The 104,464-nt window shown below is 39.9% G+C and overlaps 3 protein-coding genes across 4 annotated transcripts; 2 read left to right on the top strand and 1 right to left on the bottom strand.

The window, feature by feature from the left end:
- Positions 1-19,704: 19,704 nt before the first annotated feature.
- Positions 19,705-37,490, bottom strand: ids (iduronate 2-sulfatase). Its single transcript, XM_034238525.1, has 13 exons — positions 37,287-37,490; positions 36,597-36,733; positions 36,336-36,513; positions 32,149-32,237; positions 29,958-30,158; positions 26,882-27,052; positions 26,534-26,660; positions 25,290-25,460; positions 24,905-25,011; positions 24,174-24,290; positions 22,519-22,629; positions 21,630-21,755; positions 19,705-21,540 (listed from the first exon to the last, which is right to left on the bottom strand). The coding sequence occupies exons 1-13, from the start codon at positions 37,360-37,362 to the stop codon at positions 21,469-21,471; spliced, it is 1,683 nt and encodes a 560-aa protein (XP_034094416.1). The 5' UTR covers positions 37,363-37,490; the 3' UTR covers positions 19,705-21,468.
- Positions 37,491-37,914: 424 nt separating this feature from the next.
- On the top strand, positions 37,915-41,173 carry dcps (decapping enzyme, scavenger). 2 transcript variants are annotated; one of them, XM_034238526.1, is made up of 6 exons: positions 37,915-38,136; positions 38,627-38,777; positions 38,882-39,027; positions 39,135-39,248; positions 39,491-39,601; positions 40,407-41,173. In XM_034238526.1, exons 1-6 carry the CDS (start codon positions 37,945-37,947, stop codon positions 40,671-40,673), a joined length of 981 nt encoding a protein of 326 aa, XP_034094417.1. In that variant the 5' UTR covers positions 37,915-37,944; the 3' UTR covers positions 40,674-41,173. The 2 variants fall into 2 exon arrangements, with proteins under 2 accessions (XP_034094417.1, XP_034094418.1); XM_034238527.1 differs by lacking the exon at positions 39,491-39,601.
- Positions 41,174-42,823: 1,650 nt separating this feature from the next.
- Positions 42,824-97,154, top strand: zgc:66433 (uncharacterized protein LOC321250 homolog; the record flags this gene model as incomplete). The annotated part of the gene is given in 7 exon segments (XM_034238529.1): positions 42,824-42,953; positions 71,333-71,415; positions 75,249-75,417; positions 79,518-79,644; positions 84,442-84,582; positions 84,677-84,736; positions 96,999-97,154. Coding segments are annotated over 7 exon segments (804 nt in total), but the record flags the coding sequence as incomplete, so codon positions are not given.
- Between the last annotated feature and the right edge of the window lie 7,310 nt (positions 97,155-104,464).

Here is a 104,464-nt window from a genome sequence, read left to right as displayed (position 1 = left end):
CTTCTCTCTCTTACTCTCTATCTCTCTCTCTCTCTCTCTCTCCTGTAGAGTTCTTCCAGGAGCTGGACTCTGCAATGGAGCCGCTGAGTCAGCAGAGCAGCATGACGGAGCTGGTCCGATACATCCGGCAGGGGCTCCACTGGCTCCGTTCAGAGGCCCACCTGCTGTAAGAACTGGACCCCAGCCAACATGTAAAAAAAAAAAAAAAAGCGAAACGGGCCTCTGGGCTAGAACTGGGATAACAAGTGAGATGAGAGTCATGACGATGCTTCAGTTCCCACCGGGATCCCTCAAATGACCCGGCACCACCCACAGTAATGTACCAGCATACACTGGGTGGATTAATTGGGCTGAAATTCACCTGCAATTAGAGACTGAACAGTAATTAAGTTTGGGAATTTAGACTGTGAATCACAGAACACAAATTAGCACATTAAACATTTGGCTGATTCTGCTTTTTAGAGCAACTGTGTATCAGTGCAGGAAGCCTAACGCCCTAAAGGGACAATACAGGCCCCTGACTAGAAATAAAAAGCACAGAGGCAAGGTAAAAAAATAAATGTTTTATAAAAGATGAGATTCTGGAGTCTGGAGAAGAGGAAGGAGCTGAACAGAGGCTCACCTGCTCCATCAGCGGCCCAGAAACGCCTCAGTTGTTGATACTAGAATTAAAAGCCTCGGGCTGATATCGATCCAAGTGGAGTACCGGTCCAATCCATCAGATAAGGAACGCGCTGGAGAAGGAAAAGAGGCTCAGCTACATCTACTGGAGTTGAATTGATGGAGGCTGAAGTAGTTCTGTTTCAGTCAGAAGTTAGAATCTTCCGCTGAGAAATAAACTAAAAACACAGTATCTGGTCACAAAGATACATTTTTGAAGTTATACTACTTGAGATTTTCATCCAATCAAACTACATTTTTAGTGGTGTTTATGGCTGGAAACAATGAATGTATTTACTTTAATAAGATACCTTTTATTATAAAGTATATCTTGCGTTTTTTTTTTGAGAATTCAAATGGCGTAAACATGCGTTGGGGAATCACAGGAAACTATTTGCGAAAGACCAAAGAAGGGCCACTTTTGACTGAGCCAGTAAATATCCCTTAAGAAACGGCACTTAACTCAGTAAACACTAATTAGCGTAATGCTCATAAAACAAGAAACATAAGCACTTTTGCAAGTTACGACATCAGTTGTAAACGATGGATTGTTTCTGTGAACCGCCGTCAACAAAAATGTAGCGATCGCAAGGAAATTCCTTTCGTAAAGGATGATCAGTGTATGCTAAACTAAAGGAGATTATTAGGGAAGCTCCTTTCCTATCATCTAGACCAGCGGTTTTCAAAGTGTGAGGCGCACCTCCCTGGGGGGGCGCCAGAGAGCTTCAGGGGAGGCTCAGCGTGAGAAAAAAATAGCGAGAAAAAGACGAGTAAAGTGTCACTTGCACACTATGGCTGTCTGTGGAGACCTCGCCAAAAAGGCTGTTAAAGTGCTCATTCCCTTCACCTCCACCCAGGGTGGACTGGCCATCATGTTCTGGAGAATCACAGAACGCCCGGTCGTCAGCGGGCCGTTGACGGCGGGCTCGGCTCGCTGACGGCCGGCACCGCCCTTTATTTTTTATGTTTTTAAACATAAAAGTTGCGCTGACAGGCGACAGAGTTCAGCGGGTTTGTTTCAGTAAGAGCTCTAAGATCTCAGATGAACCAAACAATCATGAATCTGACATTAAGCTACATATAGCTACACTGAGGATTGTTCAACAGCAGAATAGAATATACTCGTCCCACTATTGATGTTTTACTTCCATCAAATAAAAGCATCTGTCGGGTTCTTCTCTCACTGGTTATGGAAATGTGTAAAACCCAATCAGTTCTACTTCCCAGAGTGGCCCACCCACTAAGGTGTCAAACACTTACGGGGGGATTGAACTACAAGATTTCTAACCAAGACGCCGCCCACCTGTCACACTTTTCTGCTCTGATGACAAAACATGTGTGCAGCTTTTAATGGGACCTTGTAGTCCATTCCCAACTTATGTCGTGTTGTGTTGTTAGTGTGTATATGTGTACAGCTGATTGTCTATTTAAACCATTATTATGACTGGTACTGATGTATGTGTAACATAATGTACAGACTCCTGAGAACAGTGTTCTTTTTATTTTTAGTGTCATGTGGATGATTACATGTGAATGAATGAAGAAGGGAAACAAGAAAATAGAGTATCTATATATATATGTGTGTGTGAGGGAGAGTGTGTGTCTGTGTGTGTCCATGCACAGGCTATGGCTGCATTTACAAAGCACCCAACATAACCAGATGTGTAACCCTTTGTGGCACATAAAAACAAAAATAGAGCCTCGTTTGTTTGTGTTAGCAAGATACAAATCTGGATTATCATGGTTTCTGTAAATGCAGCACATGGAGCATGAGTTTTTAAGTTTTGGATCATTTGACCATCGCTGAATGTGTATGGAAGACAAATGCAGATGTGAAAAGTAATTTTTCACTTTGTCAAAAAAAAAGAAACTCAAGTGCCTCTATTTGTGTCCTGGTGGGAATTGCTCTATTTATTTAAGAACAAAGAATTAATCTAAATGATTTTCCATACCATATTGGTATAAATATGAGATTGTTTTTCGTAAAATAAAATGTTTCCACAAGCTTTTTACTGGCGTTTATGACGACACCAGGGTTTGGCTTTAAGAAAAATGTGTGATTTAACGTGTTAAATTTGCATTCGTTGCTGGAGGTTTTTTTCTCAAAGATTTGAGCAAGTATATGGGTTTGTCTGAAATGCCTGAAAAATGTAAACCATCGCATGCAATAAACGATAGCTTCAGACCAAGAACTACTTGTGTCCATTTGGAAAAAGGGGGAAAAAAACAGTCAATGTATTTCTTGTGGCATAGTCACTTAGTGTGAATGTTCTACATCACATGGAAACACAGAGCCGCTTTAAGATGCACAACGCTAAAGCTAACAGTATGCTGGAGGGAATAACAATCAAGAACATCGAGTCACTTAACAGGAAAAGTTTGATATTTTAGGAACTACGCTTCTTTCAAAAAGGTAGGGAGAAGATAGATACCACTCACATGTCTGCTTGCTAAATATGAAACCTAAAGCTAGCAGCTAACTAGCTTAGCATAAAGACTGGAACAAAGGGGACACGGCTAGCTTGGTTTTGTCCAATGATAACAAAATCTACTTATAATAGTAGCACTTCTAAGCTCGCTTATAACACCTCATATCTAGTTTGTTCTAGAACTGGATGATATATACGGATTTTGAATAATTAGAACGTTTATTTTTGTACGATTTGTCTACATTTTGAAAAGATCAAGTTATTGCAATGTGCCAAAAATACGGTTTTTGTATGCATTGAATCTGTGTGAGTAATTCTGCATATAGAAACATTTGCTTTTTCTTTGTTCTTTCTGAACACATAAATCGTCCCAAAACGTACAAATAATTTTTATTTTGGGGCATCTTTGTGGTTAGCTAGGCTAACTACCTGCTGATCCACATGGAGCTTCATATTTAGCAAACAGACATTCGAGTGGTTACTCTACTCTTAGCGCTAAAAGTGATGAAGCGTATTTCCCAAAACTCCCGAAACTTTTCCTTTAAAAGTGACTCATGGTTCTTCATCTGAAAGCCTGAAACTCCGTTCCCTGTTGTTTAACTAAATGCCTTTTATAAAATGATTTGAGGTCATGAAGCCAAATTAGCAGTGTCCCAATAAGCCAATGAACTTCTACAACAGCCAACCAATAAATCCCACAAAGAGCCTGACCTCAGTCACTGATCCACAGTGTTGCTCAGTCCAATTCAATGATGTTCGATGTTGTTTTATTTTATGGTGAAACAGTGATGTTGCTATATTGTTCTTGTTCATCTCACACAATGGTCCTTATTTGAATAAAACGCAGCGGTACAATATACTTATACAATAATATGCTGTAAAATGTCAAAAACATTGCATTGATGACATCATGGGTTTCATCCCACTATGCTACATGTCAAATGATAATTGTGGACTTTATGCAATGTCAGTATGTCGCTATAATCTGAGACACTCAGCATGGCCTTTTATTCTGCTGACATCTTATTTAATATCTCATTAGCTCCTGTTACATTACCACAGTTGTCAAGTTGTTTATCAGAAACAGCAGTGACAGAATCAACGTCGCTGTTGGTGTGATTACAATAGAGCGCTGAACAGAATGATTTATTTTTTGACAACAGATGGGTACAAGCTGATAAAACATTGATAATCTCTCCAGTAGTGATTAGTGTCTCTAATATGTGTTTGCATTTCAGAAAATCACAGATACACTCTGATTGCTTAGAAACTGCTCCATACAGTAACTGAACTTGCAGTATTTATAAGGAACACAGGAGGATAAGGATTGTTTTTCTTCTCAAACTCCTGTAATCTACCAGAGAGCTGCTTTTTTATTGTTTTATTTTTCCATTTGATACGTTATAGTCATGCAACACTCAAGTATTTAAAATATAAATCTCTGTATTTATCCAAAAACAAATCATATGTTGGGGTCACAGGAGGAAGACAATAATACGACAATAGGCTAACATGCTAATCATGTTTAGGCCCTTTTGAGTTTAAGTTTGAGTTTAAGTTAAATCAACGTCAATGTCATGGAGAATTCTTAAATTAGAAAAAAAGTATTCTTATACACATTATTTCAGATAGTTGAGAAAGAAAATCAATACCACTATCATGTCTATGTGTTATGTGCAGACCCAAAACCAGGAAGCGATTAGCTTAGCATAAAGACTGGAAACAGGGAAAGCGCTATGTCGAAAGTTAAGTAGCACCTCTACAGCAAACTAATGTTTGTTTAATTAATTTACTAAATAAGACTACATTTGAGAAGTCAGACACTAACTCTCAGTAAATTACAGAACAGGCTAGCTGTGTCCTCTGCTTCCACTCTTTAGGCTAAGCTAAGCTAACCAGCTGCTAGCTCCAGCTCAGCTAGGTATCACCCATTGGTGTATAAATAAAACTACACGTAAGTAATTTTGCGTTTTGCATAGAATTGTTATGTCGCTGTAATATTAGACAGCGACATAAAAATCAATCAAATATCTAACCAAGTAGTTTTGTTTCTGTTGAATTCCCAACTTTACCACGTTTAAAACTGCAACTATGCGGCTGTATGAGGCAATTTGACATTAGATGACATGTAAAGCCTAAACTGCGTCGACATGGTGGGAAATGTCGTGGTGTTCTATTACCACGCCTTACAAAGGGGTTACGTAGCTTCATATTAAGCGTCCAGTCATGACCGTGGTATCAAACTTCTCTAATTATCAGAATATCCAAGTTGCAGCCATGTTTACTTCTGCTAAGGATTGCTTAGATGGTATTCAGAACGGCCCAGGCCCATGTCAGTGAACTCAACATCTCTTTGGAGTTTTATTCAGACTAATCTTCAAATGTGCAAAATGTAGCTGTTTCTAAACCAAGCACTTCCCCACCCTCAGAGGTTGGGGCATGTATTTCTCCAAACAAATGGAAGCCTTAATCATAAACCTAAACTAATATACTTTGCTTATTGAAAGTATACAACAGAATCAAAATTAATGTGGCATTTTTTTTATTTTAAAATGCCACATGGCAAGTGTTGGGCATCCCAATTTTTAAATGTGTGTGTTTAAAGTCAAACTGTGCAACGTTGTTCATGTTTCTACAGAACAGCACCTGAGAACACATCCATCCAACATGAATCACATTGTATTTTAAATGTTTTGCACAACTTCAGCTGTTTTCTTTGGTTTAATCTGTGCTATCTTTTGGCCTTTTATATGGTTCTTTTTATAATGAAGTTGTTCTATGTTATGATCAGAAGTTGTGATGCAGTTCCATTGTTTTTAAATATTTAATGTCTCTAAAATATGGATTAAAATCTGTTTGAACCAGTAGTCCTGCTGCTCTCGTGGTATTATTGATGTCGTGTCAAGTTTTAGTTATTTTTCTTGAATCAGGTTCTCTTTTAATGGAAAGAACACATATACAGAACAGGTTTTCTGTTTGTGAATGTAGATATTCCCTAAATTCACCAAAAAGCTAGATGTAGAAATGCCTTATTTTCATATTTAAACATTACAGGAAAAAAAGGATGTTACGCTCTCCAACGTTTCCTGAGGATATCTTTTAGGTAAAATCTTTAGCCTATTCATCTGCAGTTACTTGTAAGATGTATGGAATTATGAACATATCTTTAAAGTATTTTTTCTCATTCTCTGAGCCAGAAATCTCCTATTCTGTTGCACTAACCTACAACAAACTCCGCCCTCTACTGGACTCTGGGTAGAGGGCTCCGCCTGTGCTTATATAACGGGGGTTACAATACGTAACCCCCGTTATATTTCACACAGGCTCCGCCCTCCACCCATAGAGTCCAGTAGAGGGCTCCGCCTGTGCTTATATAACCAGGGTTACAATACGTAACCCCCGTTTCATTGATTTATATCAAATTGAATTCATAAAAACATGGACGAAAATAGATAATTTTGTAAGGCTGTTGACAGTATTTTCTAAATTATAGAGTAATACAAATAGATATCTAGTTTCCAATGTCAACAAAAGGAAAAAAATGTTTAACCTTACGTTTCTGCTTTGGAAATGTAGTCAAATTACTAGGGATGCATGATAATTATCGGTCCGATATTAGGAATTATGACGTCATCCCGATAAACCCGATACCAGTATTAATGGCCCCGATAATATACAATATATTTTTTGGGTAAAAAAATAATGCGGTGTGGGTGGATTGGGATGAGGGGCGCTTGTTTTTCACTCGGCTCCTCCCGTTTTGCCAGTTTTTCACAAATCCAGCGCTCCCTAACTCATGCCTGGCTGTGACGTAAATGGTGTGCGGCCGTGAAGCCAGGACAGTAAACAAACATGTCGTCGGTGGTATGGGCGTTGGAGCTATGTGCAACTCAAGGCATATGCTCGAACCGGAGCTGCCTGGACGCTGCAATCATGTTGCGCACTATCCGTGCTGAGTGTGCTGACTTTTCGTACAATGTCCCACTGTCTGGCTTCCTGCATAAAGTCAAGTGCTCGGCGCAGTTGTGGCGAAATATCGCTCCTCTGTTTTCATTTAAACAGCTCCGTATATCTGTTAGCGCAGCTAGCTAGCACCAGATGCTAACAACAACAATGCACGTAAGGTCTCTCTCTCGCTCGCTCGGGCCACACATACACACACCCTCCCGGTCCTCCCAACAGCCAGTCGGTGCCTGCCGGTGAGCGTGGAAGTGTGGTCTGCCACAAGCAGGCAGCAGGAGCGGGGCTGTCAGCATCAGCTTGTAGATGGTATTTTAAACTCGATGCGCTCTGAAACTACGGGGCGGCCGAGGAAAAAAAATACACATGCGTTAATCACATTAAAATAATTAGTGGCGTAAAAAAAAATGTGTTATCGGTCTTGAGAAGCAGAAAGTTATCGGTATCGGTTTCAAAAAACCAATATCGTGCATCCCTACAAATTACGACATATTTATTATGATAATGCCTTATTTACAATCAAAATCAAATTTGTAATGCAAAAACAATGTTTAAACATCGGCTATAAACTGGAAATGTCATTGTGATATAATTTATTAATTAAAAAAACTGATACCCTATTGTCTTGTCCCTGTTTATTTCCATTAAGATGCAATATTATATTAATGTGTATCTTATATATATTCACTCTCATAATAAGGTTTTTCAAGCAACTCATGTTTTCAAATTCACAAGAAGACAACACAAAACATTGCTTTTAGATGTATTTGTTAACGAGAGAAAGCAGAAATAATTATCCAGAGTTAACACGAACACCCTAACTCTTCCTATAACACAGAATTGTCTTAATGAATGAAATCTCTTCGATTTCGCACTCAACAAGATTCTTTCATAAACAAGCCTTGATGTATTACATTATAAGGGCCAGGCCAGTCCTCTTATTAGCACTAATGGACTCTTATTTCTACATCACAGCAACTATTAGCCCACTTCACCATGCATGATTAATTCATTGAATATAGCCGCACATTAAAATTCAAGAGGGAAGAAGGCCGAGTGTCTCTAGAGGAGGGGGGGGGGGGGTTAGTTGGCTGGATGGACTTCAGAGTGTGTCGGAGAAATTAGAGGAATAAAGACAAGGGGGTAGGGGGGGGGAGTTGTGTTAAAGTCCAAATTAAAGTGGGAATTTTCTGGGTGACATAAATCCTGTCTAATGAAGTATTTCACTAAATGAGTGAGGAGGCGGAAAGCCTATTTGCACACCCTGAGACATTTGTGTGTGTGTGTGTGTTTCCCCTTGGTGTACAGCCAACACAGTGACTGCTTAGATTTATAGCTTTAATTGCTATAGGTAACCATGCAGTCAAATAAGCTCTCAGAGATATGGCTGGCATCACACACACACACATACAGTAGACCAAAAATAAATGCACGCACACATATTGCAGCAATAAGTACCCATTAACCCTGATGGGAAATGTGACCTACAGTAGAACACAAACTGTAGATGAAGATCCTTCAGCATCACTATTGAAGTTGCTGGAAGTGAGCAGTGATTGCTCGTCTCTACATTCATCTACAGCTCAGATAAAACTCTGGATGTATTCTATTTGATGGCATCTCTGTTGAGTTTGTCGATACCTACAAATATCTTGGCTTTTGGTTGGACAGTAATCTGAACTTCAAACACCACATTGAAGTTCTAACAAAGAAATTGAAATTCACTCTTGGCTTCCTTTACAGACTTAAATGTTGTTTTTCAACTTCTTCCCGTAAAAGGTTGGTCTCTGGCTTATTCCTGTCCCAGCTGGACTACGGTGATACCATTTATAGATTTGCCTGTCCCAATGTTTCGGCCAAACTTGACCCACTCTACCATGCTGCACTGCGTTATATCAAATGCACCCTATAGGACTCATCATTGCAAACTGTATAGCCTAACTGGATGGTCCTCACTCACTACGCGTAGGATGCAGCATTGGTTTTTATTAATGTATAAAGCCATTTTAGGTAAGCTTCCACTGTATATATGTGCCAGATTTGCTCCAGTTTGTGACTCTTACAACCTCAGATCCAGTGCCTGGATACGGTTCCAGGTTCCTGCTGTGCGGACTGAGGCTGAGAAAAGGAGTCTTTTTTATTATGGTCCTTGGTCTTGGAATGACCTTCAATCACGCCTCAAACTGAGGGCACTTGTCTCAATAGCATGTTTTAAATTGAAGCTGTCTGAGGTCCTTACCACCAGCTGCTCTTGCAGTAAGAAGTAGTGTACCTTTCTTACTGTCCTAATGTGCACAATGTAGTGACTGCTTTTCGTCTTTTGTTTTCTTAGTTATGTTCTCTGTGTGTTATGTGTTATGTGTAACGTTGCTGCCTTCTTGGCCAGGTCAGCATTGCAAATGAGATTCTATCTCAATGCTTTTATCTGGTTAAATAAAGGTTAAATAAAAATAAATATTTAAAGGTGTAAAAACACAGCTACTGTAGCATGAGCACTTGAACCTCATTGTTATTGACTAGGACCGGTGCTGGGATGTGTGAGCAGCAACACCATGACACACTTTTAAAGATAGTAAGCAAATGATCCATTACCAAGTTCTATTTTATATTCTATTATCCTATTTTATTATCTATATACGTTTATATGACATACTATAACAGAGTTATAAAGTAAAGTAACGTTTTTTCTGTTATTTTCGACATACTATAATTAGTTTTTTTTTAATTTGTTTGTGTATATTGTATATATTGTAATAGTATTAATAAAAATATTATACAAAAATTGCAAAAGTTGAATGTTTTGAATTTTCTTTCCCCCAACTATACTTTAACCTTTATACTTTAAGTGTAGTTTACTATACTGTGTTGTTTTCCCTTATATTTTCAACATACTGAACAATTTATTTCCCTAATATTTTCGACAAATACTTAAAACCTTTTTCTGACATAACATACTGTACAACTACACTCTATTCTACGACTTTTTATGAAATGCTATATTATTATATAGTATGGCGTACTATACTATGAAGTGTTCTTGCATACTATACCATGACTTGTACTTTTTAACTGTTTAATACAAATATATGTCAAACATTTTTATGACTTTTTTTAAAGGGCTTTTTCTGCCATTCTTTACATTAACATATCTCATAGCATTGACATACTTTACTTTACAATTTTGTTACGACCCTGTTGATCTCATTCTCTCACAGTAGACTGTAATTGTTTTAATTGATAGTAAATTCATTATATTCATTTAATGTAATTTCACACAATTTTTAACTCCACAGGTTGTTCTCACCAGTGACCACCAAAGAGCTGATTACAGCCATTTAGCTTCATGAAAAGAAACCCAATCAGAAAATGTATTCCCTTGGTCTCACTGTGCAGAGTGGCAATTCTAATGGAGTGCTGCTCATTCTTTGTCACGTTTTAAAAGTCCATCCTCCATTAGCTAATCTTTTGAAGGGTAGTGCCAATCCCAGCGGTCACTGGGACAGATAGAGACAAACAACCTTTCACATTTACAAGCAACACGCAGGGTAAAGCCCAGAAGAAGCAGCCATGCTTACCCCCGCACAAATGATTTATTCTAACAGGGCTTCCTCTTCAGCTCCGCCGTTCACAGCTCCGGAGGCGCTAACAAGGGAAGAGCTTGTCACCTCTAATTGAATAACTCCTGATTAAACTGGTTTCACATTGGCAGCCAACATATCACATCTTGTCTGACTTCTAATTGGCTGCTTCATCGATGCTCCAAGTGCTCTGGAGATACACCACAGATGTCTACATTATGAGACAGCAGAGGCCGTGGAGCAGAGCAGGCATGTTTAGACTGATCAGACATATTGGCTTACTGAAGAGGACTAAATGACAAGAAATCAATTTAAGGTGATGTATCAACAGGTTTCTATTGTCCGGTGTCAAAAAAGTGTCAGACAAGTGTAGCTTGAGATAGTACATTGTTTAAAAGTGTCTGGATTATCTTTAGTGGCCAGGAGGTTGAGACTGCACTGGTTGTAAGAAGTCAAATTGTATAGAAGTTCTCACCTGATTTATTTCTGCAGTAAACATTTTCGGATTGAGTTCAAGGACTCGATTGCTAGTGTCAAGTCTACTTTAATACAGTGTGATGTTCAAGGTTATGCTTATTCTGTGTCTGTAGCTTTAAATGCTAATGAGCTGCTGCTGAGCACGCCCCTCTGTGAAGTGATTGGTTTAAACAGCACAATGGTGCTCTAGGAGAAGGTGATTTACTATGGTTGGTTATTGGCTAATGATTGCACAACCCAAAAAACATTGTGACCTCACAAAGTGGCCAAAATCTGATCAGCTCATTTTCAGACAGGTTTTTATATAAATGGATCAGGACAAAAATAAAAGGAATTTTTGTTCCTGAAACTTTCAGAATCTCCTAAAAATAAAGATAAGAGGGGACACATATTAATGTATAAAAGACATGAAAAAGTAACGTGTGACCTTTAAGACTGTTTATCTTTATCCAAAATGATTAGCCCAATTCATGTTAATCACTGATGCACCTTTATAAGCAGTGCTAGTGTTAAATAGTGAATAAGCGTGTTCCAGTGGCCAGGCCTGTAGACTCTGTATATGCAACCCAGTCTCACGGCATTTCGTGTTCACCAACACGATTTTTAATCTATTGATTCGTGTTCACCAACACGATTTGCCCCTTTTTTTCGTGTTGCACAGCACGATTTTAAAAGCAATGTATTTCTACTGCCTGCAGCACGTCTTTTTCTCCGGTCGGGTCGTGGGAGACCGGAAGCTGTGTGGTTCATAAAAACATGTTCTTACTCAATATCAAGCCACAATTATTGCTTTTATTTTAAATTGTATAATTTCGGACTTTTGTTGCCGTCTGTGAGGAAAATAAATGGGGCTCAGAGCCTCAGAATACGGAAATCTGTATTTTTAAATATTTGTTTCCTTCTAATTTGTTATTCTTTTCAAAATAACACACTGTTATTTACTCACCAATAACACACAATTATCCTTGCTTTTATTTATTGGTTTAATTCCATAATATCGGGCTTTTTTGGCGTCCGTCAGGAACTGAATTTCAAAATAAAAATAACCGGAAACAGACGTAGGCCTATAAGGGACATTTCGAGCATCATTGCGATTGTCAACATTTCTGAGTTTAGGATGGCCGAAGACACTACACTACCCATAATCCCCAGCTATCGTTTAGGACTACAGTCCCCGTAAGGTTACGCAGAGCGTCAAACAGCTGTGTGAAATGAAACGAAACCACGCCAGACTATCCAAAACTGGAATCGAACGCCCCCCCAGAACTACACATGCTGGATGCTGGCTATTGTGTTTCGCCAAATGTTCTATGGGACGTCTCTACTGAACGTTTTCGTTTTTCCCACAATTAGAAGTTGCAAGTATTAAACACATTGGTGTTATCAAATGTAAAACATATAATTAATAAATGGGTGAAAATCGCTTGTGTCCATAATGCGCAGCATTAATACCCACATGACAGCTCATTGTTACTTTGTAATTCTACTCCACTACAATTCAGAGGTTAACCTGGTATTTTTACTCCACTGCATTTATTTGAGTTACTTTGCAGATTCTGATTAATTATGTGAAATATAAACAACCCTTAAATCAGACTTTAGTTACACCTGAGTAAAATTCAGGTAAGGTGATTGTCAAGTGCCAACAATCAGGAGAGATATTTGATAGTTGGTGCTTGAGAAGACTAAACATGTATCTGCAATTGACATGAATGGAAACGAGTAATAAAGTATATTCATTACTCGTTATTCTCTACTAATAGTTAATTAAAGACTGTATATTATGGCTATTTTGCACATCCCTTTCAAGATTTTCAAAGGTTTATTGACATATCATATACACAACTACGGTGTAGTTATGCTATGAATGAAACACTTGGGTCACAGGTTCCTCAACAGTGCATTATCAATATGTGTGTACCTCTACCATTAAACTGTCATATTCTGCACATTTCTTATTCTATCTACATACATAAGAGTTTAATTCATATGTATAATATCAGTTAAAATAAGTGCTTCAACATAGTTAACATTGCAGGAAAGCAATATATTAAGTACTTTGTCAGGCTTAATATTTATCTGTAGATAGATATCCCCAAAGTTTTTTTCTTATTTAAAAGAAGACCTTAATCTGTTACTTAATGTTTAAATAAAGGTTAATTCGTTTTTCTGTTTTGCACCTCCTCCTATTAATATCTTTGTACATTCTGCACTAAACTGTTTTATTGTAGAGATCACTTTATAGTATCTTCTTGATTTTTTATATTCTATATTTATACTTTCCTCCTATGAAAGTATGTACTCTTAATATTTTTTTAATCAAATAAAACACAATAATTCAATAACGTGCTTTAACCACTAGGAGGTGCACACAAGGTACACACAGCCATAATAACTTTGTATTATTAGTGTAGGACACTTATGTTTTCGTACAACATCTGAAGATGTGTAGTTTTATGCATGCTTTCACATAATTTTACAGCATATTGCTATACTATTTCAGACTCAGTATTTACATTCTTACATTCAAAGAAAATCAGTAATATCTTTAAAAAACTACAGTCCTTTTATATCAGCTGTGCACCGTTATGGTGTAAATATAACCTATCTATTAATTAGATCAAATGTAAAAGTCAGCCGAATTAGTGTTGATACTGCAAGGAGATGTATTGTGTGAAGAGAAATTGAAGATGTTGTTTAATTGTTGAATATATTTATGATCCACGTCAATTATTCAGTTTTGGCGGCATTTTCTCAGTTTTTCCAAAGGTCTTCTCATCAGGGCTCTATAAATAAAGAACTACGGCAGATCTGTAATATACAATGCAGCCGAACCGTGTATTACAATGCCGTTATGTGATGACTTTCAAAGAGAAAAACAAGAGCGCTCGGAATTAAGTATTATTTTATTCTTTTAAAATGTTTTCCGGATTTCATATCATATAAACACCAAATCCCAGCATGCATTGCGGCTAAAACATCCAATAAACGAGCTTAAAACCATAGCTGAGGATCTTGGGTAATCGCTCGAAATGCCTACGTCTGTTTCCGGTTATTTTTATTTTGAAATTCAGTTCCTGACGGACGCCAAAAAAGCCCGAGATTATGGAATTAAACCAATAAATAAAAGCAAGGATAATTGTGTGTTATTGGTGAGTAAATAACAGTGTGTTATTTTGAAAAGAATAACAAATTAGAAGGAAAAAAAGATTTAAAAAATACAGATTTCAGTATCCTGAGGCTCTGAGCCCCATTTATTTTCCTCACAGACGGCAACAAAAGTCCAAAATTATACGATTTCAAATAAAAGCAATAACTGTGGCTTGATATTGAGTAAGAACATGTTTTTATGAACCACATAGCTTCCGGTCTCCCACGACCCGACCGGAGAAAAAGACGTTTGATTGATTGATTGATTGAAAAGTTTATTAACAGCTTGTATATTGGGTACAGTACAGTACAGCTCAAAACATACAATTGTTAAGGGGATGCAGACCAGAGAAAGACTTTCGTCTTGTTTACATCAGGGTCCCCCATTTCCAATTCATCATGTCATTTAAGACATATAAGACATATTTGACATACAGATGGCTTATTTACAATTTACATGCTGCAGGCAGTAGACATACATTGCTTTTAAAATCGTGCTGTGCAACACGAAAAAAAGGGGCAAATCGTGTTGGTGAACACGAATCAATAGATTAAAAATCGTGTTGGGGAACACGAAATGCCGTGAGACTGGGTTGGTATATAAAGGCCTCACTTCAGCTCTTTCCCAAATACAGTTATTTCTGGTCCCAAAAAAACAAAGATGGCAAAAGCGAAAATCCAAACTCAAGGCTTCAAAGCGCTCTTCCACAAACCAGTGAGTGACGTTGACTTCTCTTATGCACGCAATGGTGCACAAACACACTCAGTGTGTTTCAGTTATTAGTCTGATTAGACCCATGCTATGCTGGGAATTATGATAGCTTACCAAACGCCATAAATAAGAATGGTAATTTGAACCACAGCATGCAGCAGTCTTCATTGTAAAATGTCTGCTAAACCCACTATATTATTTCTATTTGCTCAGCAACAAACAGCATAGACACAGTGAAAGACCTGCTGGTGAACATATTGGAGCATAGCTAGATACCAAACTTAATTCCAGCTATGGCATATTATTATTTCCCTACAATGTCTCTTTTTATGATGTAGGCTACAACTGGCCAGATAAAATACTGTAAGCTGCTTAGAAGCCTCAAAAGAATGAGACAGCCGAGTCTACAGAATTAATTTGGCCGATGGAGAGAATCTCTGGTGAATAACCGCTCCTCTGAGAAATACTCTGAAACCACTTCTTCAAGTCCTTGGGAGGCAGAGTATTCTACAGTTTGTTTACTATTCCTGGATTCCCGCACACACAGCCTTGAGACGAACCCTAGTCATGATGCAGCTGAGCAAAGCGTTTTTTACACTCTCCCTCTCCCTAATGTAATTGTGTATGTCGGAAACGTTAACAGAAAGGCAGCGTGACCTGCCAGAATATGAGCCCATAGCTGTAATGCGATTACTAGTGTATGAAATATATAATGATAGGCGATGAGAGTGAGACAAAGACAGAGTGGATTGGAGGGAAGGAGCAGGTAAGAGAGAGTGAGAAAAAGAGAGGGCAGCAGGGGAGGAGCAGAGGGAGAGGAAACAGCAGGTAAACAGTAATGTAATTGCCATTAGATCAATTTGAACGTGGTCAGAGATCACTGCTTGTGACAATAAATATTGATTTGATAAAACCACCGGGGCAGAAATATGGGCCAACATGAATACAGGCAGAGTAGATAAAAGCTCTTACAGCTGCATCTGCAACTGAGGCTGAACAAGCTTTAGCTAGCAACTAGCTAGGGGAACATGGTGGAGAATTGAACAGCTGAAGAGTCAGATATTTCCCTCAGGAGGTGCTGCAGAGCTAAAAGGAGAGTGGGTATTGGATTTAAGAATACTTGGATTTTGCATTAGTGTTTGCGTCATTTATGTATACGTATATAACTGGATACAGCTTCGGGGCAGGTCCCCTATTAAAGAGGTTCAGTTGTGCACAAAGCTAATGAAGTTTTTCTTTCGATATGACTTCCAGCGGCTCCGTCTCGGCTTATTCAAATACATGGAGGGAAACTTATTCTTACTATTGAAGTGCTTTTTTCCCCCCATGTTAGGACTTAAATGGTTTAAAAGCACTATGATTTACCTAAAAGATTAAGCTACTAAGTCTATGAGGAAAAGTATGCTGTCACGTGACAGACAGAGCCAGTCAAATTTGCTTAAAAATCCAGTGCTCTTCCTGGCGGTATTTGCCAAAACGTGGAATAGTAAATGAAACATCTCTCCATAGCACTGAACGCCGGTGGTGTTCTTGTGTTAACCCTCTGGAGTCGGTGCGCATAATTTTACGTAATTAATCATATATTTTCGATTATAAGGAGTAGAAATATGATTCAGATATCCGCGGAATCGCTGGAAGAGTAGCTTTCCAGTGGTATCTCCTGTGAGACTGTAACCAGGGCACAGCAGCCAATATGGCCACTCAAAGCAGCTTGACTTTACACTGTGTGGGATTGGTGGATTCGTGTGTCCGTCAAGGAAATCTCGGCCGGAAGCCACCATGGTCTGAAATGACCAATGGACATCGAGAAATCACTAAGGACCTACCCACCAAGTAAACAAACATAAACCACGTGTCTCCCATCAGTTTACGTCTGTGAGGAGAGAGAGCGAGAGAGAGAAAATGGCTTAAAAAAAAACTTTTTTCGCTAGCAGCAGTGAAGATAGAGCCTCAGAACCTGAAGTTTTCAACTCTTCTGAAGAAGAAGAATACAAAGACAACAACAAGGATCCATTTGGACATGAGTAGGTGTAAATATTACAGTAATAGTGTAATTGTGAGATTACATGTGTAGATGATTAAATTAATATTGTATTCGTCCCACAACGGAGACATTTACAGTGACATGTTTTTGCCATCGATTATTTTATCATACTGTTCTGTACAGATGAGACTTTGTCATAGATTTATTTATATGTGTGCCTGTTATTATTTTTACCGTCCTGTACAGATGAGACTTTGTAATCAGATGTAGCCTATGTGTGTCTGTGATTTTATACGGAATGTAAAGTAACTGGAAATACCTGTGTGTGTGTGTGTGTGTGTGTGTGTGTGTGTGTGTGTGTGTGTGTGTGTGTGTGTGTGTGTGTGTGTGTGTGTGTGTGTGTGTGTGTGTGTGTGTGTGTGTGTGTGAGAGAGATCGAGAGAGACTCCTTCTCCAACCTCCCAAACTTTCTTTTTATGTGTGCATTGTTATTTGTGCTTGAGCAACATTTTACTTGAACTTTATTCCAATGAAATTAGTTGTAATTATTGTCCTACATTTTAATTTGTTTTACAGAGATGTTTCACAGCTGTCTGGGCCTAGTGGCCCACAGGTGGCAGCGTTTATCCAGCAGCCAGAACATCCATCTGTGCCTGCCCCCAGGTCAAGATCTACTGTGGCTCAAGGGCCTTCACCAGAGCCATCACCACCAAGGACCAGCAGACCAGCATCACTACAGCTGCCTCCACCTCCATCTGCGGCTGCCACCAGGTCAAGATACACCTCAGCACAAAGGCTCCACCACAGCCATCACCTTCAACCCAGCCAGCAAGGAGGTCTCATGGAGGTCTCGTATAGCACTTGTACACCCCACCTACACAGCAGCCCATGCACCATCACCCCCACAGCAGCCAGACCCACTGTCTTGGAAGACAGACAAAGACCTTGACACTGTCTTGACATTTATAATGAAGAGTTGGGTGAAAGTTCTGATGTTCAATTTTGTAAATAGTTATATTTTCCAGTTTCTTATATTTATATAAATAGTTGGTTGAAAAAAACATATTTATAATAAATTGTTTGTTGAAAAAAAGGTTGAATGCTCAATTTGTATTTGTACACATCACATGAACCTTGGTATGTAATATGAAGTCATTATTCAGTCCTAATGTATCTCAGTCCCTGCTGTGGTGAAAGTAGAGTGATAAACACCTATTTTACTCAAAATTCGAATTGAATTTTTTTCATTTTAGACATGAATAACACATTTATATACAGTGTAATTCAAATATTTCACTGCTTTTGTGATCCTAAGACTTTGGTAAAAAAATCTAAAACACCAAAACAATTCGATCACCAGTACATTTGTGTTTTCACAAGAGTTTTGAAGATTTTCCGAAAATCGGATGTCAAATTTTAAGCTTTTGAGCTACTTATCTCATCAAACAGTGCTCTAAGGTGAGTAATTTGCATATATAGCAATACCAGAGATTGTCCTGAGCATTTTGATATGTAACACATGGGGTGCCATGTTAGAAGAAATACATTTAAAAGGGGATTTAAGAAAACATCTAAAAATCGAGAAAATACCCTTACCCCCTAATCCCACCAGGAGCGTCTGCGGATCGCGGCCACTCTAGTCAATGGGTGCTATTCCACCAGACACGCTGCGCCACGGCTCGAAGCGTCCCAGAAGCTCCCCGCCGCAAGGAATTTCTAAAATATAGGATGAATCCTATTTTTGACGCGGCGCAGCGCGGCGCAGGCAGGAAGTGGAATGTTCATCCAACAACTGCGAGGCTGCACACACGACGCTCCGCTTCCGCAACGTTTTGAAACGCGCCTGGTGGGTTAGGACGCAGGAGGAGGTCGCAGACGCTCCTGGTGCGATTAGGGGGTTAGACTCCATAGGTTCTATAACTTCATGGGATACTTTCAAAGGCAATATGTCTTTGTTGCGTTCACAGCTCGTTTCTGCTGCCCCCAAGTGGCCAAAAAAAGCAACTACATTAAACTTTGGCCAGTCTTACAGCTACGTTATTTTTAATACAGTGATCCAATCAACATTACAAACAAATCATAACGAAATGAATCCCTTGTGGAAAAACAAATGTGTGTGAAGGAGGAGAGCCAAATGGAATGAAAGAGTATAAATTATTACGAGAGGAGAAATTGGCAGGGGAGAGATGTGAAGCGTTTCCCTGGTCTTGATATTTTTGACTTTTCATTTTCAGACTTCACTTCAAGCCGAGTCCCACACATGTTCTGCTTGATTGCCCAGAAATTGAAAACGGTAAAAAAAAATCAAAAGGCATGAGACTGAATTTATACTATATTTCAAAATGCAATTACAAGGCTTTTAACCGTTTGTGTTGCCCAGACAGATTGACTCTGTGGAACCAAACGCAAATTAGAAAAAGAAAAAAAATCAGTTTGGTCCAAATTTCTCCAGAGCCAGAGAGCAAAGCGTTCTCTGCTCCATCTCTGAGAGAATTGACAGAGGGAGGTGGAGAGAAAACACTGAATGGACTGGAGAGGACCCTGAGGAGCTCCCTCCCTTTACACGCCTGCTGTGGGAGAGCACAAATGCATCACAACAGGAGAGAGAGTGTGTGTGTGTGTCTGTCTGTCTGTCTGTCTGTCTGTCTGTGTGTGTGTGTGTGTGGAAAGGCTGCTTGGTTTCTGTAGGACAAACACAGGGATGCATACATGTACACACTGGAGGATCATAAGTTAGCAAATAAAGAGGCAAACTTTTGCTGTAAAAAACGTTTTTTATTTATTTAACAAACTAATCAAATCAGGCCTAAATATATTAACAGTGTGTCCTTGCCAAGCTTGAGATTCAAATTATTTCTGCAGCATTTACTTTTTATTTTCCCTTCAGAAAGCTGGAGCTCAGGCTCGGAGCTGCTCTGATGCAACCAAACTGAGCTCATTTTTCCATTGTTAGTATGTATCAGTATGTACAGGGCAGAACTGTTATAACCATTGTTACAGGCACAGGAGGAACAGCAACTGAAAAAAAATATGTACAGTATGTAACAATTACAATGAAGTCAACAGGGGGAGAAATACAGAACCAGCCAGAGAGATTCCATGTGAAAAAACAAGTGCCTGACATATGTTAGAAGCACACTGATGACTCCTCTGCATCCCATTACCATGTAGCCGGTGCAGCCTACAATAAAAATTGACAGATCGAATCCCCTCAATTCATTGTTGGACCTGAAATTCAAGCTGGAATTGCTTCCTACTGAAATTGCCACAGTGCAAAACTGCTCATGCGTTGGAACGGCAGTAAAACGTAGCTCCAGTCTGTTTCATTTGCATTGAATTATTACGGGTGGCTTTTACTCACTTCATTTTGGCTCCACAAATTGATCTGAACTGACTGTTTACAAGGAGGGAGGCAAATAGCTGCAAGTGCAAATAGAAATGTCATATAGTTTAACACCACGGTACAAGAACCAGAGAGTCCTTTTTAGCTGTTGCACTTCAAAGTGAGGAGATGACACCCAAGGAAGATGAGATCAATAGAGAGGAGAGAAACTGGTGTCGCTGTTAATCAAAAAGGGGATAATTCTTTAGGTTTCCTCAATATTACTTTAGATGAAAGACGAAAAACAGCTTGTAAATTAGATGTAATCATCTCATAGTCAATCAGATGTGTCCGTCAATTCATGCTTCGGTAAAGTTGTTAGGGAAAAAAAGATTCCCTGGTTTTAGGTATATTAAAGGAATAGTTAAAGATTTTTGGAAACCTAATATTTGATTTACATTGGAAAAATCTAGACTGCTTAACATTAGCCAGATGCCTATTAGCTTAGCTTAGCATAAAGACTGGAAGCTAAACCCCAACAGCAAGCAACATTTTACTCAACAAAAACGACTTGGTATAGTTGCTTTTAGTCCCATTATTTCCAAAACATGTCATTTTTACATTGCTTGCTACATATAATGAGTCAATAAATTAGCTTAACGGGCTAGCGGTTTCACCCTGATTCCAGTCTTTATGCTAAGCTAAACCCCTGCTAGCTAGCTTTATATTTAGCATACAGAGCTTTTCATCCAAATCTTTAATGAAAAGCAAATATGCTCATCTCCAAAAAAAAAGTGTATTTGCCGTAGATAATCAGACATCTATCTAATAGCTGCTTGAGTCATGCAAAACTATAATGACACTTCCTTCTCACAATTGACTCATTGAGATAATACAGACGTCAGTGGCAGGTGTGAAGAGGCCCAGGAATAAAGACACAGGAAGTTGTGTTTAGCAGCAGGAAGAGGAAGTGTCTGTGAACATATGGATGTAGAAACACACGAGTTCTTAGCAAGGAACATCAGCCTGAAGAATTCAACCTGAGAGATGAATACTGCTACCAAATAACATGAAATCAAGTCTGCCTTAATTAAAGGTGAATATATAACTCATTCTCCCTTTCTAGATGTTTTTCCTCCATCCATCTTCCCTTTGTGCTCGTCTCCATTCATCCATTTGTTGTTTTATTCCCATCATCACGCCTTCCTCTTCCTCCCTGCTGAGAGGTAGAGGAGCTGCAGCTTCATCCTCATCTGCAGACTCACGGTCTAGACACGAGTCAGAACACAAGGAAGTAAATGACTGAACAAATGTGTGTAAATAGTTCCATTCAGTTTCAAAAGGAGTAGAAACTTACAGGAGGCAGTCTGGTCATCTTCGTCATCATCACACTGTGGTCAAAGTCGCTGTAGACGTTGTTATCCTGACCGGGGTCGCTCGCCAACATGTACAGCTCTCCAGCGTGGACGTCTGAGACATTCACCTGGGTGGAGAGACGGAGGGGGGGTTAGACAAATATAATCTGTTAGGCTTTGTGTCCACATAGCTTGTTGTTTTGTTGTGCTACAACCATTTCATTAACTCTGTTGCTTATGTATTTATATTCTTCTTCATATATTCTTTAAAATGCTCCCATTAACTGGTACTATCTAATTGAAGTAATTGTTGGTGCTTATGTAGAAATCTTGAATGTAATGTAACCGCTACTCAATCTGTAAAAAAATAAATGAGAAGTTATTAAAAAAGACTATTACGGCTCACAGTCACAGAAAAATGATCTGCGTATGGAGATAAAAGTATAACCACTCACCGACAGCAAAAGTAGCGTCGGCCCGGCCAATCTGCTCCAACAAATCTGCCTTTTTAATCTGTGTTCTGATAGTTTCCGTCAAAACAGGCTTTTGTCATCAAGTATTTTTGGAAGAGTTGAACATTTTAAACCTGTAGCGCACAAAGCAGACGCACACAAATGGTGGTGTGCTGAGGGTTTAAAATGTTCAACTCTTTTTCACAAGGAGGCTGCATTTGATAGCACTCTGTTCTCATTGGGAAACATTTGAAAACAATTCTGGCTCTGAACTACAGTCCTTCCGGTGGTGGGAAACATCTCCAGTTTATTGTGCCTGACAAGATGGATAGATCCGTTACCCAAACACAACTCCCCAGCCTGAACCTGAAATGTTGACACAGAGGAGGAGAGAGCCATTGGTGAGAGGTGCGAGCCTCATGCTGGGCAGGACACCCACCTGGAACGTGTTGGGGTTGAAGCCCAGCCACAGAGTGTATCTGTAGTCCCAGGTGCGCAGAGAGTAGCCCATGATCTTTATGTCTTTGAGGTCAGGGAGGTCAGAGTTCTCCTAAAAGAACAACAAGGGAACATAAAAGCATTTAAAAATGCAACAGAACATTTGGCGAGGGCTGTAGAGGCTTTTTTTAAGCTTCATTCAAATCGTTGACATTCAAATCTCACATGTCTTTTTTTGTTTACACCCAGTATTTCTGCAGAGTAACAGAAGATTAGGCCACACTAATATTATTAGCATTAAACCATTTGTAGATTCAGATTTCTGTGGTGGCTGCATAGGACTTATTTTCATGTATTGTCTATACAAATGTCCTTTGTTTTTTTTCTCTTTTTTTTTACATACAGGCAAACATTTAATTAAAATACAGCTTATTGTATGCCTTACATCTAAAAGCGAGTTTTTTTACATTAAGAAAAAAATATTTATAAATAAAAACAATGTTCAAAAAGGACCCAAAAGTAATTAAAATAATGAATTGAAATTAAAGATTCATATGACCAACCTAACCACAAAAAAATATATATTTTTCATTCCATATTTGTTGATGTTGAGCCTCTCACAGATAATAATGCTCTGATTGGTCGGGACGTTGCAAGGCTCACTGCTCAGTGAGCTGGCTTACTGGTGTGGTTTCCGGGTCGGCGATACAGCGAGACAGCGCGAAACTCATCCTGAGCACGCAAACACTCAGAGCCGAAGTAAAAACAATAAGTGTGGCTTGATATTGAGTAAGAAAAAGGTTTATTATAACGCTGTGAGAATGGGTCTGTGGAGAGCATCTCCGCGATCCCAACTCGTCTATTACCAACGTTCAGGGAGCTCTATGCAAGTCAATGGGACTCCCTGTTAGATGAACATTTACGCTAAAGGTTCCCACCCCTCCTGGTGTGTGAGGAGCTCCAGATTGGTCCATTTTGGTTCTGGGAACCGCATGACGTGATGCGGTTCCCAGAAGAAACAAATGGAAAAAGAAAAATCTCCAACGAGGCATTCTGGGGCAGCATAGACAGGTATTTTCTGTGTTAGAGTTTTACTCGCTACATGGGGACGGGTAATAACCGGAAAAGCATGACATGGGACCTTTAAATATAGAATTTAGTTTGAGGATATTTAAAAACATTTTTTTAGGACATTTGAAGTTTCATTTAAAAAAACCTCAATAAAAAAGACTTTGGTTACGGCCCTTCTTTCTGCAGTGCTCATTTATAGCTTTTGCCAACTCATCCTGTGCCCCGTGGCTGAGCTGCTGAGCGGCTGCTAGGCGGCTCCGTACAGAGTTGAACCTGCAGCAGGTGCAGCTCTCTTCTCTGGATCCGTTCATCCAGAGATCATCCAGAGAACCTGCTGGCGGCTCCATACGAGCGACAGCACAATGCAGTGGGTCAGAGAGCCAAACCACGCTCGTTCAACACAGCTCTCATGACCTTCACTCATTTTAAATGCATCTACAAAATCCTTTCATTAAAAAGGTACCGTGTGACATTAATTTACAGAACTCACCTGCTTTCTGAACGATGGAAAATAATAATGATTTAACCTTTATACGGCTCGTGAAGGCTATTTAATTTGCTTTTCTAAACACTCCGGTGTGGTACCTGCGGGGTGTTGGCGGGTCGGGGGTACTGGCTGAACGACACCGCCTCCCCGTTCTCTCCTCTCTCTGGGCGTCGGAAGATGTGGGCCCGGTTGGCTCCTTCTGTACACAACTCCTCCTGACAGCAAGAAAAACAGACCCGAGAGGACAGGGAATGAAAGACAGAGGCCGTTAGATCACTTTCACATCAGGCGTGTTTTACTTCTCTACATTCAATCTGTTTGGCAGTGTTAATACAAGGCCATTGAACCATCTGTAGAAAGGTACCTGAAGGTCTGTTAGTGAAATGTGAACAGGAAATGACATTGATTCAAATAGACAACAAAAAAGGTTGATAACAGAAAAACGAGCTCTGCCAAGGTTACAAAGAATAAATTAGGTGAACTTTCCCCTTAAAATTACTCTCATACAACTTGTCAAATCATCCAGTGCTCACTACTTCCCAAACACATGCATTCTCACTAAGTCTTTCCATTCAAAACACTTTGCACTAAATCATGTCTGGGCAAGGACTTTAGACTTTTCTCCAGGTTGGATTCTTTGTTTAGGGTTGAGGCATGCAAGAGGTTAACTCAGTTCCCTCTGTTATTATACACAGTACAACACTCACACATGCACAGGGCCTATACACCTAGTATGCAGGTGTATACAGAAGAGAGAAACTCCCCCTAGAGGGAATTTGGGGATTTTAAAACTAAATAAACACATTCCTTCCTTTCCATCGCTCCATACCTGGAAGGAAACATCAGGACAGCGTTTCGGAGCTCTGAGGCCGGCCAGGTAGGAGACGGTCGGGAAAACATCCACCAGCTCCACCATGTTCTTAATCACTTTGTCATCTGGAAGAGAGAGGTCAGCCAATTAGTGAACGTCTTAAAAAGCACTGACGGCAAATGAAAGTAAAGATATGGTCAAAGATTCACCAGGCACCCAGCTCTTAAGTTTCATCATCATTGCATTTGCACTTGAAGCAGAAACTGTCCGGGAAAAATATCAAAGTGGAAACACTTTAGGGAGAGCTCCAAGTATATCAAAGACTTCATTTAAGTCAAGTCGGCATATTAATACTTTTTATAAAGGAACTAAGACCAAAAATATAAAGAAATATCAGTCTTACTGTTAAAGCTGTGCTGTGATTGGTTGAATGCGTCAATATAAGGAAAGGTAGACTCTCCACGCCAGTTACGGTGTGAGGTGACCCCAGGAACGTAGAACATAAGGGGGACTTGCGTCGCCACGTCAAAATTGGAATATTTGGCCCATTCACCGTGTTCTCCCAACGACCAACCTGCAACAAAAGACAAAAAGAGAGATCATGAAAGGTGTTAAAAAGACTGCTAATCTACAACATAAAATCACATTGTTAGATTCCCAGTCATCTAATATTTGAAAATGATGGCATTTCATTGAGTTTTACTGCGTATAAATCAAGCGGTCATGGAAAAGATTCCCTCCTGCATCCTCCACTGAAGGAGACATTAAAAGAAATTAAGTTTCCAAGTCACAAAGTCTGAAAAAAAGAAGAGGTAAGGCAATAAAGAGCTGGGTTTTTAGAGTACAGCCAAAGGAAGTAAAACACAATGTGCTGTTACAACACTGCCATCTGGTGGTGGCACAGTCAACTGCCACACATCTGCAATATTTACTTAGATTAGATTTAATGATCCCAAATTGGAATGTTGTTTTTTCACACCAGCATGTCTTCAAGGCATTGCACGTTAATTTAAAATACAATAAAATAGGAATTAAAACAAAGCAAAAACAGTAAATATTTATGTAGGAGCAAATATGCTTATTTAGCCTAACTTTATTATTTCTATTATCATTATTTGTACATCGTTTGTATTTTATTATGACACAGAGGTGAGCTGGCTTGTTTATTGTTTGTGTATTTTCTTTGTTAAAATCGTAAAACTTTAACTTCAGGACAGACTTTTATTTTGGAAGGCATCACAGCAAGAGCCAAGTTTAGCCTCTTAGCTATTTATATTTTCAGGAGTATAGTCGCTAATATGACCAGTATAAAGATTATCTATAAACCACAGAATATAACTTCCTACTAAATTAATATGTATACAAATTGGAAACTATATACAAAGTTTTTTTGAAATACACATTTAAATACAATGAGGTTTATGTACAAACTGTTTAAGGTATTAAAAAGGGGAAAACAGAAGGAATTCTGGTTAATAAAGGAAACTAAAGAATCTATAGCGCTGTGAGTTCTCTGCTAGCCAACTGTAAAACAATCTTCCTAAAAACTGTGCAATGATAACTGCCATTAGAACTTTTTATTTTACAGAAAAGAACAAAAAAACATGTCAGTATTTGGGCCAGAAATCTAATTGAAAAGGTTCTCACCGTGATCTGAGGTGAACACCACCACTGTGCTGTTGGACAAACGCAGCTCATCGAGGGCGCTGAGCAGCCGCCCGACCTGAGCGTCCATGTACGACACGGCGGCGTAATAGTGCTGCCGGATACGCAGCTGGAACACAGGTCATTTTGGACTTTTAATATCAAGACCATTGAATAACATCCACATTTGGAGAACAATGATTCCAGTGTTTACACAGATCTGTTTTACTGACTTGGATACAAATCAGACGACATTATATGGACAGATTATGCATCGATATAGGTCATTTAAAGAGGGTTCACTATATTTCATTTCTTTATCCAGGACAAATGGTCTCAAAGTGTTCAAACCTGGAAGTCTTTAGGGATGGGTCCATAGGGGAAGCTAATGTTGAGCTTCTGGACATCGTCCCTCCTCCTCACATCTGTCCAGGGGTTGTAGGCAACAGGTGGGAGGAGTTTAGGGACATCGGGGTCAGGGGCCAAAGTGATTTCCTCAATGGGATACAGACTCAGGTACTCCTGTAATACATAAGCAACAGAAAGGTAAATAAAGCCAGGAACAGAGACAGCTGGATTTACAGAATGATCGCCCTCTTGTGTAAGAGATATCCATCATTTGTGTTTTTTTAATTGCTAAAACTTTTATTGCCGCTTTGTAGTAAATGGAGATATTATTGACATTATTTTAGTTCAGTAGAGTAGTCTGGTATGCTTCTTTGCAACGGGCCATTTGATATGTATTGGAGACAGGTGGAAGAGTGTTTCATCAGTAAGACATTTTTTTAAAAACATTACTATAAATGAATTATTGTCTGTAAATTGGACTTTATCCTGCGTGACCTTCACTTGTCTGTGCCAGTTTCATTTTGAGATCATTTTTGGATTTGTTTATTTTTTGTTTAAGGAAAAATATCCGCTACACATGGTTTTGCTTTCCAAGCTAAATGACAATGCAAAAAAAACGAAACTGCGTCCCATGTTTGGAAAATATGAATGTTCCAAGATGTTTTTAGCTTCACTGACTTTCATCTTTGTAGAAACCGCAGCTTTTGCATTTGTTTTCACTCTGACTGAGATTGCTGTGCGTTCCCAGACAATACGGAGTGAATCAAAAGGCACATAGATCACATGCTGACGGAAAGATGGCTCGACCTTTTCCTCTTTCCATCTCTCAACTTACACTTTGTGAGAAACCTCTTCGACATGCTGACATTCGTCTCTGTTCAGTCCGTCTCCGCCCTCATTCCACTTCATCATGCTCTGCTCTTCCGTCACGCCAAATTGCATCTCCCATATATCTAGATCAGTCCTCTTTGAATTCACTTCACATACAGCGTGTGTCTCTAGTGTTCTTTTTCAGAGGTTCCATCTCTCATACTGCCTGTGCTGCAGCACCTCTTTTCACCCTCTGTCTGAAACCAGGTTGTGATTGGTCAACCGCTTAAAGATGTCCCGCCCCCTTGCCTATCACATAGAATGTGTTGGAGTGCTAACCAATAGAAGAGCAATGTTACATAGTGATTTTACTATGTTAGGGAAGTAACGAGTAAAAAAGTAAAGAGTCTAATGGAGCCGTTTCAATTGGGGGGGGGGGGAGCATTTGGGAGTTTAGCCTTAGCTGAACATTTACATGCATGAAACCCTATGTAACACTCGAGGAAAGGGGAAAACCTTTTATTGTGTGTTCCTTTTAAACCCAGGCTAGCACAGTGTATTTATGGAACTTATATACTGGTCTCCACATGCTCTCTTCTCCATGTAAGCACCATCATTCATTCTCAGACTTTGCCATCTTGTGCTCAGACGCCGGTCTTGTGACAGTCATTACATGGTTCTCCAACATATGAGCTTTTGTCCACAACAACCCTGTGAAGCAACCCTGCGTCTCGCAGCAGGAAAATGACCTTCACTTTTCCACTCAACAAGTACCTATTGTGGCTTAGTGGGTAGTGAATTCTACCCCTCAGTCCAGTGAATCTCCGTATTCATAGAGGAGGGTTACAGAGATTCCACCAGAAGAATAGTTGCATGCAGAACTATTCTTGTAGTGTTCAAAGTGCCAACAGAAATCGCTGTATGTTGTCTGTGTATATGTGTATTTACAAACTATGTATATGAGCCTTTTCTTATCAAGCTCCACATTTGTGGAATCAGCTTCCAGTTTGTGTTCGGGCGGCAGACACCCTATCCGTTTTTAAGAGTGCGTTTAAGACCTTCCTTTTTGATAAAGCTTATAGTTAGGGCTGATTAGATTCAGCTCCTAGTTTTGCTGATATAGGCTTAGTTTGTCGGGGGACATCTTACTTCTTCCTTCTCTCTGTCTATACCTGTGAACTCTCATGTTCCGATTAACCCAGCTTCCCCAAATGTCTTTCTTTTTGGTGTCTATATACGCCGGGATCCGGAGTCATGGATGATCCTGCGCTCCTCTGTCCTGGATCGCGAGCCCTGGATCTTGAGTCGTGGCTGTGGTCCTGGATCATAGGCCCTGGATGGATATCCTCGTGGATTCATCTTCCTATTATACACACATGCATTTCCAAACATTTGGACTACCTATGTTGCAAATGTATTATCTTTTCAATTTACACACGGCATCTATTGCACGTCTGTCCGTCCTGGGAGAGGGATCCCTCCTCTGTTGCTCTCCCTGAGGTTTCTCCCATTTTTCCCTTTAAACTGTGGGTTTTCTCCGGAAGTTTTTCCTTGTACGATGTGAGGGTCTAAGGACAGAGGGTGTCGTATTGTCATACTGATATTCTGTACACACTGTGAAGTCCACTGAGACAAATGTAACATTTGTGATATTGGGCTATATAAATAAACATTGATTGATGTTAACAGGTTATTGTCTTTTATTGCGTAGTTTGTAGGACTTTTCATCTTTTGTTGAACTGCAAAACGGAGTCCAAAACAAATCTCCTTAGGGGAACAATACATTTCATTGTTTTGTCAACAGAAGTGTCTCCTATTAACTATTACCTACAAGAATCCAGAACGAGGAACCACCACTGACGAGGGAAGCTAGGCCTCTGTTCCATCATGGGCTGCTATTGCAAATGATCACATGCTGTCGCCGTACATATCTACAGCATGTGATCATCTGACAGGAGAATGATTCTCCATGCACTGCACTCCAATGAGCCGTGTAATGAACATGCACACAATGAAGCCACTATGATTCAAATGTGCGTTTCAGATTGGGATAACAAAGCAGTATTTTCCATGCCGATTCAAATCACAACATTTGCGATTTAACTATTATTTAGAGGAGAGAACCTCCATATTAACATACACAAAAACATACAACACACTATAAGAAAGAGAAAACAGCAAACACAATAGGGCCTCTTTAGCCATTATTGATGTTCCATCTCTATCAGTGAACAGAGGGTCTTACAGAAGTTCATATTAAGTCATGTACCTGTGGTATCCTAAAGGGGATGTGTGGTTTGTGAAAGCCCACAGCCAAGAAGAAAGGATTGTCATCGCTGGCCCGACTCTTCAGAAGCCGCACGGCCTCGTCCGTGCTCTCCATGTCGGGGAGGGTTCCCCCGGGCTGCTGCGTCACGTTCACTGCACACAGTAGGTTGGCGTGGAGTTTCCCATCCTCTCCTTTACACATCTGTACACAAGGTTTACAAATCAATTACAAAGTGCTGTTTGTGAACAGTTCCTGCTAAGAGGTATTTTCAAGCTTCAGTTCCTGCTGTCTGGTAAACTAATCCCACATTTATAATAACACTTAATTGATAGTGCTTTTTAAAAAAAAGAGAGAAGGCAATCAAATACAATTGACATAACACAATAAATATAAACAATACACTAACAATTACACATTAAACGCAGTTCTGAAGTGGTGAGTTTTTATTTGTGATTAGAATAAAGACAGATTGGTTGTGTTTGTGGAGGGAGTTCCAGAGGGAGGGGGGCAGCTATGGAAAAGGCTCTGTTCCCGCAGGTGGTGGAAAAAATAAAAGTCTTAAACATATCGTCCTTAGTGATTGTCATAGAATGTTAAATGCTTGTTTTCTTATATCTTAATATTTGTCCTTTTGTAAATGGAGCTGCTGTGATCCAAGAAAAATGTCAGACTTGATCTGAGTTGGTTTGGAGACTAACAGCAGAGTTCTGAATAAACTGGAGTTAATTGAGGAGTTTGAATAGAGTGTGCCATAGAGGATCTGTTGCAGTGGTCGCTTCTGGATGTGATATTGGCATGTCATATTCAAAGGCTTTGTCATATGCACAATAGTTAGCAAGACTACTTAACGCCTGAGCTTGCACTATTTTTATTGTTGTTATTTAATTTTTGTATGACTTGTAATTGCATTGTGAGGAACCTGTGACCCAAGTTTTTCATTCATTACACAACAGCTATGTCTGATAATAATTAGTGATGCTCCGATAGATCGGTCGCCGGTCATTATCGGCCGATATTCACTGTTAATAGTTTGATCGGTGCTCTCTATAAAGCCCGATCAGGAGAGCTGGATCTGATCGATATGGTCATAAACGCGAGTGAAGTGTAACCGGACGCGAGAGAGAGATCAGATCAGCTGCTGAGTCTGACAGAGACACACAGCTCTGCATAATCACCTGAAGCCCCGCCCACTGTTTAGCGAGCTGCAGCATGAGAAACTGACGGGCTGTCAGGAAGGGGGGGGGGGGGGAGAGAGAGAGAGAGAGAGGAGAGAGAGAGAGGAGAGAGAGAGAGAGAGAGAGGAGAGAGAGAGAGAGAGAGAGGAGAGAGAGAGAAGAGAGAGAGAGAGAGAGAGAGAGAGAGAGAGAGAGAGAGAGTGAGAGAGAGAGAGAGAGAGAGAGAGAGGAGACGAGAAGACGGATTGGAGAGAGAGAAGTGAGAGAGAGAGAGAGAGAGAGAGGCATTCCGTTTCTCCCGTGTTATTATTCAAAGTTAATGTAAACTTTTGAATAATGTACTTCATCTACTACAAGTAGTTTGTTTGAATGTAATAATTATGTTGTTTGTGGAATCATTTATTGGAAAATGAATCTGAATTTTTCGATCTGTTACGATTATAAACTGAAGCAATATAAAAATGAGCCCATTAACTGTGTTTTAAACATCAGCATATCCGGTCAGTCCGGTAATTACCTGCTAACGGAAACTCTGCTACACAACTCTTATTATTATTGAAATATGACCGGTAAGTTTCAAATGTGTCCGATAAAATAAATTCTGCCCGGACATTTGACCGGCGAGAAAAAAATCCTAGCGGATACCCTGATTTGTCCATATACTGTGTATATATATATATACACACACACACACACACTTAAGGGGTGTAACAGTACGTGTATTCAAATCGACCTGCTTGGTCAAGTTAATTTGTTAGTTATACACTGTCTTTTCTGTACCCTGTTCCCAAACAGCCGTTAATAGCTAGTATTTCCTGGGTTGGGAGATGAAGGGTTTCTCAGTTTCTGAGCCCCACCCCTTTAGAATTATTTTTCGGTAACAAAGGATGGTACATATATCACTGATATTATGTTAAGCTCCATTATAATTGTAATGAGTACTAATTCAGACACATAACTGACTTAATTGCATGTGTGTCAATTTAACTTTTTATCCAGTTTTCCTTTTCACAAACCTTTTTTTTTTCATATGTGAATGAAGCTGGATGGTAGGCAGGGATGGACCAGCTGTAGGGGTAGTCATCCGTGTGGTTAGAAGCAATACCTAAAGAATAAAAAAACACCGCAAACAATTTAACTACTGTACAAGTGAAATGACTTGAAGATGTTTTGTTTCAAAAATAAAGTCCAGGTAGCAAACCAAATACCTGAGGAGGGGATGAATATACATTTATTGTGCAACAAGAGCTGTGTATAACCCAATTTAATTGAAAATGGTGACACATTTAATTTAAGTTGTTTAAAAAATAGAAAAATATTTTTGCCACAAAAGAAAAACTAAAGGTGGCACAACACCATTTTAAATGGAAAACAATCAGCTCTAACAAAGATTGGGACTATGTAATAAATAATACATTTGCTTGGCATGTAAGGGATACAATTATTTATTGGAAAAAGAGAAACTCCCTCTGGAGGGATTTAGCCTTTACAGACCATTGAGCAAAAACCTTTATAAGACACACTACAGGAAAGGGAAAACCCAAAGAGAAAGAGATTAGACATGTGCTTCTGATGGCAGTTTTGGTGGTCAACAGTCTATCAATTACATTACATTTAGCTGACGCTTTTATCCAAAGCGACTTACAATAAGTACATTCGACCAGGAAGACACAACCTTGAAGAAAACAGAATCATATAAGTACATCAGGTTTCATAGAGCCAAACATTTCAAGTGCTACTCAACAGGCTTTAGGTAATCCAGTCCTTTATTAGTATATAAGTGCTTCGTTAATAGTTCTAACGCTCGAAGTGGAGTCGAAAGAGATGAGTTTTCAGTTTGCGCCGGAAGATGTGCAAGCTATCTGCCGTCCTGATGTCAATGGGGAGCTCATTCCACCATCCTGGAGCCAGGACAGCAAACCCACGTGTTTTCGCCGATGGGAACTTGGGTCCCCCTCGCAGCGAGGGTGCAACGAGTCGTTTGGCTGATGCAGAGCGTAGTGCACGCGCTGGGGTGTACAGTTTAACCATGTCCTGGATGTACGAAGGGCCAGATACATTCGCAGCATGGTACGCAAGTACCAGTGTCTTGAAGTGGATTCTAGCAGTTACCGGAAGCCAGTGAAGGGAGCGGAGGAGCGGAGTGGTGTGGGAGAATTTAGGAAGGTTGAAGACCAGACGAGCCGCTGCATTCTGGATGAGCTGCAGAGGTCGGATGGCACATGCAGGTAGACCAGCCAGGAGGGAGTTGCAGTAGTCTAGGCGTGAGATGACGAGAGCCTGGACCAGAACCTGAGTCGCTTTCTGTGTCAGCTGGGGACGTATCTTCCTGATGTTGTAAAGCGTGTATCTGCAGCAATAGGTTGTAGCAGCGATGTTTGCAGTGAAGGACAGGTTGTTATCTAGGGTCACACCCAGATTCCTTGCAGTCTGAGTCGGGGAAACAACTGAGGTGCCGATGTTGATTGTTAGGTCAAGAGTGGGACAATCTTTTCCCGGAAGGAAGAGCAGCTCAGTCTTGTCGAGGTTGAGCTTGAGGTGATGAGCAGACATCCACTGAGAGATGTCAGCTAGACAAGCAGAGATGCGTGCGACGACCTGGGTCTCTGAACGGGGAAAGGACAGAATTAATTGGGTGTCGTCAGCGTAGCAGTGGTAAGAAAAACCATGCGGGCTAATGACTGATCCGAGCGAGTTTGTGTACAGGGAGAAGAGGAGGGGACCAAGAACAGAGCCCTGAGGGACCCCTGTAGTTAATTGACAAGGGTCGGACTCAGACCCTCTCCAAGTTACCCTGTAGGTACGGTCTTTCAGGTATGAGGTGAGGAGGGAAAGTGCAAAGCCTGAAACTCCAAGTTTTTGGAGAGTGCGAAGGAGGATCTGATGATTCACCGTGTCGAATGCAGCAGACAGGTCCAACAGGATGATGACAGAGGAGAGGGATGCAGTTTTGGCAGTGTGCAGTTCCTCCGTGACAGCAATGAGAGCAGTTTCTGTGGAGTGACCTGCCTTGAAACCAGACTGGTGCGGATCCAGAAGGTTGTTCTGATTGAGATAACAGGAGAGTTGTTTAAAGACAGCGCGTTCAAGTGATTTAGACAGGAACGGGAGGAGAGAGACAGGCCTGTAGTTTATAACATCAGACGGGTTGAGAGTGGGTTTCTTTAGGAGAGGGTTTACTCTTGCCTCCTTAAGACTATTTGGAAAGTGACCAGAAGTTAGAGAAGTGTTGATGAAATGGGTGAGAAACGGTAGAATATCAGGAGCGATAGTCTGAAGGAGGTTTGAGGGATAGGGTCCAGAGGACAGGTGGTAGGGCGGGCAGAGGTAATGAGGGTAAGAACCTCACTTGGAGAGAGAGGGGAAAAGGAGGTAAGTGTGTTGGTGGAAGGAGGGTCTGGTGACCCAGCGGTGAGTAAAGGTGAGTCAGAAAAAGAAGTGCGAATATCATCAACCTTTTTTTCAAAGTGGGTAACAAAGTCGCTTGACAGAAGTGAGGAGGGGGGAGGAGCTTTTGGAGGGTCCAAGAGGGTGGAGAAGATGGAAAATAGTTTTTAGGATTGGAATAGGAAGATTGGATCTTATCTTGAAAGAAAGTGCTTTTTGCCTGAGAGATCGAAGCAGAGAAAGAGGAGAGGAGAGCCTGATAGGTTAGGAGGTCGTCACGGTGTTTGGATTTCCACCGTTTCCGCTCTGCTGCCCTAAGGATGGTTCTATTAGCACGCAGTGCATCATTTAGCCAGGGAGCAGGAGGGGACTGACGAGCCTGCCGAGATGTGAGAGGACAGAGAGAGTCCAGAGAGGATGAGAGAGTAGAGAGGAGAGTTTCTGCAGCAGAGTTTGGAGGCAGGAGTTGGAACGAGTCAGAGGAAGGGAGGGCTGAGAGCACCGATGAGGCAAAGGTAGAGGGGGAGAGGGGGAGAGGGAACGAAGGTTACGGCGGACAAGTGCAGGATGAGAAGAGATTAGTTTGTTATGTTTGGAAAGGGGTAGAGAGAATGAAATTAAGAAGTGATCGGATGTGTGGAGCAGGTTTACAGAGAGGTTAGAAGTAGCGCAGTTCCTTGAGAATATGAGATCAAGGACATTGCCAGCTTTATGAGTCGGTGGGGACGGAGACAGTGAGAAAGCAAAGGCGGTTAACAGAGATGTTAGTTCGTCTATCTTCCCTGTCTGGAGGTTGAAGTCTCCGAGAAGTACAGCGGGAGGGTCAGTTTCAGGGATGTGTGAGAGGAGATGATCTAATTCCTCCAAGAAGTCCCCCAAGGCGCCTGGTGGACGGTAGAGAACAACAATGGTTAACTGTATAGGATGGGTTACTGTGACAGCATGGAATTCAAAGGTGGAAGGAGTGAAGTTAGGTAGCTTGAAGAGGGAAAAGCTCCATTTGGGAGAGAGCAGGAGACCAGTGCCACCTCCTCTGCCAGTGGGTCTGGGTGTATGGGAGAAGGAATATGCAGTGGAGAGAGCTGCTGGGGTGGATGTGTTGGATGGAGTAATCCACGTCTCAGTGAGAGCAAGGAAATCCAGAGACTGCAGGGAAGCGTAGCCAGAGATGAAGTCAGCCTTAGGAACAGCTGACTGGCAGTTCCACAGGCCGCCTGAAACTAGATGTTGGATCTCAGTGGAGCATGTGGGATAGACGAGAGCAGGCCGGTTATATCGATTAGGAGATACACGGGGCCAGTGATAATTGCGAGAAGACACATGAACAGGAATGGAGAAAATACACATGATTATAGCATGAGGGGCTAAACCACCAAATAAAATAAAACACCAGCGATACTTAGTTCAATCAAAGCAGGATTTGCCTCCTCTTTGCCTCCCTCGTGACTCCCGCAGGACTCTAATGTCTTTGCCAGTCTTACTCCCGCAGGACTCTAATGTCTTTGCCAGTCTTAGCCTGTCTGACGCTGAAGCTGACGCTCCAGGAAAGTGCTACCTAAAATGGACACCTGATTGCTGAGTTCTCACAGCTGTGGGGCAATGTCCCTTTAATTAGTTAACTCTGCAGCTGGTGGCCCTCAAAAGGAAATCTAGACTGGCTTCCTCCTGATTTGTTATTGTCTTTTAAGTCAATTACATTAAACCCTAAGTTATAAAGTTATGAGTTTAACCCTTAATACAGTTACACCTACTCAATAAAGCTATTCCTATAAAGTTATTATAGTTCTATCCAAATATTGTATATGAATAATCTTACCTGGATGAAATACCTTGCCCACAGACAAGGTTAAGTAACCTTTAGATTTAAAGTACTGTGGCATGGTGGTGTAGTTTCCAGAATGGACTCTCCAGTACGATTTGAAGTCATAGAGCCTGGTGGTGTCCGGTCTACGACTCGTCAATATGGACGTTCGACTGGGAGCACACACTGATTGCTAAAAGATGAAAATACTGCTTTTAAATAAGATCTCCATGGGGTTATACATGTTGGACATTAAACATACCAACACCAACTGACCTGTGCATATGCATTGAGAAAAACCTGGCTTTTGGATGCCAGTTGATCAATGTTAGGTGATTTTACGAGAGAGTCCCCATAGCAGCCTAATGATGTCCTCAAATCATCTGCAATTATGAAAAGGACATTTCTCCTCCCTGAAAAGCAAAAAACACCACAATTAATTATTGTTTTTCACTGGTTTAACGCTTTTAAATAACCGTATGGAATCAGGCATTTTTTAAAGATAACTTCCAATAAAAACGTAATAGAAGGTAGGAGTAAAATCATGTCAAAATTAATACTAGGTGACTTTTAAACATGTCAAAACCCTGGTCAAAACTAAATGTGACGAATTTAAATAGCACAAAAATAAGTAAAATAAACAGAAACTTTCCTTTCAACTAAATTAATGAACAAAGGAAAACGTAATGACTAAATTAAATTACTTAAATTAAAATAAACCTAGCCTACTAGCTTCAGACATTAAACAAACCGATTAACCACTCAATAACCGCTAATGTGAGCTAGTTACTGAGATTAGACAAACTGACCGTTTCCTAAACACAACTTTCATAAATCAGACAACCTTTATTACATTTACAGAACAACAAGATTAACTGTCTATGTGTTATTGTGCGAACGTCGCAATCATGTTTAATGCAATTTTTCTAGCTTTCAAAATGTTCTTGGTACAAACTGAAACGTTACCTCGTCTTGCCCAAACAGCAACTGTCAGTGTGTGAAAAACCAGCAGTAAAATCCATGTTCGGAAACCCTTGTACATTTTGGTTCAGTGGAGAGGACTAACGACACGATATCTGTCACAAATAGTTCAAGTTAATCTCGCATTCCTTCTGAGCTTCAGTGTCTGGTATCCAAACAAATGAGCGTGTCCGTGTTTTCTTTAAATAACTTCCTTATTACCTCGTTAAATGTTTTTAATTGGTCCACTCAGCAGTTGCCCCGCCCCAAGGCGCTAATCATATTAGTCAAATTATCTGTCAATCATTTCAATACCACACCGGTGTTGTGTTTCTTTTTTCAACCTGACACTGCTGTAGCCTAAAGATGGAAGATAACTTAAGGTCTCACTCTGCACCAAATTAACTTTTGCAATTTCAACAACCTTCTATCTATTTATCTAAGTTAAAAGGTGATATTAAGCAATACAATAAAGATACAATCAAATGTAAACATATCAAAGACAATATAATAACATTGACATTCATTTATATTTGATTTGAATCACAAAGTACATTTGTATTTTTATTGAGGCTGATCTCACACCATAGTTTTGGGGCGGTTGTTGAGTGAGTGGTCTTCTTTACATAGACGATCTTTGGCCACAAAGCAGCAACACAGAAACATGGCAGACAGCGCGGCTAAACACGAAACTGATGAATTATATCAGAAAGCCAAGAGGGCAAAATCTGACAACGAGAATGGCGGAGGAGAAGTTGGAAAGGAAATTGAATGTGGAAATATTCTGTCTGAGTTCAAAACGACTAAAGTCTTGAGTGATTCAGCCCGGGAGAAAAACATCTTCATCCACGGAAAGGTGACGTGATGTTTGTTGTTAACTGTCAGACGGCATTACACTAATTGTAGCTATGCTTATGCAGTCTAAAGAAGTATCGGTACCGTCAAAGGAAAATGTTTTTATTGTTGTATTCATTCAAAGTGGTTTGAGGAGTTTGTGCAGGAAGTAGGGAACATTGACTTCCGGTTTGATATTTCAAAATACGAGTCTGTGTAAAAGTGCTTTATTGTTAAGATGGACTTGAAGAAGTTCTTGAAATGACTGACAACGCTGTACATTTAATTGTTATAGCTTTTTGGCTGTATTTAAACAATTGAACACAGGGCTAAAAATATCAATATTTTATTTTTGTGATGTGAGACCATGTGTGAGACAATACATCTTTTTAGATTTAGGATATCCTGATAATCATGCTGTATTTTACTGGTTTTGATTGAAGGGTGCATTTTCTGAATTTACCAGACTTTTTCAACTGCCCAGCCTTAAAAATTGAACATGTCCTCACCAGCTTGCTGATCAGGATGCGGTGATAATCTTGGAGAAGACCCCCATCAGAGAAGACACCCTGGCTGAGCTCTTCGCCGGTTCAACGTTGAAGCTGGAGATGAAGAACGACATCTACAGCACGTATCGCTTACAGGCTCTCCCTCAACTCAATGGTATTATCTAAAAATAATAAACAGACTTAAGGTATTGTATATTCAGCAGCTACTTTGGCAAGCAAGAGCAATTTTTTGACATAATGGATGGGTTTGTTTTGCAGAGATAAAGACTACAGTCGTGTGTCCAGCCACAGAGAAGCATATAAAGAAATACCAGCGTCAGGAGAGCTTCCTGGTGGAGGAGACGGGAGCGGACTATCAGTCCATCACGTTGCCTTACATTCAGAAGCAGAGTTTCAGTGTGCAGGTCAGTGTCCTGAAATCTCCCCCTGTAGTGCACTAATAACCTGCTTTAAGTGGCGTAATATTGCACACTTAACTGTAAAATACATTTGAATTCCTTTATTTCCCCAGTGGGTGTACAACATCTTGGAGAAGAAGGCCGAGGCTGACAGGATAGTTTTTGAAGATCCAGACCCAACAGTCGGATTTCTACTCCTCCCAGATTTCAAATGGGACCAGAAACAGGTGAGACACCATACATATTGACCACAGTAGAGGCCAGGAAGAGACGGGTAAGACATGGTGGTACCTGGAATATAAATACACTTTATGAAATCCCATGAGCTCCAAACCTGAGGTCATTAAAAGTCAAGTAAAGTTGTGTTAGAAAAGTATTTAATCTGATTACAACAATACTTTAAGAGACTCAGGACCTGTGCAGTTTCCCAACATCTGTCTTCTTCTTCTTCTTCTTCTTCTTCTTCCAGGTTGATGATTTATATCTGATCGCCATAACACTTCAGAGAGGCATCCGGAGTCTCAGAGACCTGACGCAGGAGCACCTCCCTCTGCTGCAGAACATCTTCCAGAAGGGCAAGGTGGGCTTACAAAGTCACCTCGGGGGGTCTTATTGGAAAAAAAGAGTAGAAAAAATGCCCTCTTTTTTTCTGCCGCGGTGTACTCATGTAACCTTGAATATTATAATCATTAACTTCAACTAATGCAACCGTTTATTGCTATTTTGGCTTTTCTCGCTCTCTCCCTCTTTAATATCTGTTTCCCTATAATAATAAAAAGGCCAAACTTAAAACTAAAAATATTTTACAAAAATAATAATACTCGATAATAATTCAACTTTAAAGTAACTTTTGTGCTTTCAATCAATTCGTAGTAGGTTGAATAAATCGCCATGTAGACTACTCGCCACATCGTGGCAATAGCTTCAATAAGGCTTAACAAAACTAACTCCTGTTTCAAAATCAAAGGATACTTTTGTTATATTTATATTGAACATATTTATACATTTTTATTTATTTAAAACACCTTTAAATATAATTTATAATGTCACTTATTTTTTACTTATCATTGTGTGAACTCTTACCTTTCCTATCCTGTCTTTTACTCTTATCACTGTTCCTGCCATGACACCTGCATTTCCTCTACGGGGATAAAGATTGATTTGATCTTATCTCTCATTTTATGAACCAGTCCCTCTCAAAATCAGCTTCCATCAATCAGCCAAAGAAAGACATGATTTGCCCTCAGACAAGACTTGACCGATCTCAGTTCTGCAGTTCTGTGTAGAGTCGTAGTTGGAGATATTCTTAGTAATAACAGACAAAATCTTGGATATTTTTATAATGTCAACCAAACAATAACAACACTTGTCTCCTTGTGGTCTAGGAAGCCATCCTGCAGCGCTACCAGCTTCCAGCCAGTAAACTGCGAGTGTACCTGCACTACCAGCCGTCCTACTACCACCTCCACGTCCACTTCACCAAGCTGGGCTACGAGGCTCCGGGCTGCGGTGTGGAGCGGGCCCACCTCCTCGCAGACGTCATCCAAAACCTGCAGTCCGACCCCGAGTACTACAAGACCCGGACCCTGTACTTCCCCCTGAGGGTGGACGACGGACTGCTCAGCAAATACAAAGAGGGAGGGAGGCTGTGATTCTTTAAAGATGACCATCCTTTCCTTACCTGTGTGAATACCCATGCTTTTATAAATCAATCCAACTTAGTTTATACAGCACTTTTTATACACAACAGGTAAAACAATATTCTTCGGAAAACCAAATTAAACCCAACAAAAAACAATACCAACCCTTCCTCCCAATCCATGGGCAAATAACTGTGATTATTACAGAAGTCAATCAACACAGGACTGAATGAAACAATAATACATTCAATGAAAGGTAATTGGAGTTCTTTCCACTGATCTCTAGTTGTAAACATTTTATGAATATTTGTATACACATTTTGTTGAATTTGTAAATGTTTGAGCAAATCTTCAGCAAGGTGTTTTTTTATTTCCCTTTTTATTCCTGCTTTCATTATGAGAAAGAGAGAAGTGGATCCGACATTTGTCAAACCATTGGAGACATGATTTTTTCTGCCAAGCTCCGTTCATGTTTTTTAAATGTTAACTGAATTAAAGATTATTTTTTTGTATTTCCCTTGTTAATAATTTTACTTTGGATTTTGGGAGACAAAACCGAAATGACTAGTTTTCTAAAATAGACAGCCCTTTATTACATCATATCTCATAGGTGTGAAGTTAAATTGTACATGACTTGAGGTGAGGCTGGTTTTTGTGTTAAACACCTTAAACACAGAGGCAATTCAAAGTGTAAAGTTTTATGTCAAGCTTTATTACTGAATCATGTTGTGCTGCAGTAACTCAGCCACAACCCTAGATGGCAGCATTAATCACAAAGGAGCCCAATTTGTTCACTGTGAAATTATTTGACTGTAAATAACTTTGATAGCTAGTAATAAACTAGGCTTTCTGTACCTCTCTATCTTCTTTACAAAAAGAGAGCAAATGTTATTTCAATGCTGTTATTTTTGTAAGTCATGTAAACACAAGGGCCTTTTTTTACTAAGCTATATTTAACCTTAGACAGTTTACATACTTTTGGAGCATAAGTACCATGTTTAGATGGATTGATATCCTCGATGCCAGAGGTTCACAGCTTCATGCTCCTCCAGAAAAGTTGACAGAGTACAGTGTAAGAAACGAATGATGTGAGAGAGTCACAGCTGTTTTCACCATAATGAATAGTCTAAGCACATCTATCTGTAGAGACTAAATATTATTTGGATCTGATAACATGATTCAATTGTTTGTTAAAGGGACATTTCTTGCAGCAGAGATCATTTTCTTATCTGATCAGAAGTTACTTGGCCGGTGCTGGCTTTGTGCTTAAGGTGCATTTATGTGTTCCTCGTAAAAATGTAAACTAGGCCTAATTAACAGTACCCAAACTCGTAGGCTCAGGGAATACAATTGTAGACCAGTGCTTATTGATAGCTACAGTATACTGATCTGTCAAACCCAAGGAAACGACAAATGTTTAAGGTTATTTATATAAAGGTTATATAAATACTCTTTTAAGTTAGGTTTACAGGTAGCCCTGGAATGGTTTGACTTTCCTTGTTTGAAAATCTCCCATATTAAATGCCTCAGAAACAAAACAAACCTCACAGTTCAATCTACCATTTACAATTCCTTATTTCAGTGTCACTGCTAAACCATCAGTTTTTGTAATATCAGATTCCATACCATTTAAAACCAGCATTGTATCTATTACCCTAAAGTTGCAAACCTTATTGTAAATAATATCAATAATAACACAAACGTATGTCCAACTTGAGCTAATTCTAGCTGAAAAAAAGCCCACTAAAAGGGCTGCATTTTTTGTTCAGCCATTGACCACGTTTAATGTGAATTCTTCAGATAGTGCTCTTCCAAATTGTGATTCACAAGCCTACATTTTCAAGTGTGAAAAAGAATGGTTTTTAATCACTATTATTGTGTTGCAATGAGTCATGGTTTCCCTTTCTTTTTTTCATCTTAAATAAAATGAATTATCAGGAATAAACTCTTGAGATGTGGGTCCTGAAAAAAGCAAAACTATATGAAAATAAATAAATATCAAAAACGTTTACAAACAAAAGAAGAACATGCTCCACTCAGAGAAAAGTAATAGGAAACATTGCATTTTTGGAACTAGGGTAAAGATGATGGGTCCAGTTTTTTCATATGCAAGTAGGGATTGGGAGATTCCGTGCCGCCAGTGAACGCAGCTCCGTTGAGCATTGGACGCGGGCAGGACGGAGACAGATAATCCAATCATTAGTCGACTAACAGCTCAGGGTCCATGTCGTCTTGGCTTCAGTCTCTGAGGGATGAGTTCACTCTGAGACCGTTTGAGATAGAGCAGACACGGTAAGTGTTTACGTTCTCACGGAAACTTCAGCTTTGTTGTGCTCGGAGTAGAGTTATAATGCAGCGGGAATTATGAGGATTGACTGATGATCGATACGTGTGGTCGATAACAGTGTCCCACAAAGCTGTGCCTTTGTTTGTGCATCGGTTTGAGTTGTTAAGAGAGGAAAATACTGTTTTCTGGATGGACCATGGTTTACTGGCAACACTGGGGCGATGTAGGTGGGCGGTTTCTGGCTGCAATTATAGTTCTTGAAGTCCATAGTAAATTATTACATAGTTTTATTTGGGACATCTCTCTTGGATATCCTAGCTTAGATGTGATGTTGCTATGCTGTAGACTTTATTTCTTTAATTTCCCCAAAAATGTTGGCAAAACAGTATATTTGGCTTCAGGCAATCAGATAAAACGTTGCCAGCAAATTAATGAAGCCTTCAGGCAAACTTTACTTTATTACATCATTGAATCTCAAGATAATTTCTTCTACAACTTAATATGATTTATCTCGTGAGAATTTGGGTCATTAAAATGATTTAAAGGTTAAAATCTATTCCAAATGTATGCTTGAGGTATGTCAATAATAGGACCCTGGTTCTCAGTTGTTAAAGGTAATCATGAAGAGTAACTGTTTGCATATGCATTCACCTTAAAAGTATAAAAGGTCAACTTTATTGCAATTTTTTCACGAATTTATTTTGTCTTTTTAATGTCATACTTTGGTCTTTTTCACTATGGTCAACATACTGTACTGCTGTGAGATTACACACATGCACACACACACACACACACACACACACACACACACACACACACACACACACACACACACCTCACCCTCTGCGCTCAGTGTTTGGTAGTAGCAGGTCAAGGACGGTCCAGATTAAACTGTTATCTTTCACTTTGTGGGAAACCACTGTAATCCTGAACATAGACAGTGCCTGATTCAGAAATAGAGTCATGGTGTCGTTCAGTGTGAGAGGATAAAAGGCTCTATTGATCTGGGATCTGCTGATCTGATCCTCAGGAGGATATACCCAACATAGACATCTGATTGTGTCCTTGTGACAATAAAGCAAACACACAAAGCATAGATAAACCCTGACAATTGATGACATTAGACTTGTCATTTGCAGGAAATGGAGTAAGCATTATCACACTTGGCCCATACATGGGTTTAGGGCATCAGGGTAATCTGAGTGAGAAGCTTGATAAATGTGTGTGTGTGTGTGTGTGTGTGTGTGTGTGTGTGTGTGTGTGTGTGTGTGTGTGTGTGTGTGTGTGTGTGTGTGTGTGTGTGTGTGTGTGTGTGTGTGTGTGTGTGTGTGTGTGTGTGTGTGTGTGTGTGTGTGTGTGTGTGTGTGTGTGTGTGTGTGTGTGTGTGTGTGTGTGTGTGTGTGTGTGTGTGTGTGTGTGTGTGTGTGTGTGTGTGTGTGTGTGTGTGTGTGTGTGTGTGTGTGTGTGTGTGTGTGTGTGTGTGTGTGTGTGTGTGTGTGTGGTGTGTGTGTGTGTGTGTGTGTGTGTGTGTGTGTGTGTGTGTGTGTGTGTGTGTGTGTGTGTGTGTGTGTGTGTGTGTGTGTGTGTGTGTGTGTGTGTTCGTGTGTGTGTGTGTGTGTGTGTGTGTGTGTGTGTGTTCGTGCGTGCGTGCGTCCTGTCAAATGTCAAAGCCCTGATTTGAGAGCTGATCAGGTCATCAGTCACTGAGTCACTGGGTCACTGAACAAACCCTCAGAGGTTTTACATGGATGTCCTGTTTACGGACGAAATCCTTTCATAATAACTCACTAATACATAATTAGACAATTAGACATCTTGTGGTTGCTGTGACCTGGTCAGTGTAATACTGAATGTGGTTTAATTCTTGCATTCTGTGCAGCCTGAGGGAATTTTGATTTTAGTATTATTTCCTGCATTATTAATGGGAAACTACTTTTAATCTACTCACTAAAAGAGCACTTGAAAAGAATAAACATAGACCAAGAACATGCCGTAAGTTAAACATTTCCAAAATGTAATGGTTTCTTTTCTTGGCACATGTTTTACATTTCCGTCAAGTTTAAGGAAACTGGATGAGTCATTATTTTCCCGTAATCCTGATGACAAACAAACAATCAAACCTGCCGGTAGCGATGTGTGCTTGTCAGGGCTAGTACTGGTAAGCCTGAGAATAAAAAAGTATTTTGTTTGTTTTGTGTCTGGAGGGCGTCTACGTACCAGGCAGGCAGTGTTCAATTTGTGATATTGGGCTATATTAATCAAATCAAATAAATAAACTTTGATCGATTGGTTTAATTATATTATTGTATTGGTTGTACTGGTTCTGGTGTTTTTGGAGTTTGATCCAGACCAGGAACTAAACGGCAGGACATCACTGCCCTATTGCACAATTATATATCTTTTTAAACCGTCCTGTAAAACAATAAAACAACTTAATTTGCTTCGCCAATGTTTATTAAGCATATGACTAAGCACACCTGAATAAACAAACGTGCAGTGTTCTGGCTATAACACAAATATTTAAATATCATTATATTTTAAATAATAACTAAATAACTACAATTTATTTTTCTATTTTCATTAAAAAAACTGTTAGTGGAGTGTGTGTTTTTTTTTCAAACCGTGTAGTTTTTCAAACTGCATGGCTGCTGTGCCCTCACAACATGTTAGCTAGCCAGCTAGCAACTTTATCACTGGGGTATATAGCAAAACCTTACAGACTGCTCAATTAACCTAAGAAAATGGACAGTGGCTTCTTTCGATAGTAGTATAGTGGTACGTTAATTATATAGTGGGAAAAAACACATTGTATTTGTATATTTCTGCGTTCATTTGTAGCAACTGCAAACGCGGCAGTTCCTGTAGCTTACGTTGCGTAGCCAAGATGGCGATAGTTGCGTGTGAGAAGTGTCCAACACAACTTTTTGAACGTTATTAGTGCCCCTTTCGGATACTCGTAGTGCATTTTGCCACACACTGCATTGGGACGCACTAAAATTGCACATGTAAGTAAAGACGTAGGCCTATGTGAATTGAGACAGCAATAATAAGTAGCCTTTTACTGTTCATAGACATCACTGGAGCAATGAGGTGCATCTGTGTGCACTGTGTTGACAGTCCATAAAGTCTTCAGTTTCAGGTCATTAGGCCATTGTCATCTAATTAAACTCTTTGAGGGAACTGCTCGTGTGCCTCCTGTTGCTTCAACACACACACAATAGTTGTGTGTGAGCATGTGAAGTTAAAGACGGCCGCTTTGTTTTTATCACCCCATAAACCTCAGCTGGGACCTGAGATTGGAAGGAAGAAGAAGAAAAAATTCCAGATTGTAGGAGTGTGTTCTGAGTAAGATCTCATATACACACACACACACACACACACACACACACACACCACCCAGTGCGGCAGGCTTAGAGCAGGAGTATGATTACAGGGCTATTTACATTACAACATAGAGCGAGAGAGAGAGGGGGAGAGATTGGCAAAGAGAGTGGGAGAGAGAAAGAAGATGGTTTCCAGATGTGAGGTGGAATTCAGAGAGCTACAGAGCGACTCCCTTCCTCTTCTGTACGGAGAGAGATCTGGATCAGCATGTGTACGTTGTTATGGAGAGAATAGGAGAGAGAGAAACCACAAAAAGAGGCGAGGGGAGAGGCAGGGGTGAGAGAGAGGGGACTGGAGCCAGCAGAGGGGGAAATAAGTGATGGAGATGTGGAAGGGGATGGAAAGAATAAAGGAGAAGAATGAGGAGAGGGAAGAAAAGCAGGGCCTCTTTGGTCAACCACAAGAAATCTGACGGGGGGAAGTTCAGCTAGTCGAGGCTGTTTTATTGTCGGTGAGCAAAAGACACGGCCAAAATTAAACCCTTTGCAGAACTTTTTTCCAAAATACAAATCTTTCTAATATTTTTTCTGGTGTCTATATATACAGAACTTCCTTTATAGGCCATGAGGGACAGACATATGTACTGTTTGAAAATGCATAGCCACTCATTCATGAAAATGAGCTTCTGTTGCATAGAATAGTTTCCTACGACATTTAAAACCTGGTCATGTCCTCATCACTGTATGTTTGCAAATGGTTACTTTACTCTCTAATAAAGATTCCACTTTAAAGTGTTGTTGGCAAATCAAATTAGTTCAATTTCAAGTTATGTTCTCCTCTTTTTTGTTTTGTTATCTGACGCAACTTATTAGCTGGTCACGGGGTGTTGTTTCCATAAGCAAATCTTTATGTGCATTTTGAAGTTTCACATTAGGAAAGCTGTATAGAAATAGGAATTCCCTCAATTGCACAAAAGCTTTACGTTCACAATGTGCTTAATTGATTATCGAATGACCTCTTCAAAATGATGTTCTAACACAGCGAACGTTTGACTCATGTTACTAATCAGCTGTTTGCACTGATAGGGCCATCGCGCAAGTTTGTCTTGGCATATGACATAGCCCATTTTTGCAGAAATTGAAGAAAAATTAAAACATGCCCAATTGAAACAAACTCCTGAGGAATCTCTACCTTGCTTTTGTAGATTGGTTAGATGTCCTATTCAACTGGTGGTGTTTTTTGTTTTCTTCTTCTCCGTGTTCTAGCCATTACAGCAATGCCTAGGTAGCACTCAATGCCACTGAATTCTTTGAAAAACTTGCATAGAAACGTTTATTTGCTTCCAACCAGTTGGTGAAAAAACGCCAAATATACATTTATTTTTGCTTGACAATAAATGTAAACTCAAACAACTTATTGTCGCCATTAAAACATTTAAGGGTTGTAAAAAATAAGTCAGTCTTTGTGTTAAAATGGCCTAACCCTAAAGACCAGCAATACATATGTGTGTGAAACTGACCCCAGGACCTGAAACTGAAGCAGCTATATGGAATTCAGCCATTGTTCATTTTATTATTTATACCTGTACTTTACCTACATCCTTCCTATGGTCTTTAATGACTAATGAATTCACCGTACATCAAGTAACCAGAGGAAACATCCTTCACTCCACTGATGAAGGCAAGACAGCCAAAGCCATGTCCTATATGGCAATGTTTATGAAACTATCAAAAAGGTGTGACCCATGATTCCTATTCCCTTCAAAATGACTTGGGTTCTTTCTTGGCCCATGCTTCACCCAAAATCCAGCCAGCAGTTTTTCTGTAATGTTGACAGACATACGAGAACCGAAAACATGACATCCAGGCAGACTTAATAAATCCACTGCCTTCCAGTTGCTCTCTCCCTCGGTGGGTCGTTTCAGGAAATACCACTTTTTTTTCCTTTAATGGAAACTGACCGACATTCCTCTTGGCTCTATAAACAGAACGCTGTATGATTGATACATGCATATACACACACACATAAACACACACTCGTGCCCATTTAAATATTACATGAAGAATTTCGCCATGCTCTTGGATCCGTTAGGACTTGTCGCCATTGGGAAACTCATACAACACACATACAACGAGACATTGGATAGCTGTGTTTTGAAAAAAAACTCCTCTTGGTGATTTTTGAGAGGTAAAAGGAGTGAGGTACCAGGTGTTTCATATACTGGAAGGTCATAAATCTCCCTCCACAGGGTGGTATTTAGATTCCTTTGCAAAAGACTTTGAGACAAGTTAATTTTCCCACTTAAAAGGGAAAGTAACATTCCTGGAATGTGTGTGCTGTGACAATACCTGGACGGAGGCAAATCCATCTTGTGTGATTAACGCTAGATTTGACAATGTGTGATCTTAAAGGAGATGCTCGTGATGACAGACCTATAGATAATTGTTACCCAACTGCAGTTTCTCTTGTAGCGTGTTAGCATCTTTCAGCGCGTTGTTTTGGTTTTTACTGCAAGCAGCTATAAATATTTCAGTTCAATCTCCTTACTCTCTTTGGTATCGTTTTTTGGTCACAGCAGACAGCTCCAAAATAATTCTGATGAACCCATTGGACACTTCCTGCCAAATGACAGAACAAAACTTAGCTTGAGGTGTGGAGAGAAAAATGAAGCTTAAACTCCAAATGAACTGTTGCTATTTTCCTGACTTTCAATGGGTCGGTTACTGCTGACATGTTCACCATAACAAATGTACGAGTTGATGATATTACAAATGTTGTGTTAGCAGCCTGTTGCAATGCCCAAGCAGTGGCCAAGCAGTCTATTAATGCATCCTTAAAATGGTGTTCTGCACAGGTAATGACTCTTAATTGGCATGAAAGCATTGTTGTCTGGTGCTAAACGTATTGCATCATTAGATCTTAAAATATCCAATGATGCATGCATGTGGTTCTGGTCTGAAACCCATCTAATTTTTCGAATCAAGACTAATCTAAAAATTGTCAGCTGACGATATCTTCAAACTGCTTATTTGGTCCAAATGGTATTCAACTTGCATTCAGGGATAAAGCTACTGACTGCTTTTAATGGCCTCTATGTAAAAGAAAATTATGTTTTACACCCTGAATCCATTTTGAGTGATATGCTGAAGGGAAACATCCAATAGGAAAACTCAATTTTCCCCATGAACGCCAGCATTTGCTGTATTACTCAATTCAACTCTGCCTTCTCCTCCATCTGGCAGCTAAACACCAACTAACCCTGTATAGAGTGACCAGACTGGCTGTGTTTAACTCTCCTTAGAATAAACAAAGGCAGAGTTGAATGTAATGGTGGAAAGACTGATTAACACATACATTAAAATGGTGGCAATCCTCTGTAAACACTACTTTAAGCACACTCTGAATGAGTCCTTCCTGGTGGTTTATTGGCAATGTCATGTGGTAGATTCAGTTATATTGAGGTGGTGTGTGTGTGTGTGTGTGTGTGTGTGTGTGTGTGTGTGTGTGTGTGTGTGTGTGTGTGTGTGTGTGTGTGTGTGTGTGTGTGTGTGTGTGTGTGTGTGTGTGTGTGGTGTGTGTGTGTGTGTGTGGTGTGTGTGTGTGTGTGTGTGTGTGTGTGTGTGTGTGTGTGTGTGTGTGTGTGTGTGTGTGTGTAGTGTGTGTGTGTGTGTGTGTGTGTGTGTGTGTGTGAGTGTGTGTGTGTGTGTGTGTGTGGTGTGTGTGTGTGTGTGTGTGTGTGTGTGTGTGTGTGTGTGTGTGTGTGTGTGTGTGTGTGTGTGTGTGTGTGTGTGTGTGTGTGTGTGTGTGTGTGTGTGTGTGTGTGTGTGTGTGTGTGTGTGTGGTGTGTGTGTGTGTGTGTGTGTGTGTGTGTGTGTGTGTGTGTGTGTGTGTGTGTGTGTGTGTGTATAAAGGAATCTCTCAGTAAGTGCCAAAACTGATCTAGGAGACAGTGTGTTTGTGCAAATGCTGTTGAAATGGAGCTGCTGAGCTCTGGAACTGATACAGACCGACTCTGTCTTTGTTTACAGTGACAGACACACACGCTCACACACCAATGACTTAGACAGCTTAGATACAATTTCAACATGTTTGGAATGAATGAATCACACAGATAACATTCAGTCTGGGCATGTTTGAGTTGAGAAATCCTTCCACTATCACCACTCCTCTGTGACTGATTTTGATGATTAATGTGATTTTGTTTTTTGGGATGCTTTGACACATTTCGGTCCAATTCTCATGCAGTCGCCTCAATATTAGAATAAAACCCATTTTTTTGTAGAATAGGATTTTATTCAGGGCTGCTATTTGGTGCAAAGCATTTTCTAAGAAGTACAACTTTCACTTGAAATCTCCCTAATCCTCGGACTATTGAATGGGTAAACATGAACCGTCATGGATTACATTTAAAATACCTTGGTTTTTTTCTGTAATGATCCTACATTGATTATTTAAGTTAGCTTGCCAGTTAAAATTGACTCTTCTCTGGATTGTGTGTGTCTGAGAGATTTTTGCAGCAGGGATCTATCCTTATGTCACCGCAGCCCCACACACACACGCTAAGCTCTTGTAGCTGTAGTGGCCGTAGGTGGATAAGCTCCCTACATATAGTGATTAACTGCGACAGGCTGTTGCATGACCACTAGGCCCTACTTCTTTTGGTTGTTTTTTTACTATGTTTGTTAAACGAATTTAGGATTTAAGTAATTGAACCTCCGAATGTGATGTTACATGGATGTTACCAAAGAAACACGGAATCTACGCTAGCCACACAACGTTGATATTTCTAACATGAAAGGGTTAAATCCAATGTTTTTACTGGTTTGAGTCAACATTTAGTCCATTTGTTTTGGGGAAGAGCACACCTCTTCCGATCATTTCGCTTCCAGTTTAAACATATTATAATATCTGGATCATCACTCATCATATTAACAACCTGAGAATTTAGGACAAATTCACTCGCACTCCCTCTGGAACGTTATTTTGCTGCCAAGCTGCGTCAGAGAAACATTCGGCTCCAGGCAAAAACCTCCTGAACAATGAACAGTCAAGAAATCTTAACCGATTGAAGACCACTTAAATAACAAACTACTACTTCACGACACCATCAAACTTACAAATGTAAAGTATTTTAAAGTATTAAATGTGTTGATTAAAAAAACTATAGTGGTACAAACTACATATTGTTCATTTTATAAGTCATCTCAAACAAGCATGGCAAAAACTGATATCGGAGAGATACTTTTGATCTAATTTTGTGTTCAGTGTTCATTGTTGGTCATGGTAGTGGCCCATATTGTTCATACTTGGCGGTTGCATTCATAAACAACAGCCTATATTATAATGGTCCAGTTACAAACATCTGTCAACTGACAAATAGATGCTGTGATCGCTAAGTGCTGTATATTGATTCATTTTGAAATTGCCTATCCATTATATGAAAGTAGAACAACACTGTGTACTGTACAAGGAAAGTCTATACTGAATGCATCCATATACTTACTGGATAATAAATCCAATAAATATATATGAAAATTGCTTTATGTTATCTTATATGGCCTGGCTTAAATTGTCAGAATCTGTTCTGTCATTAAGTTCAAGGTCCTGGCACACACTTTACTGTACTATACCAACCCAGTCTCACGGCATTTCGTGTTCACCAACACGATTTTTAATCTATTGATTCGTGTTCCCCAACACGATTTGCCCCTTTTTTTTCGTGTTGCACAGCACGATTTTTTTTTCGTGTTGCACAGCACGATTTTAAAAGCAATGTATTTCTATTGCCTGCAGCACGTCTTTTTCTCCGGTCGGGTCGAGGAAGACCTGAAGCTGTGTGGTTCATAAAAACATGTTCTTACTCAATATCAAGCCACAATTATTGCTTTTATTTTAAATCGTATAATTTCTGACTTTTGTTGCCGTCTGTGAGGAAAATAAATGGGGCTCAGAGCCTCAGAATACTGAAATCTGTATTTTTTAAATATTTTTTTCCTTCTAATTTGTTATTATTTTCAAAATAACACACTGTTATTTACTCACCAATAACACACAATTATCCTTGCTTTTATTTATTTGTTTAATTCCATAATCTCGGGCTTTTTTGGCGTCCGTCAGGGACTGAATTTCAAAATAAAATATCCGGAAACAGACGTAGGCCTATAAGGGACATTTCGAGCGTCATTGCGATTGTCAACCTTTCTGAGTTTAGGATGGCCGAAAACACTACACTACCCATAATCCCCAGCTATCGTTTAGGACTACAGTCCCCCGTAAGGTTACGCAGAGCGTCAAACAGCTGTGTGAAATGGAACGAAACCACGCCAGACTATCCAAAACTGGAATCGAACGCCCCCCCCAGAACTACACATGCTGGATGCTGGCTATTGTGTTTCGCCAAATGTTCTATGGGAGGTCTCTACTGAACGTTTTCGTTTTTTCCCACAATTAGAAGTTGCCAGTATTAAACACATTGGTGTTATCAAATGTAAAACTATTATATATTATTTATTATAATTAATAAATGGGTGAAAATCGCTATATATACCCACATGACAGCTCATTGTTACTTTGTAATTCTACTCCACTACAATTCAGAGGTTAACCTGGTATTTTTACTCCACTGCATTTATTTGAGTTACTTTGCAGATTCTGATTAATTATGTGAAATATAAACAACCCTTAAATCAGACTTTAGTTACACCTGAGTAAAATTCAGGTAAGGTGATTGTCAAGTGCCAACAATCAGGAGAGATATTTGATAGTTGGTGCTTGAGAAGACTAAACATGTATCTGCAATTGACATGAATGGAAACGAGTAATAAAGTATATTCATTACTCGTTATTCTCTACTAATAGTTAATTAAAGACTGTATATTATGGCTATTTTGCACATCCCTTTCAAGATTTTCAAAGGTTTATTGACATATCATATACACAACTACGGTGTAGTTATGCAATGAATGAAACACTTGGGTCACAGGTTCCTCAACAGTGCATTACAAGACATCTATCAATATGTGTGTACCTCCACCATTAAACTGTCATATTCTGCACATTTCTTATTCTATCTACATACATAAGAGTATAATTCATATGTATAATATCAGTTAAAATAAGTGCTTCAACATAGTTAACATTGCAGGAAAGCAATATATTAAGTACTTTGTCAGGCTTAATATTTATCTGTAGATAGATACCCCCAAAGTTTTTTTCTTATTTAAAAGAAGACCTTAATCTGTTATTTAATGTTTAAATAAAGGTTCATTCGTTTTTCTGTTTTGCACCTCCTCCTATTAATATCTTTGTACATGCTGCACTAAACTGTTTTATTGTAGAGATCACTTTATAGTATCTTCTTGATTTTTTATATTCTATATTTCTATATTTATACTTTCCCCCTATGAAAGTATGTACTCTTAATATTTTTTTAATCAAACACAATAATTCAATAACGTGCTTTAACCACTAGATGCACACAAGGTACACAAATGTTTTCCGGATTTCATATCATATAAACACCAAATCCCAGCATGCATTGCGGCTAAAACATCCAATAAACGAGCTTAAAACCATAGCTGAGGATCTTGGGTAATGCCTATGTCCGGTTATTTTTATTTTGAAATTCAGTCCCTGACGGAGGCCAAAAAATCCCGAGATTATGGAATTAAACCAATAAATAAAATCAAGGATAATTGTGTGTTATTGGTGAGTAAATAACAGTGTGTTATTTTGAAAATAATAACAAATTGGAAGGAAACAAATATTTTAAAAATACAGATTTCAGTATTCTGAGGCTCTGAGCCCCATTTATTTTCCTCACAGACGGCAACAAAAGTCCGAAATTATACGATTTAAAATAAAAGCAATAATTGTGGCTTGATATTGAGTAAGAACATGTTTTTATGAACCACACAGCTTCAGGTCTTCCTCGACCCGACCGGAGAAAAAGACGTGCTGCAAGCAGTAGAAATACATTGCTTTTAAAATCGTGCTGTGCAACACGAAAACACGAAAAAAAAGGGGCAAATCGTGTTGGGGAACACGAATCAATAGATTAAAAATTGTGTTGGTGAACACGAAATGCCGTGAGACTGGGTTGACACGTAGATACTGAGTTTTGCTTAGGATGTCCAGTGAATGAGATGCAATGGTTTCTAAATATATGTCAGTTATACCATTTTGGTTTATTAGTTAAAGGACATATTGCAAGTTAAATCTGCTTAATTTATTTGTATTGTCCCTTGGCACATTCTGTAAATACAACATTCACATGATTCAGAGAGTGATGTCTTGAAAGTGTCCTGCACACACAGAGCAACATCCATTTGCAATTTTGTTTGTATCCACCTGACAATTGAAAGTCCAATATTCACTCTACTTAGCTCTGTTTTTTCTCCCCACCAACTCTTTAGCAGCTACATTTTCCTCTGTTTACCAGTTAATTTCGCTAACTCAATCTGTCTGCAGGTGTGTTTATTACAGTTCTTGCATGAAAACCGGCTTTAACTTGAAAATATGTTATGGAGGCTTTAATGTTAATGTCGAGGGACATACAGTAAAACCAAAACAATGTGCTGAAAAATTCAGAGCACATTATGCTAGCTGTCTATCAAGACAGTGGTTATAAGCTCACAAAAGCTAACTAGCTTCCTATAAGACCTATTCTTTTAGGGAAAATGGGGCAACAAATATTATTAACAATTAAGAATTGTCAGAACAGTACAGCTAAGTGATAATTAGTTAGTGCTACCCAGCGTCACTGGCATACTGCATAGCATCAACACAGATGGTCGTTTGAACCCTGCTACAACATAAAGAATAAATTACAATCTGTAAGACCAACAACAGCTATAATTCATTATACATGGAGACTTAAATCACTTTTAGGTCATGAAAAACATTTATGTATAGCTAGCTAGCTTACTAGCTATCTACACTAGTTTACACAATCTAGTATACAGCGCCAGTAGTTGAAGTCTTAAGTGTTGACAGTGACACCAGGTTAACACAGTATGCCAGTTTTGGTGAGGCCACTCTAGCACTTACCAAAGGCTGTGTTCCTTCAGTTTTCACATCAAAGTTAAGATTGTACAATAGATGCACCTCTTTGAACCTGATTACTACATACTAAAGGATATATAACTTAATATCACTGAACAGTAGAGAGACAAAGAAAGAGGTGAAAGTAATGGGGGGCAGTCTCTTGTTCACACTTGCCTCCTTCTTCACTCCACCCTCTATCCTCTTCCCTCCTTCAGCCCTCCCCCTGCTGCATTACCAGCCGTGGTGACGGGAGGAGAGGAGTGAGGCATGCAGCAGCTACTCACTCACTCATTTAGTCTATTGTTTTCCCTATAGCTTACTGCTGTATTGTACCACTCCAGGGAGTTGTACCATAGTTCTGTGAGGCGCAATAGGAAAATAAGTTTTCTTTTTTTTAAGACATTCCTGGGTCCTTTTAATAAGGAAGATTCAAACTATCTTTCTGTTATTCTTTGCTTCTTGTGTTTTATTGTGATCCTGTTATAATCATACTTTGGCTGCAGTTGAGTACTGGATTTGTTGGGATTGGCTTGCTGTTTTGCTGTTGCTGTCAAAGTTGAGAGAAATCTCCTTCCAACCAAATTTGACTGTAGTAGAGCTGAAAAGGGGGAGGAACCTCAGAAGATGTTCTGACTTGAAGAGCAATCTCATGTGGCCTCTTCTCTGTTGGAAAGAGAAAGAAGTCTTGGATATTCAGGAAGAAAAAAGGAGTTTGGATTGGGATAACAGAACAAGGTGTTGGATTTGAGGGTTGTCTATTCTTGGACAAACCAAGAAAAAACACATTTATTTTTCCAAAGAGGCACAAAGAAGTGTTGGGAAAGAATCTATAACAGTTAAACAACATGGCTGGGAAGTACGATTGCTTCAAGAGAAAGAAGTAAGTGTCTTTTTGTCATAATGTAGTACTGTTAAATGATTATGATGATATTATTTTGTGATAGCAAATTCTGTTGAACCAACTGACAACAACTTAGCCTACTCAAATGTCTTCATGTTTTACAAGATGAGTCATAAAATATGCCTTGGAAGATTGCAAAATCTTGATTTGACATCTCGTCTGACATATTAATGACTAATCTCAACTCATCATGTACAATATCTTTAAATCTCTGTGTGACAGGATGTGATTTGTATTTGGCTCTTTTAATGGGATTTATAACTAGTCATCTTGTACTGATGTGCCAAACATGTTGACAACAACACAAGTATTATTGCTGATAGAAACTACAAATCATTTACTCAAGTGTGCTCATTTTAATGAATATATTGGGGGATGTCCAAGACCTGACACTGTCTTTTGTTGAAGCCATCTAGTGGAACTCTTGTTCCCTATTGTGTAATGAGACAATTGATGGCTTGTAATTGGCGATGACAGTCAGCTGTATGACTCAGAGCTGATTGACCGAGCGAAGAGACTGATTTTACACTGGAAGTGAATGACTAATCAGAAAATCCCAGAACCAAACTTGCTGTTGCTAGATGAACATTTCTGTTAATGCTCTCTGATGTGGTATCAGTCATATTGTTGCTCAACTGATATATAATACTTTTCTCCTCATTTCAATTTGAGGAGTGCATGTTTCTTTTGTAGCTTGTGGGAGTCCTACGTGATTTGAATGCTTTGACGGTCTATATATAGGACTGGGCTTGGCAGTGTGATAGGACCACATAGGGTTAGGATAATGAGTGCCTTTAGCTTTTTGAATATAGCAAAGTATCTTTTTTTGTACCAGATCTGTGGGGATGTGGTGTTGGGCGCACTGATACCCCCTTCCACTTTCTTTGTCTTCGGCTTTTCAGTCTCATGGCATGACAACAATGCAAGCTTTTATGGCCCTCTCAGCAGAGTTGACTTAGACAAACATTTTGTTTGTGTGTGTGACTTCGAGAGAAAGTAAATTTAAGAGTGGGAATGAGCTGCAAGACTGCTACACACAGATTAAACTAAAGAACTCCTTGAACTGAAACTAGAATTTTGTGAATTGAGTCACGTCTTACTACAAATCCTCAGTATGCAGAAAAACCCAGACACACTCAAGACTGAAGAGACCTATAATAAACTAACTTAACATTTGACACAGTAATCCCTCCCTAGCTTTTATATGTAACCACATCAAGTATTCTATAGATGCAGTTAATATGGGGAGGGGAGCACCCGAAAAAGGAGTGCTTATCAGTGCAAACAGACCTCAACAGAGGCCGCCCTACCAAGACTCTTAGAAACAACTAGTTTTCAGCCAAAATCGCAGTTACAATCAGCTAAGTTTAATATGAAGAAACCATTGTTTAGAGATGTATTAAGAGTTTTGAGTGGTACATCTGCCTTATTATAATAATAATAATAATAATTAGAGCCGGGACTCGATTAAAAAAATTAATCTAATTAATTAGAGGCTTTGTAATTAATTAATAGAAATTAATCGCATTTTTAATCACATATAAATATTTGACCTAAGAACAGTGAGAAGCAATTTTTTTCACATGGATTTTAGTATACCATTAGGCGCATTCACACCACAGTACTTTTCCCACAAAGGTTCATGAGAATTTAGTTCATGAGAACTCTTTGAACCTGGGGGTGGATTAGGCAAATGAAGCCGCTGACGTCACTTCTTCTTCTTCTGCTTTGGGTTTACTGGCAGGCCGCAAACCACTTCACGGCGTATACTGCCACCCAAAGTCCCCGGCCGGAAGTCCCCGGAGTTGGGGACTGGCTTCAGTAGAAGCTGCTGGGAGTCCCAGCAGCCTTCCGAGTAAATCGCCAGAACGCCGACACCTCCTCATCTCCACCGCTCCCATGTTTTATTTTGTGTTGCCATAAATTAGTCTCTCTGCGTTTCTGCGCTGGGCTAATGCTAATAATGCTAATGCGAGGATAATAAAATGGCGGCTTCACAACACTTTTTGGGAGTTTTACGGGGCGTGGTTTGCAATCCGCCCAGCCAATCAGAAATATAGCTCTTTTCTCACAAGAGAGCCGTACGAAAGTCCCTGCTCTCTAGCAGCTCTCTGCTCTCTAGCAGGGACTTTCGTGGGGGTAAAAAGGTTCTCATGAACACATTTAAGTACCGGCTCTTTTTGGTGTGACGATAAAAGACGCTAGCTAGCTATATGTTTTGCATTGAGGTGATACTTGAGGCTTGATGTGCTGCGGTGATATGCAAATTCCTTTTTGCATAATTTGCACACAACCGTGCTCTTATCGACGCTTCCATCCGTCCGTTTTTTAAAACAACATTTCCCACTGTTGTTCACTGTGGTTTGTTGTTGTCTGAAGTCATGAACGTTAGTTGGTGCTCCAGTATAATCGGTACGCCTGAAACTCATCCAGTGAGAAACGTTCCGCGGTGCAAAAATAAGTGCGATTAAAATGCGTTAATTTTTTTAACGCGTTGATTTTTGTGTAATTAATTAATCTTAATTAACGCGTTAAAGTCCCGGCCCTAATAATAATAATAATAAATTGTATTTCTATAGCACTTTTCTTGAACCCAAAGATGCTTTACATTTTGAGGGAGAGGAGACAAACAAGGACAGGCAAAAAACAAAACAAAACTTTAAACTGCTTGAAGGATTTCTGTTGAGACGTAGAACATAGATTTAGCTCCTGAGTCTACTGATCGTGGCCGATTCTTTAGCCCTATTGTCGCCAAAGTAAAATTTGACCTACTTTTTCAAAAGCCACGTATAATCTTTTCTTTTTGTTTTTGGAAGAAATCTGGCAGATTTAGGGATTTTCAGACCCGTCTTGTTTGATTTGGACCTTTGGACCCAATATTTCCTTGGTTCAAAAGTCATTATGTAACCATGGTAGGTTGAGTTTGTTTAGCAGGAATGGTGATGCAGCTGTAAATGAATGTAGACTGTGCAGAATGACTGATGAGAGTGTTTATCCAGGTTCTGTCTTGAGTCCATTTAAGGCTTGTTGCTAAGCACAGCCCCATTTCAAACAGGACGAGATGGAGAAGTGAAATAAGAAGAAGAGCTGTAAGACAAGAGAAAAACCAAACTGAAAATACAGTTTAATACATGTTAACAGGCCTTAGGAGTCAAAGCATGTTGGAGCTATAGGACAATAATGGCCATTTTCAAAATCCAAAGTAGAATGACGTAGAATTCATTGGATCCACCCTTTCTGTTTGGGTTTCTTTCCCATTGTTGTGCATGTCACTGATAACTTAGCGTAAAAACTTGTTTATTGGCAGATTGATGGGAACTTTATTACAGATAAGATAAATACATTGCACATTTTTTATTATTTTTGCTAGAATATGTATTAACACATCTTTTATGTTTATATCCAAACGGTTATAACACACTTTGGAGGTCTTGGGTACTAACCTTTGCGTCTCATACTACTGAGTACTGTTACTTTCTTAAATATTTTTTGCATTTTAAGGCATGGGAAAGTGACATTCTTTAGTGCTAAGATGTCAAATTGAAGGGATACTTTCCTTTGTAGTCACCGTCTCCTGCTGACTATGCAGCTGTTGAATGGTTGAACAGCTCAAGAGGAAATACCCCGGTTTTGAAGGCCATGTTCCCAGTGAGGTATGTGCGGTTAGACTCGAGTCTGGATGTAAAAAGAGGGGAGGAGGGAACAAATAAATATTGGTGTGCAGCTCTGTTATCTGGCCACATTCCTTATATCTCATATCCTTTTATGGCCCTGGTCAAATTGAGCTTCTTCAGTCCTAAGGCATGAAGATGTAAAACAATAACAAAACTCATAAAAAAGCTTTTTTTAAATCTGGGGAGACTAGTAATGGGAGAATAAAATATGTTTATCCTGTGTGGATGCTTTCCTTTTTACGCGCTGTTCCCACTTAATGTTTTATTGGATAACTTGCCGAGAGACATGTGACAAGATGGCAGAATGTGACAGCCAGACTGGACCTTGTATAGCGTTCAATAATCCAGCCCAGAATGAACCAGATCTAGGAACAGCTACTTCCCTTTATTTTAGGTGTAAATTGATGACAGAGTCTGAAGTCTGGTTTGATCATCTGGAAAATAATTACTATCTTGAGCTAAATTCTAATTGATGACGCACTATCATGTTTGTATGCTGGATATGTCGCCAAAATAAGCAGGGGTCATAATAATAATAAATAACAAACAAACAACATTTGATTATGAGTCCGATGTTTTGGATAAACTAATCCACATAAGGCTTCAGTCCTGTACTACTGTGTATCTGAAATTCATTAAAGCTGTAGAAAGCCTTGGTCCATCTCTGATTTGATTGGATGATTGTGCTTCATTTAAAGAAAAGTGCATAGGTACAAACTTGAGAACTTGGTACAAGTTGACATGCATGCTGTTTATGTTTGTACATAAAACATTCTTTCATTAATGGTTGATCTCAGTCAGCCGAGTTTATCGTTTTAGCTGACCAACAAATATTTCCCACTTCCTCGCAACCTCACTTGATCCCTTACCTGCATATCTCCCTTTCTATATTTGGAAATGAAAGACTTGCAGCTTTTTATGGACACACTAACATGATATCAATGCGACCAGTTTATCTGCACTGCCTTGAGTCGACCTCTCATCTTCTCTCACTCAGATCAAATCAAGATTTGGGCTTATTTTTTGTGTCTCAGAAAGATATTGTTTTAGTTGTCTGGTCAAGCCCTTTAAAAATAGGTATTTAACTGGTCCCAAATGGATTCTGCACAGAGATATGTTGAAGATGATCCCTGCTAAGGAAATATCAGGCTGAATATTGGAGCCAGCAATGTAATAGTCCAGATGAGTCCTCCCCACACACCAAAACCCCAAAGAACCCTCATCACCTCAAACATCCCGATGTATTCCGCAAAGCATTTAAAACCAATGGTGATGGCATGTCGAATGAGCAGTCTTACATCAAGGGGTGGATTGTATGGTAGTAAACAGAATTCCACTCATTAACAGCGTTAGCTCTAACGGCTCTCACATGACTGAGGTTTAGCTCTCTTAAGTGTTTACACAGCCAAGGGGTTTGTTCCGCTACAGCCTTATGAGAAATCATTACTGCGATCACTTCAGCCAAGGAGGATATCTTTTCGGTTTTGTTTGTTTGTTGGTTTGTCTGCAAGATTACATACAAAATATGTTGTTAGATATGAAATAAATATGTTAGAATTTCCGCAAAAACTTTTGCAAGCGTGAAAACTGGACTAAGGAAGTACTCATTTCATTTTGGAGGGTTTTCAAATGATGTGGCACACTCGTTTTTTTTACTAATTGGAACAGCTTTCGCTGACGTCTGCACATTTGGAATCTTCTTCTTGGATAATCATGTTAGCGAAGGCAAAAATAATTCAAGATTTCTCATTTTGGTCACAGTTATACCAACTGAAAATCTTCAGGAATTGAGATGTTGAATGTGAGTTAAAAGCTGCTGTACTTTTCTAAGCTCTGCCTCTGCTGCTGTTTGATTGTAAATCTCTTGTTATGTGGTCTCTAATTGCTGTACTAATATAATAAGGTCCATATAAGCCATTACCAGTGACTGTACAGAAGGATTAGGACTGCAGTGGAGTGGATTTGTGTTGTAAAAGCTGTAAATCCAATATAGGAGCTAGAAGGCTGTAGATGTTACTAGATTACATGATCCTATAATTTAAACAGGAATTTACATGTGCCTGTATACAGAGAAACTTTTTCAGAATCATGGAAAGGTTTATCATCTGTATTATTAGCTTAATTTTTGACTATACCATTGGGGAATTTTCAGTCGTCAAAGTCAGACATCAGCATGTCGGTGCTGATGAGAGCCAATTAGTCAGCACCGTAAACCTGTGGAGCTGAGTCTGGTGACTGGTCCCATTGAGGGATTAAGGCTCAACTAAATTCTACGTCAGAAGAACAGGAACCCTGTGGACAAAGTCAAGTCATAGTCATCTCCGACAAAAGAGCTAATTTCTATTCATTATTCACTCCAACGTTTACTTGAGTTTATACTATTTTCTATACTGCTAAACGCTTGTGTTCCAATATGAGGATTGTTTTCATTGTATGAATCTGGACACTGTTTATTCCAGTCATGATTGATTTGGACTCTGTTCTGTCTACATCAGCTGGGCAAGGGTTAACTTATTTTAATAGCAGATGTTATGGCACTGTAACTAGTCTGTCAGGTGTGTGAAAACTGGACCAGTATTCCAGGTTGATGGGTAATAAATGAAGTCGAACACCAGAGTGAATGAAGTGAATACTGAGATTTTATAAAGGAAAACATATATATATTGGCACAGGAATTAACAACATTCTTCTAAATAAAGCGCTTGACACTTGGGTGCACCCCAAATAAAATTAAAATAAATCCCCAAAAGAAAATAGTTATTTGATCAGTTCCTGTAAGGTCCTCAAAATCCTACCACTGGTAGCGGAAAGATGAGGTGTTCAGGTTGTCATTGGTAGCTCGCCATCCCCCTCGTCAGGGAGAAAATCCAGAGTCCACAATCCAAGGGTATCATAAAAAACACAGCCTAAAATATATAACACGGCTTAAAACATTGCAAATGTTTCTTCAACACATGTGCATCAAATATCATAACTGTGTTGTGCTAAATTATCAATGCAAATATACAACACATTTAGATACCATAATATGGAAAACTGTTGCATTGTAAATAAAAGATTCATTCTAAATGCACTACTAAAAACACACTGACGTCAATAACCATGAAATCATGAAATGTAGATCAAGATAAGCATTTACAGTTTACACATTAATGCTCAAAACATTGTAGTAAACGAAATAAATGTCTAGTGCTTGTTAGCACTGTATAGTAATACACAATATATAGCTACTGTAACTCTATCAACCATAACTCATATTTGCTAAATTTAACTGAACTCTCAAAAGAGCTAGGTGGCTAACACACCACGAGGCCCGCAGCATGCAGGCAGCAACCAGCATGTAGCGTGTTGCTTCACTCACCGAGGAAAATAAAATTAAAATAAAAACTCTTTCGCTTTCCAAAGCAGCTCCAACCTCCAACGACAGCCCGAGAGATTGGTCCACCGCCGCCCCCGTAAAACTCTCAATTTGCGCTGTTTTGTGCATATTCTTTCACACACAGTGACGTCACGAGCTACCCACAATGCAACGTGCGCCATATATCTATATAGAAATACGCCATTTTCCTGGAGGTGCTAATATCCTGGAGGTGCTAATATAAACAGCTAGGTAATGTAGCCAGGCAGAGCGCAGTAGGTTTATTTTCTGAATTAACGACCGAATAAATCGCTGCATGTCTTCGGATTACATCTCTGGACTTGAGGGGTGTGCTCTAGGTCGTTACCAGCGTAAACTAGAGCTGTGTGGGTTATCCGATTGCCCTTACAGACTGCCTGCAGATGTATGGAAAAACGACTCTCGAAAGTGGCCTTCGGTCGATTTTGGCAGCATCTACGTCTATCTTCTAGAAACACCAGGTGAATACCCCACTTGTCACAATAATATTATCATGCCAATGCATATATGTGGTATTTTAGAGTTGACTAGATATTGATTAAGGCAATAGATTATGATATTCTGCTTGCACCTCGTGTGAAATGGTGGATACCGGAAGTACGGTGTCGTCCTCGGCCCAAAACCCGTATGTGTGTGTGAAAGAATAATGATCACAAGTGTCTCCGTTCTTCCAGCGTGACGCTGCTCCCTCACACACACGTCTTCAATGTGCCCTGAGTGCGTTGATATCATAGACTGTATATATAAATGGACGTAGGGTCCGTGACGTCACCCATAGGATTCGGCAGACTTGCCGAGAAGCCCTTAGTAGGCGGAGTCGGCCACTAACGGCTCGACAGTGACGTCAGAGTTCAACTCCCGCCTGTTCCAGCCTGCTCCAAATAAGGGCAAAGAGGCGGAGCCGAGGCGGGACCTCCTGTCACCGAGCTGGAAGTTCCAGAGCTAGCTGAAGCTACCAAGCTAAGCTAACATGCTCCCCATCTGCACACTGCCGTGGCATTTTACGTTTCTAAGGTAAGCGGACATGAAACTATTCAGAAAAACTATAAATAATAATCTAAGTTATTGAGTTTTTAGCATAATACTTCAGAATCTTAAAATCCCTTAACGTTTGTATGCAATTGTGCTAAATTCAACACTGGAATCAAGCAAATATTAATATGTTTGCATGACATTAGTTATTTATATTTTGATATCACTTAACTATACGTTTAATACAATTAAGTCAAGCTAAGGTACATGTGATGGTAGCTAGTTAGCGCTCTTACCTGTGAGGCCTCCTCCAAACAGCATAATAACCAGACTGTATCATTAAAACTAAGTACCAGTTCTAGATCCTTGACTTTAGACAAACAATTCAAAAGACAAAATGTATTTAAAGACCAATCTTTATTTGAATGTGCCTCTTAACCTGAGATATTAGTTATACAGTAATAGTATTGACAATCTAAAAAAACTGAGCAACTCAACAGTCAACTTTATATTTCTTATTGTCTATTTTCATTTTCCCCCTCTCATATTCAGTGTGGACGGATTGAGACAGTCTGGTGTCCAGAGAGCTGCAGAGACTTCAGGGAGAAACCTCCGTGTGATGGACGTCCTGTCTGTTGGTTTGGGGAGGACTGAGGGTCTTTCCTCTGCGAGGAGGACCAGGGCTGATGGAGGAGCCCATGCTGGGCAAAGCTGATACCAACTGCACAGGCCTAGTCTGTCACTTTATTTGACTAAATGTGTTTACTTATACATTTAATAGGTTTACACCTTCTGTCCATATGCGCTTTTTATTTAAAACATTTGATGAAGTTTTGGTTCACATTTCAATAAATTGTATTTGTATTTGCTCTCCTTTTGTCCATTATTCTTACTGAAAATGTTAGATTACACATTCACATCTGACTGAAGATTGGCCCCATGTATTTGTGACGTTGCAAACTCTACGGTACAAGGCACAAGTGATGTGAAGCTCATAAAGTGAGGCAAATAGAAATAATCAGCTGATATAGATGTAGATGTAGATGTGGAAATAGCTGCATTCGATCAGCTGACTGTTTTCACAATAAAAGTAGTTTCTTAGTGAATGTCCTGTACTGGTCTTAAAATCTCATAACATCAGCTTTTAATGTTCCTCTTGGATGTTCTTCTTGACCCTCAGAGAAGGAGAAAATGTCGTGTCTTTCAGGCATGTCCTTTCCTAACAAAAATTACAGGAAACATAAAACATATTATTGCAGAACAAGTGTGTTATTTATGAAAGCGGTGTGTTTGTGTGTTTAGGGGCTGTAGATATAATTATTTTGTAATTGTAATGTTTTTTTTTATTTCAACAGAGCTACAAAGACAATCAGATTATGAATGAACAGTATGAAGTTCATCAACATTGAAATATATGTGTTTGCTTGCAACAACAGGAAGCTTGCTCTCACTGAAAGAATCACTTTTACCACGTTTTTTCAGACAATATTGAGAGATAAATAGTAGCAGTTCTCACTATGTGTTAAATATCTTTGCCTTCAATACATTAAATTAGAAAGCTGACAAAGTCATATTGCTAAATATCTAAAATGTAACTTTTTGCATGGAAAAAACCCTCAACTTAACTGATGTGTAGGTGATCTAGTATTTAGTATTGTTTAATGGAATACATATCAGTGTATTCAAGTCAATACTTCATTCATTTAAACCAATATCTTTCTTGATTCTTTGTACAGTATGAACAAAAGAGTCTTTGTACCTGTGCTGAAGTTCACTGCTGTGAGGAGTCCAGTTCAGAAATATAGAAATATAACTCAGATAAAACCGTAATAACTCAATATAATGATTCGCGGTAAAGAAATAAACAAGAGAGAAAGTGCATCTCTGTCAGCAGAGCTTCTGTCAGTCAGAGGGTTAGGTAAAAGTTGAGATGTCATGTGAGGAGAATTAACAAAAATACACTTTATTTATTTTTAAATAACTGTCATGAATCTGTGTGAGATACAGACAGGAAGAAAAATGTCGCAAAGATCGCAAATGTGCCCTTTAATGCATTTGAGCCCCTTACACATCCTCTGCACATTTCAAGAAGCAACATGCATAGTAAGATAACTACTTTTTAAAAATGTTTTTAACTGAGAGTTTGTGTGTGAGACACACTATTAATGGTTCACTATAACTGGCCTCTGGTCTTAATACTGGTAGGAGAGGTTTAAGTCAATTTCTGTCAATATCATGGACTGTGACATTTATAGGAAATCTGGCTGAGCGGAGGTATGTGTTTCTGTATGTGTGTGTGTGTCAATTATTGTTCATTTTTAGATTGTCACATTGTCACATTTTGTAGAGAGAGAGAGAGAGGGGGGGGGGGGGGGGTCGGGGGACATACACCCAGCATGTGTTATGTATGATGTGGCTCTTTGCAGTAACGCAGGAAAATTATTGGCTCTTTACCTCTGATTGGTTGGCCACCCCTGCTCTAGACTTACAGTGCAAATACGTAACTTGCTCGCACTAAAGTTATTAAGACTATGTAACCCTCAGTTCACCACAAACCGTGGACAAATATGGACATGTTTATCTTCAATCTGTGTTTGCATGTGTGTTTGTGTGTCTGTGTGCTCACTGTATGTGGTTTGTAACGAGGTTATTTCATGTGTCTAATAAAGGCGGGCCCCTACGGTTCGGAATACCTTCTACGACGTGCTAATCCATTGTTATGTAATAAGGGGGATACACACACACACACTGTCATGCCCATACACATACTGAATAGCTTCCAAATACAGTTAATGATGTGCCTGAGAGTGTTTATTCTGCGTGCATTGCAAGGCTGCAGAAACGTTAACAAACAGCTGCCAGAAAAGTCATGGAAGAATGCAAAAGGAAAACAATTCATGCTGTAAAAGTGCCTTGAAAGAAAGCATAGTTGAAATAGCTCCACAAATAAATAATGAAGATTAGGAACAAGCTCAGATAAACAAAATGATGTAACCTGCTATTGTTTATGAGACTGTAAGAAAGGAGGGAGCTCCAGATTGTTTCATGTTTTTTCCAGGACTGTGAAATATAGACTAGTTTCCATGTTATGAGAGAAAGACTCTCCAACATGTTAAACTATAAAAATATGTTTTACTGCTTGATTCAGTTTGTGCCTTGTATTTGGTTAACACAGCTATCAAATGTTTAATATCAACTACAAGACTATAGCCTTTTTTCAGACAGTTGAATATGTAAAAATGCTTTTTATGTCTTTTAAAGTGATGGGTTTTTGTCAGAGTGTAGAAACTGTTGATCAGGTCAACCCCCTTTTGCCCGTGTGAGACAAATAGTTTCTATAGATCATTTTTCTTTTATTATTTCTTTGTGAGTGAGAAAGTGAATTCAGAAAGTGCGTCTTTACCATCTTTGGTAGCAACTTTACACAGGAAGGCCTCTGTGTTTACTGTAAGTCTTTTTTCTCTTTTGTCTGTCTCGTCTTCCTAATATTCATCTGTTTATCTAACTGTTTCTTCTTCCCTCTCATGCTGCTCTTTCCCACAACCCCTCTCTCTGACCCCTTCGCTCCTATCTTTTTTGTGTTGTCCCAGTCTTCTCTGTTTTTCAATGTCTTTTTTCTTTATTTATGTGTCCCTTACTCGTCCTCTCATCCCTTTCCCGCTCTTGTTGCTTCTTTCTTTTCTTTCAAATCTGTTTTTCTGACTTTTTTTAACCTTTTCTCTTTCCTTCCCCGTCATCTCTCCATTCTTCTCTCAGATGAAAAGGAGGATGTCACCATGGGGAGTCGGCTTTGGAAGTGGGCGCAGGTCAGTCATTTTGACCCCTGACCCTCTGACCTTGAACTTAATACTTACACAAGAAATTGTCTTTCCGCTTGACTTAAGGACTTTTCATTTTGGGAATCAGCCCTCTTGCTGAGAATTAGATGAGAAGATTGATCACACAATCATATATGTGTGTTAAGTATGGAGGGAGAGGCGGGAGTCAATTCGCTTGTTGTAGGCTATTTAGCTAGCGGCAAGTTGTTTAAGTAGGCTACATAAATCCTTGTGAAACAAAAATGTGCTGTTTTTACACATCTATTTACTGTATGAATGGTTGTCACTAAGAGGATACCATGTTTTAATTAAAGAGCTTTCTAGGTGTATTCAGACTTTTTAACTTTGAAGGGAGTCAGGCTAGTTGTTTCACCTAGCTTGCAGTCTTATGCTTGCGTAAGCTAACTGCCTCTTAGCTTCTGCTCCTTACTCGACGCACAGACAGAGGAGGGGTATTCATTTTATCTTAATCCCATCATATCATGTATTTTGTTTTTGCTATGTGTGTAAAATGTAATTTTCTTAAATGTTTTATGTGAGGGATGGAAATTAGCTCAAAGCTAAATCTGGCACTGTTACGCTTGACACCTTTTAATGTCTTAAGTGTTCATTACTGTGCATTGTCCCTGCCAAATAAAATGAAAAACAACTAAACTATTCCTTATAAAGGTTAGCAGGTGTACCAGCATTTTTTATTATCGGGCATCATACTGTAGAATATCACCACAAAACCTCTCAACAAACGTTTGAACTATGTTAAATCTTGTGTACGTTCCCACTCAGTACATTTTAAAATGTCAATTATTGAGTCTTTGCCTTTTGTGGTTTGTTCCCTACTGATAGAACATGTAGCCCTGTGTTGTTATTTGGTGTCAAGTTTTCATTCTCCCTAGGCACTGTTCCTGAGTTCATATCATAGACAACATATTATATGAATGTCTGTATTTATCTGTGTTTGTGTCTGTGTATCAGTATCTGTTTCCTAGAGATATTATTAGGGCTGTGTGTGTGTGTGTGTGTGTGTGTGTGGTGTGTGTGTGTGTGTGTGTGTGTGTGTGTGTGTGTGTGTGTGTGTGTGTGTGTGTGTGTGTGTGTGTGTGTGTGTGTGTGTGTGTGTGTGTGTGTGTGTGTGTGTGTGTGTGTGTGTGTGTGTGTGTGTGTGTGGTGTGTGTGTGTGTGTGTGTGTGTGTGTGTGTGTGTGTGTGTGTGTGTGTGTGTGTGTGTGTGTGTGTGTGTGTGTGTGTGTGTGTGTGTGTGTGTGTGTGTGTGTGTGTGTGTGTGTGTGTGTGTGTGTGTGTGTGTGTGTGTGTGTGTGTGGTGAACTATTGACTAGTGTATTCCTGTGGCATCAGACAGGAAATGGATTTGTCCAGCACTCATAACAGCAGCAACAACATCAGTGTGTGTCTGTTTATGACCATGTGATACAATAATCCAAATATGGAAATACTGTTAATGCCACGGTTTATTTAGGAAGTGATTTCACAGTTATAGTTTAATTCAGTTGTTTTTCTCTCTGATGTATGATGATTCTCATGACCAGTATTAGGATGATGATCATAGCCAATGGTTGCATAACGGTAATACTGAAGGAAGCTGCAGCACGTCAACAAACTCTGGAATGTTCCATCCGTTTCTATAATAAAAACTAACTGTAAACATAGTGACAAGAAGCTCTCCAGACACTTCATTAATGGAGACAAAGAGCCTCTACACTAATAACAAACTGGGAAAACATGGCTGTCTTGTAAGCTTTCTTAAAGTTACAATCATTTTTCAGTACGTTTTAGGATGTGTTCAGACCAAAACCGAAACCTGAATTGTGCCCTGTTTTAGCGCTGCAATTATGGCCAGTGGTGTTTTTTTAGAATATTGAACATCTCTCTAATATTCGTAAACATCAGTACCCTTTTCTTAAAAAATGAAGATGGATTTACTTTCAGGCCACCTTTATAAACACATGTTTTTCCTGAACTTACTGTGGATGCCTTGACTTTGCCCTTTTTTTTCTTTTGTTGCAGTGCTCTGGTTGAGTCATAACAATGCCGATTGCTGAAAGACGACAACAATAACTTTTATTATTTATTTTCTAAATCTCTGTAATGCCAGAAGAATGTTATCCCTGATATACATCACACACATCAAGTTTGGTGCAAACTATTCAATTTCTCTATGCTTTTGTATTCATAGTACTTTAAGAGCATTGGTTTACTGTTAGCTAACAAAGTGGAGCTGTCTCGAATAAGAGACAGCAGATGGTTCAGCATTTAGGAGCTGAACTATCACACGGCCTTTCAACTTCCTGTCTGCTGCACAAGGATTATTAATAGTCCTGTGGAGTAAAATCATGCAATAGATTAAAAACTCCAAAACATACTGTTTTGTTTATTGTGATTACTTATTAAAAGAGCAGTATCCAATAGAAACCTCTTTTGATGTCTTGTAAAGGTTCACGGCAGTGTTATTACCTCCATTCTGTTGCACAATTCGAGCAATAACAAGACATCAGTTTGAAATGTGATTTCCATGTGTTTGAGTTTGTTTTACTGGTTGCTGGGCACCTGCTGGTGTTAAGACAGAAGTAGATGGCAGAGCAGAGCATTGGAAACATAGCTGACATGCCTCTGCTGAGACTGTTTGGATTGAAGTGAAGGATTGGACTGGAGATTTAAATCAGACTGAAGTGAAACATGACATCTAGAGTTTAAGGACCAAGCTGAACTTTGACCCCCACAAGACCCACTTCACATGTTCATCTTTGAGGAAGATACTTTATAAGGAAGCTGCTTGTCATAGACATATATGATACTTAAACATTTATTTGTTTTGTTATTTTATCTCCCATTGTAAAGCGTCCTTGGGTTTCTTGAAAGGCGCTATGCAAATCTAAATTATTATTATTATTAAATGTACTCTCACTGTGCAGTACTGTGTTATTGCAGATTTTGCCACCCGCTCATGGTAAGAAACTTTTACAGGCAGTCAGGACACTCCCAATCCGGACCTTAACCAGATTAATATACAGCGAGTCTGATCACAGTACTGCCACACAAATATGAAACCAGACAGGTGTAATAGATGGGGAAAAACAGTTTTTAGTTCATGCTTTTTGGTTTCCTAAAATACTAAACAAGCCCTAGCATTCTCCCTCACCTTTTCTAGGAATGTATCAGTGTACTGCTGTGTTGTGCTCACAGTATAAATCTTTATTGAGGAAAAGTGATGCTCATCAGTCTCTCTCCCTGTCTCGCAGCAGTGACGGCGCTGCCATGGCGTCAGGACCTCCGGAGGGGATGGCCAATCAGGAGCCTGCTGAGGTTGCGGAGGAGTGCTCAGGTAAAGTTTTGATTAAATGTTCAGTTAAAAGTTTTCATGTGATTTCAGTGGAAAAAGGAACAAAAGACTAAAGATTATTCATAATGTAAAATTGGTCGAGATCAATGACTTTAATAATGAAAAAACTATGTTTGAATCTCTGCATTTTTAAAAAAAGTGTTCAACTTTATACAGTATTTTTGGATGGGACCTAATAATTGGTGAACACAAGTGATTTTAAAAAAAACAAGATCTTTGACTCCGCATGTGATATGAGGACACAATGGTTTCTCAGGACCTGCTACCCAAAGCTAAATAAGGGATAATTAGCCAATTAGTACATGCTTACTCAGCTAATAAATTAATAATTTTACACAACATTTAGTTTTTAACAGGATTTTATATATTTTAAAATGACAGTTTTTCTTCCACTTAAAAAAAATAGTCTGTTCCACTGCCAAGCAACATCTGAACTGCGATCACAGCGACGTAACTTAAAATCGAGATTTTCTATAACTGTCCAAATCTGTTCACAGTTTATTTTCCATTAACCAGTCTTTCAACAACACCAGAGCCTATACCGTGATCTTATTAGTGTGTATTCCTGTCTGTCTTCTTCTGCTGTTCCCTTTAGTGTTTACTTCTTGTCTGTTTTCTTGTGCTAAAGTCCCTGTCCTCCAGCTCTCTCTGTCTTTGAACCTCTTTCCTTCTCTTGTTCTCTTTTCTTTCCTTTACTGGGGACAGTTTAACCATCATGAATCTAAAGTTTTGTGCTCTCCTCAAATCTAAACATTTAATTGCGCAGAGCGCCCTTAGCAGCGATCTGCTACCGAAAAGAGCAGACCTCTCATTGTCTAGATCGACCAATCAGAATCAAACATTCAACTAAGCTGTGTAATAAGACAAAAATAACAAACTATATTATTGGGAGAATGGGTGGGTACTAGTACTGTATGAAATCTACGTCATATCAGCGTTATGTTGACTGTGTACACACAGACACAGCAGAGAAGATCAGGCTAGCTTTAGATCTCATGGCTGCCGTTGGCAGGAAATGAAGGAACACAGAAAGCTATCATCATCTCACACACACATACACACACACAAACCCAGATGCACACTGTCGATACAGATGGAGAGCATGCTGCTGATATAATTGAACCAGTGAGAAGTGCATTCAGAGGTCAGAAAAATGTGTGTGTGTGTGGGTGAAAACACAGCAGGAATTTTTAGCTGAAGTACGCCTGGGATTATCGAACAGGCCAACTAAGTGGAAACAGTCTCTCTGCCCGAGCTTAATTCTGACTTTTCAGTGGAAATCTATTATTGCAGGAAACAGACCATTAGCACTTAGTGTGGTGAGTGATTTCTATTTGACTGGTATGATAGAGCTGCCAGCAGGCGTGACTCCACAGATCACTGAGTCTGCCACTCATGTCCGTCTCAATGTGTCCGAGTCAACCCAGTGATGGTGCCAGGCCAGCAGAGAGCTGCAGTTTCAGAGGGTCAGACTCTGTTCATAGAAATTATACAATGTTAGGCCTGCTGGCCTCATAAGAAAAAATGCCAGAAACAAATTATCAAGAATTCACATGGATTATTTAGTAAAGTCCTACTGAACTTTTAATTAATTTTGGTGAATAAAACCTTCACTGGTGGTGTTTCCATTTAGTTACAAAAAGTGCATTTATTTATATTAATGTTTTTGACCCAGCTATTTTAACACTTGTGATATACTGATTTGAGCTTTATTTGCCAATTCAGATATTACAAATCTAACCTGCCAAGGTGGAGATATTTTAGGTTCCCTCTTTTTCTCTCTCGCATTGTTTCCCTCAAAGGTCACCATCTTCTCAGTTTGTTATCTCAGGTCAGTACTCCCCTGATGATGTTATTTTTATTATGAGAGTGTAGCCATGTTTTTAACTGAGAGAATGTACAGTATTTTGGTGAATATCAGCATCTTAGCCCTTCAATTACCATAGAGCTGCACTGACCTTTCATTGAAGTGGTGGCCTTTTTAAACTCTCAGAGAGCAGACTTTTAACTTAAGAGTGCATTGTGCCTAAAATAGTGATTGAAATGGCTCCGTTGGATGGCGTTTCCTCCTGTTTTTTTCATCTTGGCAGCGCAGAAAGGCTTCATAAAAGTTTGTTTGAAGCTCTGCAATAACACAAAGCAGTTTACTTTAAAGTCTGGACAAAAGAGAGGAGAATTTGCCAACATGCTTTACAGAAAGTGGATGAAAATGGCATTATCTTGTGTCAGGTGCTTTATGTAGACAATTTGTTTGCATAATATGTGTGACTTGTTTAGTTACATGTACCTATGATACAGAATGAATAAAGAAATTAGCTCAATCATTTTGACAAGTGTTCTTTAAGAAATGACCCAGAAATGTTAAGCAGCACAAGGTTGAGATTCCAGACATTTTTCAGTGTGATTTAGTTCCAACCAGAAGGTGTATTTTTAGAGAAAGGAAGGAATGCTCAAGGATTCCCTGCAGGCAGAAAGACAGAAATTACACAGCAAGTATGAAAAGAATCTGTCTCTTTTATGTATCGTCTGAAGTGTTTTGTTGACTTAGGGTTAAAAAAATAGTTGGTTCACATTTTTATTTTATTATTGTTCACTGCTCCTTTCCATTTAGTTTCCTTCTGTTTTGTGTCTCAACACGATCCAGACTGTGGAGATTATTTATTCCATTATTATTTCTCCATTGGGGTTGCTCCACATTAGATAACATTGAAACAATGACGATGGGTCTGTGGTGCTATGAATCTGTAGATGCAGACCATCTTTAAAAGTGTTGCACTTCTATATATACTATTGTAGGACTCACAATGGACATTAGAAAATACATTTCTTATTTTTGATCCCTTTTCCTTTGTAAAAACTGCTGACAATACCCACGATGCAATCTCTATAAACAGATAATGAGTTTCTCTTTGTAGTACATTTGCAGACCTTTTGTACTCCAAGCAGTAATGACCAATCACATTGAGGTGGCATGGCTGCATGCAGTTAAAAAGTCAGTGTGGAGAGCAAATGCAATCTCCAAACCCATCGGCTAATGGTCCAACAACAATGACACTCTTAGTGATAACGGACACTATCTTTCAGAAAACTTCTAGTCCACATGCTAATAAAAAGCTAGATCCTGTTCAGAAAATAGCCAATGTGTTCTGAGATTGCATTAATTCCTGTTTGTGTAAAACATGCAACACTCTGAAGGTTGTTCGACGACAAACACTGTATAGTGGTTTGGTAAACAGTCGAAAAACTGCATTCTGCATTTTTGCAAAAAACTGTTTATTTCTGCTTTAAAGTTGGGTCTTTTACTTTTTCTTGGGGCCAGCCTCAAGTGTCCAATGAACTATAGTTTTTTGCACTTCAGTAGCCCTGTTGAATGTGGGATGGAGAATTGACCAGGGGGCATTTCAAGTGTTGGATGACCACCTTGCTGACTGAAAGCAGTGTAAGCTCTGTAGCTGTTTAAGGAGTTATAAAGGAGTTGTTGAGTTTTTCCACTGTGGTGCTAATGGAGCTAGACTCACTAGGGGGGAGGGTTTACAAGCTCAGGAGAGTGTGCGTGTTTGTATCTGTCTTTATATATGCCAGTCTTGGTGTGTAGTTTCTCCAGGGATGCATACCTGGGAATTTACAGCCACGTGGAGCTCACTGCTGAAACTAGAGTTCATATGAGGGCAGTGTGTAAAGAAGCTGTGTGTGTAATTGTCTCGTTAACAGATAACACAGTTAATTGTAAAGCTAGAGTGCGTCAGGAGAAAGTATCCGTAACAGGGTTGAATTAGATTATTTCATTTCCTCTCTTTTCTCATGTGTCTTCACAGGAAAGAAGAAGTCCAAGTTCCAGACGTTTAAAAAAATATTTGCAAGGAAGAAGAGAAAGGAGCCGCCAGCAGCAGGAGCAGATGCTGGGCTCAAAGCCAGCGAATCAACTGACAATGTCGGCAAAACCTCCGAAAATAACACCCTCACTCGATCAGAGAAGGGATCTGGGTAAGATCAGACACAGATAGACAAAAACACACACCAACTGTGACGGCAACACTTTTATTGGCACAGTTTATACACTCTAAAAGAAAATACACCGGCTCTACTTAAATAAATTGAGGTAACAATTTGCGTTGATCTTTTTAAGTATTTCCAATTTAATCGATTATTAAGTTAATCCGAGTACCCATTTATAATCTGATTAACTCAATTAGTTCAGTACTACAAACATAATTGCTTTCACCTTTAAAAACTAAATTAAGTTGAACCAACTTAATTTTAATCGTAAAGATGGAGTGATATTAACTTGCATTTTGTTTTAATTTAAGCATTTATTTATTTAAGTCCATACTACTCAAAAATGTCCATGCTGTTACCTTAATTTGTTTGAGTATTAGAAACTAATTTATTTGAGTCAAAAATAATATACACATTTAAAGGTGGGGTAGGTAAGTTTGAGAAACCGGCTCGAGATACACTTTTTGTTATATTCCATGGAATGCTCTTAACATCCCGATAGCAATGAATATCTTACAGTAAGTGCTTTGACAAAAAATCCATTAAAAAATGTCATCTGTGGAAGCCGTAGTACTGTAAAAAGCACGACCAATCATCTGAGCCGGCCCGGCTAAAATAACTGGATGGCCTACCTGCCTGTCAGCCTTCCATCTGTGCACTAACTTATCTCGTGCCCTCATTGGTCATGCGCGCGTTCGTGTGTGTGGAGGAGGGGCTCTGTAAGGAAGTGGCAGATTTTTTCCGGCTGTGTATTTTCAAATTCTAGCGCACTCGAGCTGGTTCCTCCAAAATTACCTACCCCACCTTTAAGTTCCACTTTTTAACAGTTTATTTTAAAATGTTCTTTACACAATGACATTTTTATAACAAATGTTCTCAAACATGAAATAAAAGTAAATACAACAAATTAAAATAAAGGTATGAACCTGCTTCAACGTTTTTAACATCTGTTTTAGGTAGTCCAGGTTGAGTGCGTTAGCCCCATTAGCATGGCACAGGGTCTTGTCGCATCCGAGATCTGAAGGACTTCTGTTCCTTCAATCACTATTCTTGCATCCGCACCCCTGGCCAAGACAATCTTCAGCACCTCATTGCTAACTTCCACTTCACCATCCTGGAATAAGTAGATTAGAAAATACATTTCAGTGTTTTTGGTGCAATCAGATTTGAAAACATTGCATTGTGTTTCAGGTTAACAAGTTACAGTATGATTTAAGCATCGTCTTTACTTCCTTGAAGAGATCCTCATGTTCACGAACACACACCACCAAGCATCTCTTATTCTTTCCACCGAATCATCCTTAAAAGGAGAACATTTTAATGTTGAGAATTATATATATGAGAATATTTATTTTAAATTAGTTTATGTCAAATGTAACGTTAATTCTAACAAGAAAAAAATGTATATATATATACATACTGTATTACCAATAATGAACTTTGACTGCAACTGTGAAACAAAGGATACAGGAGGATACAAACAGCTAGCTAATCATATGCTATGCATGCTACAGTAGCTTAAAACAAGTAGCTAATGACTACCTTACAGCTTGTGTTACACTGTATATGCAGTAAGCAGCTGTTGTAAATTAAGCTGAACAAAAATGGCTACTTACCAGGTAACTTGGTAGATTATTATGTTAAAATCCTGTTGTTCCACTGCTACCAAGTGTTCCGCTTCCAGGATGAATGCAGATTGCTCCAACTCAACATTCGGTCTAAGAGTCCAGGCGTGTGTTCAGTTTTGAAACCAAACCGTTGAAACTCAATAGATATGAGTTACTCTAACTTAATATATCCATATAGTTGAGTGAACGCAGAAATATTTTTTCAAAATCATTACATTTGTAAGTTACATTTTTTTTGTTCTTTTTCAGTTTGACAGACTTATTAAAATAACTTGAGGTAAAAAACTAAAAATGTTATGTTGAAAAAGTATGTATTTTTAAGTGGAATCTTCTAACCCCATGAATCGTTTTTTAGAATGTACATCGACACAGTTTAATGTGCCTGTTGACAAGACTAAGAAATAGATTCAAATACTTCTATGTGTTTCTTAATGGTTTTAAGATCCTTTAAAAAACAGAACAGCTCACTAAATGCATTTTGGGTGAACTAGAAAGCTTTTTTCTTTATGCAGCAAATTCAATATCCTTCACATGGGAATTCATATAAAGATTTACTCTGCCCTTAGAGGCAAGTGAGAAATAATATTCTGGTGAACCATTTTCTTGGTCAAATGGTAAATGGACTTCATTTATATAGTGCTTTTCCAGTTTTTCACGACCCCTCAAAGAGCTTTACATTTACAAGACAACGTTCACCCATTTATACAGAGGCTGCCATACAAGGGGCCACCTGCTTCTCATACCATGCCATCGGGAGCAATTTGGTGTTAAATATCTTGTCCAGGGATGCATCAGCATTACACAACCTTGCCATTGTTAGACTACCACACCACCTCACAGCCACAGAGGCATGTTTTCTCTCCTGTGTTTTGACTTAAGTACAGAGATAATCTTCCCTTAATTGCTTTTTTCATTTGTGAAACAGGTGGTGAAAAGTTTCAACAAACTCTTTTTTTCTTGTTTATTTTTCCATCTGTGAAAATAAATAATTAAATAATTATGAAAGATTATGCCAGCAAACAACTTTTTCAACCTGTTCTGACAAACACAGAAGAGAAAATTATTTTACTAAAGAAATGCAGCACCTCTTTTAATAATAATAATAATAATAATTCCTTACATTTATTATAGCACTTTTTCCAGATGCTCAAAGCGCTTTACAAATACACATTACACATATCATACATGCAATGGTCACCACTGTGGACAATACCCACAGAAACCAGAGCCCAGTTTGATCTGATTGGTCAACCGCTTCGATATGTCCTGAACAATGTATTGCCAGCAAGTTACGCGCAAGTGTTATGTAGTGATGTCATTATGTTATGGGGGAAAAAACGAGTCCAATGGAGGTGTTTCTGGGATGGGGAAAGTGTTTGGGAGAGAAACTCCCTCTGGAGGGTACTTTGGGATTTTAGCCTTTGCAGACCATTTACATGCACAAAAAGCTATATAACACACTACATGAAAGGGAGAACCCCAAAAAGTAAAATAGGGCCTCTTTAGGTTATTTTGATTACTCTGATTACTTCCATTGCAGTCGTTTTACTGTGCTGCACATTTTAAACCTTCACGGTTTTTTAAAACTTTTGTGCAAATCTATAAGTGTTTTTCTCATAAATCAATTTGTTTCAGGCTAGAAAAGCCATTCAAAAGACATTTAGTCAATGTAGTCCTCTTGAACCAAAGCCAATTCAATAGTTTTTGATGGGTTGGCCGACCTTCCCAATGAAATATGAATCCAGTTGTGGCAATATCATCTTCTTTTTTATTAATATTCCCTAAACGTTACTCTTTTTTATCCAGCCACCACTATTTGTCAACCACAAGCATTTCAAGAGGTTCACCAAAAAAAGCAAAGCTGCTGTTAGTAGACACCATTTCATTTGCCTGCAGTAATATGTTTATATTACATTTGTTTGATTTCCTCAGCCTATTTAGATACATATCTCCTCTTGTGTAGAAAAGACAGAGATACTTAAAAAAGGAAGACGTTGTTTAACATCCAATTCCTGTTCATCCTAAGCTTAGGCTTGTGGCTTCCTGTTTTTGTTTCAAATAGTGGAGTTTGTCTTCCTGTGGACAGTGCTGATTTCCTTTTGTTTTCCCAAGCTGTGGCACTTCCTGCCTCGTCTACTCTTGACTTTTCCTCATAGTCACAAGATATATCTGCACCAATTTGACTGAAGCCCTTCTGTGTTAATTGTCAAAGTGCATTAATTGGAATGGCCAAATGTTGTTGGACAGCAAACAAGAACAGAAAGGAGATTATCGATTAATTTTGAATGATTTTCTTTTGTGAAAAACTGGCAACAACTTACCATTAAGGGTCAATTATTTGTTTTAAACCTCTGACCCATCGGGCCTACCAACATGCAGTTCTCTTCCTTCTGTTTGTTATGTTTCAGAATCTGTGAAACATCACTTTCTGCTTTGTTTATATCTTCCTGTTCCCCAAAGGTCAAAGATCAGCCTGGGCGGAAAGGCCTTGTCCCATGACTCTGTCTTTGTTTCGGACTCATCGGAGACCAACAATGCTCTGGGGGCATCTCAGGAGAGCATCCACGGGAAAGTGAAATCACTACAGGTAAATACTTATAAATAACCTAAGTGGTCCTTTAAGTTTGAGATACGTATCAAACAGAGTGGCCACGTTTCAGTTCCTGTCACAACAAGTTGTAGTCTCTTCCTGGAGAAGAATAATGACCCTGACCTCCAAGTGCATGTTAAGACAAGCAAGGAATTGAAAGAGAAAGAATTTGACTGCAGGTTAATGACGCATAATAGGCAAATAAAGACTCACAACCTGTGTGTTTGGGAGTTCTGTGACCCTTTGCTGATCTGATACAAGCTGATCTGCTGTCAATTTATCCAGAGAAGCAGTGCTGATGTGTGTCACAAAGGGTGGTGTTTGTCACAGCAAAGTAAAGGAGTGGATGATGAAAATAAAAGCAGACAGTCGCTCAAATGTCTGTCACAACAACGGGCTAAAACGGGAAGACTCGAGAGCCAGACAGATGGACTGACCTCAAGTTAAACTGCTCCACTAAGCCAACTTTAGGGGAGTGAGAATTATACAGCATCTTAAGGGGATTTGCTCAAAAGGAAAACTTTCTCCTGTGGCTATAACACTGCTCTAGAAAAGGGATTAGTTTAAAGACAACACAGCAACCACACAGGTGATCATTCATAATAATTAAAAAATTGTACAAGTATGTAGATTAGATAGAAGTAAACCCTTGAGGCATAGGCGGATTTTGCGGGGGGGCATTGCCTCCCCTAGTGGCTGAAATATGTTACAGCATTACTACTTCTAAAACTGTTCCAATACAAATATTTCGTATATCAATATTTTAATAGATGTAATATAATAATTGTTACAATACAAATCTGAATAATATCATATTTTGTTTGAAATTATTTCATTTTTGAGCAGTCGCATGTTGTGACGTGTGTGTGTGTGATGTGTGTGTGTGACCTATGAGGTTAAGGACACAAGTTCCCTCGCTTTTTTTTTTACATACAAGTGATTCAGCTATTGTATTATAATAAGATATGCGGCGATTTTTAAAACGTCCAATTTCTGGGACGTTTAAGGCGTCTACTTCTGCACTAAGTAGGACACTGGTTAATAATATTGTAGCGTGTTCAAGTAACCAAGGGATATAGTCAGGGGTGCACATAACTTTTTTGCCCTGGTTCTCAAAGGAGCACTTGGAGATGTTGCTTGGTGCTCATCCTTAAAATGAAATAAACCGTAACTTTTGAGGGGGTCTTGACTTTATTTGCCAGACACACGGCACTGAACACACGTGCAGAGGTGAACACAGAACACACATGCAGAGGTGAACACAAGACAACATTAGCACGACCAGTAATCCTACAAGCTGTCCCTCCTGACTGTTCTCCTCACTGTCTTCCTCTCTGTCAGACATGGTAGCTGATGATGTAGGCCTACTTCTTTCTCTCTGGTTGAGTCTGCGATTAGCTGCTTGCATCCACAAGTCAACAGCTGGTTTTGGGTCGAAAGTCTCTGTTGTCATCTTAGACAAGTGGATGTAATCAAATAAGTATGTGAACATAACCAATAGCCTACCATAGCCAATAACAAATTAATGTAACTTATTTTATTTGTGTTGTTCATTCAAATCTTATTTTACCTTAACATTTATTTATTTATGCATTTTTTTTTATCTCTCCAGTTTTAAAGGATATTTTTGGTTACTGTCCTATAGTATACATTGGAATGATTTAAAACCTGTTTATCCCAATAATTACAAAGGAGTGCCTTGGAAATATGTGTTTACATAAATTGTGACCAAACCGTTTGAACTTAGACTAAGAGTCCTTTACCTCACTGAGCTGTAGTTAACTTATCAGCCTCTCAGTCTGACTGGAGAGGACTCTCCCTCCACATTATTGTAGAAACATCTTCTTCTTATCTCCGTTAGAGCAGCTAGCACGGCACCAGATTATAATAACAACAGCGCTGGTACCACCCTCCCTCTCTCCCTCGCATTTTGTCTGTGAGCTGCGGGCGCCAGATAAGCCAACATCCCCCATTTTCATCACTTACAGCGCCCATCGTACAGGGCAAATGAAAGGTGGAACCGGGGTGAAAAGGGTGTTACATTTACTTCATTGTGAATATTGTTACATCAAGGCCGAAAATTAGGATGAGCCCCAACGGTCAAAAAAAAAAAGTTCCCTCCCAGAACTGCCAGCGCAGCACCTCCCCAGATCTGGCGCCCTAGGCGAACATCTAGCCAGCGCTACGGGCCAGCCCTGAGTTCATATCATGGTTCATATGCAACTCGCAAATATATTTCTCTCTCTCTTCTCTCTCTCTCATCTCTAATCTCTCTCCTCTATTTTCTCTTTTCTCTTCTCTCTCTCCCTCTCAATGTTGGTACGCAAATGCGCTTTGTTTCAAATGACCCGGTGCTCTTTTTTTGGCGGAGGTGCGCATGCGCACCTGCGCACCAGTTATGTGCAGCCCTGGATATAGTAGTTATCAAATAAGTATAAGATGTGCACAGTTATGATATGTTTTACAGATGTAATGCACTGTTGTTGGGGGGAGAGACCGCCCCTTCCATATGAGTGTGTGTGTACGGCGGGAATAAGGCGTGCATGACGAGACGAGTTGTGTTCGTATGTGGAAAAGTCATACTCAGTGCGGTGAACGCTGGTTTTATTGCTACTGTATCCGTAGCCCCCCACGCAATAGTTGGGACTGTGTAATGACGTCAGTAAAAAAGGTTTGCCCCCCCCAAGCGCAAATGTCAAACTCCGCCTATGCCTTGAGGTTAAAGTAAACACATTGATTTCTATAAACTGACTTTAGTGTTTCCGCCTCTCTCTGATCTGCCTGTTAAATTATTAAAAGAACAAAAATATAATCAAACTATTTAGGGATCACCATGTTAAGAGGTTATGGCATACAATAAGGCAAATTGCAACACTGTAAGGTGTGTATTATATGGGGGTCACTAACTTAGGATACCACAAACAATATCATATATTGAGGTCATTAGCCCAATTGTATACCTGTAACAAATGTTTGACTTGCCACCAAACATATTTATTAATATGTATTTATATTGACATTAATTTAACTGTTACATTATATTTTCCTCATTGAATGTGGAGCGTCCACACAGCAGCGTGCGTTGACGCTTGGAGGTGGGCGTATCTGAAGCTTGGGGATTTTTTGCGAGCAACGCGACCAACAACCAATCACCTGAATCTCCCGCCCCCGACATACAAAGCAATAGCAAAGTTAAAACGAAGTAAACTGGATATAAAATCCCCAAACAGGCGAAAACCTACCAGTTTCACCCACTGTCTCTGCCACCTCCCTCCATGCCTCGCTCCTCCGGTTTGTATCCCGGTAAATCAACAGAGACTGATCATACAGCACCGGGTGATTCACTACCGCTATAATGAATTTTCCCTCCATTTTTTTGAATATGAGGAAATGACCTGCGTAATCTCTCCCAGCATACACGCGGTTTGATTGGCTAGCGATTGTACTGGCAGATTTGCATAAACAGGATTTCATTGGCTGACGCCTCCGTCGAGGCGTCAAAAGTTGAACATTGCTCAACTTTTGACGCCAGCTACGCCAGCAACGCTCCACGTCGCTTCCCAAAATGCAGTTCGGCTAAAAGTGACGTCACCCCATTCAAAGTGAATGGGCAGAAGCGTTGGAAGCTTCAACGCACGCCGCTGTGTGGACGGCCGTAATGGTGACCTCAAGTAAGCTAACTGAATTTGACATTATCATGGCTTTGCTATCATGTTCTGTAGCAGTTGAGATATTCACCCAAAAAACGAATTTGAGATAAAGGGAACAAAACACAGTTAAAAAAGAAAGACTGGCTAACAGGAAATACTACCAACAAATGCTAACGTTATCTTGTTTGTTCGTTTTTTAGTTGGTCAGAAATACTAGTCACTTGCATTAGTTACTCTTTATTTTGTCTGGATTCAAGTCATATTTGATGAAGATGTAAAACATGTAATGTTATATAATCAGTTTACACTCCAAAATTAGCAATAGGCCTACACTGAATTTCAATTATTAGCATGTTTAGCTTCCAAACACAGCTGCTAATGGTTAGCTAAGACGATGAAATTGAAAACGTTGCTATGTCCTTGTTTTAGCTGGAGCTTATATCTGTTTCTCAGTGTGTTACAGTAACAAAATATAATACTATCATTACAAAATGCAGGGGTCGGTGTCTTTCAGTCAAGGTCTTGGTGTGTGTGTGCCAGTGTCCAGTCGGCTAAAGAAAAGCTGCATTGTCCAGTGTTTGCTTTGCACAGGAGTCCTTGAGTGACTGTTACAGGGCAACACGTAAAAGGGAGATAAAAAGTCTGATAGTTTGAGTTTCTGTGATACCTTCCACACACACACACACACACACACGGAAAATCCTAAAATAAACACTTTATATCTTGAGTGCCAGCTGACACAAGTCATTCTCTGTTAATCATACTCTACATTAGTGGGGATGTTCAGGCTACAAAGAAGGGAAACTTTGAAAACACAAAAATGTTTAGTCAAACACACCTTTGCTACTTTCTAGCTGTAGTTAAACAGGCTGTCAGATTTGGCTCTTCTCCATCGCCAAATGCACACATACTGACAAACACACACACACACACACACACACACACACACACACACACACACACACACACACACACACACACACACACACACACACACACACACACACACAAATACCTGGGAAATAACATTCACTTCCTGCTGTAATGTCTACAAGTCTGGCCAAGTCTTTTCATTCTTAATCAGGTATTTTGATCAGTAGATGACACACATGTACAAACACAAATATCTTGTTTTTTTCTGCAGCTCCAGCTGAAGCAGGCCATCAGACTGGGCTCTCCTCCGTCCATCATGTGTGTGAAGAGAGCGGACGATGCTGGAACCATGTCTGAGGACGACGGCCTGCCCTGTAGTCCCCCTGAATACAACGCGCTTCACACAGTCATGGTAACACATTATTGAGTGATGTCCCACCCTGCAGTATACCTGAATGCTATTTTCAGACGGCGCTGCTAACAGTGATTTTGTCTCTTCGTGTCAGAATAAGGCTCAGAGGAACAGCCGCATGAGTCTGGAGGGAGTAGACAGTGGCGATGACCAGGTAAACAAACACACCACCAATTCAGTTTGCACTCCTATAAAATGGTCTCTCGTCATAGCCAACTAACCCAGACTTTAAAGGACAAAGTTTAAACATGAGTTAATCAGACTTTACACACCTTCCTCTGGAGACACAAAAGGCTTTTTACAACTTAATTGGACAAATAAAGTAGAAAATGTGTGCCCATTTTAAGTTCTGTTGAATTCAAAATAGATCTTTATTAATGCTAGGTAGCTTAGTAACATTTCCACTGACTGTTGCTAGCAATGTAGGTAGCATACACAAAGGTATATTTCTGAAACAGGAATCATGATTCTGTGCAATACAATGTGTTGACCTGATGTAGTGACAATGATGTTATCATCGCTCACAAAGGTACAGTGGAAACAATCAAATATGGAGATATCATGGTTAGTTGTTTTATTAAACAGCTACCGGCGTAGTGCTAATGTATTGTTGTAAGCTAGCAGCGGAGGTAACCATAAAAACATCAAACTTAACTTGCTGTTTTCAATGCAAGGCTCTGTGCCCAACCTCACGGTGAGCAAAGAGCAAATCGTGTTTTATGTAAATCCGTCTTTAGGAATAATGCTGTGTTGTAAACAATAAATATCCTGTGTTTGTACAGGAAACTCAAATAACTCTCTGCTAGCTTCTTTATGCCATCTTTAATGCTTAATTCATAATTATTGGAGGGTTTTTTCACATGGGGACAGATAAACTCCCAAAGACAAACAAAATGACTGCCATGAAGAATTTAATATGTTTCACACGTGTTGAATTTACTGACGATGTAACTTTCTACATTGCAACTGTACATCACTGCTTTCCGTCATCCTCCAAGATGATCCACTTCTAAACTCCAATATGTGGGGTTATATTCACTCACTGTCATTTGTTTCTATGATAGCACCCAACCCAGTCTCACGGCATTTCGTGTTATAGTGTCACAACATTTAATCTATTGATTCATGTTCACCAACACGATTTCCCCCTTTTTTTCGTGTCAGACAGAACTATTTTAAAAGCAGATCCCTATAAAGCATATTCATTACTCGTTATTCTCTAATTGTTCATTAAAAACTGTATATAGTGGCTATTTTGCACATCCCTTTCAAGATTTTCAAAGGTTTATTGACATATCATATACACAACTACGGTGTAGTTATCCAATGAATGAAAAACTTGGGTTGCAGGTTCCTCAACTGTGCATTACAAGACATCTATCAATATGTGTGTATACCTCCACCATTAAACTGTCATATTCTGCACATTTCTTGTACTATCTACATACATAAGAGTATAATTCATATGTATAATATCAGTTAAAATAAGTGCTTCAACATAGTTAGCATTGCAGGAAAGCAATATATTAGATGTTAAGTACTTTGTCAGGCTTAATATGTATCTGTTGATACCCCCAAAGCTTTTTTCTTATTTAAAAGAAGACCTTAATCTAAAGTATTCTTTAATGTTTAAATAAAGGTTAATTAGTTTGTCTGTTTTGCACATCCTCATATTAATATCTTTGTACATCCGGCACTAAACTGTTTTATTGTAGAGATCACTTATGGCGCGTTTCCACTGCAGGCCTCGCTCGGCCTCGCTCGGTTTGGTTAGGCCTTATTAGGCCCGGCTCAATTTAATGCTGCGTTTCCATTACAGTTTAGGAACTGGGGCAGTTACTATAGTAACGCAGTGTAGGCGGAGCCGTGACGTCATCTTCAATGAGAGCCCCAGAAAAACAACACAGCCGTTAGCTCTTAGCATTCAGAGCTCACAGCTCCTCATATCTGTTCAGAAACTTGACAAAAGTTAAACAAGTACAAACCACAGACTGCCTGTGTCATGGCGAATACAGTCGCTGGTTTATTTATGTCTGTATAGGCCGTTGTTGTGAGTGTGGACGGTCGGAGCATATATAACGTTAGCTTAGCCAAGCTACATTTAGAAAACACGCATTTTAAAAGGGTTTTTCGCCTGCCGTCTGTCTGCAGACTTGTCAAAGCATTAATTCATGGTTTTTACTAACCGGTATCAGTATGTTGTTACTTCGGCATCATTTTGAAACGTGTATTACAATTAATTCACGGTCAAATATGTTCATGTTGTTGTAGTTGTAGCCGCCTTGCCAGCGATTCTCTCTCTAGTTTAGCATACTCAGCCCGACTCAGCCTGGTTGTTCCTGGCCCTAGAACCACGATTTAGTCGGGCCAGAAAAAAGGTGAAAAGGTAGCCCCGGGCCAAAACTAGGCCAAGTGGAAACGCAACCAAAAACGGGCCCCGCACAGCTCGGCACGCTTAAAGCGAGCTACCCGCTGCAGTGGAAACGCGCCATTACAGTATCTGCTTGATTTTTTATATTCTATATTTCTATCATTGACTTTCTACTTCCACCCCCCCCCCCCCCCCCCCCCCCCCACACTTTCCTCCCACTCTTAATACTTTTTTCATCAAATATAACATATTTAAAAAATAATTCAATAACGCGCTTTAACCGCTAGGCAGTGCACACAAGGTACACACAGCATACAATGCCATAATAACTTTGTATTATTAGTGTAGGACACTTATGTATGTATAACATCTGAAGATGTGTAGTTTTATTCATGTTTTCACATAATTTTACAGGATATTGCTATATTATTTCACATTTTTTACTTCTACACATTAATATCTGATTTGTAAAACATCACAGACAGAAAGGTATATCCGTCATTTAATGGTAAGCTATTGAAATTGTGATTCCATAGCTGTGTTTCCCATCACCCAAAACCCCTGACTATACTCTCAACTCAGTATTTACATTCTTATATTCAAAGAAAATCAGTCATATCTTTAAAAACTACAAGTCCTATCTATCAGCTGTGCACCGTTATGGTGTAAATATAACCTATCTACCAATTGGATGAAATATAAAAGTCAGCCGAATTACTATTGATACTGCAAGGAGACGTATTGTGTGAAGAGAAATTGAAGATGTTGTTTAATTGCTGATATATTTATGATCCACATCACGTACACATCACGTATTCAGTTTCGGCGGCAGTTGTTCCAGTTTGTCCAGAAGTCTTCTAATCAGGGTTCTATAAATAAAGAACTACGGCAGATGTGTAATATTGAATGCAGCCGAACCGTTTATTACAATGCCGTTATGTGATGACTTTCAAAGAGAAAAGCAAGCACACTCGGAATAAAGTATTATTTCCTTTGTTTTAAAAATGTTTTTCGGATTTCATATCGCATTAACACCATATCCCAACGTGCATTGCGGCTAAACAATCCAATCACCAAGCTTCAACCATAGCTGAGGATCTTGGGTAATCAGTTCAGTGGGTGTGTATCTGTTAACAGTTATTTTATTTTGAAATTCAGTTCCTGACGGACGGCAAAAAAGCCAGAGATTATAGAATTAAACAAATAAATAAAAACAAGGATAATTGTGTGTTATTGTTGAGTAAATAACAGTGTGTTATTTAGAAAAGAATAACAAATTAGAAGGAAAAAAATATTTAAAAAATACAGATTTCAGTATTCTAAGGCTCTGAGCCCCATTTATTTTCCTCATTGACGGCAAAAATAGTCTGACATTATACGATTTAAAATCAAAAACAATAATCGTGGCTTGATATTGAGTAAGAACATGTTTTTATGAACCACACAGCTTCCGGTCTTCCAAGACCAGAGCGGACAAAAAGACGTGGTGCAGGCACAAAACATACTACCAATAGAAATACATTGCTTTTAAAATCGTTCTGTCTGACACGAAAAAAAAAGAAGGGGAAAATCGTGTTGGTGAACACGAATCAATAGATTAAATGTCGTGACTATAACACGAAATGCCGTGAGAGTGGGTTGGGTGCTATCATAGAAACAAATGACAGTGAGTGAATATAACCCCTTCCCCATTCAAGTCATCTCATGTGAATTCGATAGTAAAAACATCTTATGATCCAATCTAATCACTGAAACATGACTAAATAAAAGGCGTGCAAATTGACCTCTTGCTCTTTTTCCTTTTCCTAGTTTTATTGCCCTTTCTTTCTTTGTTACGTCTCTTCTTTCTCCCTCCTCTAATTGCTGTTTGTTGACCTACAGTATGAGTGTTTGTGCTTTAGCCCATGTGACCTGAAATGTGCCTCAAGCCAACTAACACCACTGTCGGTTAAAAATAATTCCTTCTGCTAAGTACTTTTCTGATGGAGAGTACCAATTTGCGATATGGAAAATGTCCTAAAATAACTTGAGTATCCTTTTAGCCTCACTGGCTATAATGTGGGCAAAAAGCACAGTCAGCAAAGTATGACAAATGAGCATTTAATGATAGTGCCGTTATAGCAATTTCAGACGGGTCTTTGGCTAGTGATTTACCCGCTAAAAGGACCACAAATGACCCGCTACAAAGACATGCGCACAAAACCTGGAAATATCCCTTTTAAAGTGCATTCCTAACAAAGGAATGTGGTCAAAGAGGACTGCAGTGACTTATGAATTGCAGTCACAGTGGCACTTTCTTTTTGAGATTTTCCACTCACTGAGAACTCACAGAGACACAGATTTAGATTTTCACCTGAAAATGAACTTTAATGTCATTGCAGGGCAACCGTATGGTTGTAGCTAGGCAACAAAAAAATTCGAGTCAGATTGGGTAGTTGGGTCTGGGTCAGTCTGTTTTCATATATACTGTCAATAACAGATGGAGGCTCATTGAGTGGCTTTGAGATTTTAATAAAGGACTTGTTTTTACTCTGGGTGTTAAAGCTGATCAGTATTTTTCAACATGCCCTTATACCTTTCACAGACTTATTAACAAATATGTTTTTTCGTCATTGAATCCCAAAACTACAGTGGCCAACAGATGCAAAAACGTCACAACGGCCCAAAACACTTCCATTAGGAGAAAAGACTAAAATGTCTGAATCGATCGAAATATAAAAACTAGGGCTGTCAAGTTAACGCGTTAATAATGCATTAACGCAAAAAAAAAATTAATGCCACTAATTATTTTAACGCGATTAACGCATGTGTATTTCTTGTCCTCGGCCGCCCCGTAGTTTCAGAGAGCATCAAGTTTAAAATACATTCTACAAGCTGATGCAGACCACACTTCCACGCTCACCGGCAGGCACCGACTGGCCATCGGGAGGACCGGGAGGGTGTGTGTATGTGTGGCACGAGCGAGCGAGGCATACCTTACGTGTATTGCTGTTGTTAGCATCTGGTGCTAGCTAGCTGCGCTAACGGATATAAGGAGCTGTTTCAATGAAAACAGAGGAGCGACATTTCGCTGAGCACTTGACATTACGAAAAGTCAGCACACTCAGCAGGGATAGTGCGCAACATGATTGCAGCGTCCAGGCAGCTCCCGTTCAAGCATATGCCTTGAGTTGCACATAGCTCCAACGATCCATCAGTGTCTCTCTCCACACACACACACACACACACACACACACACACACACACACACACACACACACACACACACACACACACACACACACACACACACACACACACACACACACACTGTATTGTATTATTGTATGAGAGGTTCCTGGTTGAATTGAGGCGAATATTTGTAATGTTCAGAGGTTGTTGTGTTTAATATTCATGAGAATATTTGTCATTGTTCAAATGATAATAAACATTAGCATAAAGCATATTTGTCCACTCATATGTTGATAAGAGTATTAAAAACTTGAAAAATATTCCTCTAAGGTACATTTAGAACAGATAAAAAATGTGCGATTAATTTGCGATTAATCGCGATTAACTATTTTAATCGACTGACAGCCCTAATAAAAACACAAATGTGCCAAAACACATGCAAATGAAGAAACATCTTTATCCACTAGACAACACATGTTCACCAACAATATTCACTAACTTCACGAAGACGTTAGTCTGCATGGAAACAGCAGGAAGCCCAAAACACAACTGTATCTGGGACACTAAAAAGTGATGCACACATCTGGGACGGAGCGCTTGTTGACGTTTGAGGATTTTAAAGTTGGCCAACAATCACTGTAAACATGCCTTATTATTATTTTATCTTAACAATCCGATCGCATTATTCCTTCCAATATTATTGCAGATTGGGCTGTAAGCTAGCTAGCTAACGTAGCTAACCTGGTCATTTCATATTGACAAAGACTTACAATTAAGAAACAGGCTAACTCTGCTAACAGTGACAGTTGGCCACAGAGGTGTGCATCACTTTTTAGTCTTTTTGTGTTTTGAGCTTCTTGCAGCGTTTTTTATTTCCAGTGTTTCGTTTATGCAGCGCTTTTAGTAAATGCTGCGTTGGTGAATGTTTTCTAAATGCTGAGCATGTATTGTCAAGTTGGTGAAGATGTTTCTTCATTTGCATGTATTTTGACAGATTTGTGTTTTTATCATTTGCATTGTTTCTAAAGCTGCAGCGCATTTCTCCTAATTCAAGTGTTTTGGGCCGATGTAGCGCGTGTGCATCGTCCATCGGCCACCATATAAAACAATGACTGGCAGATTTTGTGTTCTCACTCAGTTTGAAAAAGGAGTGTTGTGAGTTGAATCAGAAAGTACTTGGTTAGGTTTAGGGTATGATCATTGTTTGTTATATAACGTAAGTTATTTTATATAAGTTAAGAACTAAAGTAACTAAAACTAAATAACTAAATGTTGACTTGGACACAAAGAGGGGTCTCTTGGGTGAACGTCCCTGTGTTGGTTCGCTTTACGTACGTAATTTAGGTGTTTTATGTTCGTGAAGTAAGTAAGTATGTTCATTACAAAAGTTTTTTATATGGGACATATGTTTGACCCATCCAGCTGCTCCAATCTCCTACGCCAACTTTGTTGCTCTTACTACAACTTCACCTGACTTGCTTCTATGCTGCCAGCATAATTACTATGGTCCTAGAGGTTGCCTCCTAACAATTAAAGTAAATATGGGTTGTAATAAGCCTATGCAGCCTATTAGTGGGGAAGATGTTCAGATTTAGCTTCTAAGGAGCCAGATATTTCCTAAAGTACAGTGACCAAAACAGAACTACAACGAGAGTCTCAGATTTTTCATGTTCCCACAAATTAATGCTAATTTTGCTATGTTCTTGCTGGATGTGTAAACAGAAAACTGTAAATGGAGTTACTGAAATAAGCAGTCCTTCAAACACATTAGTTAAACTTGACTTTACTAAAACTCAAATGGATCTTTAATGTTATACTTTGGCTTTGTGTGATAGGAAGTTTAGAGGACACTTTTTAGCTTTGGTAGGACAGTAAATTCAAAACAAAAACACATACTGTATCAGCTGCAGAGTAAACTGCTGGTGTGTGTGTGTGTGTGTGTGTGTGTGTGGTGTGTGTGTGTGTGTGTGTGTGTGTGTGTGTGTGTGTGTGTGTGTGTGTGTGTGTGTGTGTGTGTGTGTGTGTGTGTGTGTGTGTGTGTGTGTGTGTGTGTGTGTGTGTGTGTGTGTGTGTGTGTGTGTGTGTGTGTGTGTGTGTGTGTGTGTGTGTGTGTGTGTGTGTGTGTGTGTGTGGCCTAGCATTACTATACTTGTGGGCAGAGACGTGCACACATAGACTCTAGGTAGTGCTTGAGCACCTGCCAGTTTTGCCCTCTGGACAGCAATGTGCCCTTTTTGAAAGTTCGTTTTTTACAGTTTAAAAAATAAATAAATTACAGTGTACTGTATGTGGCTCATGGTAACATCGATCAATTCTGGATTAAAAGCTTCTAATATATACAACAATGCCTCAAATGCGCGTTGTAATTTTGTCAGACATCCCCACGCGTGCCCCGCGGCACTCCCGTACGTGCCCTGGCTGCAGCCCCTCCCTTCCCGGCTCTCAACGTGAACGCGCAGCCAGAAAGGCCACGGCGGGTGTGTGGTGCAGCAGCACGCAGCAACACGATTAAAAGTGCCCTAGTGACGACCAAGTAAGTAACCACCAGGTAACAAATACAACAAGTGTATTGTTTAATCCCCTAAATCAGATGTCAAACTAAACTATACAGGGTTCGTACGGTCATTGAAAACCTGGAAAAGTCATGGAAATTCAAAATGCAAATTCCAGGCCCTGGAAAACAATATTTTTTCCAAAGTTTTGGAAAAGTCATGGAAATGTAACTAAAGTTGCGTCAAATATAATTTACATTTTATCTAATCGCCGAAATAATCTGCGGTCGCGAGCTGTTATGTGCCATCATGACGCGCATGGTGTTATTTTGTAATATATGAAGCGCGAGCTGTGTGCTCGAGTCTTCCTGCCTGTCGGGCCGGCTGAACTCTGCTGCTCCGGGATGAGGGTCAGCTACATTATCTAGGGTGTGTTCGTTAACTGTGCGGAGTCACTGTGGCACAGACTGAGCCGCTGGTGAACAGCTGTTAGAACGGGCCGTTCAGGTGTTCAGAGCAGAGCGGCAGAGCGTGATGTGAACTGAAAAGTTTTTCTGTCGCAATATCATTGTCACTATCTGCTAACGTTAGCTTTAGCCTTCGTTTTCTAATAGTTTTTTTCATAGGCTATAAACAGAGGTGGTATAAGTATAGAGATTGTAGGCTACTAGAGTAAAAGTAGAAGTATACTCAGATCTTGTACTTTAGTAGAAGTACTCAGATATTGTACTTAATAAAAGTAGAAGTACTCAGATCTTGTACTTGAGTAAAAGTAGAAGTACTCAGATATTGTACTTTAGTAGAAGTACTCAGATCTTGTACTTAATAAAAGTAGAAGTACTCAGATCTTGTACTTGAGTAAAAGTAGAAGTACTCAGATCTTGTAGCCTACTTTAGTAGAAGTACTCAGATCTTGTACTTAATAAACGTAGAAGTACTCAGATCTTGTACTTGAGTAAAAGTAGAAGTACTCAGATCTTGTACTTGAGTAAAAGTAGAAGTACCAGAGTGTAGGAATACTCTGTTACAGTAAAAGTCCTGCATTCAAAATGTTCCTCTAGTGAAAGTAGAAAAGTATTATAAAAATACTAAGGCATGAAAATACATTTTCAAAATGCTCAACAGTGCTGCCAAAATTATAAACTGACTGCTACACAATTAAAATAAATGCTTTTATATATTTCTATTAGATGTAACTCTTTGGCGTTTCTGTTATTATTACCTGCTGCTTTAGTTGTTCTGACTGCTAACATCCTCTGTTATTCCTCATTTTAAAGCCGATATTCCGTGGGGTCGGGGGGCTCGGATCCTTGTCACCTTTTTCATACCTGATGAGTTTGCCTCCCTGACTACAGTTGCTTTAGCGAGTAGAAGCTAGTAAGCCTACTATCTGATTTGTTTTAGATAGGCATCTGCATCAGACAGCATATGGTTATTGAAATAAATATATATGCAATTACGACATACAAGATGTGCCTTTAATAAATCTCACACTACTAAGGCAGCCGGCGGTTCCACCAGGGGCGTCAATCCTGGGGGATTCAGATTGGACCCCCCTAAGTCATTTAGAATAATAAAAATAAATGTTAAAATAATAAAAAAATTGATAAAAAATCAGTAAAATCAGGCAAAAATAAGAATTAAATAACATAACCCTAACACCGAAATAAAGTAACCAAAAACCAAAAAGAAACTTAACAAAATCCGCCATTATCCGGCAAATTTTTGCGCACAATTTCGGCGCGACCGCCACAACGACTCAGAAGGTGTCCCTTTTTTTTCTCTTGAGCACCTGCCCCTATAAATGTCTGTGCACGCCACTGCTTGTGGGGACCTAAATCTGTTTATAGAGTCACGTGTGGGGACTCGCCTCCCTTATGGGGACAAATTAGAGGTCCCCATGAGGGGAATCGTTAATTTTAGGGTGAAGACTTGGTTAGGATTAGGTTAAGGGTAAGGGTTAGGGTTAGGCATGTGTTGGTTATGGTTAAGGTTAGGATAAGTCTCCAGGAAATGCATGTAAGTCAATGTAATGTCCCCTGAAGTGATGTATACATGGTATGTGTGTGTGTCTTCAGAGTGCATTCCAATGGTTTCTATGGCAGTCAGCGTATCTGCTTGTAGTTATAGAGTTTCTGCTTTAACCCGCCTCTCTCTCTCTCAGACACAGACATGCACAGACACACACACACACACACACACACACACACACACACACACACACACACACACACACACACACACACACACACACACACACCACACACATAAAGCTCGATAAACAGAAATCTAGATGTTGACAAATTAAAAACGGGATTATGTCTCTTTAGCTGTCTCACCATCCCTCAGTCTAGTTATGCGTTTTAATCAAAATCAGGCAATAATGTGAGTTTTAAATGTTGAGTTCTTCCAAATCATAATCATGTCATATGACCTCTAGTGCAGTGGTTCCCAAACTTTTTGTGCCCAAGGCACACCAAAGGACAAGTACAAATCTCAAGGCACACCTATTGTGCAAAATAGCCCTTATAACACGTGTTATCACTCATATCATGTAAAATATCTGTAAATGTGCATAATTATTTACTAATGCCAAATAAAATGTGACAAAGACAACTATATTACTCATGAAATATTTATTAACGAAATATTTCAGAAATTAATTTGAAACTTTATCAAATTAGGCTTCATCAAATCAGCAACACACTCATTTAAACCAGACAGGTCACAATGTTAAAAATGAGGCAAAGGAAACTCAGCAGAAATTCAGCACAGAGAACTGTCAATGCAAGGAAGCTGCACTGCATGGTCCTGAACTACAAATTATAAATGTAACATTTCAGCAATCAGCATTGAAACATGTGCTATTGTAAATATGTTTGCCGACTTACAAATTAGTGAGATACATGTGCCTGTCGGGGCGCTGAGGAGAGGGCCACTCGCAAGTCCTGTTCAACAGAGAGCCGTGACCTCCTGTTGTTCTGATTACATATTACTTTTAAAAAAGTAATATATTACACTACTTCGTAACTATCTACATAAAGTAATTCGTTACTATACTCGCCGAGCACGTACAAACTGCGTATGCGTGAGTGGCAATAACTCTCCTTACCAGCAGGCGGTGGTAGTGTGTATTTGTCATTCAAAACAGGCAACAACCGGAAGACAGAGAAGAAGAACAGACTACGTGATATAAACAACAAATAGTGTGTGCGGTAGCTTCACCTGAGCATGTGTTCTTTGCAGGTGCTTGTTGAGGTTTGACCACGTGGTGTTTACAGCAGTGGATAACAGCTTCTGGCCTGGACACAGTTTTCACCTCACCGTCACATTCCTGTCTATTCTTCGGACGAACTCAAAGTAATGGGCATACCTCCACCCCTCGAGAGTTATCGCTGACTCAGCCATGTTTATGCAGCACTGCACGTGGAGATGTGGACGCGCAGATTACGTACATATAAACCTACAAAGTACTGATATAGTAAATTAAAAAATAATTATTTTTGTGTAGTTGTATATTGCAATAATAACGTATGGTTGTCACAAAATCCCACGGCACACCCGGACTTGCCTCACGGCACACCGTTTGGGAACCACTGCTCTAGTGGTATCGACCATGCTAATTGCTTTAGTTTAATTTGCTGTTGTTTATGGAGATATTCATCTCTGAAACTTCTGCCAAGAAACCCAATACAATGGATTAAGATTAAATACATTGTATTTGGCTATGTGGAAATAACTCAATATATCTTCATGTAGAGTTCTTTTTTGGCGGCTTTTAGTTATTTATTTATCTATGAATCCGGTTAAAATAGTATGAGAAAATAAAGAACTTTTTTGAACATTAAAGCATGGAAACATATCCCAGTAGAGGAAAAAATACAAATATGAACAAGACAATTAGCAAAATATGGCCGCTTTAAAACCTGGATTCTTCTTTTTTATGTCTGTAAATCCTCTATCTGCCAACAATGAAAATAATAATAAAAAGGTAATTTCATTCAAAAGTTGTGACTAGGAGAGTCATGATTACCGTTGGCAGTTGTACAAAAAAGTTATAATACATCACATGAAGTGTCGAGATGTCAAACTGAATCATTTGGACTTTTTTTGTGGATAATGGATGAGAAAAGGGAAACGTCTCTAAGATGTATTGTTGAAGCAAGGGAAAATGTGAGAGGGATACTTCTCCAGTGATGACAGAGTAAGTGTTGGTGCTGCAGAGAAGTACAGCTAATATTTATTCAGCTGGACCCCCCTCCCCCCACTGGTTTCCTTATCTCATCGTTTAAGGGAAACTCCACCTTTTACCACAATCGACTCTACCTGTGAGTGTTTCCCTGTTACTCAGTAATCAGTGACCCTCTGTGTCCTCTCTCCAGCAGTCCTGGTCGGGCTCCAGCAGAGCAGTGAGTCCTCTGGTGGTCCCGGGGGACTTCAGCCAGCCGGCCAGCCCCTTCGGCTGTCTGGATAACTCTGCTGCCAAACACAAGCTGGGCCTGAGACACAAAGCCTGCAACAGGAGGAAACACGTCTCTGTAAGACATCAATACAAACACACAAACATCAGCAAATACACTCTCGCAACCCAATACTGTCAATTATCAAAGCGGTTTGTTTAAACTTTGGTCCTATCATAACATTTTACTGACCAATTTTAAAGGTCACCTATTATGCAAAATCCACTTTTTCATGTCTTTTCTACCTCAACATGTGTCCCCTCTGTGTAAAGACATTCTGAAAGTTTCAGGGAAAAAAGATTCCCTCACTTTTGTCCTGATCCATTTATATAGAAACCTGTCTGAAAATCAGCTGATCAGATTTTGGCCACTGTATGATGTCATAATGGTTTTTTTGGCTTGTATAACCATTAGCCAATAACCAACCAAGGTACCCCCCCCCCCCACCATATCACCTGAATCTCCTCCTAATAATAATAATAATAATAGATTTAATTTGTTAGCGCTTTTACAGGTGCTCAAAGACGCTTTACAGATATAGTGAAGGGAAAAGAAAAGGAAGGAACAACAAATAAATATATAGTTAAAGTTAAAGTCAAATAATACAAAAACAATCACACATTAAAAGCCAGATTGAAGAGGTGAGTTTTTGTGAGTTTTTTTAAGGTGGTGAGGTCAGTGCAGTCTCTGATGGGTTGGGGGAGTGAGTTCCAGAGGGAGGGGGCAGCGACGGAGAAGGCTCTGTCCCCCCAGGTCTGGTGATTGGTGCGGGTGGGGATGGATAGGAGGTTGGCTTCTGATGAGCGGAGGCAGCGGGAAGGGGCGTGGTGGTGCAGCAGGTCTGTGAGGTAGGGGGGGGGACTGATTGTTGAGGGCTTTGTGAGTAATCAGGAGGACTTTGAAGTTGATTCTTTGACGGACGGGGAGCCAGTGGAGGTTCTGGAGGACAGGAGTGATGTGGTCTCGGGAGCGGGTGTGGGTGAGGAGGCGGGCAGCAGAGTTCTGGATATGTTGGAGTTTATTGAGGAGGTTGGATGGTATGTCGTAGAGGATGCTATTGCAGGAGTCATGAAGTGATGAATGCATGAATCAGGGTTTCAGCAGCAGAGGAGGAGAGTGATGGGCGGAGACGGGCAATGTTTTTGAGGTGGAAAAAGGCGGTCCTGGTGATGTGATTGATGTGGTGGTTGAATTTGAGCTGACTGTCGAAGATGACTCCGAGGTTGCGGATGTGAGGGGGGGGGGATAGAGTGTTGCCGTCAATGGTGAAGTTGAAATTCTGGATGTCTTTGATACGGGATGGGGGGCCGATGATGATGTCTGATTTGGCACTGTTCAGTTGGAGATAGTTTGTTTGCATCCATGCTTTTATTTCTGAGAGACAGTTGGTGAGAGTGGAGTGTGTTGTGGGGGTGATGGTCTTTGTTGAGATATAAAGTTGGATGTCATCGGCGTAGCAGTGAAATTGAAGGTTGTGGCGACGAATTATTTTGCCAAGGGGGAGCATGTAGAGGATGAAGAGGAGGGGGCCAAGCACCGAACCCTGGGGGACGCCTTGGGACAGAGGAGCAGTGGAGGAGGTGCAGTTGTTGATGTTGATAAACTGATGTCTGTCGGTGAGGTAGGATTTCAGCCAGGAGAGTGCAGTGTCGGTGATGTTGAGTGATGATTCGAGGAGGGACAGCAGGATGGCGTGGTTGATGGTGTCGAATGCTGCGGTGAGGTCGAGGAGGATGAGGATGTTAAGGTTGCCGGAGTGAGAGGAGAGGAGGAGGTCCTTTGTGATTTTGAGAAGAGCTGTTTCGGTGCTGTGTTTTGATCGGAAACCGGATTGAAATGGCTCAAAGAGATCATTGGAGCTGAGGTGGGCTTTAAGTTGTGAGGCAATGACACATTCAAGTATTTTTGACAGAAAGGGGAGATTTGAGATGGGCCGGAAGTTGGACATGATGTCAGGTGTGAGTCCAGGTCTTTTGAGAATGGGTGTGACAGCAGCCAGTTTGAGAGAGGGGGGAACTGATCCAGATCTGAGGGAGGAGTTAATGATGGTGGCGATGAGTTGGGAGATGGCAGGGAGGCTCTCTTTAACACATTTGGAGGGCATTGGGTCAAGTGTGCAGGTGGAGTTAATTCCAGTCATGAAGTCAGACAGTTGCATGGGGGTCACAGGGGAGAAGTGGGACAGGGGCTGTGAGGTGAAGGGGGGGGAGCCAGGAGGGGAGGTGGGGGGTGCTGATGAGGGTGTCAGATTGCTGTAAATGTTGCTGATTTTGGTTTGGAAAAACGAGAGGAAGGAGTTGCACTGTTCGGTGGTGAAGGATGAGGTGGCGTTGTCACAGGGTTTGAGAAGTTTGCTGATGGTGGAGAACAGACGCTTGGGGTTGCTGGAGCCAGACTGAATGAGTTGTGAGTAGTAATTAGACCGGGCTGCTTTGAGTGCGTTACTGTACTGCTGGAGATAGTCTTTGTAGATTTGAAGATGGACTGTTAGTGTGGTTTTCTTGTGTTGGCGTTCAAGTTGACGTTTCCTTGATTTCATTTGGCGGAGTTCGGGGGTATACCAGGGGGCGGAGTGTATGAAAGAGACATTTTTTGTTTTTGTGGGGGCCAGTTCATTGAGGGGGGGGGGGGGGGGGGGGGGGGGGGTTGTGTGGACCGGGGGGAGTGGAAGGAGATTGGTCAGATTCACGTGTTGTTTGTTGTGATGGCGTAGTATGGGCGTGTGACAGGACCGAATGGACGGGATGGAGTGTGGAGACGTGGAATGAAATAAAAACGTACGGCCAGAGCCTCTGTGTGGAGGACGGCGTTTGCGGAGTATTTCATTATCTGCGAGGATGTCCATGCAGTCCGGACGCAGGCGGTTATTAAAGGAGTGGAGATCTGACAGGGAGTAGAGCGGCGGCATGATCCGGTGAAGTGGCGCTAGCACGGAGCTAGCTAATGCTGGGGACCCGGGCAGCAGAGACCAGGAGCCGGATGACCGTGGAAGAAGGAGCGGTGTGAGTCCAGATAATATGAGAATTATAATCCACAGCATATCAGGAGAATAATTCCAGAATTACGAGAATCGTAGGAGGGACTGACAGCCTGGTGCAGAGTGGGAGCCGGGTGACCAGCCTACTAGCTGGTTAGCTAGCTTGATAGCCACCGGCTGTAGGCGGCAGGGAGAGACGATGTCAGCGGGGAAGCCGGCTAATCGCAGCGGGATGGGAAGACCCACACGAGATCGTTGTTGTTAGCTTCTGGTGCTATCGAGCTACGCTAATGGATATAAGACATTTTTTCAACAACAAAGTGGAGGAGAGTCCTCTCCTGTCAGACTGAGAGACTCAGTGAGCTAAAGGACTCTCTCAGTGTTATCTCAGTGGGTCTCAAACGTTTTGGTCATCATTAATGTAAACAATTATTTCAGAGGCACACGTTTATATGATCATTATTGTTATAAAGAAATAAGAAAATTAAAAACAGGTATGAAATACTATGACATTAAAAAAAGAATAAAGTTTAAAAGGGAGTGATTTGTAAAATATCCATAAAGAAAAAGTAAATCTGTTTACAGTTCTATTTCATATGGGTGTTGAGAGATGTGTCCATAGATCTCTTAATGTTGCTCTCAAAGTGCACCAGATTGATGCTTTTGACTTCAATATTTAAAAATCTTCCCGGGGGAGCATGCCCCCGGACATGCCCTATGCAGTGCTTGAATTGGAATGAAAAAGGTGCCAGTACTCTAAAATCAGCAACTTTTTCAAGTCAATTTTATATATACAGCCCACAAACAAGAATTTGGCTACTATAATGCTGGTGGGTTTGTCTCTTTACTACTGTAACATTTTGTATGATAGGCAGTGGATATGGCTAAAGCTCAGTAAGGTCAATATTAACTGAAAATATAGCAATCAAAGTCTAGATCTTCTGCTGAAGACACATGAAGCAGAGACCTTTCAGGTGAGAGCCCCTCTGGTGGTGTTCAACATTAATGACAAGGAAACAAAGCTCTGGTCAGAAGCATTTTTTATAAAAAGCTTTAACAAAATTAAGTATTTCTGTACATTTTGAATGCAATCTAACTTTCCAACTCCGAAAACGAAAAACGAAAAAGTGCCAAAAGTCTTCTCACATGGCTGAGCTGCTTTGCAATATACTTCACCACTGAAGAATACAAATATGTATAAAGTAAACTATGATGCAATCTAACTTTCCAACTCAGAAAAATGATAAAGAGCATGAACAAAGAACATGTAAAAACAAATGCAAAATTTGCAACAATCTAAAATGAGAAACTGTAACTGCAAGTAACAAAGTCTGAGCCATGGTAAAGAGTTACATTGAACACCAAGCTGATCAGATAACTCCCTGGTTGGTCTGAAGTCCTTCTATCTCCAGGATCTGTACAAATCGGCACATTATGCCAAAAGTCTTCTCACTGGGTGAGCTGCTTTGCAATATACTTCACATTGTTAGAAAAGGCTCCAGAAGGCCTTGGGGACATCAGTATCAGGGGCTGGAGCTGGACAGGCTCTTTCATCAGCACTTCTCCTTCCCTTTGCCAGCCAGGACCTCACATACTGTTCCGGATTGAACTGTCCTAGTGATGGTCCATTACATTTAATGAAAACCAGGCTGGACAGTCGGCTGACAGAGAGAGCATTCCTTTTTGCAGTAAGGATATCGTTCATGCAGCTGAATGCCCGCTCACACTCACTAGTGGAGACAGCGATGGTTCGGACTGCTTTCAGTAGAGGCTCCATGGCAGCAGGTGTACGGGATGCCCTGGTTTCCTTGTATTCGCGAAAGCCCTGAACAGTCTCTCTTCTGTCCACTTTCAGCACTTCGCACAAACGTAGCACCTCTACGTCCCCATACTGTACGTCTAACTCCTCTTCAGGCCAACTTCCAGGATGGATAACTTTCATGTCCTGGATTAGCTGATTGTCCCGGGCCTCCCGGCCATGTAATGGGATTTCTCTTGTGCTGACATGAGAGGAGGTTGTGGAAGTCATTCTGTGTCTCAGATTCTCTACCATACTGTGGAAAAACTGACCTGCATGAATCTGTACAAGCCTGCCATTCTCACGCAGGGCAACACCCTTGAAGGACTTCTCAGCTAGAGCTGTATGAACTGTAGTCATGTGTGGGCCAGGCATGGTGACCATGGATTCAAAAACTCGTATTTCTCGAGTTAAGAGCCTATCTGCTGTAGGCAGTGTCATCTCTCTTTTTTGGAGTGGCCCGAGAGAGGTCGCTGAGCTCTGTGAGCGCATCGTACATCAGTCCCAGATTGCTGACAAACGTTGCAGATGTGAGCACATCATCCAGGCCCTTGTACTTTGCTCTGTCTCTGGAATCCCTGCTCGTGTCGTTTGCAGCATTTGTGAAGTGATCATGAAGCACTCGGTAGTTTCCCCAGACTGCTCTGACGCTCCTATCACTTGAAGCCACCCAGCGGATGGACAAAACACGCCCTATCACCAGGAGACGCTGTCCGACTGCTTGCGCACACTGCGCTAACTGCCTCTGATTTTTGGGGGAGGCATGGAACAAGGAATAGAGTTTGTCAAAAAAGATCTGGAAATGATTGAGCCCTGAGACCTCTTTGACCACATCCCCAACTGCCAGCTCTAGACGATGATTGGAGCAGTGCCACACAAACAGGCTTGGGAATTTACTACACAACTGGGTAGCAACGCCTGTTCTCTTCCCTAGCATGACTGAAGCCCCATCACATGCAAAAGAAACGAAACACTGACCTAAAAAGTCCTCGTTAAAATCTCTTCCAAGACACTCCATTAACGCCTTTGTGATGTCATCAGCCGTTGTTCCATCCAACTCGATCAGCTCCCAAAAAAACGTTTCGGGCTCAGCATCAGCTAATGCTGAGCGTAGACACACAACAAGCACCGTTTTACCACTAATAGTGGTAGATTCATCGACCAAAACACAGAGTTTTCTTTGGTTTTCTGTAATGTCTTTTGCCATTTTTTTCTTCAGCTCATGAGCTATGTGGTCGATGATTTCGCCACAGGTTTTATTGGAGTGCAAAACCCTGCCCACGTTCAGCCCATTCAGTTTCTGTACATTCAAATCAATTGGCATGTCTGTGAATGGCCGGCTATGTTTGCCAATTTTATATGCCGTTCGAAAAACTCTGATAGTGGTGTCTAATTCAGATTTATGCATAGACTGCACTTGATGTTGAATAGTTTCACGTGAAGCAGATGTAAGGATGTCAGCAGCTTTTACATGGGCTTGTGATTCTTTATGTTCTTTGATTTTTTTTTCTCAGGCTAGCTTGTTGTTTGCCCTTGTCAACACCGAAATGAGACACTGCACACTCACCCCATTCAGTTGACAGTTTCAGTCCTTGTCCAGTGTGTATTCCCAAAGATTTGACATCTCTGCATATCCGACATCCTAGCTTCTTATCTTTAAGAAGGAGCCATGCATTGGTCTTGCAAAAATATTGCACCTGGTCCGTTGTCCAGCAGTCAGGTGCATCGCTTTGCCCGGTGTTGGTGGTGGCAGTTGCGCCAGCAGCAGCTAACGTTAGAGGCTCTGGAGGAGGCGGCGGAGCTAGTGCTAATGCTAATGCACTAGAACTTGGAGCAGGAGGATCAACCAAAGAAAGCTCCCCATCAGACACAATTTCCAACACAGGCACAGCATTCTCTGTATTTGAAGTTTCTTCCGGCGACAACCGCTGTCTTTTTGCACTTTTATTAATCCACGCTAACATTTTAGAAATGCTAATTTGTGACGTGACTTGCTTTCCTTCTCTCGGGGGCGTGCCTGCTCTGTTCTATCACTCTACATAGCCACCCACTGGGTGGGAGTTGCACTGCATAAACACAACACACGTGCATCTAGGTATGTAAATTGTAAAGCATTAAAACATGGTTTTACTAACAGTTTTCAGTATGTTGTTACTTCGGCATTATTATTATTATTTTTGAAACGTGTATTACTATTAAATCACGGTCAAATAGGTTAATTTTGACATAGTCGTTTCCACCACAGTATTTACATGGAGAAGATAAGCCCCCCCCCCTCTCCAGCACGTTCTGTTTGAATGACAGGAGTAAACAGCTGACAGCCGCTGTGAAACTCCAGCGGTTAGAGCGATGAGAATGTCCGTTCGGCACCTCATGACGCATCTACTGAGTACCGGGCGGCTGTATATATATATATGGATGTATAATAAGAACGGCGGGAGAGTGTTGAGTACTGGCACGGTGCATGAGTACCGGAGTACCGCCAGCATGCCGGTACTGAGCAAGAAGTGCCGGTACTCCATGGGTCAGAACCAGAAGTGCCGGTACTGCGTACCGGTGAGTACCGGCCCAATTCCAGCACTGGCCCTATGTGAGGTCCACACACCACCTATA

This window comes from Gymnodraco acuticeps, unplaced genomic scaffold, assembly GCF_902827175.1.
Source record: "Gymnodraco acuticeps unplaced genomic scaffold, fGymAcu1.1, whole genome shotgun sequence".
In the NCBI taxonomy this organism is placed as follows: Eukaryota; Metazoa; Chordata; class Actinopteri; order Perciformes; family Bathydraconidae; genus Gymnodraco; species Gymnodraco acuticeps.
Note: the sequence above shows the minus strand (reverse complement) of the source record. Positions and strands in the feature narration are given on the sequence as shown.

Coding starts and splice junctions, on each gene's coding strand:
- ids (XM_034238525.1), bottom strand. CDS start 37,362: ATGTACAAGGGTTTCCGAACATGGATTTTACTGCTGGTTTTTCACACA. Junction 30,159..32,148: donor TCACATATGAAAAAAAAAAG/GTTTGTGAAAAG, acceptor CCTTGTGTACAG/ATGTGTAAAGGAGAGGATGG. Junction 26,661..26,881: donor CCATCCCTAAAGACTTCCAG/GTTTGAACACTT, acceptor CCTGTGTTCCAG/CTGCGTATCCGGCAGCACTA.
- dcps (XM_034238526.1), top strand. CDS start 37,945: ATGGCAGACAGCGCGGCTAAACACGAAACTGATGAATTATATCAGAAA. Junction 39,028..39,134: donor AGCAGAGTTTCAGTGTGCAG/GTCAGTGTCCTG, acceptor TTATTTCCCCAG/TGGGTGTACAACATCTTGGA. Junction 39,249..39,490: donor TCAAATGGGACCAGAAACAG/GTGAGACACCAT, acceptor TTCTTCTTCCAG/GTTGATGATTTATATCTGAT.